The 143,862-nt window shown below is 45.7% G+C and overlaps 1 protein-coding gene, 3 long non-coding RNA genes and 1 pseudogene across 8 annotated transcripts in view; 3 read left to right on the top strand and 2 right to left on the bottom strand.

The window, feature by feature from the left end:
* Gm1604a (predicted gene 1604A) overlaps positions 1-22,264 on the top strand; it is a 252,943-nt gene extending 230,679 nt beyond the window's left edge. The window contains exon 6 of the long non-coding RNA NR_168938.1: positions 20,845-22,264. This is a non-coding gene — a long non-coding RNA (predicted gene 1604A). The remainder of the gene's footprint in view (positions 1-20,844) is intronic.
* A 17,846-nt stretch (positions 22,265-40,110) lies between these two features.
* Positions 40,111-45,115, top strand: AU041480 (expressed sequence AU041480). The gene is made up of 3 exons (NR_168912.1): positions 40,111-40,315; positions 42,922-42,982; positions 43,100-45,115. It is a non-coding gene; the product is annotated as an expressed sequence AU041480 (long non-coding RNA).
* A 4,881-nt stretch (positions 45,116-49,996) lies between these two features.
* On the top strand, positions 49,997-138,768 carry Fndc1 (fibronectin type III domain containing 1). 5 transcript variants are annotated; one of them, XM_006523349.4, is made up of 23 exons: positions 50,001-50,319; positions 72,316-72,510; positions 75,683-75,769; positions 76,374-76,442; positions 88,137-88,343; positions 92,893-92,991; positions 94,849-94,966; positions 97,106-97,293; positions 98,583-98,690; positions 101,771-101,959; positions 103,532-105,946; positions 107,581-107,681; positions 110,838-110,949; positions 111,930-112,379; positions 118,807-118,875; positions 120,936-121,079; positions 123,587-123,817; positions 126,885-126,993; positions 130,693-130,772; positions 134,415-134,444; positions 135,554-135,715; positions 136,547-136,669; positions 138,007-138,768. In XM_006523349.4, the coding sequence occupies exons 1-23, from the start codon at positions 50,220-50,222 to the stop codon at positions 138,120-138,122; spliced, it is 5,502 nt and encodes a 1,833-aa protein (XP_006523412.1). In that variant the 5' UTR covers positions 50,001-50,219; the 3' UTR covers positions 138,123-138,768. The 5 variants fall into 5 exon arrangements, 4 of the variants coding, with proteins under 4 accessions (XP_006523412.1, XP_006523413.1, XP_006523415.1 ...); XM_006523350.4 differs by lacking the exon at positions 76,374-76,442; NM_001081416.2 differs by lacking the exons at positions 75,683-75,769; positions 76,374-76,442 and having other exon boundaries at positions 50,035-50,319.
* Positions 63,797-64,677, bottom strand: Gm7140 (predicted gene 7140; annotated as a pseudogene).
* On the bottom strand, positions 64,780-74,983 carry Gm52281. The gene is made up of 3 exons (XR_003952218.1): positions 74,916-74,983; positions 70,085-70,171; positions 64,780-65,775 (listed from the first exon to the last, which is right to left on the bottom strand). It is a non-coding gene; the product is annotated as a predicted gene, 52281 (long non-coding RNA).
* Positions 138,769-143,862: the final 5,094 nt, after the last annotated feature.

Genomic DNA, 143,862 nt, shown 5'->3' with positions numbered 1-143,862 from the left:
TGTGCTCTCCAGGAAGGGTTCTGGGGCTCTGAATGTCACAACTTGTGACTTAACCAAAGGCAATACTTTCGAAACTTCTGCACATCGTCGGCATAAAACTGTGATAATGTTCACATCAAACCTTGAGGTAAACAGAGGCAGCAGGTAGCTGATCCAAGCCTTCTCCAGACAGGCTAACAATTGGAAAGATCCACCCGGGACTCTCTTACCTGTTTAATTAGTAAAGGTCGGCCTGAAAAGTTAAAGGACCAGCCTTAGCCTGTTGTGAAGTCTGAGCAAATGGCCCTCCGTGGTTTTCATCTACGGCTTCTTCAGCCATAGCCCAGAGCTGATGTTATCTGCAAGGTGGCCATAATTCATGACCTGCCTCCAGTAATGGTCCTCGTGGACCAGGATTTCACAGCTTCTGCTGTCCTCAAACCAGCTTCAATCAGTTTTTTTTTTTTACTCGTATCTGGTAGATATCGGCACGTCAGCAGACAGTGTGACTGTGAGCATGTATGCTTTGAGCACACGCCTCTATGCAATTTATGCGTGCACATGGGCATGTGTGTGTGAGTTCATGTCCACGTGTGTATGCATGCGTGCGTGCGTGCGTGCGTGCGTGTGTATGTGTGTGTGTGTGTGTGTGTGTTTGTAAGGAGGGGAAGCGGAGACAGTTACCCATTGTCTTGTTTTTTCAGAATCTCTTCCATCTTAAAGATGTCAAAACTCAGGCAAATCTTTTACATAGAAAAAAATGTTTTTTAGTCAAATTACCATTTCCTATTATTTAAAAGGCAAACACTAAGAATCCCTTCTATTGTGAGTTTTTGCGTTTGACCACCAGTGACAGCGTACCACTCACCTCTGTAACTTTGTTCTCTGGCCTTTCCACCCACTAGACACCTCCCACTGCCTCAGTGCCTAGCTCTGTAGATAAATGACACAGCCCAGAGGAAAGCCTGGGCGGGCTGCGACTGGGGGTTTCAGTGCTTGCTAAAGGTTACTGAGCCCCTGGGGAGAGAATGGGACAGATGTAGCCGGAGACAATGGGTTTGTGTCTTGGTGGGTGTAAAGTCCAAATAAGTAAGCCTGGGGGTGGGGGGGGGGCGGGTATTTCACTCAACAGGCAAGAGCAGGGCAGCTACTCCCAAAGCCACGCCCCCCCGGGGGGGGGTAAATCAGGGACTTTTATTCTGGGAGCCTTTCCGTATTCCTGTAGGGGTTGGTCTGTTCCTGGGCCTGCTCAGTTAAGGAGCACATTCTTGCGCATGCCCAGTTCAAGGTCGTGGTTTAAGTAGGCAGTGAGCACATTTTGGGGCGTGCTTAATCTGAGGTCACGGAGCACATTTAAGAAATTAAACTGATGGTCAGGAATGCTTCCTGGCCTGCTCAGCTTACATCGTAAAGTTTTAGTTGAAGACAGAGGAAAGGTGCCTATGGCCCATTCGTATAGGAGTTTGTTTGCCTTTAGTGGCTGAGTTTGGACTCAATCTGTTCTGTATTCAGGAATCTTCTCCCGGGGGAAGTGACCAGTTGTTTTCTTGTATCTGAGGTATAAATAAGTCCCCACTAGAGAGGAATACTTAGTCTTTTCCCTACTCCCCTCGGAGTCTGCCACGTCGCCTAAGCAACATTGCCAACCTACAAATGATTGGTTGATGCCTGAGGGGGCAGTGGAAATTGCTAGAAGTCTCCCCGTGTCCAAAAGCACACATAGGAATTTGAGCCCAGTGCTCTTGCCAATTGCTTATACAGAGCTAGTAAGCCAAATCTTCCCTCCTGTGCTAACGGTGTCACCTAAAATACCTCGTCCCGGACAGTGGTGGTGGTGGTACAAGCTCCAATCCAGCCCGTCCCAGCCTCCTGTGATTATAAAGACCACGAAAACATCCAGCTGATATGAGGGCTGCTGCTGCTACTGGCAAAATGGATGAATGTTTGCAGTTGGAGGTTATCAACCATACTGAGGGTGAAGGACAGAACACTTGTCAGATTCATATTCGTCTGACTCGAGAACATGTATACGTAGCAAACCACGCCCAGGAAAAGGCTTCCTCCCGTGAGCGCTTTGCTCTGCCAGGTGGACAGCGGGGAGGGTGCTAGCCTGCCTTCTTCCAGCCTCTCTCTTCTATTTTCCTTGCCCCCCCCCCCCAACCATCCCCTACCCCTTTCTCTTCATTCCTCTGAGATCTCAGCTGAGCCGTACACTCACAGGGGATTTACTTTTCTGACACACACAGAGACCTGAAGTGAGTGGTGTCACCAAAAGAATAAAGAAAACCCCAAACTTAGCGCCTCGTGTTAACCGCGTTTCACAACAAAGGCTGCCAGTGCCCTGGCTGACAGGGAAATTTTAAAAGTCATTGAAGTCGGAAATGTGTGACGTAGCCAATAGCAGCTGTGTGGAAACTGCTCTGCCCGTGGTCTTTCTACCAGTGACACGTTTCCACAGTGGGGCAGGCTGGGGGCTATCTCATTCTTTCAAGCTACGGAAAGTGGTTCGGTGTGTGGCCAGACCTGGTCTGTGGGAGCTTTGAGAAAGCACTGGAGAGGGAAAGGCAGAGTGTCAGAGGCGCCCGTGGAAGGGGTGCAGGGGAGCAGAGAGCCCAGGTAGGGCCTAAGCCACCGGGACTCCCCTCATCCCACTGTGGGGGTCTGGCATAAAGGAAGATGTGGCGATTCAGTATGCCAAGTCCCGAGTGCCTTCGCAAACAGAGAGAAGCACAGTTAAACTGGCTTCAGACGTCTAAAGCCGCAGTGGAGACCTGTTCTTGGGGCCTAGGGCTGGAGACCACAGATGTGTGTCTAGTCTTCTGCAGGGCTTGGGGGTCCCTGCATATGGAGACCCTCAGTGGAAACCATGCACCCTCCGTTCTCCACAGCTCCTACTGCTGTATGCATATCTCTCTCTCTCTCTCTCTCTCTCTCTCTCTCTGTGTGTGTGTGTGTGTGTGCGCGCGCGCATGTGCATGTGTGTACAAGCTTCCTCTTACATGAACTATGTCCAGAGTGTCTGAACTCTCCTGGCTCTTTCTTACTATCCATTTCCAAGTGGTGTGTGTGTACACACACATGCTTATGTTTTGAAACTTCACACGTGCTAGGTCAGAGCTCTATCACTGAGCTATACCCCAGTCCTCTGTGTTAGTTTTTACTTTGAGACAAGATTCCCTTAAGTCGCCCAGGCTGGCCTTGAACTCACTCTACAGCCTGGTCAGGCCATGAGCTTTTGATCCTCTGGCGTCGGCCTCTCTTGTAGCTGGGGTGATAGGCACCAGCAACCAAGCCTGGTTCGTTTTCAAACCTAAGGCCAACTTTGCACCACCGTCAGAGGCTACCTTCCCTGTTAGGCTGCCTGGCGTGTGCTCTTCCCTCTTGTTCTCTTCCAGTTCTCAAAACGCTCTCCCAGATTCAGGCCCGCGTATGGCAGAAGGAACTAAGGGAAATCAAGCAGCCTGCTGACCCCACAGCTGTCACGTGGAACGACGCTGTGGTACCAGAGTTTGTCGTCTATTGGGGAATTTTCTTTCTCCATGTGTCCCACATCCATTCTCCGGACTGCTTGCAAACCTATCACCGGCCTGCATGTCTGTCTTCTCTGTCACACATGCAAGCGGCCTCATTCATTCCCACCGCCAATCCTCTCTCACTGTGGCCAGCCTGAAGCCAAGCCAGCCCCTGTGTGGAGATGGGGGGAAGCAGTTGGTCGGGGAAGTCAAGGGAATGGCAGGGATCCAGCCAGGCCCTGCCCTGGAACAGTGACAGCTGCAGTCCTGGGTGGCATGCCTGGGCTCACTAACTGTCGCTACAGCCTTTTCAATGTTGGAACAGTCTTGGACAGATGGGAATGTTTGCCGAACTGAAGAGGTCAGCCCAAAAACTTTGGAAAATTCCACCAGACCCCTCCCCTCCTGAAAGAGAAGGGTCATAAAGAGCATAGGCACCCCTCCCCTCTGGAAGGGCGGGGCTAATTACAGTCCTCAGACCTCAGGGAGGTGGGGCTTACCACTGGCCACCTGTGGGTGGCTAGGGGAGGCCCAGAGCTCATAGACACATTCTGTGACCGTTGGCCACCTACCTCATTCCCTAAAGGCCAATCAATTTAAAAGTTACACTGTTCTGCCAATCACATTGTGCCTAATGGCTGCTGCTTTCAGAACTGTATAAAGGCTCGCTGGATGGGCTGTGCGTAGCTGTTCTCTCTCACGTGTAGGACGGCCCCAACATGCTGGAACAATAAATCCCTCTTGCTTTTTGCATCGATTCTCCACTCCATGTCTTTACTCAGGGAGTCCCCAGTAAGCCAGAGTCTTAGAGAACACCTGCTGTGTGCCAGCCAGAGAATCATGTTCAGCTGAAACAGTGTAACTCTCACCGGAAGTGCATGGGAGGTCCTGTTCTGAAGTTCTAGAATGGACGCTGTAAGTTCAATATAAAGTGTGCTCCAAAAGGCTAGTAGTTTGAAGGCTTGGTCCTCAGATAGTGGATCGAGTGGCCATGAGGAGTCTGACTTCCTAAGTAGACGTATAACTCCACAGCATTATTGAGTGGCCGTCAGAAGGTGAGGCCTGTTTGAGGAGGGACATCATTGGGGGTGTGTCTGTGATAAGCATCTTTTGCTTGTCCCCTGCTTTCTCCTCTTACTGGTTACCCTGAGCAGAGCATCTTTTTCCCGTGACCATGACACTCTGGCCTCACCACAGTCCTGAGAGCAGTGGGTCCAGCTGACCAAGGACTGAAACCTCTGTTACCCAGAGCCAAAACAAATCTTAGCTTCTCTTTTAGTGTTTTCTCTTGGGTATTTGTCACAGTGATGTCTGGTGACCTCAAAGACAAACATAGTTACGATACCATCAATGACACTCCTGACTGGGTATAGCTTTAAGATATATTTTACTTTGTTGATATTTTGATCTTTTATTAAAATGGTGTCCCCTCTCCTGTCCAAGAATGCTACTTATTCTGTAATGTGATTTTCTGTAGTGATGCATGGTTTTTAGATGGTTCTGAATTCAAAGCACTTTGACCCTCACACCTTACTTGATTTCAGTGTTCATTTTTCTCTGGAATGGGACAGGGCTTCTTAATTTTGTGTAGAGACAGTAAAGAAGGTCAGAGAAGAGGGCAACAGAATGAATGAGGGAAGGTTAAGGACTAGACCATCATTCTGGACTGCACACTGAATCTAACCTGTCTGAGATACCAGTTGCTGGCCTCCGCTCATTGCCACCAAGCGAGCCTCCCACTTGTGTTAAGGCCAGATGGAATGTTCTCTTTGCAGCCCCTAGTTGCTATGGGGTGGGTTGGCTCAGGGGAAATACCTCCGGGCTAGCAGACACCCACACACGCGTGAGTGGCAGGAAACAAAACCCAGTCGCCTGCATAGGAGTGTGTGCAGGTCTAGCCTGTGCGGGTGCCGGGCATGGGTGGGCTGAACAGTGTGACATTTCACTTCCCAGTGGAGTCTTTTGGTGGAAAAGGCTTGTAATGTAAATTTTGGGAAGAGAAGCCAAGTGGGAGGCACGGGAAGGCTCTAGCGGAGGTAGCAGCCCCTTATCTGACATTGTGATACTTTGCTTTCTTTGGAAAGGATATGTTGGCAGGGGGTCCTCCCCCTGAGTTTGTGTGTGTGTGTGCACACGTGTGCACTCATGTGCAACTGATTCTCAAAGGGCTCTGATGCCCCTCTTAATGTTTTAAGCTTTACCATTTTTATAGGACTCTCATGATTGTATAAGTAACATGCTGTGCCCAGGGTGGGGATGTTTTATCCTTCTTAGGGGACTGTCAAGGAGCAAGTCAAATGGCATTTTCTGGTGTGCTTTGAAGTGTCATGGTATTTAGGACAGGCTGCCCACCTATTTGGAGCACCCTCTTCTACAGTGACCAACTCTGGTTGGTTTATCAGAACCTAACTCAATTCTGCTGCCTGCTGGAGACTCTGAGGGCTCACCTGGTACCTTATTCTTAGAGTGCTCAGCACTCTGTCTCTAACATGCATCTCCTTGTCCTGTGGTGACTGTTCACCTGTCTCTATACGGGGACACTCCTTGACATATTGGTTTTTACCTCCCTAGTGTCAACCACTGTGCCAGCTAGATCGTTGTTTGATCGGCAGTCTGAAAGTCAATCTATCAGGTACATCTATGAAGCTAAATCTCAGCTAACTTTGGTCAGGATTCAAAGTGTGATTCACCCAGACTCTTTAAATGTCACTAAAGGTCACCACTGACATTAGGGTGCTGTGGCCCCTGAAGCAAACAGTAGAACCTTCAGCCAATCACCAGGGAGCTATTGTGCTTGGAACTTTTTTTTTTTTAAATAGAGGTCAGTGGCTTGCCCGCTCCTCCAGGAGATCCAGAATGCCATTTGCTTGGACTTAAGCCAGAGGCCATTTACTTCTCCAGCCTGATTCCCTTGCGCTCAAGTCTGCAGAATTTTGTACTTAGTTGCTATGTCATAGCATGGCCGTGAGCTCAAAGGAAACACACAGACCACTTGGCAAGACAGATTTCTTTTTTAGGTATCTTTAGAAACTAAAGAGCTCAGAGCCTCTACCCTCTAATTACAGACTGCACCCTACAGCATTGGTGAAGCTGAGCCTGGCTATGGGGACAGGCACTGAGTCCACCCCAGAAGCAGCAGCTGGGTAACTTTAGTGTCCCTTGGTTCTTGAACATTGCTTGACTCCTCAATTCCCTTTTTTCCTACTGATGTTAGCTTATGTTGTAGAACGATGTCAGGGAACCTCGGGTCAGAGAAGCTGCCCGCTGCATCAGATCAGCTGCGCCTGCTTGCAAGAATCCATAATTACAGCATTTATAGCCTGTTCCCATTCTCTCTGGGGCCGGAGTAGAGGGGCTGGCAGTCACGGGAGCCTATCCACTCCTCCAAGCCTCTCGTCTGCAATTCTGCTTTAATTGCAAGAGACATCCTGATCTTGGGAGACAACAGAATTTGTAGATTTGTAGGCTGCAGAAATGAAAGGGGCCCCGTCTAGGCAGCTATGGGGAAGCCATCATCCATGCTGGTCAAAGAATTTGCATGTGGCTACAGTAAATCCTCCTCCCATCCATGCTCTCTGAGGAACCCCAACCTACTTTTTAGCTGACCAGGGTGGACACTGGCAGAATCTGTTCTTTGCTGTGTTGTTAGGACCTCACGGGGAGGGGTGATATTGTCTCTGTCTCCCCAGGGAAGGGGTCTTCACAGTAGTTGTGATGCACTGTAGCATCTACAGATACCTTGAAGCCTTTGAAGTGTGAACACCTTATGTCCCGGGTCCACCCTTTTGGCTTCTCTGGCTGTGTTGTAATCTACAACGTTCAAGCTCAAGAAAAGCACAATTCAGTTATTGAAAAAAATGCAAAAAACCCCAAAACAACAACAAAAAGCACCCCAAAACAAAACAAAAGAACAAAACCAAAAACCAAAACCAAACCAAACAAACAAACAAAACCCCTTTCCTCATGGCATTTTATGTAGGTTTATGATTTTGTGTTGACCTACAGTTGTCCCTGGCCTGAGGTTTAGACATCCTGGGACATATGACATTTATATATTCAAGTATTTGGTTCCTTGCTAGTAAATTGAAATTAACCTTAATCCCATTTTAAAAAAAAACCAAATCATTTTTATTTCTTAATTATGTATCCGTCAGATCTCCTAGAAATACAGGTGGTTGAGCCCCTGGGATGAGAACCCAACTTGGAGCCGTTTTGAGAATAGTGCATGCTCTTAACTGCTGAACCATCTCTCCTGTTCACCTCTCCTGAAAGAGCTTCTGTGGATTTGCCATGTTCCCTGTGAGATGCAGAAGAGAGCGGGGTGTTCCCAAGTGACGATAAGTGCTTATGACCCCAGGTAGACCCACACACCTTCGTAGAGACTTTATTGACTCCCAAGCCTCACTCAGACTTTTGCTCTAATTTCTCTGCTGTCTGGGGAGCTTTGGGAACATGGCGTACAAGTGGTAGCTGAGGAGAGGAAGTTCCTGTCGCTGTCCCAGAGAATCCGACCCCATCTTTCACATCCTCTTTGCATTCCCCAGGCCCTCTGACCGCAGTCAGGTCTCCACTGCATAAGGCTTCATTCAAATAGATCCTTAAATGCACCAGTCTGTCCTCTGCAGTCTCTCTTCCTCTTCCCTCCTTTCCTCTCATCAGTGCCCCAACATCTCTCTATCCCTCCATCCTGCCTCAGTTACCAGAAGCACCCCGCCTAGAGACTTCTGCCACTGAGATCGGGTGGTGCCCTCAGGTTTTTCCTTGTCTATGCCCCTCACCCCCACCCTGTACAGATGTCCTGGGATCAGAGGCTGCTGGGAATGGGGGGGGGGGGAGGGTGGTGTGGACTTCTCCACTGCATGATCTTAATTTCTATAGGAGGAGAGACAGCAAGGAAGACTGTTTCTGTCCCAGACTGCAGTGGCTTTCCTGTAAGGGCTCCCAACAGCTGTGCAAAAGCAGAACCTGTCTAGACTGGGGGCTCCCAAGGCTGGGAAAGAGGTTGTCCCAGCGGTGAGTTCTCCGTGGGGGAAAGAGCAAGGTCGCCCTCTACAGGCAGCAGTGGGCTCTGTTGTATCTTCAGAGTTGCTGACTTCTCAGCTCTGCCTGTGTAGACATGAATTGGTGTTGAAGGTAGCCTGGAATGGGGCCTTGAGAGAATCCCGGGGTAAAGAGGGCTGCAGTGTAGTTCTTCTGAAGCCACTTTGGCCTTCTCGATGTGCCCCACTGCCAGGAGTAGCGTCTGTGTTCTTCTTGGCTCCACAGTCATGCCGTTTTAATTTCATCTAACTCCCCCCATGCAAAGGGCTTTCTTTAGGTAAGAACCGAGGCTTTGGTTTCATCGAGATCAGTTCTGGGGTTCCTGAGTTTCTCACCATCTGTGTGACCCACTCACTGCCCAGGACCTCGTTGCAGTAGTAGCCGGTGTATCCCTGCCCAAGGTGAGCTCTGGGAAATGTCGAGACTATTGAGCTCCGTTGTTGTGGGCAGCATCTGACCTGCGAGTGCTGAATGCTCAGATGCTGGGACAAATGTCTGTCCTGCTTGGGGCAGGTGAGCACTTTAACAATCTCATCTTTAGGGCTATCCATCGAGAAGATTGTAAATAACTGCTTGCTGCTTTTGTGATTTTTTTTTTCCCTTATGTTTGGTGATTCCTTTTGGGGCTACATCCACACGGTGCCAAAAGTACCCAGGTAACTCAGTAAGCACCTCTCAGATCATCCATGTAACATGTGTGACGCTCTCTCCTCCTTACCCCTTGCCCTGCTGGAAGGGAGTTAGCCTAAACCAGAATAAACACGTTGATCAATGGTACCCCAGCACTCACACCAGTGATGCAGGGTCAGGGATATCTGTCTGCTTGGAGGATCGATTGGTAAGGGGTAGATGGAGAATTGCCATGAGTGTAACCATGTCAGAAGCATCCACAACAATAATTTAATAAGCTATGTCAGTTTCCTTGGTTACAATTTCCCTCCAGTGTTAGCCATTGGCCATCACAGGTTCTTTGATGCTCATCTTAAATACTCATATCGACTCAGAACACACATTCACATCATTCAGTGTGTAGATATATATGAAATCCATATCAATGTACATATGTGAAATATAGATGTATGTATACACATATACGAGGTATATAGAGATGTATGTACATGAAATATTATAGATGTATGTATATATACACACATATGAGATATATAGAGATGTATGTACATGAAATATTATAGATGTATATATACACACACACATATGAGATATATAGAGATGTATGTAGATACACAGGTTACCGAGGGTAACGAAGCCTCGGCTGACTTCCTGAGGGCGGTGGCACATTGCTGGCACAGGTAAGGAGCGCCATCACAGGGTCAGATATTAACTAATCTAGTTGGAAAGTTGCTACAAGCGTCAGGCTGAGCTGCAGAGGCACAGAACTGGAGCTGGCCGGTCAGACACAACTCAAGGGAACAAACATTGAACACTGGACCAGGTGGAATTTTAGACCCAAAGACAGTAGCAAGTTTTCTGCTGGCGAGTCCCTTGTAGCACACCGCATGGTTGGGTGACTGGTTGGCAGCGTCATTGCCAGTGTAGTGTTAGGCTCCATTCCTTTCCTGGGGTCCAAGTGATGGCCTCGCCACCGGCTGTCCCACTCATCCATCCCCTTGCCCTGAGCTCCTGTTCCTTCAGACTGATGACTTTATCTCTTCCAAGTGACTTGACCTCGCGCCCCCCCCACCCCCACACTGGTGTTTCAAAACAGGGTTTCTCTGTATTGCCCTGGCTGTCCTGGAACTCACTCTGTAGACCAGGCTGGCCTGGAACTCAGAGATCCGCCTGCCTCTGCCTCCTGAGTCCTGGGATTAAAGGTGTGCACCACCACACCCAACTACGCCACCTTACAGCAGGGGTTAGGATGTTCCCTGAACCTTTACTGGTCTTACCCATTGCTCTTTGCAAAGAAGCCTGGAAGGCCAGGCTGAGCTGCTGCCCCACTGCACTGACTGGGGCTTCCCAGTTCACAGTAAGACAGAGGTCATGTTCTCTTTCTCCTTACACAGCCCCCTTGAAACTCAGGATAAACATTGGGACTCTGTCTGATGCCCTGGATTGGCTGCAGAGGGGGTGAGGGGAACCAGAAGGGAGGAGTGCCTGAAGGAGGATCCTGGGCTTGAACCTGTGAGCCCAGTGCACCACTCATTCTCCCATAGACACTGACTCCCCTCTGTCGCAGGGTTCTCCCTGTCCAATTCTATTAATGCAGAGGAGGTCTGGGGGAAAGGGAGGCAGAGCCAAGAGTTGCAGGGAGGGGGGAGGGGGAGAGCGAGAGAGAGAGAGAGAGAGAGAGAGAGAGAGAGAGAGAGAGAGAGAGAGAGAGAGAGATATCTGGAGGAGAGAGAACCAGAATGGAGGCTGACGTTCTCAAATGGTTAGAATAATTGGGTTAAAGTTTTATCATTATCAATTGGTTCTGAAATTATTGTATTGACATCTTGTAAATTGTGATTTTTATTGATATATAAGTCTAATTGGTTAACTATAAGCTTAGTCTTCATGCTACTAGGTAATTAGGCGTTGAGATGGCTGACCTGGGGCTTTGTGTGGTAGAAAGAGAAACTCACCCCTCCCTCCCAGATGGCCAGGCGGGAGCCCAGTGGCTGAGAAAGAGCCTGAGACAAGCAAGTGAGATAAGCTGACAAGGGGGCTAGCTCCAGAGAGTTGGCAGAGGCAGGGGCAGGGAGTGTGGCCTGGCCCTGCTGAGAGTTGGCAGGTTCACTTTTTTTTTGACATTTCCCGAAACCCCCCTCCCTCCCCTGTAAATTCGATGGCTGTGTTTGCGTTTGCATTTTCCTTGCTCTTGAGATAGCCAGTTCTCTAAATTGCATCTTTTATGAAAGTTTACGTTCTCATGAAAGGAAATGAAATTGTCAGAGACCAGGTGGGAAACAATTTAGGGAGGTAGGCGAAGAGTCATTGTCCCTTTCTTGGGACTCAAAATATTTCTGCTACTTTGCTTCTAGAAATGTATGGACAGTGTTGCTTCTAAAGTCACATTTGAGTGCTTGCACTTGATAGGGTGGCCCGCAAGGGCAGGGACTGTATCTTCTTATTCCATTCCAGAGCCAGCCTGGCACAGAGTAGTTTTTGTTTGTTTGTTTGTTTGTTTTGTTTTGAATACAAGCGTTTCTTTCTATGAACGATGAAGTGGGTGCCTGGAAGTGACAGAGTTTCAGAATCATGCCAGCTCCGTGCACCCTTCTTTGTCTGGCTCTCTATCGCTGGCTGAACTCCGAGTGGGTGGATGATGAAAAGTTAACAGCTTAGAGTTCCCTCATCGCTCATGGTACTGCCTTACAGATAGGCTGTGCTGAAGAAGGCGCTCCATTGTAGAGAGGCCACTGTGAGAAGCTAAGTGGTCTAGAGAGGGCTGGAAAGTCTTCCTGGAGAAGGCCCATTAGAAACAGCAGTCCGGTCGGTCGGGAGGCTGTTTCTAATAGCCTCCTGGGAATAGACCAGGAAGTTTGAGTTCCAGTCCCAGACTGGAGAAACAAACGGATAGGAAAGCGGCAGCATGAGGACCGATCCTATGATCCTACATCAGGAGGGATCCACCCCCCACCCCCACCCCCCCAATGTGGATGTGGCCTCGAATCCCTCAGTGTGTGCATCCTAGCAGCAGACCCTCCTCCCCTGCCACAATCCTTCATCTCTCCATCTTTGTTCTTTCTGAACAGTGGTGGGTGGAGAACTTGAAAAATGCTCTCTTGCAGGGCCTTAGGGTGAACTTTATATTTTCACGTTTTCTTGATGTTTTTGGGTGCACCTCTGTTCCTACTCGCTTCTCACTGACCTCCACCGCCAAGAGATTTAATTACACTCTCCGAGCACGATGCGCCTCCTGCTGGCAAGAGTCTGTAATTACAACACCCAGTGGCCAATTCTATGTCCAATATAAGACTTAGCAGTTTTCAGGACATTAAAATCAAATGAGATGACATGACAAACCCTCATCTGATGTGACTGGTGTCCTTGTAAGAATAAACTAGGACGGAGATGTGGTTGCAGACTCAACTGTAGGCAGATGCAGGAATGTCACCTTCTACGGGGCAAAGAGGGAAACTCACAGAAGAAGTCACTGTAGCCAACACCTTGACTTTGGATTTCTGACTCAAAGCCGGGAGAAGACAAACTTTGATGTCTTGGTGCCACCATCTGTGGCACTCTGCCGTGTGGCCCTGGAGAACTGGCTCATCTGTGTTCTGCTCTGTGCCTTCCTGTCTCTCAGCAGAAGCCCAGAGCCATCTCTGGTTATCCCTGCGTCTATCTTTGGTATCCAGAGATGCTACTTTCCAGCGTTCTTTGCTGGTGTGATTTTTGCCCTTTTTCCTAACTACTAGACAAAGATAAAAACAGGATTAGCAAGTGATGTGGGACACCCCTTCCTCTCAGTTCGGCTTGAGTGTCCTGGGAGTCAGCTGACATTATTTAGGCATGATATACCGGCCTCCAGTGCACAGCATGTTAAGTTTTTACAGGGTACTACTGGCTGTGTGGGTTCCTCTCTGCCGCTTTGGATATGGTAAGGTGCCGGGATTTTATAGGTGTGCGATCGTTTTATTTTTGAATGAATAATGTGTGCTTATGAGGAAACGGAGACTCCAAAGAGAATTCTGTGGGCAACCCCAGCCTTGGGGACATACCGAGTTTGTCTTTTCCTTGCACATGGTAGCTTGTTCAATAAACACAAGTAAGAGAAAAACCTCTCTTATTTAAGCAAAAACAATGAGTTTCTAGTAATTTCCACCCACCTCGTGCATCACTTGCTCAGACAGTTTCAGGGTCAGAGGTGGGGAGCAGCAGCTCTCCTAACAGGGAAGGGCCGCCCCCTGTCTCCCGATGGAACTCTGCTTCCCTCTGGTGGCCAATTCTAGAACTGCAATGGACATTTTGGAGGTGGCCACAAAGAGGTCAGATAAGTGTATTTTAAAGCAGGAAAGTATAAAATATACTTATTTTAAAGTAGGTACATTTTAAATCCCCTTAAGAGTCCAGTGGCTAGAATATTTTTCTAGCTGACTGTTGAAATAAATTTGGGAGGCTCTGAATACTATTTGAGGATTGGTGGACATCTAATAAATATAAGCAGATTCTGGACTGTGAGGCTGACCAGTTCTTAATGACACACTGTGCTATAGTTCTGTTCATAATCTGTGTTTGTGTTCCCGGCCACAGTGGTGCTGAATATTACAATTTAATCTTAGGAGACTCGGGAATTTATGGACTTCCTGTATCAACAGGAGCCCGGCAGTTTGGAAGCAGCAGAAATGACAGGGTGTGTCACCTGCGTTGGGCTAGGCAGCGAGAGACAATGGTCAAGCCACCCACCCAGAGGGACGGCCAGAGGGATGCCAAGCCAGTCCTCTGTCCAGTGTGCCTGAAGTCTCAGGCACCCCCAGTCCTGTGTATGTTATGTGACACTGGTTCATACACATGCATGGTAAGATTTAATTAATAATTAGACAGGCTAAGAGATTAACAACAATAACCAATAGTAAAATACACTCATTATGGTGTGATAAAATGTATGTGAGCACACTCTCCCTCGAATACCTCAGTTCCTCGTTGTGCTTTAGTCGTCCCCCCCTTTGTTCTTTTCCTTTCACCCACAATGTCCACCCTCCCCCATCCCTCCCTCACCCTTCCTCCCTCCCTTCTTTCTTTCCTTAGTTTTAACAGAGGGGTTCACTTTAGCCCAGACTAACCTAGATCACACTATGTAGCCCAAGCTAGCCTCAAACTTTTAGCAATCTCCCTGCCTCAATCTCCCCAGTGTTTAATTACAAGCATGAGCTACTATGCCTGCCTGTCTAATTTTTTTGTTTCTCTTTTCTTTTTTCTTTTCTTTTCTTGTCCTTTCTTTTCCTTCCCTTCCCTCCCCCCCCTTTTTTTTCCTTTTTCTTTTTTCTTCGAGACAGGGTTTCTCTGTGTAGCCCTGGCTGTCTTGGAACTCACTCTGTAGACCAGGCTGGCCTTGAACTCAGATTTGCCTGCCTCTGCCTCCCAAGTGCTGAGATTAAAGGCGTGCACCACCAGTGCCAGATGTCTGGCTTATTTATTTATTTATATTGAATATTTTATGTATTTACATTTCAAATGTTTTCATCTTTCCCAGTTTCCCCTCCAGAACCCCCCTATCCCATTCCCCTCCCCCTGCTTCTATGAGGGTGCTCCCCCCCCCACTCCCACCTCACTGCCCTGGCATTCCCCTGCACTGGGGAACCAAACCTTCACAGGACCAAGGGCCTCTCCTTCTAGAGGATGCTAGACAAAGCCATCCTCTGTTACATATGCAGCTGGAGCCCTGGGTCCCTCCATGTGTACTCTATGGTTGGTGGTTTAGTCGCTGGGAGCTTGGGGGTGGGGGTGGGTGGGTTCTGGTTGGTTGATATTGTTGTTCTTCCTATGGGGTTGCAAACCCCTTCAGTCCTTTAACTCCTCCATTGGGATCCCCATGGTTGGCTGTGAGCATCCGCCTTAAAGACAGGATCTCATGTGTCTCAAGGTGAGCTTTGAACTTGCTGCATAGCCAAGAATGCGCTCCAGTTTCTGGTCTCTCTGTCCCTACCTCCATGGTGCTGGGGTTGCAGGAATGTATACCACCATGCCTACTGTAAGGTGCTGGGAGTGAACTTAGGGCTTTGCTCATGCTTGGCCAGCATTCTACTGACTGGGCTCAACCCCAGACCTACAAAAACGCTTTGCATTGCAAATATTACTGTAACTGAGTCTTCAGAGAAGGGGGATCTGCTGTGTTTCCTTGTGTGCTAGAAGCCTTTACCATCTCTCCAGCCCTGGTAAAGGTTTATTTGTTTATTAAATGCACATGCATGCTTTGCCTGTGTTTATCTAAGTACGATGTATGTGCAGGGCATGAGGAGGTCAGAAGGTGGCACCTGTCGGATACCTGGGAACTGCAGTTTGTGAGTGACCATGTGGGTACCATGGTGGGACAAAATCCACAAGAGCAGCATATGTTCTTCATCTCTGAGCAACCTCTCCAGTCCTTAACTGTATCTTATGTGTTGTTAGAGTAAAAATGAAAGAACCCACCAGGCGGTGGTGGCGCACGCCTTTAATCCCAGCACTTAGGAGGCAGAGACAGGTGGATTTCTGAGTTCGAAGCCAGCCTGGTCTACAAAGTGAGTTCCAGGACAGCCAGGGCTATACAGAGAAACCCTGTCTCGAAAAACCAAAAACAAACAAAAATGAAAGAACCCAACCTTCAGTTCAAGCCCGCCCCACTTTTCTCAACAGCTTACAGGGGATAATGAGGCCCTGGCCAAGGAGAGCACACACTTACACGTTAGCCTTGTAAATGGTCTAATGCACAGAGCAGTAGCTAACAGTGAGTGCAGGTGGGGACTCTGTAAAGCTTGATAACTGAGTCTGTCAAAGTAAACCGACAACAGACAAGAGGAAAATAAACGGTTATATTAATATGCAGGCGCATGGCAGGCACATAAAGTAAAATACAAGAAGGCTCAGAGAGCCAGAGCCAAGAGAACCCCCTTCCCAGGGAGAGTGAGACCATGATTCCAGCTAGAGAAGGGGAAGGGGAAATGATTTTAGGATTGAAGAATTAGCATAGGAGGGGGCGTGGCCCCTGGGTGTGGCTACGCTGTCTTGTTTAGGTTTCCAATCTTCTGAGGAAACAGTCTTTATGGGGGGTGGGGGGGGTGGAGAAGGACACTTTAGGGGAGCAATCCAGCACAACGGTGTGACAGAAGTAAGGGTGACAGCTGCTGCGACAGCTGCTGAAAGACCTCAGGCTGATTATTTAGTTCAGCATAACAGGATACCACACGCATGGGGGTGGGGAGCTGGTCTGTGTTACTCTCTATCACCCTTTATCCCCACCCCCGCTATTTTACCCCTATCTCTAGATAAGAGAGAAAGAAGGGTAGAGGAGAGACAGAGAGAGAGAGAGAGAGAGAGAGAGAGAGAGAGACAGAGCGACAGAAACAGAGGTCCCAGAGTCTAATATTTTTCTTTTTGTTTCTTCTTTGAGCACGACTACTAACAAAACACAACCAAGCCTGCCCCAAAATGACCAACAACCACCAGCCCCGTCTCTCAGGGCCCTAGCATTTTCTGAAAAGTTCCCAGAATTCCAAATGTCACGCAATCGCAGAAACTATCTGCAGCTGACAAAACCATGCCTCTGCTAGAGCACGAGGCAAATCACAGTCAGCTGTGGGGTTTGGGGTGAAATGAGCTCAGTTAATTATATTTAATTAATTAAATTTATTTATCATTGATTTTATTAATTATCTAACTAATTAACCGGAACGATTAATTAATTCAATTTAATTCTGGGATTAAAATGAAAACATATTCTTAGAATATTTCTGTGCCACTACAGAGGTGACTTTCCCTGAGCCACAGGAACAGCGTGGCAAGGCACCAGACAAACAGTAGAGTGTCAGCATCTGTCACCACTGTTCTTGTGTCCTGCAGGGGGACAAGAGCAATTCCCATTCCCTAGACTTGGACCTGCCCAGTGTGGGCAGGGTCCCTGTCGTCTGAAAGTAGCATGGGTGTTCTTCAAGGAGCCTTAGGAGGATGGCATCTCATAAATGCGCTGCCCAAGGGTCTCGTGCCTTGTAAGGGTCTGAAAATCGCTGAAGGAAGACCCCAGATTCAGATAGTATGCAAAGACAAAGATCATCTATTCTGCAGAAACAAGCATGGTTAATTTTTTGAAATGGCGACCCCAGACAAAGGCATGCAGGCCTTCTTATAGTGAATCTGGGGAACTCCCTAGAAGAGCTAGGTAACCTCAGATTTCATTGGTGGGTGCTGGGGGGTCACAGGTGTTCAGTGGTCTGCATCCCTATGTCATGAACGTTTAACCATAGGATGAGATTGGGCTGCCCAGTGCAGATGGCCCTTTCTGAGATAAGATATCTCCCCATTTTTGTGGCTAACCTCAGGCTGTTCTTTGGGAGGGGGTTTTATGACTCTGTTTCTGGATCTTATGGTCTGTGCCTATGGCCTTCTTTTTAAAATCAGGCCTGGTCCTTAAATGGTGACAAAGGGGGTTATGTTGTCCTTTCAGTCTGAGGACCCCAAGGAAGAACTGGTGCAGCCCCGTTTGCCCCACCGAGTCTGCTTCCATAGCACTGGACCAGGGTGCTGTTCACTGGTGGCATCGCACTCACCAAAACTGCTCTGGCCACACATGCCTGTGCAAGTTAGTGCACACATGCACATGGGTGGCCAGTGCAGTGCGGTGTGGGGCAGCTTTGTGTATGGTGTGGATTTCTCAGACTGTGAACTGCAACGTAGGGAGAACCACCTGTCAATAAAAAAGCTGATGGCTGCCAGGCGTGGTGGCACATGCCTTTAATCCCAGCACTTGGGAGGCAGAGGCAGGAGGATTTCTGAGTTCGAGGCCAGCCTGGTCTACAGAGTGAGTTCCAGGACAGCCAGGGCTACACAGAGAAACCCTGTCTTGAAAAACAAAACAAAACAAAACAAAACAAAACAAAACAAAATGCAGATGGCCAATGAGCTGAGGCAGGAAATAGGAGGTGAGACACTGGCAGGAAGTGAGAGGATTCTGGGAAAGAGTAAGGTTATAAAAGAGAGCAGAGCTGGGCGAAGAGCAGAGACTCATAGAGGAGACAGGCGGAAACCAGCAGGTAGGTGAGCCCAGGGAGGTGCTGAGGAAGACACAAAGGAAGACATGGTCCAGAGCCGAAGGAGAGGTAACTAACCACATGACAGACAGAAAATAGTTTAAAAGGGTTAATTAGGTTACGAGCTAGTCACTAATGAGCCAAAGCTTATGGCCTAGGCATTTAATGATTAGTCTCTGACTCATTGTCCCAGGAGCAGGCGTGAGGTTAGGAAAAAGAACTGGGCTTAACTTGTACAGTGAACAATACTTTTTGGGGCTCTGGGGACAGGACTGGCTATTTCCCGCTCAGTCTGAACACTGAGACTTTCTGTTCCTTTTGCCTGCTCCATCTCCAAATGCAGACCTCTGGCAGTTCCTAACTGAGGACAGTCCGTTCTGAATCTGGGGAGCGTCCTTTGAAGTCAAATTTCTGGGCCCACAGAGACAGATATAAAGGGCTAATTACCCAAAGGTCTCAAGTGAGTGGACACACTCAGGACTGGGAAGCTGACATGTGGAAAGATCTGCAGGCCGTTAGCATGGGCAGAACCCAGGAAGATCGACATACCAACCTGCATTCGTATTTACAGTGTGGATGCTGCAGGGGGCAGATTTGCAGATGGAATCTTTCAACCCAAAGTTCTCTGTTCTGACCTATAAAACCTTCACCCTCCCCCACCCCCACCCCTGCCACTGTACACACAGACACACCACACATGAAGGAATTGAACCCTGGTCCTCTGGAAGAGCAGCCAGTGCTCTTAACAGAGGAGCCATCTCTCCAGCTCCTGCTGGTCTTTTCTATGTGGCCCAAGATGGCTCGTCTAACTGTGTCCAGCATTGTCTGGTGCTTGCTGGGGTGTGACCTGTTCTCTGGTACCCACCTAGGCTATGCTGCACTGTGCCTGAACCCGGGTCCCCCAGCTTCCATCTTTGTTGTGTCCCACTGGACCAGATGCACTCGACCAAGTCTAGTTTTGCAGTGGTGGAAGGGGGTGGACTTTACCGCTGGTCAGCAGTTGGTGTCAAGTCATAGTATGAAGTGACCAGTGTGGGGGAAGAAGGGAGACCTGAGAACCTGTGTTGAGTCTCATCAAAGGTTATGACATGGGTCCCTCTCACAGGACTCAGACCAGAGCTGGAAGCCAAGCGAGGAGTAATAGTTCCAGTGACCCAGAGTTAGAGTTGTCGTCTCTCAGTTGGGGCCATTAGACGGCAAAGAGGATCCCAGACTGGGTGTGTGTGTGTGTGTGTGTGTGTGTGTGTGTGTGTGTGCAGAGATGATTCACAAGTGAAGGGGCACAGAGTAAGAGAGGTCTGTGGAGTGGTGGGCGGGGCTAGGATGCCACGTGTGGACCTGAACCACCACCAGGATGACTCAGTCATTTACTGTCTCCCCATTTCCCTTCCCTGGCTCTGGGGTCTCCCTGTCTCCTTACTTTCCTGTCTCCGTTCTTTTCCTTTCTCCCATCCCCTCTTCCTTATTTCTCTGTCCCTGCCCCTTTTCCCTCTGTCCCCTCTTTCCTGTTCTGTTTCTTTCTCTCTCCCCCTTTCCTCCCCTCCTCTTCCCTCCCTCCCTTCCCCTTCTCCTTCTCTCCCCTCCCCTTGCTTTCCCCTTCCTCCCACCCCTCCCCCTCTCTTTGGCCTTTATTACTGTCATTGACGCAGTGGAATGGAAGTATGTGGTTGGATTTGGATCCTGAGTCTGAGGGTGATGTATTTATTTCATCCCTTTTCAATTTTAGACATATGTTGCTCTTTCCGTGGGGTTCCACCCGAACCATCCAAATGAGACCGTCACAGGGAAAAGTCCTTCTTAGCTGAGTGTTGCTAACTTGGCTTTTCTGATTAAATCTGGCCCAAGGACTGTGGAAGCAGAGGGAGGACCTGCAGTTGCTGGCCATGTATTTATTGTGGCCTGCAGCCACTGCAGTAGAAACGGAATTTTGTCTGGGGCTGTAAAGGCCTGAGGACTTCTGGAAGCACCATTTGGTGAATGTCTCTGCAAAGGACATTGAATATAATCCCTGCTCCAGGCGAGGTGCGGTGAGGCGGGGCCAGATGTTCCCTCCCCACTCTGCCCTTCTGCTCCTCCTCAAACCTCAATCTCCAGCTCAATTCCCTCCTCTCTCCCCCCTCTCCTGCCTTCCTTATCCTCTCTCTCCTTCTCTCTCCCTCCCTCCCTCTTTCCCCACCTCTCTCTCTCTCTGTCCACCCACCTCTCCCAGCTGTGAGTTTTGCTTTGTACCCCTGACCAGTGTGGAGCTTGCTGTAGCCCAGGCAGGCCTTCAACACTGTGGGATTCTGGTGCCTCCACTTCCCAAGTGCTGAGATTTCAGGCTCGCACAACCACAGCCAGGACCTTTCCCTTCTGTTAGTTTTCTCTGCGTGTGGTACTGGGGCCAGATCACTACCACTGATCTACAGCCTCAGACTCCTCTCTTCTCACACAAAGAAGTGGCCAGTGTGTGTCCTTTCCCAAATCCTGGTCATGCCTTCTAAATAAGATAGATCTGCCCTGGGGCTCGGCCGGGACAGGCCACTTTTCACAGGGACAGACTCAAGCTTTCCTCAGAAAGTGAGGAAAAATACAAGAATGTAGTTTAGAAATTGGAGAGTTATTTATTTACTTATTTAATAAAATCTATCTTTTTTTTTTTCCTGCAGAATCTTGTCTGTTCCTGGGCACAGCCACGTCAGCAGGAGGCAAGAGGAGGCAGGGCTCTCTTTCAGAGAGAGAGAGAGAGAGAGAGAGAGAGAGAGAGAGAGAGAGGGAGAAAGAGAAGGAGAGAGACAAAGATGAGTGGAAAGGATGAAGAGGGCTTAGTTTTCTATTGCTGTGAAGAGATGCCATGCCCAAGGCAGGTCTTTTAAAGGAAAGCATTTAATTGGGGCTGGCCTACATTCAGAGATTTCGTTCATTATCATCACGGCAGGAAGAATGTTGGCACACAGACAGACATGGTGCTGGAGGTAGCTGAGAGTTCTACATCCGGATCAGAAGGCAGCAAGAAAAGACAGTGAATCATTAGGCCTAGCTTGAGCTTCTGAAACCTCAATCCCCTCTCCCCAAGTGAGGAACTTCCTCTAACAAGGCCACGCCCACTCCAACGAGGCCACGCCCACTCCAACCAGGCCATGCATCCTGATAGTGCCACTCCCTGGAGACCAAGCATTCAAATTTATGAGCTGATGGGGCCATTCCTGTTCAAACCACCACAGAAGATGACAGAAGGGAGCAAGAGGTCTGAACTCTAGCCCGGCTCCCACGTGGAGCTTGGACCATCCAAACAGTGTACAAGATTTGCAAATTAGCTACTCAGCTATGGGTAAGAAGGAGCTGGTATAGGCTGGCCTGGGCGCCGTGTGTGGAAGGCAGCGTCCAGTACAGATAGCAAGAGGAGCTGTTGCCTTATTTTCTACTGCTGTGAAGAGACACCATGACAAAGGCAACTTATAAAAAGAAACATTTAATTGAAGGCTTGCTTACTGTTTCAGAAGGTTAGGCCATCATGGCAGGGAGCATGGCAGCAGGCAGGCAGCCATGGTGCCAGGGCAGTAGTTGAGAGCTCATACCCATGAGACAGTGTAGATGCCCGACTCACCATCAAGGACGCCACAACAGGATTCTTCTGCATACATTTATTGGGAGAGCTTGATAGCGAAAGCGAAAGATCCTGAGCCCAAAAACCAGTGCTGCTTATAGGCCTAGGATAGGCTTGTCTACACCTGATTGGTTATGCTTTCAGTACCTCATTTACATGCCTCGGGCCAACTCGGCAAAAAACTCTACCGCACATGCGCACATTGGTTGTTTACCCATATTCACGGGCATCTGCTTATTGAAACCAGCACCATCTTGTAATGGCGTTTATTGGCTTCCCACAAGGCAGAGGCAGGGGTAAGAGGAAGGGAGAGGGAGGGGACTGAGGAGAGGGAGGAATTGAGGAATTGGGGCCTGGTGAAGGCTTTTGAAAGATAAAAGCCAAAACCCACTCCAACAGGGCCACACCTCCTCTTCCAAGGCAACACCTCCTAATCCTTACTCAGCCCACTAATGGGGAATAAAACTTCTAACTATATGCGCCTATGGGGGCCATTTGCATTCAAACCACCAAAGCCTTTCTTCCAAAGAGATAGAAAATAATCTAAAACTATGAGTAGAACGGTACTTGTTGATACTAAAACACACTCATGAGATGCTTTTCAGTTTAACAAGGCAGATGCTGTTGCAGGGAAATATAAAAAGAACCGGCAGGTTCCTGCCCTTGAGGCCCGCAACTCTCTGCCCCACAGGCCTGGCCAGCCATGCACTGGCGAGCAATGGCATACCTGTTTTTATCTCGTGGAGATTCTGAGTCAGAACTCCACAATCTCTCTCCGATGTCACTAGGCTCCCACTAACGGGTTGTTACCACACCAACCCCATGCTTCAAAGCCCCCACAGCCTGTGTGGTGCACATCAGGCGAACCCACGCTTTGCCACTGTATCTTTTCACTACAGAACCAGTCGAATCCGTGAGAAGAAAAACACCACACAAGCTTAGCTCAGAAACAATAACTCTATCTCTGGGTGCAACAATTAAAACCTTATCTTGTAAGCCCTATTAAATCTGATTCCTCTGGTGCGGAATCCTGAGGATCCACCATGATACTGGGAAACTCTAGCAGCTACATCTTGCCTTCAAGCTATCCCCATTGCAAACGCCTCTAAAGTTATCCTCCTTCCTCTCTTCCTCCGTCCAACCCGGAAGTCCCACCTACTTGCCCAGTGATTGGCTCCTTTTTTCATTAAGGGATTGGTTCACAAGAAGTCATATGGGTTCAGGACTCACTCCCTGTCCATAACCCCTCCCAGGAGAGCAGAATTAGCATCAACATACAAACAGCACCAAGCCCATCCACAACAAGACACAATCTAGGGTCACCTGAAAAGAGAGCCTCAGTGAGCAGTCCTCTAGACCCGGTTGGCCTGTGGAAATGCTTGCAAGGGTTGTCTTGCTTGTTTGTTGATGTAAGAGGACCCATCCCACTGGGGGCGGTATCATTCCTTTGGCAAGGGTTTCTGAACTGGGCAAGTATAGAGGAAGCCAGCTTAGAGCGAGCGAGTGTATTAATTCCTCCCTGCTCCTGAAGTGACTTCCTGTTGGAAGTTCCTGCCCTGTGTTCCAAGCACCTGGCAAAGCTTTACAGCTTTACAGCACATTTAGTATGCACCCCTTTGGGTAGACACTAGGGACAGCTGTGACCCATGTGTGAATCAAGTCAGAAGTGATGCTCACAGATCATTAACTGTGACATATCTTTGTCTTAGTTAGGGTTTTACTGCTGTGAACAGACACCATGACCAAGACAACTCTTATAAGGATAACATTTAATTGGGGCTGGCTTACAGGTTCAGAGGTTCAGTCCATTATCATCATGGTGGGAGCATGGCAGCATCCAGGCAGACATGATGCATCTTCATCTGAAGGCTGCTAGTGGAAGACAGACTTTCAGGCAGCTAGGATGAGGGTCTTAAAGCCCACCCCCACAGTGACACACTTCTTCCAACAAAGCCACACCTCCTAATAGTGCCACTCCCTGGGCCTAACATTTACAAGCCATCACAGTCTTTGTGAATGATGGAGTTTGAGGTTGCATCTGACATCCTTTACATAGTTCTTTCTATGTGAGTATTCTTAAATTTTTGGAGATGAATAAGGCTCACAGAACAAAAACATTGAGAGTATGGAAATTTCAATAACTTTCCTATCCCAGGCATAGCCTCCCCTGTGGCCCACATTGAAGTGACTGGTGTGTTAATGAACACAGTATGTGAAACTCAATGTGTCATGACCACTCAGAGCCCATGGTAACTCATGGTAAGCATTCAGGGTAACTCTTGAAACTGCTGGGTTCTAGGTGTTTGGACAAAGGCACATGTGAATGGAAGGGTCCATCAAGGATATCAACGGAAGATGTCCACTGAATATCTTCATTACCTTCAAATCCTGGCTCTTCTCTTGTTTGTTTTTCTAAACAAGTCTCTCTAACAACTTTTCCTCAAACATCGGTGTGTTTGGGCATCACCTGGGAGCTCATGAACACATAGACTTCTGAGCCGCACGCCACTTTTCTGATTCAGTTTGTTGGAGCAAGGCCTGAACATTTGCATTTCTGATGAGTGGCCAGGGGAGGCAGAGGCCGGCTCTGGAGTATCGCCTGTCACTCTGAGAATCATTGCTGTAAGAAGGAAAAGGGCATCTCCAAGCCGGAAATAATAATCTCTTGCTTGGCTTGACTGCTTGTCTAGAAACAGTGTTCCTTTAAAAACACACAAGATGAGGTGAAAGGGTTCCTGTGTGTGTGTGTGTGTGTGTGTGTGTGTGTGTGTGAGTGTGTGTGTGCGCGCGAGTGCGTGTGGCTGTGTGAAGGCCAGAGATCAACACTGGGTTGCTTCCTCCATTCTGAAACGGGCTCTCTCATTGAACCTGGACCCTGTGGATAGGCTAACCTGACCTGCCACTGAGTTCTGGGTATCTGTCTATCAGTCTTTGCTGTCCTTCCTGCTAGTGCTGAGTTACAGAGGCTTGCTGCAGGCCTGGCTTTTTATGTGTGTTTTAGGGAGCTGAACTCAGGTCCCCATGGTTACGGAAACGGTTATACTGAACCTGTATCTCCCAGCCTCAAATTCTTATAAGACCATTTTTTCCCTTAACTTAGTTACCACATAAACTAGAATAAGCATAAATCACAGTAGATTCTTGAACACCTACACACAGAATTTCAGCTAAAATCCCTCCTTTTCCCCGAGTCCTGGTACATCTGATATGTTTGTGCCTATTCACAATCACTATTTACATTGTGTGGTCTTCTTACACGTGATCAGTTCTTGGCCTGAAGCCATTACTCATAAAGTCACGCCTTGAAGAATGTCAGTGAACCAGAGGGGCATGCACCTTGTTTGAAGTTTGTAGCAACTCTTTCTTTTCTGTGCTTCAGTTGTGCACACACAGCCTCTCAACCCTCAGTCTTTGATTCTGGGCCCTTCCCTCCCTGCTTCAGAGTTCTCCACCTGCCCAGTCTGCTGGAGGGGTGCTGGGCATGCTTGTTAATGCCCAGGCTCTGATTGGTGCCCCTGGAAACTCCTTCCCCCACGTCTTTATGCTCACCAGTTAAGTGTCTGTCCTCAGGGCAGATCCTGGAATGCAAAGTGTGTATGTGTGTGTGGGGGGGGGGGGGGGAAACTCATGGAAACCATGTATCCCGCAGGACTTTTCCGTGAGATTGACCTTTTCCTAGCCTGTTCCCTCTTTGTTTCCTTCCTGTCTGTCTCTGGGAGTGCCATCTTCATAGCAATATTTCACTTATGCACACATCTTCACTGTAGGAAATGCTTCTGTGGAGTGTGTTGTGTTTTATAAAATGGTGTAATAATGTGGGCGGGAGCACCTAGGCGGGCCCTGCCAAGTTGTCCTCCTGAACAATTAAGCCGTGTGACAGGCCTAGTATAAAAGGAAGTTTTGTGCGGGAGGGGGGGGGGTGGCGGGGGGGGTGGCGGGGGGTGGAAGCCAGGAAGCAGAGGGGGGACGTAGAAAGGAGTAGAGGCAGAGAAATGGGGGCAGAGAAGGACAGAAAGAGAGGAAGAGGCAGGCGGGGATATGTGGGAAAGAGAGAGCATATGTGGAGGGAGAGAGGGAGACAGAGAGAAAGAGAGAGAGAGAGTGAGCTCAGCAGTCCGTATACACCTGGCTCTTGGCTCCAACTTGGGGTGGAGACGCAGGGTGTTGCACGGTTACTGCTGGGCAGAGCCTAGAAGAATTGCTAATAGTGAGAGATTTGGGATGTAATGAAAACCGAGACTTACGAATCTGTGGTCTACTTTGGATTATTTCCAGCAATGACAGGATCCTGGAGACCCAACCCCCCTACCCTCAACCTCCCCACTCCACCTGCCACCCCTGCTAGGCAGCAAGACAGTGATAAGTCAGCCACCACCTTGCCTGGAGGAACGTAAGACGCATAGGATATTAAGTTGAATGTCACAGAGGGCAGGGTGTTGTTTAAAGTCTGCTGTGTTCTTTCTTTTAGATCTGTTTCTGTCCCTTGCTTGCCCCCCCCACCCCCATCCCACACCGTTCAAGCAGGCCGTAGGCTGGTTCTGAGTAGGCTGGTTCTGAGAGTGTAGGGTGCTAAAACTGGCAAATGTGCCCTGAATCCTTAAGTCTGGACCAGAACTCATGAATGATGCTGCCAAGAAGTAAGGAGAGTGCTCTAGTCAGGAACAGCGGGGTCCCAGGGGAACAGAGATAATGAAAAGCCTTTCCATCAGCCAGGCTTCCTAGGACTTAAAAATGTCTCCATGTGAAGGAGTGGGACTGTGCCTCCCTCATCCTACTAGAATGGAGAATCGGAACAGAAAACCAAGCTAGGCTCAAAAAATAAAGCTTTACTTGAGGACTGTGACACCTGTCCCCAGACACACAGGACTTATGAAAACAGTGCCACAAGAAGGCACCCTGTGGGAGGCGTCATATTAAACTTTTACGGGTTCGGGAAGGTGCAGGCAAGCATGTGTATTCTTGTGTGAGAACCCTAATATCTTAGGCCCTTGGGGAAGTTTTAAAAAAAGGAGAAGAGTTGGTTAAGCTAATAAATAAAAACCCTGTACAAAAGTCACACCCTCCTTTTGTGGTTTGATTTGGCTGTCTTCACTTTAAGCTTGCCTGGAGGCTTTGTAATCCCCAACCCAAGGCTGGTTAGAGCTAATCGGTGCAGTTTCCTTAACAAAGCCGAGGCGGGTCTGTGGTTCAGAAGCAAAAGATGCAGGAATTTAGTTCTTCTGAACACAGATGCACCATATTTACAGAACCCCTGATCTGTTCCTGGTGCCGAGGGGCTTCTTGACCTCTTGTGAGGATAAATAAGGGCAGGGGGCTCGGTTCCTAGCAGGTCGTTCCTTGTCTTAGTCTCAGAAAGAAGGATAAATGTGCCAAGCCTGGCTCCTTAGGGATTGGGATTCCTGCATCACTTCCTTATTTGTAGGCCGGGAAGTTTCTCTACTAGTCATGAAAGCAAGAGAAGAGAGAGAAAGCATCCCATAGACTGAGCATGGCCCCAGGCAGTGCTTTGAAGCATTCACTGATTGATGCTGGCCATGGTGATGCTGCTAAGCCCTTGCATCAGACAGGATCCAGAGAAGCTGAGCCACGGAGGAAAGGATCTATCTATCATCGATCATCTCCATCTATTATCTATTTATCACCCATCTAAATATTATCTATTAGTTATCTACCTATCAGTTATCTACTTGTCTATCCTTGTCTTAAGGTTTTACTACTGTGAACAGACACCATGACCAAGGCAAGTCTTATAAGAACAACATTTAATTGGGGCTGGCTTACAGGTTCAGAGGTTCAATTCATTGTCATCAAGGTGGGAACATGGCAGCGTTCAGCTGAGAGTTCTACATCTTCATCTGAAGGCTGCTAGCAGAATACCTACTTCCAGGCAGCTAGAACTAGGGCCTTAAAGCCCACATCCACAGTGACACACCTACTCCAACAAGGCTACGCCTCCTAATAGTGCCACTCCCTGGCCCAAGCATATACAAACCATTACAATCCTCTGAGATCTATCAGTTATCTATCTTCTACCTATCAACTATGTATGGGTATGTCTATCAACTATTATGTCTATGTATCTATCTGTCAATGTATGTATGTATGCATGCATCTATCTATCTATCTATCTATCTATCTATCTATCTATCTTTATCATCACCTGCTTATCAATGTCTACCTACCTTGATATTGATCTACATACTAATTATCTACCTACAGATTACTTACTTATCTATCAATAATATAGCTATTGCCATTTAACTGTATCTACCTACTCACCTATCATTTATCTATCTTCACCTTGTAATGACTTATCGATATCATAGGTATACACACATTCACACATACACACACAGACTTAATCACAGAGGTTTGGGCCCCCACAGTCTGGGAGTTGGGCAGGGTGTGTTAATGGTAACTGGTGGTGCTGACTCAGGTAAGCGGGTAACCTATGTTCTTGTCCTGCTAAGGACAGATTGCTTCCAGTTTAAAGCCAGTTGCTTCTAGGTTATTACAGATCTGTCGCAGGAACCAAACCGAAGACCTCATCATGACTCCAACTCTGTTAGAATATTTTGCATCAAGAATGCTGTGCTGTATCTTTCCACAAAATCTCCATTCCTATCAAAAGTTTCTGGGTTACTCTGAGTCTCTGAAGGTCCCTGAAGACTGAAATGATTAGACTGACTCAATTTATTGGCAGCTGAAGCTGACAACATTAGACTGGATAGTGTTAGGGCCTCAGCTTCCTCATCTGAACAGTGTAAAGAGTGACAGAGCCCATAGCATTGTCCTGAAGAGTAAACGGTACAATGTACTAACAGCTAAAGTAACTGCATTGTCAGTTATTACCAGTTTCTGGTAGATAGTGGTTCTAAGTAATGGCATGTCCTAAGTTAAGCTTTACCCACAAACATCTCATAGAACTTTAAAAACACTTCCTCTTTACTGACTGGTGGTCGTACAAGAAGTATGTTGGGGAGTTAGCTGTGTCCACTCAGGAACATGGGAAAACCAGGGACTGTAGACAGTGGAGTTGGTTTGAAAGTTGTTGGTTTGCGAGACCCACTTGACACCCAGTGAGGAAGGACAAATGGGCTGTACAAGTGTGGGGTTGTTGGATCAGAGAAGTAGACGAAGGAAATCAGAGGTAGCACAAATCAGATCAGCCGCATGACATTTGCGACGGGTGTTTTAGGGAGTCAATCTTGCATTAAAGTAATGAGCGGGCAGGGAAGACTGGGGGCATTGGGAAGAAGGGGCTGGCGCTTGTCTAGGGATGATGGAAAATCTGGTTGGTATGGGAGTAAGAAGACGACAAAGAAAGGCGGTTATTCCGGGGCTGAGGGGGGTGGAGTCAAGGATTGGCTAAGGAGGGTGAAATTGCATCCAAGGTTCCGTGTCTAATGACAGAAATAGAAAGGGTTAATGGATGTAGGGCACGGTTTGGGAGATGACGTAGAAAATTATATAGGGTACTTTCATTTGAATTTTGATAATATAACAGAATTTTGATAATATTCAAGTGGCAATACTCAGGAGGAAGTCATTCTGTACTCTCAGAGGCTGGCTCGCTCACCCATCTTTGCAGGGCTTAAAGATGAAGCTCTGAAGTGGAATGAGTCCCAAGAACTTCCACTAAGTGTAAGTTTGAAAATATACCAGGATAGGCCATCTTTTCTCTGATTGCAAACTGTCAACAAGTGAGGCACAGCAATTTCTCATTTTCCACGGTACTTACGATCAGTGAATTTGCTCTGAGCATTGGATTAGCAAGTCCTGAGGAGCTACCTCAGGAGGAAACACATGCTTAGTTCCTGTGAGTGTCTCGTCACAGTGTTTTCTTCAGCCAGTCAATACATTATCTCTCTCTCTCCCCTCTCTCTGAATAGTATCCTGTAGTGTGTGTGTGTGTGTGTGTGTGTGTGTGTGTGTGTGTGTGTAGGCCAAGGCTGAGGGCTAGGAGTTCCACTATTGTTCTTCATCTTAGCTTTTAGACAGGGTCTTTCACTGACCCCGGAGCTGACCAGTTGGCTGGTGCTAGTCTTACAGAAATGCAAGACCACACCCAGCTTTTACAGTGTGCTGGAGAGCCAACTCCTGCACAGAAAGTTCTTTATAAATAGAGTTACCTCCCTAGCTGTCTTAGGATTTCCATTGCTGTGAAGAGACATCATGACATTGTAAGGCAACTCTTATAAAGGAAAACATTTACCTGGGACTGGCTTGTCATTTCAGCAGTTCAGACCGTTATCATCAGGGCAGCATGCAGGCAGACATGGTGCTGGAGGAGCCTAGAGTTCTACATCTCCATCCAGAGCCAACCAGGAGGAGACTGGCTTCTGAAGGAGCCAGGAAGAGAGTCTTCTCCTCATTGGGCAGAGCTTGAACACTGGACCTCAAAGCCATGACCCCTACAGCTGAACTTCCTTCAATAAGGCCACACCTACCCCAAAAGGCCACACCCCCTAGTATTGCCACTTCTCATGAGCCAATCCTATTCAAACCACCACACTGATTTGCTTCATTTTGGATGTTTCTCCTTAAAGACACTTTATTTAACATAGATAGTCCACTTAGCGCTATAGAATGCTTGACTGACTGACTGCATATACTCTCCCTGCGTGAACTGTCTCTAACATGTCATGCATTCTTGCGTTTAGGAGAGCTATGCTTGGGGACCACTTGATATCGAGATATCAACTGACCATTTGATATTGAGTTTAGGAGGGTCTTCAGTGCTATGTTTGGGGACCATTTGATATTAAGAACTCACCAACAAGGGGTAGAGAAATGTGAACGGTGGTGCATGTTTAAATGAGTGCTGAGAGAAAAAGGCTGCCAGTTGCTTTGCTAGCTTTCTGCTGGAACATGCTAGGTGGGGGATTTGAAGCTTTCAGCGCTCCACACACGTCCAGAAACTACCCCCGAGTGCTGTGAGCACTGACTTAGAGGTCATAAATAAGTGTCGTGAAATAGGTGGATCACAAAACTGGAATCGGGATAACGGGGTCATTGTGCTTGCCTGAGGACACAAGGTGAACAACAGGAACGACTGTTTGCTGTTTAGTCCCTAAAGCCTGAGGCTTTGGAGTCCATTTGTAAATTAACTTGTAAATATTTGTCGTTGGAGAGTAAACTTGGACGTGAACCACCATAAAGATGTTGGGCCAAGCTCGACTGGAGCCCTTTCTTCTGCATTTCTTACCACTTGAGCCGACTTGTGTCAGCAATAGCAGCTTCACACTAATTGTCTGTGTTGGTCACTAGCTGCATTGCTGTGACAAAATACTCAGTAAGAAGCAACTTTAGGGTAAAGGGCTTATTTCGGCTTACAGTTTGAGTGTGTGGTCCGATGTCAGGGAAGGCATGATGGCAGGAACCAGGGACTCCTGCTCATTATGTGCAGTCAGGGAGTAGAAAAGATAAGTGGTGGTATGTAATTTAGTCTAGTACATTTTTATCCAGTCTAGTACCCCAACCCATGAGATAGTGCTGCCCACCTTGAGGGTGGGACTCCCCCCCTCAGTTGACTCTTCACAGAAATGTACCCACAGGTAGGTGTATCTCCTGGATGATTCTAAATACAAGTTTAGTCAAGTTAACCATGGCGATTAGTCCTCACTCCCTCAATAGTCCTTGTATTGGTGTTTGAATATGCTTAGCCCAAGGGGTGGCACTATTAGAAGGTGTGGCCTTGTTGGAGGATTTATGGCATTGTGGGTGTGAGTTTTAAGACCCTCCACCTAGCTGCCTGGAAACCAATTTTCTACCGACCTTCAGATGAAGATGTAGAACTCTCAGCTCCTTCTGTACCATGCCTGCCTGGATACTGCCATGTTCCCACCTTGATAATAATGGAATGAACCTCTAAACCTGTAAGCCAGCCCCAGTTAAATGTTGTCCTTATAAGAGTTGCCTTGGTCATGGTGTCTGTTCACATGAGTAAAGTCCAAGCTAAGACAAACCCCAAGATCTTAGTGACTCACTATATACAATAAGGTACATTTCTTGTTCACAGGGGCAAGTCACATAGTCAGGCCAACGGGCATCTGGGGATGCAGGGTCCTTTCACCCATCTGCTAAGCTATTGGAAGGGACCAGAAATCTTCTACTGGGTTTTCTACAAGTTGGCCACCAAAGGGTGAGAAAAATCCTGTGGCTGTCTTGGGGGCCAGGACTTGGCAATGGCACAGTATTGGCCTCTGCACTTTACTAGCCAGAACACAGTCATGACCCTCCATACCTAGAGGTGGGAGCCAGAGAAATGCTGGGGACGTACAAGGGTTGTGTGTTTGTTCCTGATATTGCAACGAAGACCACACTCATTTATAAATGTCCAGCCCATTGATTTGGGGGTCAGAGGTCCAAATCAAGCTGGATGGATCTGAATTCTAATGGGATATTCACGTGGGGGGAGATTGCTGGAGAAACAGCAGTCACCTGGGAAACAAAACCACTTAGCCCACACTGTATGAGACACTGTCAACCGTGTCCTGAGGAAGACTCCACAACTCTTCAGAAGTGGGGTTTAGGAGAGAGGGGGCTCAGCCTCTGCCTTTGCTGTGGGGCAGGGCCTCCTTTTGGGATCCTTCCCTCTTTGACCTTGACCCTTGTGATGGTTTGTATATCCTTGGAGTGGCATCATCTGAAGATGTGGCCTTCTTGGAATAGGTGTGACCTGGTTGGAATGGGTGTGTCACTGTGGGTGTGGGTATAAGATCCCTACCCTAGTTGCCTGGAAGTCAGTCTTCCACTAGCAGCCTTTAGATGAAGATGTAGAACTCTCAGCTCTGCCTGTGCCATGCCTGCCTGGATACTGCCATGCTCCCACCTTGATGATAATGGACTGAACCTCTAAACCTGTAAGCCAGCCCCAATTAAATGTTGTTTTTTATAAGACTTGCCTTGGTCATGGTGTCTGTTCACAGCAGTAAAACCCTAACTAAGACAACCCTGAAAGGTCAGAAACCATGAGGCTGGAAGCATTTATGGAGGGAAAGGCTTCAACAGTTTGTGTGTTCCCAGATATAGCAAGAATTATGAAAATACAATTTATGTCCTTTGGAATTTTTATCACTATTAAGGAGTAGACATTTTTGGTCACTGAACTGACACTGGTTTTGGCTTGAAAAGGGTCAGAGACTTTATTATTATTATTATTATTATTATTATTATTATTATTATTTGCTGTTTAGTGGCCTCATAAGTCACAGTTGTCTGAGTTTCTCTCTGAGGCAGGAGAACTTTATCCAATAAATATGCTTTAAGGAGCATTGGCTTCTTACTGAGCTTAAATGTGTTCCTTGTTCAGAGAACCCCTTCGGAAAGTTCCCCTCAGCAGGCTGTGTGTTAGCACACCGCGGCTTGACTCAGTCCGTGGCTGTTCACGGTGCTTAGGATCCTGTAGCATAGACAGGTGTACAACTTTCCTCTTCACTGATGGGCTACCTGCCACTTGGCCCATCAACTGTGTGAAATGGGTGGATGTGTGCTCTCTGTAAGAAAGCAGGCTGAGCAAGCCGTGAGGAGCAAGCAAGTCAGCAGCGCCCCTCCATGGCCTCTGAATGAGCCTCCAGGTTCCTGCTAGGTCTGAGCTCCTGTCCTGACTCCCTTCAGTGATGAACAGTGATGTGGAAGTGTGAGCCAAATAAACCCTTTCTTACACTCTGTCTTGATTAGGTTACTATTGCTGTGATGAAAAACCATGACCAAAGCAAGTTGGGGAGGAAAGAGTTCTTACAGAACTCAGACCACCACAGCAACACCCACAATGAGCTACCCCTCCCCCAAATAAATCACCAAGAAAATGATGGCTCACCTACATCCTGATCTTTTGATTTTTTTCCTTTAAGATTTATTTTATGTATGTGAGTACACCGTTGCTGTCTTCAGACACACCGGAAGAGGGTATCGAATCCCATTACAGATGGCTGTGAGCCACCATGTGGTTGCTGGGATTTGAACTCAGGACCTCTGGAAGAGCAACCAGTGCTCTTAAATGCTGAGCCATCTCTCCAGCCCCTACATCCTGATCTTATGGAGACCTTTTCTTAATTCGAGTCTCCTTCCTCTTTGGTGACTCTTGCTTATGTCAAGTCAACATAAAACTAGCCAGCACCTTGCTCTCACCCACCTAAGAAAGACAGCTCTACTTCCATAGGCGTGTGAAGCCAGGAAGTCATGTGATCCAATTAAGTTCAATCACCCTGGGAATATGAATCTTGGGCACACTAACAGAAAAATCTATCAGAGGGTGGCGGCATCTGGGTCGGCCCCCAACGATGGGCAGCGGCCTCTGAGGTGGGGGTGGGTGGAGGGGACCGTCCTGCCACGGTGGGTAAGCAGTGTGCGCTCTCCAGTGATCCTGCTCTCCATCTATGCCTACCACGCGAAGCGGGAGGAGAGGGACCCGGAGCACCAGGCCCTCTGCGACTTGGGACCCTGGGTGAAGGAAGTACTCTGCCACCCTGATGGGGGTGGAGGATTTGGTCTTTTTGGGTTCCATTTCTGGAAAAGATGGTGTTTTAAACCAGCCAAACAGTGTCTTTGGACTTGTATTTTACATACTACAGTTATTGATTGGCAGGACAGCCAGCACATTTGCAGCTCTGGGCCTCATGACCTCCTTCATTGTGTCTGTGGTGGGCTCTGTATCTGGCCTACATTCTGTACTTTGTGCTGAAGGAGTTTTGCATCATCTGCGTCCCCACATAAGTGCTGAACTTCTGCTTCCGCTTCCGCTTCCGTTTCCTCCTCCTCCTCCTCCTCCTCCTCCTCCTCCTCCTCCTCCTCCTCCTCCTTCTCAATTACAAAGACTAGCTGCAGCCTAAGGAAGACTGACGCCCAAGGATCTCCACCCAACCACCTCAAACACTTCTTTCATTAAGTTTATTTTGCAAGTGTTTTTTTTTTTTAATTCACAACAGACACTCTCCCTGAGAATCTTCAACTAATTTTTAAAAGTATTGTACATTAGAAGGGGCCCTAGCTATTTCCTGTGTCAGTCTTCATTTTAAATCGGGATAAAAGGGTTCGTGGAGCCAATTGAAAGCCAAGCTTTAACTTTACATTGAAGGCATTTCTGAGATAATAAAATGTAGCCCTAGCCCCAGATCCTCAACCGTAAAGAGAGCAGCCATCGCTAGTAATTCTTTAATGTGTTTAAATTCAATTTCAGGTATAACAGATGTGATCATGAACATGAAAATATTTTAGAATAGATACTGCATTAAATATTGCCATGTTTACAGTTTAAAAAAAGAGAAAAATCTACTAGACAATCTAATAGAAAAATGGGAGATGGTTGAAGGTGGTGTGCCCCAAAACAAGTCTGAGAGAAGCTGGCTGGGTGTTTCTGTCCCAGGGCCTTCCTGGGTCCTGTTACCCCAACCTGTGTAATTTAGCCTTTTCTTTAACCCACTAAGTCTTACCCTTCTAACCCTCTTTAAAAGCTTAGCTAATTTCTCAATTCTTTGTCAAAACACATTAAGAGTTATGTTTGTTTGTTTGTTTATTTATTTATTTTAACAATGAATACCCTTATTGCTCACCTGTCTGAAGCAGTGTGGAAACTTCTAGCAACATCTGGAAGGATTGGAGGCTTGCTTTACTTTGATTTACTGTTAGTGTTACAGAGAATCTTCTCTCCATTTTCCTAACACAGTTTCAATCTTATTCCTTTTTTTTTAATTAAAACTATCTATTTTTATGTATGTGTATGTGCCTATGTTGTCTGGGTACATGTGTGTGAGTACCTGGAGAAGGCCTGAAGAGAGCATCGGACCCCCTGGAGCTGGGGTTACAGACGGCTGGGAGCTGCCCTCGGGGAGTGCTGGGAACAGAACGCAGGTCTTCTGGGGAAGCAGCAAGCATTCTTAAACCACGGAGCCCTCCCTCTAGCCCCCACTCTAGCCTCCACTTTGATTTCTTGAGAGTTGTTTGTTTTTTAGTACAATGATTGTGGCCAACAAATCAACTCACTTGTGACTTGTAATACAGCTGGTTTGTATTAGTTTGCAGCAGGCACCCTTAGTGAAATGATCTCGTGTCGAATTAATTTTGCTGATACGTGGGGTGATTCACAAGTACGTTAAGTCACAGAATTAGACACAGCCTTCTTACACAACCACCTTCGAGATTATAAACAATGACATAATCAGTAAATACTGGCACAAAGGGTGGCCTACCATGATATTAAGGGTTTCTTCAGTGAACATACTTACGGGTTACTATATTCTTACTTTAATATACATCAGGGGGGAAAAAGGCAAGTATGAAAGTAGAGCAACTTGTGATTTGAATTGGCAGCGCATAATAACAGTTCAGAGCAACTGGGCCAGAAACACCATTCCATTTATAGCACTGCATGCAGGGTTAGCTGAGTTTGGTAAAGAAAAACTTCCAGGTGACTTAAGCAATAGATGAGTTCTATAGAAAGATGAGCTGAATCACTAAGAACTGTGTGTCCTGGGGAGAGTATGAAGAAATGACTCCACGCCCACAATTAAGCTACCAAACTATGTCATAAATGGAGATGTGTGTCGATTTTCTGAATTCTGCCTACTTTTACCCAGACTTTTAAAGACAGTGGAAAATACCCAGAGGAGAAAGATTCTCAGAGCTAACACCTGGGCTTGTCACGATTCTCCTAAGAGTCAAATTTGAGCCCCACCGCAATCATGTCAATGAACAAACAGGATGAATGAGATCAATAGCCCGCGTGTGCTTTACAGAATCACGGTAAGGAAGATTACTTAAGTAAATAAAGAGCCCTGTTGCTCTGTTGCTAGGACATGTGGAAAGATTGGCTTTCACGTGCCAAGTCGTGCAACTGACAGCGGGGAAATATTGCCAAGTGCCTGGAAGAGATAGAGGACTCTGTGTGCCAAAGACTCTGGAGCAGCTGGGATAGGGCTGATGGCCACAAACATCCGTGCTTCCTGTGTTTCAAAATTAAGGGCAACTTGCAGGAGAGTCCTGGTTGAGACTATCCATGAGTCTATGGGATCTCCCTTGGGTTGTAAATTTAATAAGAATAATCTCTTTTTTTTTCCAACATGAGGAGAGGAGGAATTTTATCAACTACTTTCTGAGTCAAATGGCCATGTGACCGTATGAGGACCATGTGGTCATTCTCCTATTGGTGGTAAATGACATTTCCTCTTAAATTTAAACGTCTCTTGAATTCGTAAGGGGATTTGGGTATGCTTTCACTTTTTCCATATTAAGCTGGATCTGATTTGTTAATTTTTGAAATGATATTTGTACCAAAGTCCTGAGTGTATCTGCTTTATTCTCCTGGCATCAGACTATAGTCGTTTAGTTTGTTATCAAGTCTCATTATATGACCATTCGGGACTTCCTTTCTTCTGGGGTCAAATTTAGAAACTATAATCTCTAGGAATTGTTTGTTTATTGTTGTGAGTGGATGGAGCCCAGGGCCTTGTGAACTCTCAGTGGCTGAAGACCAAGGCCCGTCCCAGGCCTTTTCTGTATAGGTTCTTGCTTTGCAGCTGGAGCAGGGTCTTATTCACATGCCTCACCTCCTTGGTGCTGCGTTTACAGGTGTGCACCAATGTACCCAGACCAGGAATTTTCTTATTTTACCTCAGTTTCAAATTTGCCAAGATATTTGGTGAAGTAATTGTAATCAGATAAAATAATCACAACAATTCAAATATACTTTTTTTTAGTATATATGGCTTTATAGTTATTTGCTTTTAAAAACCCCATTGTCCATCTTTATCCATGCCGTCTCTAGCTTTTTTGTTTCTTACATATTTAAACACGAAAATTTAAAGTTGCATATTTCTCTCCTATTTCCACATTAGAGATATATATTGTCTACTTTTTAAATCTCTGTGTATATATGTGCCATGGTTTTCATTCATGTCTATGTTTTCAACGTCTTACAAGTTGCCATACACAAAGTTCATTATTGTTCAAATTTATTTAGCATCAAAAGGTTCTATTTGATGATGTCTAATTTCTAGAAAAAAATTTAAATTTCCATTTTGACTCCTGATTTCATCTCAAAATAAAAAGAGAGTGTATGATCCTGGGTTTGTGAAATTTACTCTGTTACTGTTTGACCCAATTTATGGTCAGATTTTCTTAGAAGGATTCCATGTGTGCTTGAGAAAAAAATGTGCTTTGCATACGTGACTGTGCAGTCAGGTCTCTCAGTGCACGGCTTGGGCATTCCACAATGCTGTTACTTCATCCAGTTTATCTGCCCACAGTGGAGAAATGGGTGATGAAAGCCACTCCTCGTGGCCTTGAGGTTGTATGCTACAAAATTTTCAATTTTGCTATGTATAACAACAACGAAAAATGTAGTTATTCCTAATTTTTGTTTTTGCACCCAAACAAAGGCAGTGCATTTGGACACCTTTGCCAACACTCACATGGAACCCACTCTCTTGTGTGTAAAGCCAGAATTTCTGTTATCTTGTTTCTAGGCCATACATCTTTATGATACTCTATTTTAAATTTTCTTCGTTCTCCAGATCCTCTCTCCAAGTCTGCCTTTTCTTCCTGAACCACCTTTAGAAGCCCCTCTAGAGAAAGGTCTACAGGCAATGATTGCTTTCAAGGTTTATTCACTGGAGGATGCCTCCTTGTACCTAATCCTTGAAAGGTAATTACACTGAGTACATAGACCTAGAACTGTGTTTACTTTTCCACCTGTGGTGGTTTGAATACGCTTGCCCCATAGGGAGTGGTACTGTTAGGAGGTGTGACCTTGTTGGAGGAAGTGTGCCACTGTGCTTTGAAACTCTCTCAGTGACAGAGTCAGTTTTCTGCTGGATGCAGTCAGGTTGAGATGCTGAACTCTCAGCTGCCCCTGTGCCGTGCCTGCTTGGATGCTGCCATGTTTCCTGCCGTGATAATAATGGCCTGGAACTTTGAACCTATAAGTCATCCCCAATTAAATGGCGTCCTTTGTAAGAGGTGCCTTGGTCATGGTGTCTGTTCACAGCAGTACAACCCCAACTAAGACACCGTCCAAGTCGGAAGATTTTGTTGCTTTGGTTTCCTCTTGAGAGGTTTCCTTTTGCAGGCCTCCCTTACTGCTTTCTGGCTAATCTTCTTCATCTGTTGAACCCAGGTGTGTGCAGACCTGGGTTTCCTCATTGACACTCATTTGCTTCCTGCATCTGTGGATTTGTATCTCTCCTCATTGTTCAGCTACAGTTTCACTGCATGTTGCTTCTCGGTCCAGTCAGCCCTTGCCTCCTTGGATTTTGCCTGGATACCCATTAGATCTTTCAATGCCATTTCATCTGTTTACTTCTTTACAGTCTCTGTCTTCCTCTCTCTCTCTCTCTCTCTCTCTCTCTCTCTCTCTCTCTCTCTCTCTTTCTCTCTGTCTCTCTCTCTCTCTCTCTCTCTCTCTGTGTGTGTGTGTGTGTGTGTGTGTGTATATACAATGTTGGTAATTTCTTTTCTGATTTTTGTTTCTTTTGTTTGTTTGCTTGTTTGTTTGTTTTTTCAGACAGGGTCTTTCTACATAGCCATGGCCATCCTCTGCCACACCATCTCCAGTAGGATCTGTGTGAGAAGTTCCACAGACTGAGACAATTGATCTCAAAAGGGGGAGGCCTCCTGGAACGAGTTGTGGAACTCTTCGCCCAAGAAAAAACATTGTGCTCTAGTTCTCATGGCAATCTATATGTTTTGTTTTCTCTTATTCCTTTTCTTATTTACATGTTCCTGGTAGCCTAGGCCAAGATCTTAAGCGAGAATCACGCATGGGTAAGAAACCCTAAGGAAACCAATGCTTTACTTTCTAAATCATTTACAAAACTATTATGATAGTAAAAACTTTCCCAACAATAAAATTTCATATGGCTACACATGTGTCATCGGAGGTAGATTTTGGTATATGGTAAAGAAAGCCTTGATTAGAAAGAATTAAAATAGTTTAAATTTATACATTGAAGATTTATAAAAAATCAGGCACTAGATGTTAAATAATAATTGACCATGGGGCTGGAAAGTTAGATCAGTGGTTAAGAGCACTGACCATTAAAGATTTATTAACCTGCTCCTGGAAATATGCCACTAGCCTTGGACGACAGCCCCCATTAAATACATCCTTTTAGAATTGTTTTGATGATTTATAATGATGTTACCTGTTCTGTTTGTGATTCACTGAATACATAGTTTCAGAGTTGCGATGCTTGAATGATTTTTGTCCTTTACTGTGCCAAATGCTTTTTGTTGGTATTTGTGATTGTTTCACTGGATATAGTTTCTAAGAGATGTAATGTTTGTTTTTGTTTTTTAATGTATAAAATCCCCTACTTGAGAGCTGCAAAACACACTCAGATTCAAACTGCCTCTGTGTTTGATTCTGTTTGTCACTGCCGAATCCTTACCCATCTAGCTTTGAGGACCCTCATTCTAGGGACCCCCACACCCGACTGGGCTGGTCTGTAGCAATCCTTGAACTCACTCTACAGACCAAACTGGCCTTGAACTCAGAGATCTGCCTGCCTTTTGTCTCCAGTGTACTGGAATTGAAGGTGTGTGCCTTTATGCAGTTTCTTAAAGAGCCTTTCACGTCTCTAATTTTTCTCTTTTGTCGTGTCTAGTCTACTATTTAGAATGTATTATCCATAATAATGTTTTTATTTATGTTATGCTTGACCATGCTTAAGTCATCATTTATCTTGTCATATTCTTATTTCTACCGCTACATAACATTGTTTTGCATTTTGAATTTAATAATTTTAATATGGCAAACACGTAGAAGCTTTGTCTTGTATCTGTTGAGTCTTCTCATGTATTTTCTCCTTTAAGGGTTCTAGGATGACTTGTTTAATTGGTCTTAAACTGTGGAAGTTCCAAGGGCCTAAGTTGGGATGTTTTACTGTGTTTGTTAGGAGAATCTCTCTGATCTAGGACTCAAGGATTTAGACTAATGTGAAGATCAGACGATGTCAGATCCACTCTCTGCCTGTGATTAGCTTGGACATCAATGTTGACAGCTCTTTAAGCCCCTTGACACACATATGTGACGTCGGCTAGACCTTCCTTCCCAGATCTCATCTAGGGATTTGTTTCTCTGCTGATGTCCTCATTCAAGATGCCCTTCTGATGTCTGATCTGAAGTACTTTCATGCTTCCCAAACTTCCTCTATACCTTTATTCTTCCCCACTTCTCTGATCTCCAGATAGCCACCTAGTATTTTTAAAATATGATTCTGAAGTCTTCCAAGATAATGGGCTGTCTCCCCTCTATCTACTGCTCCTCTGTAAGGAGTGCTGGCTCAGTGGCCTCCTCTTGCCTCCAGTCTTCTTTTTAATGAACTCTAACCTATCTTTAACACCCGATGCCTGTAGGTCCCTTGCATCCAACTTTCTGTCTAGTCACTGTCCATGATCAAACCTGCTTTCATCTTTGCTCCCTGCCGTCCTCACTTCCAAGGGAATTATCTTTTCTTCAAGGCCCAATCAAGTGATTTTTCTCTTTTTCATAATTCCCACCCCCAGTTGAGAGCTGCTGACAGCTGCTGGCTGCTGGGGGAGGGAGAGTCAGTTTTCATTAAGGACATGGTACCTAGTAGGTAGGTGGACCGTGCTCCAGTGGATGGCCCATGCCTGTGTTTATATGGGCAGTACAAGTCTGACTCAGTAGGCTTTTAAAACTCTAGACCACCAACTCAAAGCAACATGGATGTGAAGCTGAGAGGAAGTGCATCTGGGAGAAGGTGCAGGAGAGTGGAGGGTAAATATGATCACAATACACTTCGTGTATGTATGAAACTCTTAAAGGATTATCAGAATATTATCTTAGAAATAGTGACTTTCCAGGCCAGGTGTGGTAGTGCTCACCTTTAATCCCAGCACTCAGGAGGCAGAGGCAGGTGGATCTCTGTGAGTTCAAAGCCAGTCTAGTCTACAAAGAGTTCCAGGACAGCAAGGGCTGTTACAAAGAGAAACCCTGTCTGGAAACCCAAAAACCAAAACCAACCAAACAAAAACAACTGCTAAGATGCCCTTGTGAGTGCATGCGAGCACACACACTTATGTGTGTATATGTACAGAGGTCTTTGTCTCAGAAAGTAATATTGTATTCCTTTCTTTCTTTTTTCTTTTTCTTTTTTGCCTGCCTTTGATGTCAGATTCTGTTTCATCTCTCTAAGTCAGTTTTCTCTTCTGTTCACTCCAACCCCATCTTTGGGATTTTCAACATGAAGACAACTGCTTTTACGGCACCCTAAATGTCTTTCTGGAGCACAAGCAGACACAATGGAGAAACCTGTAGTGGCTGTAACTGATTCCAAGGCTCCCCAGGGCTTTTGGATGGAGCAGGGCACACACGGGGGTGTATTTTGGATGGAGCGGGGCACACACAGGGATGTATTTTGGATGGAGCGGGGCACACACGGGGCTGCATTTGGAGCATGGTTTAGGGGCCAAAGTCTGAAGATCTGTGGTTTCTGTACATTAGGAAAACAAACTCAAGTAAACCAAAGGCTCACCCGAGCAGATGAGAGCCACAAGTCATAAGAGCATCTGTGTTCACCAGGAGAAGGTGAGCTGTGTGGTGTAGGGCAGAGCTCCGGTTCCTTTGATGGAGGGCTCTGCTCATTATGGAGATTATGCTGGTGAGCCAGCCCTTCCTAATAGACCCATGACAGGTCCTTGATTTGATGAGTGACTCAGTAGTTTCAAGTTTCTTGTTGCTTTTGGTACTTCACATATTTTCTTTCTTGGCAACAGTTCTAACAAGGCATCCAGCTTTAAAACACTTACCACTGGTACGTTCATGCCAGGCTTTATGACAATGCTCACCGCAAAATGAAAAGAAGGATATCCAGCTCGCCCAATTGGCCTTGTCTCTGAGCTTACTAACCATTGCAATATGCAAAATGATCATCTTGCTGCAGTCCAGCCTTGACTTGAGATGAAGTTTATTTATTCATACACACCTAAGTCATATGTTAGAGGACAATGTGCCATGGCCATATTGGAAGACAGTTTTTCCACACATTTGTGCCTGTGTGCCTCTGCTTATCGTAATGTTCTGCATGCAATAGGTATTCTAGGAATGTCTTTTTAAAAATCCATGAAGTTGTTTATAAAAAAGATTTTTAGAGATTCAGTGTGTGTTCCATTTTTTCAGGAGTTTCATGGGTTGGCATCATGGTGTAAGCACATGTCAAAGTGAGAACTCATGTTGTATGGTATGTCTGCCTCAGGCTTTTATAATTCTGCAATACAATTTAGAATGTTATTCTAGATATAGAACAAGTCCAGAGTCCCATGAAAGCTACCTTTCTTTGTTCTATCTCTGTGACCAGAAGAACTTCCATGAGGCCTCCCATCTCTTCTCCCCAGTTCTTACCATCATACCCCAGAAAACCAACCTCCCTCACAGGAATTCTCCAGCAGCAAGCAGCTCCGGAGACGAAGCTGTCCTGAGGACCAAGATGCCACATCTGCACCCCAAGATAAAGAATCTACATCAGCTGCTGTCGGAAGGGAGGACATCAGCCACGGTGAGCATCACCAACGTGAGAGAAGAGAGGACTTGGATGGATGAGCTCCTGACACCTCCTCACCTCCAGCTTGGAAATGAGCAGTCAGCCTCTCATAACTGACTAGATGCACCTCGCTAGTGGGATGAAAAAGACCGTTTCTAAGATGTCATTGCTGCAGGGTCTCTCTGCCCCAAGTCACCCACCTGTCTACAGGTTCACAGGATCGTGCAGGGTGTTCACCATAGCCAGGGGGCGGGGCAGGAGTGGAATGACCAGATTACACTGGTTTCTTGCAAAGGGCCATTCTTCCAAGTCTGTACCGCTGAATCAAGACTGTCCATACATGAACTCACAAGCCCTTTTCATGTGCTTGCTACAAGGTAGGGCGTGTGCTAGGTCCTAAGGGTGCAGGGTATAGTGTATGTAATTTAGATGAAAATGTCCCTCGAAAGTCTATGTGCTAAAGTCTGGTCCTCAGTTGGCACTGTTGGAAGGCAGTAGAAACTTTGAGATGTGGGGAAGAGTTGGGGGGTCTTGAGTTCATGGGGTAGATGCCTTAGGATGGGATGGTGGAACGGAGACCTTTCCGTTTTTCTCCTTTTTGTTTCCTGTCAATGTGGTGAATGATTTGGATCTCTGTGTGTTCCCACTATGATGTGCTTTGCTGGTCCAGGCCCGAAGCAACCGGAACTAACAGCACTCTCCACTCTGTGATGAGATGCTTAGCTCAGCTATTTGTTCCTGTGAGGAGAAGCTGACAGACACTTGGTTGTGAGCAAAACCAAACATGGCACCTATTCTCATGGAGTGTGTAGTCACGCCAGAATAAGGGACAAGGATTAACCCCAAAGATAAGGGCAATTCTACCGCCAGAAGAGCAACTACATATAAAATGGATGCAAGCAGACTTCCCTGACCTAGAGAGGTTTGTGGGCGACTCTAGTAGAAGCTGAGCTTGGAAAGGCTAAGTGAAGGCCGAAAGGGAAAGTCGCCAGTATCCAGCTGTGAGGAGACCCAGTGGCCCTGTGGACTGAGCAGTCAGGTTGTGGATAGGTCTTCTGTGGGTGGCAGACAGGGAACAGGAAGGGGCTTAGACACAGTGGAGATGGAGAAGGATTGGCTGGCTGTGTGTGTGAAGAGAAGCTGGAACAGCTAGATGCTTCCAGAAAAGGAGGATGCCTTGGGGCTGAATGTGCTGAGGGCAAAAGCAGAGAGACAGGTCCTTCCCTGTTCGAGGAGTTCAAGTGCCCCCTTTCTTCCTCAGAGCATCATGTAAATAAGGTCTGAGAATCACCTGGGAGCACTAAGAGAAGGGCTTCATTCAGATGACACAAACCCCACAGAATGTTGTTGATGAGCCGCCTCTGTTAGAAAAGTGCTTGCTGCACAGGCCTGGAGGCCTGAGTCAAGTGCTTAGCATCTGTGTAAAAGCTGGGCATGGCAGAGCATGCCTGTAATTCCAATGCTGGAGTGACAGAGAGGATCCTGGGGTTTGCTGACCAGCCAGTCTAGCTATTCACCCAGCTCTGGGTTTGGTGAGAAGCACTGTCTCAAAAATAATGTGGAGAAAGGCAGCCTGCATGGCTCGGTGGCTGCTTAAAACGCAGGTGTGGAAAATGGCCCTTTTCCCGAGGCTAGAAATACCTGAAGGAGAAATGAAAGAGTCCTTGCCTTGATGCCTCCCAGACAACACTGTTTCTGCTAATGCTACTTTTGATTCTGAGATGGTGCAAAGAGGCTCCAAGCTTGTCCACGGGAAGTCAGGTTGACCGCCCCTGGCTGTGCTGTTTACTGACTGAATAAATATACAAACCCTTTGTCTCTTCTACCTCTGCGAAATGTCTCCTGTGACAGTTCATGATCCTGAAGGAATGGGTGCCACATGAGCTGTTAAGCATTCCGTATGTATAGAGGAGATCACTTGAAGGTTTCCCAGCCGCTCACATGTCAGTTAGAGAGAAGTGGTTGCCACCCCTCTCCCATCAGCTTCAGAAGGGAAGGATTAGCTGCCAGGGCTTGAGAACCTTGCTTGGCTTTTCCATGGGACAGCTCACTGGAGTGATGGCAAGTCAATTTTCCATCAATGGCCAGCTGCTTCTGATGGTACTTTGCAGATGAGCATTTAGGCCTGTGCCAGGTACACAGCTGGGGCACATCACAGGACTACTGAGCCGATAATTAGTTTCCTGATTCTGAGAACAAGTGCCTTTCTGTCCTCTTGCAGGACATGGGCCTTGGAGGACACATTCTGGATGACCCAGCAGCTTAGGACTGTGTGTGCGCAGCTCTGTAGCAGGCTATGGCTTTATATTGGGCCAATAGATACCGTCTCAGCCAGAGCTCGTAAGGAAGCACACGCCAGGCTGACATCTTAAGTCCTTCCTGTTTCACCAATGCCCCAACCCCTTTGTACCAAGGAAGATAACCACCCTGACCTTGCATGGAAGCAAGTCAGAGCTTCTGTGCTCAGGAACTCGCCATGGGCAGTGACACGGCTGCAGAATAATTTTCTGACCACAGACACCATTTCTTTCCTATGCCTCCCAAACTCTGAGAAGATAAATGATTTGACACCCAGGGCTTGCCTGGCTGTGTGTTATCGAGGTTGGCTCCCTCTGGACACTAGGAGAGTGTTTCTCTCAGATCTAATGGTGGTATTGGTGTAAGTGAGATAGACTTCAGTCTGCACTCTCTGCTTTGATCACATTCTGAGTGGTCATGCCCTGTGGAGAGAGGCCTGAGCTTGGGTTCAAAGCTTGGCTGGGCTGTCATGCCCACTGGTTAGAGAACCCAGGACGTACCAGATTTCCTGAATCATTGATTTCTCTGTAAAAGCTGAGCCATGATGACACTCTTTCAAGGATAGAATGAATACAGTTCAAGGGAAGGTTTGCAAAGTGTTATCGTATTGCCAGATGGAAGCAAGTTTATTTTTCCATATCAACAGCATCGGGAGGAATGGCTGAGCCTGCTATTGACTTCTGCTTTTCCTGTCTTCTCTGTTTGTTTACTGAATCCTAGAGAAACTCTCTTTCTTCCTGATTCGTCATGGTGAAGTTATGTTTTCCCTACACTCATCCCAAGCATGTTAGGCACGTTCTCTTTGTCGTGTGTAACCTCTAAAGACTGTGTGCACACCACCATTGTGTAGTGGGCACTGCACGGCATCTGCTGTTACCACCTCCTAAAGTGTTTTCAGAGGAACTAAAGAGCCAAACCCAAGGCCGACCAGGACTGGATGTCCCACAAAAGGGATGGGATGCAGGCAGGCTTTCAGGACTCTGCTTGAATCTGCTCTGGATGGTTCCCATTCATCTATGTGAAGCATGAGAACCCCACATAGGAATGCCTTGACAATGTGTAGGGAGAGTGCTGAACTCTTTTGATGCATGGTTATTTAAAACATAACTAGAACCAGAGACAGTTATGTAGACACAGCCTGATAGGGTGTAGCTGGGAAAAAGCATAGAACGAAGCTGGAGGCAGGCTAACAGAGGGTTAGACTTCAATAGCTGATGATCTACATGACAACGGAGAGACAGCTATCTATCTGTCTGTCTATCTGTCTATCTATCTATCTATCTATCTATCATCTATCTATTATCTATCTATCTATCTCTATCATCTTTCATTCATTCTTTCTCTCTCTCTCTTTCTCCTTCCTTCCTTCCTTCCTTCCTTCCTTCTTTCTTTTAAAGACAGGAGCTCATGTAAACAAGGCTGGCCTTGAACTTTTGATCCTCTTGCCTCCAACTCCCATGTTCTGAAATTTTAGTCCTGTGCCATTAAGCCCCGACTTTTTACAGTTTTGATGATCGGAATCAAAGCAACTGTCAGGAGATTAAGAAAAGGTGTGAGAAAGATAGTGAAACTTGTTAGGACAGCGTTGGTGGGTAAGCACACTCAAAATTAAAGCAGAAGGGGGGCATTATGGGGAAGGGAACTAGCCAGTGGGGGCAGGGCAATGATGAAGGGTCCAAATTAGAACAAAGTATATATCACACACACACACACACACACATGAACACAAGATGGATACATATCTATACATACACAAATATATAGCTCATTGAGCAGAGTGGGTTCTAGCACACACAAAGCCTTGTGTTTTAAACGTAGCACCACATAAGCCAAGTGTGGTACTAACACACACCTGTAATCCCCGCACTTGGGCAATAGTGGCAGGAAGAGCAGAGAGTCAAAGCCATTCTCACTAAGTGGTGAGCTTGAAGCCAGCCTAGAACACGTGAGACCCTGTCTCAAAAACAAGCCAGGAAAATGTCAGCATGCCTACATTTCTGAGACGGTTATGTGCTGGACCAATGGCAATGACTCTTAAGTGAGTTGACCCCCTCCCCCTGCCGTGTGCGTGTGTGTGTGCGTGTGCGTGTGCGTGTGCGTGTGCGTGCGTGTGTTTTGAACCTAGAAGTAGGGATGGGGAGATGGTGCAGTTGGTAAAATGCTTCTGTGAAGGCAAGAGGACCAGTTCAGACCTGCAGCATCCATGGAAATGCTAGGTGTGGCATCAGGAGCCTGTAACCCTGGGATGTGTAGCCGTTGGCCACATCACTGGGTGCCCAGCAGCCCTCAGCTGACTTCTGGTTGGTTGTCCAGACTCTAACGCTGGCACTTGATTTATCCCGTGCTCTCTGAAGAGCCCACAGAAGGCGGTTACTCTAATGAGCCACCTTATGGGGTGGGAGGTAAATGTGTCTCAAGCTAAAAGAAGGAACCCACTGTCTGCTGAGATGTCACACAATAAATTTTGTTGACTCTAAACTAAGGAATGACATCTTGAAGGTACAAAAGTCCCACAGAGCGGGCTGAGGACAGAATGCCATTGTGCACTGCCAATCTCTTTTCTCCATAGCCCATCAGTCTTCCTAGCTGTCTTTTCCAGATGATCCTGGGATGTTTCTGGTTCTCATGCCCTACTGATATCCCAGCTGTGTGCCCTAGTCTTCCCTGGGTCATGAGAGCCTATTCCTGGTTTTTCTCTCTGTCCTGCTCAGAGTTCTGAGCCCAGCACCTGATCCCTGTTTGGTGGCTTTCCGTGGGAGGTTCCCTTTTCTTGGGCCACATCTCTTGCAGCCAGAACCATGGCTCACTTTGGCTACTATATTAGACTCCTCTGGCCACTATAACAAAGCATCACACATTGGGTGGGTGGCATAAACTTTGGAAATTTCTTTTGTCATGGTTGTAGAGACTCGGGTCTAAAATTAGATCTGCCGGGCTTACAGCTGGGGCTGCAGGGCCCTGGAGAGAGCCGTCCTTTGCCTCTTCTGGCTTTGGGTAGCTGCTTGAATCCTTTGGTCTTTGACTGCCTACCTCTCCTGGTCTCCCATAGCCCATTATCTGTGGTCACATGTCTTCTCTTATATACAGATCAAGTCCCTCTCTTCTTTTTATACACATACGTGCTACATTCATAGCCTAAACTCTCTGAGAATGTTCAGTTGAACCATGAGCCACCCCCGTGTAGCCTCCAGTGATGAAGGCAGACACACATTTTTGGGAACTGAGTTTCAGCAAACCATGGCCACTGCCCTTCACCACCATGGACTGAGGAAGAAGAGAAGATTCTGTTATCTAGAGAGATTTCCACCTCTGACTGACCAGCTAGAGCTGACCACAGGAGCCCTGGATCCACTGACTTGGAATACACTAGAGAGAGAGAGAGAGAGAGAGAGAGAGAGAGAGAGAGAGAGAGGAGTGCGGAAGGAACCTGACACTCTTAAAGGAAGATCAAGCTGGGGACACAAAAGCCAGAGGCCAGACTAACTAGAGCCCTAAGGGGAGAGGCAAGAGCATCTGTTCAATTGTAGAAGGTTCCCGAACTCTAAAGAGGGGATCAGTGGAGAGCCTTCCTGGGGGGGACCTGGAGACTTCACTGCAGGTCACAGTTAGGCAAGAGGTGCCAGCCTGGGCTCAGCGTGTGGATGTCTTGATTTTGTAATTTTTGTTTCCGAATAGAGATTCCGTATTTCAGTACCACCCTTCCAGACTTTGTTTAGCGTCCTGGTCAAGTTTGGGGTTGCTATGTGGGCGAACCGATTCCATGTTCTGTCTGTCCTGTGCCAGTGGCATCAGGTTGGTTTGCAGAGAGCAGCACTCTGCTTCCCTAGCGCGAGTCTTTGTCGCCTGCAAGGACGCTCCTACTCCACTAGTGTCTGAGGCTGGGAGTGGACCAAAACCCAGTCTGTTATCCCGCACAGCGGGATCCCAAGGCGGTGTTTAAATTACAGAAAGGGAGGTCAAATGAGTTCTTGGCAGGGCTTTTTGCGGCGTGCTTAAAGTCAGCTTCTGTTTCAATTGGGATCACAGGCTCCTGCGCAATGACAGCCAGGAGCTCCCTCAGCGAGTACGGCTCCTCATCCTTTCCCAAGAGCTCCGGCTGCGTAGGAAGGATATCGAGAGCCCACAGACCACTGTCATGTGCAGAAAAAGGTGGAGGGTCCTGACCCGGTCCCTGAAGATGAAACTACACAGAGGTTTAAGGAGACAAAGTTCACGCCTCATCTTAGCACCGATTGTTTATAATAGGTCACTTTCCTGGCCAGAGCGTATTAGAGACTTAGACAAAGGGAGGGAACTTTCCTGGTCACTCTTCCTGGTGCAGATTTTTAATTTCACAAAAATCGAATGGGGTTCCGGGACTTGCGCCCCGCCCGCCTCGTGGGGTCTCATCGCGAGCGCGCAGGCAGGGGGCGCCCGAGCGCATCTAAAAGGAGCTGCGGGCAGCGGGTGGCCTCAGTGGCAGAGCGCGGCTGGCCGCGGTGCGTGGCCAGGAGCGGTCGCCTAGGGGCTGCACCGCCGCTCGCACAGGACACCGGACACCCAGCCACGGGCACCCGACGGCGTTGCTCTGCGTTCCTCTCACTGCGGCCCGCGCCCTGCCAGCCACCTACGCTCGGTCCCCGCGCATCCCGGGCTTCCGATGGCCCCCGAGGCCAGGGCGTCCCCGCGCCTGCTGCTCAGGGCGGCACTGCTGCTCCTGGCGGCGCTGCTACCGGTGGCTACCTCAGCAGGACCCCCAGGTACGCGCACGCCTGACTCTGCGGTCGGCTAGGCTGTCCTCTGCCCACCCGCTTGTCACTCTGGGGGACCACTGTCCCACACTGGCTCTGTGTTGCCCGCGTGCGTGTCTTGTCACTAACCTGTGCATCCTCGTGAGTGGAGTCAGGGCGTGCTAGGTGTGGGCACTAGGCACTCTGAGTATGGGAGAAGTGTGGACACGGAACACACAAGAGAACTGGGGACTGAAACTTGTCTAAGTGCCCTGGAGATCCAGGCAAAGGAAAGGAGAAGTGACTTTGGGCATCGCACTGGGGGTGGGGGTGGGAGTCTGGGGGGGATAGAAGTCGGGGGGGGGGGCACTCTCTTTGGTCAGACTCTCCTCCGGGTTGAGGGTGAGCATCTTTCTGTCATCTTCTTCACCTGTCTCGATGTTGGATAAGGTCACTGAGGGAACTCAGATGGAAACTGAGGGGCAGGACTGTACTCCAGGACCAGCAGCAACTGAAGTCCTAAGCTTGGGAACTTTGCAGCTGGAAGAAGACATTTGTCTTTCGAGGAGGGAGAGGGAAGTGGGACCGTCAGTGAGTTCCAGAGAGCCTAACCCACTCCAAAGGCCAGGCTGCAGCCTGGATGGACACTTGCTTTGCACAAGAGGCTTAGCTGACTCTGCTTTCTTGCGTGTTTCACCAGCGTCCAGATGGTTACACAGTAGTGGGCTTTCACGCCTATGTCCTTGGCGTCTTCGTGTCTAGCATGCATGCATTTCCACACTTGGAAACCATGACTTTTGTTTATGGCATCAATTTGTAGGAACCTGAAAAGTGGACTCCCCTTCCCCTTTCTGGTATTATTCAGTGGCAGCAGGGCTGAAAACAACAAAACAAAACAAACTTCTTTTCCAACAGGGGCCACTAGTTTTGCATGCTGGTGTCTGTATTGCGCTCCCCATAAGGATAAAGGGAGAGCGCTTGGTGACCTCTTGGTAGTATCGGGTGCTACGTATTCTGGTGTTGAGTTCCCTTTTTCTAAAAGGGTCATACAGAAGTAGGGGTCCTTTCTCTTCCATTTATGATCTCAAGGCAAGTATTCCCTTCATATTTTATACAATGTCTGACAGAATAAATCTCTTCTAGCCTCCCAGCTTCCCCACCTACAATCCAAAGGCTTCGTTCTTTCTAAGCTCAAGTGTTCCACTCTTTCCAGTGAAAGGGTTCTTGTTACAGAAAGCGATCTGAGAGTGGGGGCCTTGGAAAGTGAGCTTTGTGGTGGTTCCAGCCTCCTTTCTTCCCGTGTCCATGGTCACCTTAGGATGGGTTCTGCTTGTGAACGTGGGAAGGCAGGGCTTGTCGTGCTCCTCATGGGCTCGACAGCATTGTCAGCTGCACTTTCTTTGGCTCTCTGCTCTGCAAATCACTGCACTGTGGAATGTTGGAACTGGGCGGCTTGTTGGCACTTCTCTCTACTGTGTTGACGTGGGATCTGCAGTGAAATGATGACCAGACTGGAAACGGACAGAGGAGACAAGCGCATTTCCAAGTGCCTATTTACTGTACTTAAGTTCAATTAGGGAAGGGAAGAAGTGGACATAGCAGCCTGCAGAAGGCTCCTGTGTCAGGGAAGAAATCACGAAGCAGCATGTAATTTATTCCATGGGCTCCTTGAGGAGCCTTCCTGTCTGTCTGTCTTGCCATTCCCAGTTGCAGCAGCTGCTTGGATTTGCGTCTAGTGGGGCAAAGCCACGGGCAGACGTAACTCATGCTTCCTGCAAGTGGCTACTGTCAGCCCCATTCCTCCTCTTTTGGGTCCAGCATTTCTGGTAAGGCAAATTACCCAGAGCTACGCTGACAGTTAGCACACTGTTGCAGCGCTAGAGGTGTTATTCTTCTTCCAGCACACCTGGAAGATCCCTGCAACTCAGGACAGATTAAAACAGAGCAAAGTAAGCAGGTGATGCCCCTCCCCCACCGCACCCATTCCTGCCATAGGCTACTAGGCAAACATTAAAGAACAGGGGTGCTCCCAGTCTGAAGGCCTGAAACCATCTATGCGTTTACAGTAGACACTCAGGGAGGGCTAGGGATCATCTCTATTTTCTTCTTTAAAGCTAAAGAGCTTTTTAATGAATCTGCAAGGCCAAAGTCATTCTCAAAGTGATATGAGTTCAGTCCCAGCCTCTTTCCTGGGTTGATGTTCACATGAGTGAACAAAAGCTTACTGGGTAATAAATGGTATCTGACAGGGTCCACCGCTTGGAGCCTGAAAATACTAAGAGTTTAACCCCAGGGATAAGCACCTGCGGGACTCCCAGTCAGCACTCGAATGACTTGCTTTATAAGAAGAATGCGGTATTTACTCTAAAAAAAAAAAATCTACAGACAAACTATAGTTGCCTACTTGGATAACTCTCACAATTTTTTTCCCTCCAGAAATGAGCAAACTGAGCCTGATATCTCTCGTTAAGTAACTGCACAAATTTCTTGTCAGTGATGCAACTTGAATTTCTTTCTTTAAAAAAAAAAAAAAATCAAAGAGGCCGGGAGGTGGTGGCGCACACCTTTAGTCCCAGCACTCGGGAGGCAGAGGCAGGAGGATTTCTGAGTTCAAAGCCAGCCTGGTCTACAAAGTGAGTTCCAGGACAGCCTGGGCTATACAGAGAAACCTTGTCTCAAAAAACAAAAAACAAAGCAAAACAAAACAAAAAAAAAAAAAAAAAAACAAAAACAAACAAAATCTAGTGAGGAATTTCAATTTTTAAAAAAAGACTTTATTTATTTATTTTATGTTTATGGGTACACTGTAGCTGTACTGATGGTTGTGAGCCATCGGTGGTTTCTGGGAATGAAGGTTGCTCACTCCAGTCAGTCTGGCTCATTCCAGTCGACCCTGCTCTCTCTGGCCTAAAGATTTCATTTATTATTATATGTAACTACACTGTAGCTGTCTTCAGACAGCACCAGAAGAGGGCATCAGATCTCATTACAGATGGTTGTGAGCCACCATGTGGTTGCTGGGATTTGAACTCAGGACCTTTGGAGGAGCAGTCAGTGCTCTTAACCCCTGAGCCATCTCTCCAGCCTGCAACTTGAGTTTCATAAGTTAAAACTTGAATGCAGCTAAGCTGTCTCTCCCCTGGTAGGCTTGAAATACTTCTCTGTATTAGAAACCTTTTTTATGGCCATGGTGATAGGAATGAACGTGGTTTTGATAGCAATATGAATGAAGATGTGCCTTTAAAATGTCACACGATGAGACATGGTGAATTCAAATAGCGACTACACAAAGTATTACACAGGGATCCGACATGGTGGCATGCATCTGCAATACATCTGCAATGGCTCCTGGAGCAAGATGGGAGGTGGAGATGGGAGAATCACTGCAAATTACGCACAGTTGTGAATCAGGTGCGTGGGGATGCACAGTACAGCAACAGAAGCAAGAGAGACTCCGCCCCAATAAGGTAGAACATGAGAACGGACTTCCAAAGACCATCTCTGGCCTCCGTGTGCAAGTGTGCATTCATATGTGCACATGCAGGGCACATGTGAGAGTACACAGCATCCATGCATATACACACACGCATACATATGTGGGCGCACATACGCATGCATACACACAACCAAACTTTTCACAGGGCCTTATACATGCTAGACACACTGCTCCTGAGCTCCACCCCCCATTATAAACAAATTAATTTTAAATTACCATAATTCCTACTATAGTAGGGAAAGATAGATGACAGACATCCCGTTCAAGTATAACTTTTATGGGAACCTTGCAAGTTTAAAGGTAGAAAGGAATCCAGAGGCCACAGAGTGTTATAGCTCCTGGCATACACAGCTGAATGGAAGTTAGAAGTGCAGATGCCAGGGTCAGAGTCTTAACACCATCACGGCCTCTCTGCTGGCCTTCAGCAGTCCATCTGAGTTTGTGGGTAGATGTGGTCAGTGAGACCCTTTCATCTTTAGAAGCCCTGGGAAACTTTCCTATGACCCAGGCGGCCCCAGCTCTCTGGTGTGTCTCTCTTCATTTCTGTCTTTGCAAGCAGGTTGGACCCCTTTGGCTTCAGTTTGTGTTTCGGAGCCTAGCAGGCAGATGACCCATATCACTCATTTGTATGAGCATAGAAAACATTATTGTAAAATTAGGGGGTGTAGTGGGATTGCAGGATGGCAATTCATGTCCCTAAAATGCCATCACTAGAAGCCACTCCATGTCCCCAACCCACCCTCTCGACATGTAAGTCACAGTGGCCTACTATCCCTTGTCTATGGGACGGACATGGATGTGGGCTGCATCCTTTCCCTCTGTTTGCTGTGAGGAATGACCACACACCTTTGGCTTAAAGCAGCAGGAATGATGCTATTGGTAAGATGGTATTGGAGGTCAGGATTCCAGATTGGGTCTCCTGGGGCTAAAATCCAGGGCTGTGTCCCTCGGGCGACTTTGGACACTATCAGGTTTCTTTTACTTCCAGCTCCAGAGTTCTCACCTTTCTTGGCTCTGGGGACTTAGGAGGAGATCTTTGGGTACCACGACTACTCTGCCAACCTCAAGGGGTGTGAATAAGAAACCTGGGCACAAACATTTCCAGAGTTGCTCCCGGAGGTTGATTGGGGAAAGGACCTCTGTTTACTTATGGAATTTCTCCGTTGTAACTAAACTTCAGCCGTCAGGAGCTTTTGTTTTAATTAGAAAACACGGGGGTAGGTGTTTAAAACTATAAAGATGAAAGCGAGAAGGGAACAGGCCTGCCTGCTGTGTAGTTAGTTATTTGTGAACGCACAGAATCCATCTGTTAAAATACAGAGCAAACTGGAAACTTGGGGAGAGCAGGGAATTGGGGGAAAGGGGACAACTGTGGTTTTTGTTGCCCTCACATCTTCCCCAGCCTTAATAAATGAGCATTTGCGTATTTGGAACCATTGGGTAATCGCACAAACCAGAATACCTTTTCTTCCTTTCCCTTTAAATCTTGGAATCTTCCTTTCTGGATCTAGCTCTCGGCAGCACTTGCGTTCTGTGGTCCATAGAGGGCGCCCCTGGCCTTTCGGAGGCGGGCCGTCATCCTTGGGCTTCTTTAAAATTTAAAATTTTCTTTAGCTTGCCATTCGTTGGATCTGCCTGCACACCGGGAAGGACATGGTCGACATTACCGCACATTAACAATTAAGTGTTAATAAATACGGGGTTTGCAACTTAAGTCTAGCTGGGGTTTGCAACTTTTTAGCTGTTGGGGCACCTTTGTAGGCCGGGCCAAAGTTGAAACAGTTGGACCATGGGGGAGAATTAAGAAAACATGGAGTGGGGGTCATAGTCTTGGTAACGCCCCTCTCTCCCAGCTCCCTCTCCCAGCCTCAAGCTTTACTTTCGTGACTAGGGTAATATTGCAAATTATTTTAATTATAATAGTCAGAGTCTATCGTAACTTACTGTTAAGTGTAGCAACTTAATTGCAGAGCTGTAAATGTTGATTAAAAACAGACAGCAGTGTAGTTTTCTGCGGTGGCATTAACATACTCAACAAAACACAAGCTGCGGATGTGAATCTCACCCTTGCCCTGTAGGTAGACTTTTAAAAAATGTTCTCTTCCTAACTGGCTCTTCCTGTTCTCATGCTTGGTTTCCATAGTCACCATGTGAACTTGGTGATACCCTCCTGTTCTTCCTGGGGGAACCAGGCGTAAAGCTGTTAAACTGTTCTCCCACTGATGTAGTCTAGTATATACTTGTCCTAGGATTTGGACTCAAATCTTCGAAATCCTACAATCCTCCCCTGCAGGCTACCTGGGGTTACATGTCTGGGAATTAACTGTGCTAACCAGATTTTCTTCCCTAGGCTATGTGTAAATGTCAGTACCAACATTTCTGCCCTGCTCTGAGGGTTGGTTCGTTTTAACTGTCAACTACACACAGCATAGCATCACCCGGAAAGAGTCTTATTTGGGATTATTTAGATTGGATTGGCCTGTGGGCAGGTCTGTTGGAGATCGCCCGTGTTAACTGATGTAGGAAGACCCGGCCCACTGTGAGCGGAAGTAGGCATTACAAGACAGGACAAAGCTCTGCTGCTGGGAGCAAGCCAACAAGCAAGCGCTCATGCATTCGTTTCTTCCTACTCTTGCCTGTGGATGTGATGTCTCCTCTAAATTCCTGTTGCCTCAACTTCTCTACATGACAGTCTGTAAACCGGAACTGTAAGCTGACGAAATGAATGGAGAGCAGCACCTTTTCTGGGTCTCTCCTGTGGTTAGCTGCCAAGGAATGGTTCCACCACACCGTGGGACGCTCAACTTCAGGGAAACAGGGCTTCCCATAAGCTGAAGTTGGTGTGAACCTAGTCCCTATTACAAAACGGCCCAGAGGATGTTAGGGTAAAGTGGCGACGTCGGGGCGCTTTGGCCAAGGTGTGTGCCACTTAGAAATTATGTCGCACATCGGTCTAGGGCAAGATGTTTATTGAGAGAGGAGGAAATCGAAAGGCCATCTCTGAGTGGGGACATGAGAAATAGACAGACAGGCAGACAAACAGAAGCAAAAGAATGAACGAGAGAGACAGAGAGAGAGAGAGCCCGATCTTGAGTGACCAGAACTTTTTATGAACTGCCCCTGGTGTATCTGGCCATCTAGGAGATGACCTAAGATGCTGCTGCTAGGTCCCCGAGGGCAGGCCAATGGGAATGCCTGATTTCCAACAAGGGGCGTGGTTATAACAAGGTCCTGCCTGTAATTGGTCTTGTTAAACTTGTCCCATCCCCATTGGAGACCTGTGCTTGTGTGTCTAATCCCATCCTTAACCGGTTCATGGTTTACCTCCACAGGCTCATAGCCAGCACACACATGCTCCCGACCTGTAAAAACTTTGAAAGTGTGTTCTTGATTTCAGCCAGGTCTGGGTTTGATCACTGTCCCTTTATCCGGCTGTGTAAGAGTTCTCTAAGCTCTCTCATGGTCAGTTCGAGGAATACCAGGGTGGAAAACACATTTAAATTTATAACCTAATCTACCCTTCTAACTGCAGGCCTGGCTACCTCTCCCTAGTGTACCCCAGATACTTGCTGTTTCTCCTGGCCATGGGTTCATGTTCGATCTGCTATCATGGTGGCTCCTCCCACCTCTCCCCACCCCCTCTGCAACCCCCAACCCGGTAACTCAAAACCCACCTACCTCTAATCCCTCCAGTAATTGGCTGTACCATTTTCATTTAACCAATAGTTTTAAATTAAGGAACAAGGTTTACACAACGGAAGCTAGCAAATGTGAGAATTCACTTGTAGGCAACTAGACCTTTGGGTCTAATTTAGCATTGCAATACACAGCAACGGACCAAACCTCAACAGAAAACACATGAGTGAAAACGGCTCCTACAGGTGGAAGTCTCTCTAGTCACCTTTGTATCCCTTGTGCCTTACGTACACTCCGAGACCTACTAAGTGTTCCAAAAACGTTTGTGGGATGAATAAATGTGGTTGATGCAAGTTATCTGTTTAACCAATGAGCATCACACACACACACACACACCTCTTTTTGTTCAATATATTATTTGTATTCCTCTTTTATTGATAGATTATTTGTCTATTCCCATTAACAATCACTAAGTGATTAAAAAAATTTGAAACTATTCAATTGATATTTGGACTGTCACTGGGTCTTTTTTGGTGTGGTCACATCTGTTTCACTTGCCCTTTTTTTTTTTTTTTTTTGGTAAACCTACCTTCCCACAGTTCTGGTTGACTCTTGTGTGTGTGTCCCAGGATGGCCTTAAACTCACTCTCTTGCCAAAGATGGTTTTGAGTTTCTGATCCTTCTGATCCACGTGCTGGGATTGCAAGCATGTACCACCATTTTTGGGTTATGTGGTGTTGGGCACTGAACTCAGGGGCTTGTGAACCCTTGGCCAGCATTCACCAACTGAGCCCTGTCCCAGACCCTGCCTGGCACATTTTCTAAGGGAATTTTCCAGGGAGTTTTCAGGGCTATATATGAGTGGTGACTGAGGACACAGGATTGTCCAAGTGTTTAACATAGTTAGACAATGACTTTCACATTTTGGGGAAAAAAATTAATTTTTAGAGAGACTGGTGTGTGTGTGTGTGTTGCCTGGTATGTCAAACAGTTTATAGTGGGCTGAATCTGAATTGAACCAGTGAACAATGGCAGTTCTTTTGGGAATCATTTCTTGTTTGAAAACTGAATTTGAAGAATGTGCAAAAGATTCCCTAAAAACCTAGGAGGTAATGATTTCCCATGAGTCTGTGGTGTTATCACCGGCAGGCATGGCATGCCGTTCCCTCCACAGCTCTCAAACTTTGCTCTTTCCAGTGGCATATGGTCTTACATTTCTTACAAGGAAAACATCCAACAAATCCCTCTGATTTATCTTTCTAATCCATTCCGGAAAGCCAGTGGGTGGAGGAGATCTTATTTCCCCTGAAACAGTAGCTTTTGTTTCTGTTAATTTCTAAACAGAAAGCCCAAGAACTTTAAAAACGTTATGTCCTAATGATCACACTTTGCGGGAGGTGCTGCTTACGTTCACTTTCATTTCCGGTTTTGTTGTTCTGGGGACAGATGTACTTGCTCAAGTCAATGGCATGCCTACAAAGGACTGACATCGTCAAAGTGGCATTTCCAGAATGGACCCCTAATGTCACCCGGAGCTAAAGTGAGCACAGTTCCTGCTTAAAGTCAAAAGTGACATCATAAATCCACGAGCAACAGTGTGGCTAGCCCCAAATCCTTTATGATATCAGTGGATAAACAGATGAGGGAATTGTTTATCTCTTCCTTGTAAACTTGGGAGCAGAGAGACCTAGACTGGGGTTTAGTGAGGCCAACAGGGCCCCAGATCATCCCATGTTTCCACTCTGCCATTACTGCCCATGTCATCTCACCTCCCATTGCTAGACCGTTGCTGCCTATCTAGGGATTATGTATGACATCACAGGAGGCAAGAAAAGAGGAAACTAAAAGAGGTCAGGAGCACACGATGGCTGACAGCACCTTTCCTCACCTGTGTCATGGAACAGGCTACCTTGTAAATGTATCCTAGCTACAAGGGAAGCTGAGAGTCAGGGCGTTCCTGTTTGGAATTCTAGCTTTATGGCAAGGGAAAACAAGGGCCAGAGAAGTGAGCAATGACCTTGGAGTGGCTCATAGGCAGTGTTTATTATGACCGTTTCAGATTCTATCAACCTACTAAACTGTTACAAATTACTTATGAAATTCTTACAAATTACTTACAAAACACTAGGACTGATAAAAATCCAACAGAAAGCATCTCAGAGACAAGACTGTTTGTTTGTTTAATGAGTATTCTTGGGCACAAAAATCTCCTGATTTTAGGTGTTTGATTTTAAATTTGTCATTTGCTGCTCTCTCTCTTTTTAAAAAAGAATTCCTTAATGATTTCTTTATTGTTGTTGTTATTTTTATTTTAAATTTTGAAATCCCAAGCTTGCCTCGGACTATGCAGTTCAGGATGACCTGAACTATTTGAAACAAAAGATTTATTTTGAGTGTATCTGCATGTGGGTATGTGAATGAGTGTGTGTGTGTGTGTGTGTGTGTGTGTGTGTGTGTGTGTATGTGTGTGTGTATGTGCATGCACATGCAAGAGGCCAGAAGGCATTGGCTCTCTTGGAACTGGGATTACATATGCTTCTCTGGTTCATTACATAGATGCTGGGATCTGCATTTGGGTCCTCGTGACTGTGTAGTAAGCATTCATAAGTACTCAGCCACCTCTCCCGCCCAGATGTTTCTTTTTATTGCTCCATTTTATGTTTCTCTGTGTTATAACTCTTTCTCTAGCTACAGGGGAGGAAGAGATAGAGTGAGGAGAGAGGAGGGAATCCTGGGAAGAGAGCTGCAGTGGCCTGTGTGCATTTTTGCCTCTCAGCTTCCCTTGAATACTAATCAATGATATTCTGTACCAACAATGTCTGAAAGAAGCTGCTAACCCCATGTAGTGGGAGCATGCTTGATGTGAAGACACTGTGAGCCAGCATCTTCATTATGCAGATGGTCTTGCATGTAGATTGGGGCTCTTGCTCTGGGCTATTCCCAATAGTATATGTGGTGGCCTTCTGTGACCAGCTTGAGTGTAGCACCCAGACAGACCCTAGTGACACAGTGTTTGACTGCAGTTTCTATAATCAAGTGTGAACCTACTGAGGCAGCCCACTCTGTGCAGACCAGTGATGCTCACACAAAAAGGGAAGCAGAGCAGGCTGTGACAAACACTATGTAAAGGTTAGCAAGTAAGAGTTGGATAGCATCAGTCACCAGTTGGCTTCTTGGGGATGATGAATTAAAAATGTGACTCACAATTGTATTCAGAGTCAGCTCAGCGCTGTCATGAGCACTTTCACATGCATGCAGAGGGACGAGGCCTTCTGTCTTCTATTCTGAATAAGTGGTACTTTGTTATTATCAAAAAGCTGGCTTGGGGGACCACCACAGGTAACTCACATTTGGCAGGAGTGTCCGACTGGTTGCTGGGTGCATCTGTGAATGCTGATGGCAGCCAGACCCGCTGCAGCCACCTGCCAGGAGCAGCCCCAGTCATTCTGGGTCTCTCTAGCTCACACTCAGTCATGTGTGGTGCTTCCTCTGCACAAATGCAGCAGAGCGCATTGAGCCAGAAGCAGAATCCATTGCGTTAGCACGGTGTGGGGAATGATTGGTTTCCAGGGACTCTGAACTGTTGTGTTGGCAGTCCTTGTCCTTGTGGGGGACACAGGACACATCTGATTGCCTTGATACTTCTCTGTGCAAAAGTATGATGTGCCTTCCCTGTGGTGGGGTCAGGGGCTTTCTGTGCAAAGGTCTTCCAACTCCCTGTGGTATTTTATTTCATCTATCTATCTATCTATCTATCTATCTATCTATCTATCTATCTATCTTGAGTTTTTGAGACAGGGTCCCACTACGTAGGCTAGCTGTCCTGAAACTCACTATAAAGACCAGGCTGGCCTTGAACACACAGAGATCCACCTGTCTCTGTCTTCCAAGTGTTGCGATTAACGACCATGCCACCATGCCAAGCTCCCTGTGGTGTTTTATAAGGGCAGACTCCAAAGACCCAGAGTCAGACCTCCAAGCAACCAATAACTATGGAAAATGCTTTTTATAGAGCCTTGAGGTCAAGAAACTCCAGAAGAGAAATCAGGCTGTTGTTTTAAGGTACAGGTGCCTGCCTCTTAGGAAAGATTCAGCCAACCATCTGTGGATCTTACTGGTACCTTTCTATATAGACCAGGCTGGCCTCAAACATACAGAGATCCACCTGCCTCTGCCTCCCACCTTTAGTCAACCTGTCTCTCCGAAGTCAACCATCTGTGGGTCTTGCAGGTACCAGTTCTGTATTATAGAACCTTCAGTCAACGTCAACCTTCACCTTCAGTCTTACCGCTTTGAGGAGGCAAGAAAGGTCATAGTTATTTGACAAATATAATTCCTTTTAAAGACTGATTTAAGCTTTATCCAGTTAACTCAGAACTTTGCCCATGTGTAGCTGGCCTTCTGGATGTTTCTGTATATTCTGATGCTATCTAATACTCGTGGGAGTTAGCTCAATGCTTCCACTTGCCTCTCAAATAAAGCTCAAACTTGATTGCCACTCGCAAGCTGCACTACAACTTAGGTGTGTCTTCCTCTCTTCTGATGAACCCGTTGGATTTTTCGTTAGATGCTTGTGGTTGAGATGGAGGAGACGACTTAGTTTGTAAAGTACTTGCTCATAAGCAAGTGCTGACTTCTAAAACCCAAGTAAATGCCAGTCGTCATGGTGCATGCTTGCGATCCCAGTGCAGGGGAGACAGAGCCAGGTGCATCCCTGGGCCTCAGTGGTCAGCCAGTCTAACCAGTGAACTGCAGCTCAGTGAAAGATTTTATTTCCCAGAAGGTGGGTGGTGTTCCAGAGAATACATGAGGTTGTCCTTTATTATACATACATCACACGTATGTACATGCACACATACACACGCACACATGCGTTCGTGCACAGAGAGAGAGGGGGGGAGAGGGAGAGGGAGAGGGAGAGGGAGAGGGAGAGGGAGAGGGAGAGGGAGAGGGAGAGGGAGAGGGGGAGGGAGAGGGAGAGGGAGAGGGAGAGGGAGAGGGAGAGGGAGAGGGAGAGGGAGAGGGAGAGGGAGAGGGAGAGGGAGAGAATCTAGTGGTTGTACTGAAATGAATGCTTTCTTCACTAGAGAATCTTGGAAGCATTTAGATGCTTTCAAAAGATGGTAGAACTTGATTTTCAAAGATGAAGCAGGGAGACTTCTGTCAACATCCAGACTCCAAGCTGTTGGAGGGTAATTCTAGTGTCTTTGGGGTTTAAGTGGCTCACCTATTTCAAACGCTTTGAACATTCCCCTGGGGGGCCTTCTTTGTAACTAAGTCTGGTCTCACCTGCTCTGTGGACCCGCCTGCCTCTCTATGTGGTGCTCACTGGGCACGGCAGCCTCTGTTTGCTGACCTTGGCCTTCCTTGCTTGCTTAGGGTGGGTTTATCACTGGCAGTTTTTGTGACCAAATGCACTGGCTGCTGGGTTAGTTTCAAAGGTTGCCTCTGATTTTCACAGCAGGTCTTTATTAACAATACCCTAACCTACCAGTGCCTGAATACTAGTAACAGAATCTCACCTTGGACTTCTTTAAAGTTCAGAATTCATTGATTTTGGAGCCAGAGCATGGGAAGTCCAGGAATTGGCTTTAGGGACCCTGATAACCCAGAACTCTTTATTAGTCTGTTTAGTTGCTATAACTAACTATCCAAGGCTAGATGTCCATAAAGAAAAGGTGTTTACTCAGATCACTGATTCCTTCAGTGTATAACAGGAAGTAAGATTAGGCTTCCTTAAAGCCCAGAACTCCCTCCCTAGCTTCTTGGTGGCATCCCCAGTTAGAATAAGCCTAGAGAAGGCTCCTAGGCGTATTGGTGGTCATAGGATCATAGAGTTGCAGGTGTGTTACAGGATTGAGTGATTACTGGACAGACAGAAGAAAGACGACCATTATATAGCTCCCCCCTGAGACCACTGCTTTATAGAGACCTCAGGGCCTTTAACTGTGTAAGGCACTGACAGTCTCTGGACTCAGTTACTCTTACTTTAGGGCAGCGCTTCTCAACCTTCCTAATGGGGCACCCTTTAATATAGTTCCTCATTTTGTGGTACCCCCCAAAATTATTTCATTGCTACTTCATAACTAATTTTGATATTTTTCCAGTTACCTTGGAGTTTATTTAAACTAAAGAAAAGGTCATGTTTCCATGCAATACATTCTTTGTTCTTTAAATAACAATTGTGACAAACAGCAGAAAGAATTAGAGAATGCTGCACTTGTGATACATACAAAACATCAACATCTTGGGTTGTACATAATTAAAGAAACATCTCATTTTTTGAATTGCTGTAATAGCCAATGTATAGAGGCAGGCCTTTATGTGGGCGTAGGAATGCAATTTAGAAAAGAAAGAAAAAAATCACATGGGAACTAGTCAATTTCTTTAAAACCACTGAGCAAGAAAAGAAACATTAAACTTCCATACTGATTTTATGCAGCTTCTATACAGTACCTTGACTTGAATCCAAGAGCAAAGCTAAGAGTCTCCTCCTCTATTCTAAACAACTGCATGGTAGACTTAGATGATGTTCCCCTCTGGATTTTACCTGGGAGTGGCCTTTTTAATATTTATTTAAAAGAGGACAGGTTTGACACTTTTATACTGATGTCACCAATGTTAATATTTCTTGGGATCTCAGGAAGATTCATATTCTTTACAGCTGATACAGCACGGGCTGGAGCTCCAGCTAAGCCAGCCTCAGATTTCTCCAGTTTATTTTGTGCATCAATTGGTGTGGCAATCTCATTCATGTTGGTCTCCAGTACCATTGCCCCCATCACCATCTCTGCAAGAATATTATGAACCTTGTCTACAGGGAATACTAAATCCAGTTCACAGATGTTTTCAAACCATTTGTCTAATGTTTCTGCAAATACTTCACTTAGATTTAAAAAGCCAAGTTCACTTTCTGAGGAATCCACACAGAAGACAAAATACAGTGTTGCATAATGTTTGTAAAGGAGTTTGCTGTCAGAACCTCCAATTAATAATCCTCCTTCTAGGAAATTACAAACATTCTCATCTCGCTTAGATACCAAATGGCAAGTCTCCCTGATGAGTTGCTGTTGTAGCTTCACTACAGGGCAGGTAGAACCTGAAGAGCCGCGGCTTCCCGTGGTTGTTGAAGATGAGGATGGCCTTGATCACGGCTGGGCGGGGCCGGGCTGACTGGGTGGACGCTGGGGCCAGGGCAGGGGTGGGCGGGGGAGCTTGTTGCTGCTGCTTCCCCACCCATCCCCTCCCGCACGAGCCTGCGCTGAGGGGCGGGGCCTGAAGGCGGGCAATTTTGATATTTTATGAATCATAATAAAAATATCTGATACGCAGAATATCTGATATGGGACTCCTGTGAGAAGGTTGTTTGACTCCGCCCATCCACCCAAAGGGATTTTGGCCCACAAAAAAGTTGAGTGAGAACTGCTGCTTTTAGGGTGTCCAGCAGGCTCTGAACCAGTTTGACGGAGATGCTATTGCTGAGAGAACTCTGCCCCGATCTGGGCATTTGACTCTATAGAGGCCAAGTGGAGTAAGAAGCTGGGGAGGAGAGAAGTTTAGATATTTGTTTCTTTGATTTTAAGCTAGAAGACAAAGATGGCTTCATGTCTGCCTGTCCTGTCTGGAATTGTCCCCGGGGACTTTAGTGATGAGATGAACGTACCTGAGCACTGTGCATGTTTGTCTTGCTGGCATTTTGAGGATGTCACACCATCTCCTTACTTACACCTGGTGAGCTCTTTTTGGCATCACACACTGAGCAAACTTGGAGATCGCGGTAGGCCAGGCTAAGGAGGGGACTTTCAGCCTAGAAGTCAGCTTGGTTGTGGAGTTGTGCTCATTTCACAGCCCTCTGGCTGAAACACCAGTTCCATTTCTAATCCTGGGAAGACACATGCTGCCCCTCAGTGGGTATCGCAGGGGTCCCCCAAACATAGGCGGAGGTCATCTTGATTCTTACTTGGAGGAGTAAGTACGGCCTGAGCATAGAGTTATGGTCACGCCCCATGCGAACAGGGACAGCCCAACAGCTAGGGCTGTTTGTAAGGGAACCACCTCTTTGTCCTCTTCAGTCCTCTCCTGTCCTCTGTCCTCTTCACTGAGTGGCTCTGGCTTCTGTTCTATGCATCCTCCTCCGTGCAGTGCAGAGGGCGCGATGCTACTTGACTTTTTCTGTTAGGCAGGGCTGCTGGCTTTGAAGCTCCTGGCCCTTCCTCTAGGTGGGAGAGTTTGCATTTCGCTTCACCCTCGCTTCTACATGGCACCTCCTTAGGATAGACCAGACCTGCTGTCCTAGTCCTCCCTGGGATTTGTCATCCTAAGGAACTCTTCTGGGTTTGTCTAATGCTCCCGAGCTTGAGAAAGGGGGCAGAGAAACAGGAAACACATTAGTGACAGAACACGAACGCCCTGTTCTCTGATTCAGTGTTGTCAACAGTAAACTTTATGTTTTCGTTTCTGACTCCACCTGGTGTTGAATTTAGATGTTTAAAATAAATACACAGAGAAGTCACTATATATACCCGTCAGACAAAATAAAGTCTACCCCTGGTTTGCTATTTGTTGGTGTGGTAGAAACACGCAGTTCTTTTCTGTCTCTCGCACACAGGTGCTGATGCTACCAAGACTTGCAGATGGCTCTGTGAATACATGATTGTCAGAGCACAGAACATGACCATGACTTTGGAGAGCCAATAAGTTTTACTCAAATCTGCTTTTCAGATATAGTTTTCTTTTTAGTCCAATTAAACTAACTTTCAGTTACATAAGTTTCTTCAGTAAGTACTTTGGGAGCATATCAAAGAACGAGATAGTATTTCCTTTTAAATCGTTAGTGTGTGGTTAATTGCTTCAGAAAATATCTGGTTCTTTCTGGTCAATATTTTCTTAGTGGTTTTCTCTAGAGCTGTGGGTTTTAATCTCGGGATCTAAGATGATCCTGTCAGCAGTAGCTGTCTGGTGTAGGCACCGAGATGGAGAAAGGTTGGATGATAGCTTCCCTTTCTTTCTAGACGGTAAACTGCCTGTCAGTCAAACGATAACACTCACCCATTCATCTAATAGAACTTGAGTGCCAGCTTAAGCCAGCACTTTCTGTGCTGTAACGATTTTGGCTGAAATCATTCGGCTGCAGAATTACAGGGGAACAACTCAAAGCCAGTGAAAGCCAGTGAGCCAAACGGGAGGCAGTTCCTGCTTTGTTCTTTCTTGGGTTTGTGTTCCCGGGAAACCTTTCCCTGGCCCTTCCCTCTACACTTTTCCCTCCCACCCCTCCTGATGTTTCTCCTTCTCCACACATATCTTTCTCTCAGCCTGAAGAAGCAACTGTATTTAAAAAAGAAAGAAAGAAAGAAAGAGAGAGAGAGAGAGAGAGAGAGAGAGAGAGAGAGAAAGAGAAAGAGAGAGGAAGAAAGAAAGAAAGAAAGGAAGGGAGAAAGAAAGAAAGAGAGAGAGAGAAAAGAAAGAAAGAAAGGAAGGAAGGAAGGAAGAAAGAGAGAAAGAGAGAAAGAAAGAAAGAAAGAAAGAAAGAAAGAAAGAAAGAAAGAAAGAAAGAAAGAAAGAAAGAAAGAAAGCAGGCAAGGGAGAAAGAAAGAAAGAGAAAGAGAAAGAAAGAAAGAAAGAAAGAAAGAAAGAAAGAAAGAGAGAGAGAGAGAGAGAGAAAGAAAGAAAGAAAGAAAGAAAGAAAGAAAGAGAGGAAGAAAGGAAGGAAGAAAGAAAGAGAGCATAGAAGGATTCAGTTGTAACTTTGAATCCGTCTTTCTAAGCACGATTTCTGCACTGAGCCTTTAGTGGTTCATTTTATTGACTCTGCTTTGGACATTTTGTTTCTTTATTCTCTCTGTGCGGCTCTCATTAGAGAAAACCTGTGTTTACACCCAAGGTAGACTGGCCTGGGATTCAAGGATGGTTCTGACTACCGGCTTCCAGCACTCAGGCCAGGGCTTATCCAGATCAAGACACTGACTAGCACATGGAGACAGTGCGCTCAGTCTGGAGCTCACACAGGGCTGTGCTGGATCTGGAGTGGTCAGACTGTGCATAGATGTGCAAGTCACTTCTTTCGCTAGTCGCTAAGCCTGGGTAGCATCCCTCATCACATCCTTTCTACCCCCAATTTCCTCCAGCACGGGTCTCTATTATCTCTTAGAGCCCAGGTCACGGCATCTCCAGTTTCTTTGGGTTTCCTAGGAGGTGTCAGGAGGTGGTACGTGATAACTGGGCCAATCTGTGTATCCTTTATCATGGGTTGGGGAGTTCCTCTACCAGCTCTGCTCTCTAACTCTCTTCCCTGTAGTCTTTCCTCACGGACCCATACTCATCTCTGTACTGCGAAGGGCCAAAGGATGTTGGGGTCTTTCCTGGGCTCAGGTAGCAGTTGATTACTGTTTGTCAGAGGACCTGGTCTGGCCTACCGACCGTTTGCATATGCATTCCTGTATTGTTTTTAGAAGCAGACTCCATTGCCAGTTAGAATAAAAACTGAGATTTTTTTTAAACCAAAAACTGAGATTTCCGTCTTGGAGATGGTAAGATGGTTCGGTGGGTAAAGGTGCTTGCTACAAAGCTGGTCACCTGAGTTCAATCCCACATGGCTGGAGGAGAGGTCCAACTTCTGCAAATTGCTCTCTGGCCTTAACATGTGTCCCAGTGATATGTGTGTGCCTGTCTCCTGCCCCACTGTGCTTCATTTAAAAGTAGAAATGACTCTGTCTTCTTAGGATAAAGATCTGTGAGCACCCGAGAGTCGAGAGCCTCCTGAAGTCTGTTATGTCAACAGGTGCCTGAAACTAGACAGTGACCCCAAATCTGCAGGCTGTCCTCTGCTACAGCTCCCTGGCCCTAGTAGGCATTTGGGTTGGAGAATCCTGGGATGATGTGTTTATCAGGTGTTCTTCTCTTTAGCAGTGTCTGTTAATGATGGATACCAAGGCAGGTAGGGGAAAAGCCAGCAGCTAAGGCCTGCGGCCTATAGAATGGATACACTGTAGACTTTGGCCAAGCTCATCCTAAGGACTTAGCCCTGGCATGGTTTTATGGTTGAGTATTAAGTGGAGAAGTTTTGGGGTCTGTTTTGAAAGCTGAAGACCCCACTAAAGACAGTCATTGTAGAGGTTCCAGAATCTAGAATTTGTCTTGATTAGTGATGGCTCAATAATTAGATCTTGAACCAAACTGGCTCCCAGGATCTGCACTTTGACTTTTGAAGCACATAACCCTCCTGGAGTCCTCTTGGAAAAGCCTTGGGGTTTGGGACTAGACCAAAGTAAGGAGTCAATCTGAGTACAAAGTCCATTCCTAAAGAGCAAGTAGACCTCCTGTGGCAGCTGAGACCCAGAAGTGTGGCAAGGGGTGGCTACCTGCAAGATCAGCAGAACAGCATCTTGCTATTTAGTACCTGGCAGAATCTTCTCAAGTCTAGACAAAGTCTCCTGGCATGAGCTACTGGCATGATTTTGCCATAACACAGAATCGCTGGAGCCCTAGCTGACAAGTCTCGGCTGAGGCTTTATGATGAAGCACCTTCCCATTCGTCTCCATTCAAAGACAGCCCAGGATGGGGGAGATGAGGCAGGTTGCAGACAGGGAATTCTTCTAATTTAACCCCAAGTCCCTTCAGCTGTGGCCTAGGCTTACTTCCTCATTTTGTGTGCCCCTGGAGATGAGAAGCAGCTTATCAGGGTCCTCCCTGTCTCCCCCTCCCCCATAACCCTTCATAAGACTGCATGCAGCATTGACATTTGAGTTTGTCTGTTTCTTAAGAGACAGAGCTTCTGGGTCAGACAGCCCTCAAAGCTGCACTAGGGTCTTCCCCTTAAGAAATGGCTAGAAAACTATTAAAAAAAAAAAGGCTGTGTGCTTCAGCTGTTTGTTGGGCATTCAAAAGGAGCCTGAGCAGATCAGGCCTAGAGCCCCAGTTACTTGGGAGGCTGAGGTAGGAGAGTGGGAAGATAAAGGCCCACTTGAGCTATAGAATGAGGTCAAAGCCATCCCAGGCAACTTAGTAAGAACATGTCTGCAAATAAAAAGAAGAAGCTGTAAATGTAATTCAGGGGCAGAGCCCTACGGTTGATCTCTGGTGCCCTAAATAAATTCATATTTAAATAAGTATGTAAATAAGGACCTCTGTTAAGCTTCATGGTGTCAGAATGCTCCTTCCTCACCCAGAGCCTGGAAACCAGCCTGCAACTCCAGAAACCACTTTCACTGTGTGGCTTTGCTTCATACTTAGAGAGTAAAGTCACTAGACCTTTACAGTGACACCAGAAATAGGGCATGTTGTCATGTTCCTAGCCCAGGTTTAAGCTTACTATGACCTGAATCTGGATAATGGTGCTCACTTGCTGGAAGGACTGAGTCACTCCATACTGGGTTGGTCAGGCACTGATGGAGGAAGGGGTTGTTGTGGGCTGGCATGGTCCACGCACGAGGTTGTTCTTGGTCACTTTCCCTATCCCCTGGTCAGCCTGTTCTCTTAGTTATCCATGGGTGATACTTATTTATTTTTTAAAAGGTTTATTTGTTTATTTTATGTATATGAGTACTATAACTGTCTTGAAACACACCAGAAGAGGGCATCTGATTCCATTACAGATGCTTGTGAACCACCATGTGGTTGCTGGGATTTGAACTCAGGACCTCTGGAAGAGCAGTCAGTGCCCTTACCTGCTGAGCCATCTCTCCCGCCCTGGGTGGTGTTTATTAGGAGCTGCTGGAAATGATGTCAGCTGTAAAATCCAAGCAGATGGGAACCTAGAAAACGAGGACATTTAATCAGGTCGAAGACCTCAATCACTGGCCCAGCGTGGGCTGGGAGGATGAGGAGGTGGTATGCTGATCTAGTGAGTTTTGACAAACCTTAATTTCAGACTCGGGCTGCCTCTGAGACGTGACTTCAGGGTGTCCCCAAAGCCTTTATGTTCAAAAGTGACTTCTACCAGTGTCACTCTAAAGCCTAGAAGGCTATTTCTAGAAAGCTGTTTCTTTGGTTAAGTTTTTGTCACAAGAAGGCAAAGGTCCCCAAGAGAGCACGTGGAGCATCAGTTATAGCGTTCTTCCCAGAAAAAGCACTCTTGTATGAGATTAGCTTACAAGGCTGCTGTGGTTCAGGTGAGTTCTCAGAAATTCTAAATAAAGGCTGACCCTCTACCTCATAGATGTGGGGGAGCTATAGAGCCTTGAAGAGGTGGGGCCTAATGGGAGATTTTATGTCACTAGAGTTTTGTCCTTGAAGGGACAGTGGAATACATCTTCATTCTCTTATTGCTTCCTGGCTGCCATGAGGTGGCAGCTTCACCATACCATGTGATCCCAACATCATGGCTGCCTCCTGTCAGAGCCAAGAGCAACAGTGAAAATCAACCGTGGCCACAAACTTCCAAAACCACGACTGACACAGAACCCTCCCATTTCTAAGTTGACTCTCTCAGATATTCTATCATAGCGACAAGAAGCCCATCAGCATAGAGTCGCAGAAGGGAAGGAGATGGAATGTTTATAGATGGCTCTTCTCTCTCGATGGCATTGATGAACTGTTTCCTGACCTGAGTGATTGGGAGAAGCCAGCGTGGCTCATTTCTCAAGCCCAGGAGGAAGCCTCTGACATTCTGTCCCTCTGGTTTGCTTACCTGTCTTCTCCCACACATGTGGAGTTGGGATGGCTCCTCTGGGGATTATGGTCAGGGCACATCATTTAACACCTTGCTTCTGTCCTCAGAATGAGCATCCTTCCTCTAATGCTTCAAAAAGCGTCAAGCCCTCCTCTTTACGCATGTTGTGGACTCTCCCAACCAGCTTTGGTCCAGAGGCCATAGGGCAGTGTTCAGGGGGAAGAGGATGGGTGCTGGATGTTACGATCATTCGTGTTTGTTCTGTTCAGATGTTTCATCAGTATCAAAATCACATGCTAACCCATGTGTGTCCTCATGAAAGTGTTGTCTTCCCTTTCTTTCCTCTATGAGATTGCAAGTGCGTTTTAAAAAATGTTATTAAAATTAAGGTTTTCCTCCCCACTCACTTAGGTCACTTTTTAATTTATTTTCTGAAAATGCCTCCTGTTTCTGAATAGTCAGTCACCTTATCGTCGAAATTAACTCAGCATTTGTCTGGCTGTTGCAATTGCTACATCACTATCCAGCACACATTGCTACAACCTTGCATTGCAGTTCCAGCTACTCAGGGAACTGAGAGATTTTGGCTAGGTAAAATGTTAGGCACTAGCTTGGTAAATGTGAAAATGAAGAAAAACGTAAGAGTTCATAATTGAAGATGAGGTGGTACTTTAAAAAGTTATTTGTTTTGTTTGCATTTATGCAAGTGCACCGTGCACCATGCGCATGCGGCGCGATGCCCAGGAGGCTGGAAGTGTTGGCTCCTTTGGAACTGGAGCCCTAGATGAATGTGTACCACGTTTTGGCCTTTGTGGAAATGAACACTTTGTCTCCTCACTTTGAACATGGCAGCTGGTCCTCCCAACCCTCACTGTAACCCTTAGAGAGGCTTTTAAAGCTTGTTCAGTTTCACACAGAAGACACCAGGAGCCAATGCAGTGAGCAAATCCTTCTGGGGACTGTGTGAAATAAATTACTCATTTGTTTTTCTTGCCCTGGCATGTCTGCATAATCAAGGCAAGAAATGCCAAGGGTTGATTTTGACTTTCTTCCCGTTTGGTTTAAATTTACCACCCACGGTAATCCAAAATACAACCCACACGTGGGATCTGTGTGTTTGTTTCGCTGTCATGCTGTGACCGTGTGCAAACATGGTTGCACGCAAATCTTTAGGATCAGACAGATGGAATGTCATTTACATTCTTGCTGAGAATATCAGAGAACATTCAGAGAAGTATTCTCCCAGCCTGCCATTGCATAAAGTTCATAGTTGCGCTGTTTGTATAGTTGACCACCCACTGAAGCCAAGGCATGTGAAACTGCTGTCCACTAACATGGGCCTGAAGGTCACATGGGACCCACCCAAAGATGCTTCCAGTAGACCGGTGGAGTATTACAACATTGCCTATGGGAAGTCACTGAAAAGTCTTAAGTCCATCAAGGTGAATGCGGAGACACACTCCTTCCTTATTAAGGACGTGGGTAAGTGACACACATTCCTTTCTTCACTCACCCCTAACTGTGCATCAACAGTTGCAGCTGTGCACTTAGGATAGCTGTTGGCAAGACAGAGTGTGGCTGGCCCAGAGTCTTTGGAAACAGAAAGCCACGTTTTGAGACTCATCATAAGGATATGCTTGGAGGTCCTTGCTCATACACTTAACCGAAGCATTCCTAATGTCAAAATAAAGTAGGAAGTTTTAGTTTTTGATAGTGCTTTGGAAAACAATGGAAACATTGTTGATCTTTTATTATTACTATTTTTGATCTTATAGAAACTTGACTATTAGATGGTTTAATAATCTAGTATGAACATCTTTCCATTTATAAGCCATTTAATAATTAAGCACAGTTGACCACTGAACAACTTTGGTTTGAACTGTGTTGGTCTGATCATATGTAATTTGGGGGGGGGGGTGGATTGTGACAATTAGGAAAAAAAGCTTGCTGAAGAACTTCGAAGCCTAGTGATATAAAGATGTTGGGTGGGTCAAAAATGCATAAAATGTGTAAATGACAATCTAAATTATCTGCTACTATAATGTAATATACAAATCTATTTACAGTTAGCATTTTTCAACACTTACATGTGCAAACACTTGAGTTCACACACAGCACCTGCCTCAGTCTACATTGTCAGACGATACAGTATGATACAGCCTAGAGTTATCTGAGAGGAGAAGCCTCAGCTGAGAAGTTGTCCGTAATATGTTGGCCTGTGGGCATATCTATAGGAGATTGCCTTGAATATTCATTGATATAAGAGGACCCAGCCCACTGTGGGCAGCAACATCCTTAGGCAGACAATCCTGAGCCATGTAAAAAAGCCAAGTAAGCATAAACAAGTCTCCCCAAAGTGAGCCAGAGAGCTAACCAGCAAGCAGCATTCCCCCATGGTTTCTTCTCTGAGCTCTTATTTGAGTTCCTGTCTTGGTTTTCCTCAGTGATGGACTCTGACCTGCACATATAAGATAGATAAACCCTTTCCTCCTCTAGGTTGCTTATCACAACAACAGAAAGAATCCTAGGATATATAAACAGAGACTGCAGTGTTAAACCATGACTGCAGAAAACTGACTCTCATGACGTCAGCGTCCTCCAGGTGTGAGCATCCCATCTCCCTAGTAAACCATGCATCTCTGTTTCTAAAACAAAACAAAACAAAAGGTCCGATATCTTGTCACTCTGGCTAACCTTTCACGCAATGTGATACTCAACAATACGGAAATAGGTGTCACTTGGCCGCTTCTGCTAGCCATGGGGTTTCCTGTCACTGGCAAGCTCGTTTTTTTACCTGCACGGGTGTTGGGGCCCCTACCTCCCCGAGTTGCTCCAGGGTAACTGTGTCACATGCCTGTGAAGGTCACAGAAGGTCACGCGTGCAGAGAGGACAACCTTTGTACTCACTGAAACCTGATTTTCAGTTGATTCTGAAACACGGGGACATTTTAAGTCCTACCTCAGTGTGCTTTGTCTTAAAGGTACAGCCCTAGGGGGTCTGCCTCTGTACCCTCTTTTCTTCCTCTAAAATTTCTACCATCATGGAAGGCTACAACTTTGAGATGAGGCATGAGGAAGTCACAGAGCCAACTAGAGAAAAACTAGTATCCTTTGTGCCATGTTACTGTTCTGATCCTGGCATGAACCACAGCACACCCCTCCGCATCTCCACCCTCTGCTGGGTGCCACTGTGTTCTTTGGGTAAACAGACCTAGAGGGGGCCAGGTTCCCTTCCTCCTGCTTCCAGCCAAATACACAATGCTATGAAGCACGGTGGCTTACATCCCCAGTCCAGCTGTGAGGTTAAATGTAACAGAGCAAAGACTCAAGCAGGGTTAGATTTGATCAAACACAGGGTTGTTATGATTGCTGGAGAGAAACACACACACACACACACACACACACACACACACACATGAGAGAGAGAGAGAGAGAGAGAGAGAGAGAGAGAGAAACACCCGATAAACAACGTCTCCCAAGGAAGTGATGAGTTAAATGGTCGAGAGTCGGAGACATGTGGACTCCATTGCTGGGGAATTCAAATGAGTCCAGAGTGAGGAAAGGCTGACAAAGCACAATTCTGTATTCTGTTGGGACCTGGAACGGTTTCCCATTAGCTCGGCAGGTTGTGCCAGGCCCTAAATGCCACCAGCTCCTGCCACAGACAGCCAAGAGCCCACAGCCAGGCTTGAGTATAGCAGAAGTCCCAGATAGCCTCAAACCTCCAGCTTGAGGACTGAGTAAGGTTCTGTTTAAAAGAATGCCTCAAGGTTGGGAAATGCCGTTCTCCCTCGCCTTCCCGACAGGACAAACTGTCATCTCTCCAACGTCCACCCCGCCCCACACTCACAGGCTTTAAGCTCCTCAAGGAACTGCTTCTTCCTTACCTGCTATGAGACAATGATTCATTTGGGGGGAAATTAGTGTCACAGTTTTGGTTTTGGAAACTCGCGAGTCCAAGGCTTTGTGCTGTAACAGTTCCCTTGGTTTCCTTTTGAATCTCAACGGTTTCAGGGCTCAGCCAAGGAGACCTCTGCTACTTGCCTTGACCCTGAGACCAAAGTCCAAAAGCAAAAGCCTAATTATTTCAAGATTAGCATTTTCAGAATTCCAGGAAATATTTTTCTAACCTTTTTTTTTGTTAAAATAGTCAAAAACCACATGCAGATGTAGTCTGGGGAACATTTTACAGTGAAAAAGAAAAATTCCATGAAGCGTTATGTACAGCAATAAAGATTTTATGATTTTCATTGATAGTTCTTTTTTTCCCCTTGGATCTTTCCATTTGGAGCTTCCCTGTGTGGTGGTAGTAGTTTGTGGCACTGTGTTTGGGTTCTAATGTGGTCAGTGAGCTCCTAATTCCTCCACTGAGTTCATACTACAGACCTCAAAGTCTTCTGTTATCAGTGGTGCAGGAACCCAGGTTTGTTCCGCTTGCCTGCACTTTGTATTAAATACAGTTGACATTCTTGGGGTCAGCCCTGTTTCAGGCGCATGGGGAGAATGTTAGCGATTTCTGTAAAACCGAAGAGAAAGCTACCGTTGGACTTGTCACTGCATTTGGGTTTCTGTATTTGTGTGTAATCGGGGTAAGTGAGATGGCGAGTGAGTGGAGTGTGCGTTTCTGGTGGTTTATGTGAACCGTGTGTTTCAGAGCCGGGGGTGGTGTACTTCGTGCTGGTTACCGCAGAGAACCACAGCGGAGTGAGCCGCCCCGTTTACAGAGCTGAGAGCCCACCCGGTAAGTCCGACCTGGAGGCCCTGCTTCAATGAGTAGACTGGGAGGGCCTCTCTCTCCTGGCTTCTTCACGCCAATAAAAACTTAGAATTACTAGGCTGGTGAGATGGATCAGTGAGCAAAGGCGCTTGCCACCAAGCCAGATGACCTGAGTTCGATCCCTGGGGTGCACATCATGGAAAGGAGAGAACCGATTTCTGTAAGTTGCCCTCTGAGCCTCACGTGCGCAGTGTGGAATGCACAGCCCCAATAAATAAACGTAATTTAAAAATTAAAATTAGATTGATTAAAAGATTTCCTCATTGTAGGCTTGTACAGTAAGACTAAAGAAGGAAAATTAGGAGAGAAGGATTTTTTTTTTTTTAGATTTTAAAAATTTTTCCCCCATTTTGGGAGTAACTTTGGTGTAGTTTATGAACATTTTGTCTGTTATTTTTCAGCACAGCCCAACTAGCCAAGTACAGACCCTACAACTAATTGTGTTGTCACTAAAACTTAGGTGTGGCATTTCTCAAGGACCGTTTGACTAGTCACTGAGGGTGTATTGAACTTCGGAGAATCCCGCAGACCTTGTTTCTAACTATCCAGTTGCATTTCCCTGATTTAGGAGGTGAATGGATCAAGATAGATGGTTTTCCCATCAAGGGTCCAGGACCATTTAATGAGACCGTCACAGGTACTTTGTGCTCACCTGGCTCGTGCCTTCGCCGGAGCCACATCTCCCAAGAGGACTGTGGCTCTGTCACACGCATGTGCTCACAAACCTTCATCCGTTCTCATTGCTAAACTAATGCACATTGGTGGTCAGACTGCAGCTGATGTTGTGTGCGACTTCCTGCCTCTTCCCCTCCCCGATGGGCAACGTCTGTGTTTATCAGCAAATATGGTGGCTAAGATGGTAGAACTGTCCCGGTCAGGAGTTTTATTCCTTTTATCTGTGAACAGCTAATGGAGAACCTTAAAAATAACGGCTCTTGTTGGCCACTGTGTGTCTTCAAGTCTTGCACTTTTCTTGGAATGCTCTGGAATATTTTGTGATAGGCCAGATCCCTCCCATCTCTGCTCCATATTTGTCTATGCGTGTGTTGCCCTGTGGACATTGATGTTGTCTGGTCATATTGTTTTACTTATTTAGAGAAAAGTTGCTATTTCTTATGAGCTGTTACTTGAATATATCTAATTAATGGTAAAAAAAGAATCCACAAGAATGCAGTTATTTCAGAATGCGATTGGACGATAGCAACGGCAGTAGGGCAAAGAGCTATGCTTCATTTTTGTGGACCACGTGCTGAAGCACGTCTGCATGGAATGGGTTAGGGAGAGGTGAGTATATGTTGAGGTTGGTGACCACAGTGAGATTCTGATGCAGGCAGTTGCCAAAGGCTTTCATGTTAGGAAAGAGGGTGAGGGGGGAGAACAAAGCAACAAATTGAAGGAAGGGATGTGGGAGGCAGCACACTTGTCCTCAGGGATGCTCCAGGTGACAGTGGGGTGTTGTTGTAATGCAAATGTTTTGTGAGTGAGTAGAGGTGGGGCCAGAAAGCTGGAAAAGGAAACAAGGAGTTAGATATGGTTGGGAGTCATTCTAGAGAGTGAGAACAGAATTTCAGAGAGTGCATAAACCAGGATTGGGAGAGGAAAGGGACCAAGGATCAAACTTGGCACACCCTGGCCGCATAGGAAGTCTCTGGATCTCCAGAGTGTATGTTTCCAGAGCTAAGTAGAACCTGAAACCACTCATGCTTTTACCTCAACCTGTACACTTGTGACCATTTAGAACTCTCAAGGTAGGTACAATAAGAGTTTTGTCTTATTTACTTGTATTTTTGGCATTTGTAGTTTCCTAAAATCTTTTTAATTTAATCTAATTTTTTATTCACTTTACAACCCATTCACTGCTCCCCCTAGTCACTCTTCCCCTCACAATCCTTCTCCCATTCCCCGCCTTCTTCTCTGAGCGGGTGAGACCCCCTCCCCATCCCCCTCTGGCTATCAAGGCTAGGCACTTCCTCTCCCATTGAGGCCAGACAAGGCAGCCCAGCTAGAAGAACATATCCCACATACAGGCAGCAGCTTTGGGGAGAGGACCAACTCCAGTTGTTCGGGACTCACATGAAAACCAAGCTATACATCTGGTACATATGTGTGGGGAGGTTTAGGTCCAGCCTGTGTATGTTCTTTGGTTGGTGGTTCAGACTCTGAGAGCCCCAAGGTTAGTTGACTCTGTTGGTCTTCCTGTGGAGTTCCTATCCCCTTAGGGGCTGCTATCCTTCCTCCTATTCTTCCATAAAAGTTCCCAAGCTCCATCCACTGTTTGGCTGTGGGTGTCTGCATCTGTTTGAGTCAGCAGCTGGTTGGAGTCTCTCAGAGGACAGCCATGCTCCTGTCTACAAGCATAACAAAGCATCATTAATAGTATTAGGCATTAGTACTTGCCCTGGGGATGGGTCTCAAATTGTCCGGTTATCAGTTGGCCATTCCCTCAGTCTCTGCTCCATCCCCTGTGCCTGCATTTCCTGTAGACAGAATAAATCTTGGGTTGAAAGTTTTGTGGGTGGATTGGTGCCTCTATCGCTCCACTGGGGCTACTGTCTGGCTACAGGAGGTAGCTTCTTCAGGTTCCATGTCCTTGGAGCAATAAGACTTTAACACAAACTATAATTAATCAAAAAACCTGGAACCCTGCCCTCTAATGGTAATGTGAATGTGATTGCTCTTCCCTGCCTCTCTTAGAATAACCAACTGCATTGTCTTTACCTTCTTCTCAAGGTGATAACGAGCTGATACAATACGCAGATGATTGTAATAAAGTAACACAAATTAGTCATTGTGGTACTAATAGTAGGATATTACATGTTAGGAGATGTTACTAGAACAAAAGGACTTGTGTATTTGCAAGAGCCAATTTGACGACTTAGAAAGCTATTAGGTGACTAATAATAGCATCACATTCACCCCAGATACACTGGATGAAGGCATCATTTATATCTTGGGCAGGATGGAGTAGGGTAATGTGAGGTACCACTACATTTTGCAGAACAATGTATACTTTCATTGTAAATTTCTTATTTCTGGAATTTTCCACTTAATTTTTTTGGGATACAGTATATTACAGGTAATTAAACCAGGGAAAGTTAATCTTTAGATGGAGGGGGGCTACCACACACTTAAGACGAGGGCAACATAGGAAAAGGATGTTAATTTTAGATGTATTTACTCCTGAAGACACATATGTAATTAGTCATAAACAAACGTTTTACTGATGGCTATTCATGCTTTGTATTTGAATCTCATATTTGTATTTGAAATGTTCATTTTATACTCTTGATCTGCCATTAGATGTAGAACTAGGAATTTTCTTGCTTTTTCACAGATAATCACTGTCTTTTGCCACCTTGAATGGGACTGTATGAGTGTGTTTGAAAGTGTCTGCGGGTACATGTCTATATATATATGTGACATGGTCTCCCAGGGTTACAGATTAGGATTTGGGACTCAAAGAAATTCAAGTTCTAACTCACTGTTGGTTTAATGCATTGGGACTGTGTTCAGCTTCTTTCTGTAGGTGCTTTTGGATCTGTGATTACCAAAGCTCTCTTTTAGGATATATGATCGCCATTTGCCATACATAATGAATAAAAGATACTAGAAGAGAAACTCCCAGCTGAATTTGCAGCATATGATGTAATCCAGACCTCAAAACACCAAACTGAGCAACCCATGGTTTCCAGAGAGCACAGCCCCAGAAAATGCTGTATTTCATTATTGCTGAAAGAATGAGAATCTATAGGAAATTGTCTATGATTGATTGATATGATACCTAGCCCTTTTGCTTTTGGGTCTCGAAATAAAAAAGCCACTTCTTGTTCAGAGCAATGAGTAAGTGGATGACAGTTTGGTTAAACAAAAGAAGCATTCTGAATGGTCCCAGTCTTCATTCATAAGAAAGCATTTGCCTTACAAAAATGACACAGAATCAGCACCAGTACCGGCGTGAGGCCTCGCGGGCTTGTTGGTGCTTTGGCTGATTTGTCTGTGCCCCACCAGCACCCGTTTAAAATCAGGGGGGAATCTGTTCTTTATTCTGCTGAAAACAGGGATTTCAATTCAAATCCAGAAGGCCTCCTTCGGCTGGCTCAGACCTATCATGTCTAATAGTCTTTTCCTAAAAATAGTGCCAAGGTTGTTAATCTATTCCTTTATTACCTGGGTTTTGCAGACACAGGACCCAGAGGTCTCTAGCACGGTGAGCCAGACGGATGAAGGCACATCATCATGAAATATACACACTAGTGGGAAAGAAAGCCAGGGAGCAACTAAGTCACATGCATCAGAGTAGTGTTGGCGAGGGCTGCCACCCACGGGGCAGGGAGGGCTTGTACAGCAGAATGCGTTTCCAGTGGTTCCCGAGAGTCGAGGTCTAAGAGTAAAGTGTGAGCAGGTTTGAACCTTGGGAACTCTGTGTTTGCAGATGGCTTCCTCCCCTTCTGTCTACCCAGACTTGCCTCCATCTCACATAGGACAGAGATGGCAAGTGCCTGTGGGTCTACTCTCCTTCCTTCTGCAAGGACACCAGTTAGGTTGGATGAGGATGGGCCCTGATAGCTTTATTTAAACCTGATTACCTCTTTAGGGACCCTACGGCCCAATATAGCTAACTCCGAGGTTCTGGGATTAAGATGTCAATATATGAATTTTGAAATAGTCACCAATTATTTGAAAAAAAAAAAAACAACAACTGTATAGTAATCTTGGATGAGCATATGGGGAGTGATTAGACTGGACCACCAAGCTGAGATGGTGAAGTAACATGATGAGGGGGAGGAAGAGGAAGAACCTTCTAGAAAGTCTTAGAGGTTGGACAGGACATGAGTGACTCTGAGTCTAGTTGCTCACCCAAATATGAAAGGTTTGGACCCAGAAATGATATCCTGAGTAAAGATGCAACTTCTGGCTCTGACAGAGCAGAAGGTCTCCTCTGCTCTGCGTGCAGAACCCACCCTCCTTGCTGGGATGTCTGCCTGTACCCCCTGCCCTCTTTCTGATCCCAGGGAATGACGTCTTGAGACTGTTCATTTTCTAGAACCCTGGTGTCTTCTCATTTATTTCAGAATTCTTCACTGCTGTCTTAGCTTTCTAGGTGGCTGGCTCCAGAGTAGTGAGGTCACATTGAAGCAGGCCTCTGGGGTCAGGACTGTACCATGTTCCCACTTTGATAGTGACCAGCCCACAGATGCAGCTGTGGGCCGGTTATTCTGTATTGCCAAAATTTCATCTTGGAAACCACGTTAGATCCTAGTTAATTTTTGTGCAGGATATGCTCCTATCTGTTTTAATAGTTTTCATGGATTCCTACAGACCCTGTCCTCTGCCCCTTTCCCTCAAGCTGAGTTGGATCCAGAACTGACACAAAGTCTGGGTTTTACATCATGCCTTCTTTGCGCTGTATTTTAGTTGTGAAGGTTGTTCATGTTTCCAGTAGTTCAGTGACAGCTTCATCTAAGTTGGGTGTGCTGTGGGCCATTCCTCTCTGGCCATTGCCACCAGCACTGTGGTTCAGACACTATAACCCCATGGTGATAGCCCCTGCCCTGCCGAAGCTGGAGCTCTGAACTCCTCTGTCTGTTGGCAGGATGTCTTGTTTCTTCTCCCTCACATCATGAGCTTGCTTCCTGACCTCGTCAGGACCCACTTCTGCAGGCTTTCTCCCTTGGCAGAGTCCCGAGGCCACCCTTGGCTTGTTTCTTCTCTGCTTTAACCCGGACATGCACTCAGAACATCTGCCCTCTCTTCTGCCTTCCCTGGTTCCACCAGGACCACCCAGAGGCTTGGTGCTCTCTCTTCGGCCTCTCACAGCTGGGCTAGGGGAGAGAAACCAAGAGCTAAACTGCCCTGTGTCGTCTCAACCATCACAGCCGTGTTTCTCTGTCTGGGCCTCCAGTGATGCTTTAACAAGTCTGTCTGTCCTTACACGGTCACCTTTCTCTCTTCCAAAAGGGCTGCCACAAAAGGTAGCCACTTTCTTCAGCTTCTGTCCTGGATTGTGCTATCTTCTGTCAGGTGCCTTGCTTCCTGCTCCTCTTGGGGTGGGATACCTCATCTTCCTTGGGTGACTTCCATCTCCTTTTCTCCTTGCTTTGGGGAAAAGTTGAGTCATCCCTTCTCTTGAAGGCTGACTTCATTAGTAGAGTATCTTCAAACCACAATGAGACCCCAGGGCAAATTTGGGGTTGGACTCCTTTTTGGAGCCTTCCCTCCAGCAGCCTCCCTGATGCCTGCCTCAAAGTGTTGACACACACGGTTGCACAAATAATTCAACACTGAAATAACTTTACCATGAAATCATGAAAACCCAGTTTAACCTCTTCTTGCTGTCTTACCTAGTTCGTTACTTTTTTGTAGTTAAGACAGAATGTCTGACATTGGAGATACATTATAAAGAAACGGAGGTCTGTCTTGGAGGTCTATCTGTCTTGGCTCATGGTTCTTGCCACAGAGGTGACTGCTTCTAGGCTAGGGCCAGGGTGCTGGAAAGCTGGAGAGGCTGAGCTGTGCTTGCTCATGCAGCTTTGAAGGAGTGTTCTAGAACAACCTCTGTAGTTTAATAAAAGCCAGCACTTGTTCAGAGGTCAACAAATGGGCCCATGTGCCCCTCTCTGACCCTTGTGTCTACCAAGGGCTCTTCTTTCAAAGTCTGAAAGTGAAAAAAAAAAGAGTTTGGGACTGTCAGTTTGGAGTATAGTATGCAGCATCACTGAAAAATTCAATGTTAGTCTGGAAAGAAACACCTCCTTCTTATCGACCTATTCATAAATGGGATTTTACTACGAATGGGGGACCAGGTAACAGGCTGAAGGAGCCAAGCACCAGTCAACAAGACCAGGCCTCTCATTTTCAGAAAGCACATGCCCTGCTCTCCATGTGACCTTCAGATGAAGCAAATGCAGGAAGACTTCCATTAAAACCATCCTGGAGAAAACCACACCTTCGAGATGATGCTTTTCCCAAGAATATTTCACACTAGTCTTTTTTAGCCTCCATAGTCTATGATCCTGTCCCTGTGCTGTCCTGAGGGGTGCAGGAGCACCAGCTACTAGAGTCAGGAAAGGACTACTGCTCTCTTTGCTTTTGGTGGCCCCCGTGAACTGTCAGGAAGTGTGGCTGGAAACTAACATGCCATGGGATGGATCCATGGCAGCTGTGGAGTCTGACTCACCCATTAAGAGCATATGGAGCCTTCACAGCTGGCTACCCTGAGAATCTGGATGATCCCCTCAGACGTGTTGGGGGAATTAGGTCAGCAATGGGAGCCAGTAGGCTGGACTTGGCATGGACGAACGCTGAGCTCTTTTTACAAGTGAGATGGTGATGTGGCCGTCAGGGTCACATGGACGCCACTGAAGGGCACAGGGACATCAGTATTTTCTACTCAATGGGAGTCCCAGGGAAGATCTGTGACTAATGGAAACCAAGACCTATCCACACAGGCAGCTGAAGAGCCTCTTGAGTCTCACAGTACTATCAAAGGTTTCTTCACTGACCTGTGCAGAGTCCTCTGTCAATGCACGGCAATTTGTGGGTGACTTGGCATCTTGCAGCACAGTAGGGCCTCAGCCCCACATGGTTAAATAGAACTGGTATTGATAGACCTACCGATGTTCAACTCTGGAGGGGTCAATAACAAAGCCACCTGCTGAGTGACAGAAGGCCATCCTGACTGCTATTTATGGGGTCACTCAAACTGAGACCTAAGTCTATAGGTATGACCAGAAACCAACAAAGGCATGAGGAAAACTGAACACATCTAATCCAATGGGAGTCCTCTCTCTGTGATCAGGTACCAAAACTCACTATTTTTAATCATAAAGCAAACACCATCATTTGGTGGAGTGGTCTACAAAATTCAAATGCAATGTTGAGAATTTTGAGATAAAACAGATTGTGCAGAAGTAGCGGCACTCCAGGCTTTAGGGGACGGAGATAAATTTCCTTGCTGTTCTGTGAAAACCTTGAGGGAAAATTGTTTAAGTGAGCAAGTGCTGCACCCTGAGTGGCCCCAGGGTAGTGCAAGCTATTTGACCTGCTTCTGATCGCCGGCTTACTGGATTTCAAGAGCCAGTTCTAGGCTGCAAAAGCTGGCAGCTTGGCTCTGTCCTGTGGGGTCACTTCTGTCTACAGTGTAGCTTTCTGTCCTCATGATGGGCAGGTGTCTGGTAGCTTCCTCATATGAGGACACCCTGGAAGCAGGAAAGCAGGATCTCAGACATACTCCACAGGCCCGGTGAGCTGGAACTGAAGGGCCCTCTGGGGGTGTTTGAAGTTAGTTTTATGTCCATCACGAAGGCGCATTGGTTTTTGCAACCTATAATGTTCTATGTGGTGTTGGTGATCCTGGAGGGCATCAAGATTCTTCTCTATCTCTTTTATCCATCTCAAACTGTTTTGTCTTTTAGACCATCTCCTCCTTCACCTTCTGCAGAAGGTTTCCCGACTCCAGGCACTGCTCACGAGGCACTAGTCCTGTGTCTCTGCGGGTGGCAGGATGTCTATGGGCTGTCTTCCTCTACTTTGGGTTCTGAGTGATTCCTTGGACAAGTGAGCCAATGGATCCATTGGCATGGTGGACCAGGGACTTGGATCTTCATCCAGTGGTCCTTCCTTGGAGCACTGAGTACATCTCTAATGTGAAAGTGATAGGGCAGTGAGCTGGCCTCAGTGGGACAGATGTCACTGGCTTACTTCCTGATGGGGGCTAGAGCTTGGGGAGCTCAACCAACTATTTGTGTAAGGAGATAAGTGTGAATGCAATGGACAGAGACTCTCACTAAGCCAGATCCTTTACCCAAAGCACTCAGAAGCACCATGGTCCTCCCCAGAGTGGCTGCAGTGTTTATGCTAGTGTGGCTCCAGGGATGCTCGCAGTGCAGCCCCCAGGAGCTTCGGAGTAAGCACTGCAGCACAGTGAGCTAGGACTACAGTTCCAACAGCAGGGTTCTAATTCCTGCCCAGTGCCTGTTGCTGTCCAGCTCGGCAACGTTCCCCCCACCTTTGCCTCTCAGTCTCTTTGTCTGTTATTGGTACTATTCCTGGTGAGTGATACCTGATAGATCCATTCCAGAATAAGGAAATTAAGGGTCCTTCTCTGTTACTATTAAGTAGATGATCTTATTTAAGTATTACTCCAAAAAGTCATTTATTGGAGCGGACACCAGCATCCCAATGGAATGTGTAGACAACCAGGGTGTTTGAGAGTACGACACTTAATTAGTGATGTCATAGTCACCTCAGTGTATATGAGTGTGCCATATAACATGCACATGATGGAATCACCTGACAGTGCATTTACCAGAGTGTGTTTCTGCAGTTAGCAACACACAGCTGTATTGTAATACTGTGTGTGTTGAAGGGTTTGGGGAATCTATTCAGAAATGGTTCAGGGGGTCAAATCTGAATTTGACCAGGAAGAATGGGTTTATGATGGTTATACGCTTATGAGGCTATTGTAGCCAAAGCTATCCCAGAGTTTGTTATAGCCTGGGCTAGCTTTTACTTCATAAGTGCTGAGGTTACAGACATAAACTTTACCCGGCTGTTACGTACAGTCTCAGAGAAGAAGAAACTGATATAGTCAGGAAGTGCTCTTGGAGTCCTCTGTAAGTAGTAAATTTGATGTAGACCCTGAGTCTAGAGTCTGGGCTAGGCTAATCTAAACACCTGTCACATTTAACTAGCATAGAATTATACCCAGGCAAAGCATCATATGGAATTTTTGCCTTTTTTTTTTCATGGTAAAAAGAAAAAATTGATTCCATACAGCTTCAGAAATGTGCTGACTTCCAAATCACGAGGAACAGCCCAGCCCTGCCTGGCTTCCTAGTCTACAGCCAGGCCGTGCTTGTTTTGTTCTATGCCTGGCAGGGGGACCATGTGTAACTGTCCCAGGTGTTCTGTAGCCCACCAGCTTTGCTCACGTCTTACCTGGTTCTGTTGCACTAAGACTAATGGGGGAGGGGATGTGTCCCTCCAATTCTGAAGTAAATACACGCTGCCCTGGTGGGTGTGAGGCTGATTGATTTTGTCAGTTATGACTTCCTGTTTTCAAGATAAAAGATCTACAGAATTTATTAGAAAAATTCATAGTGCTTTTGTGAGGCCACTGCACACAGCTTAGAGAAAATACTCACATAATTTAATTGCAGATGAATTTTAACCACATGGAATGCTTTTGTGATGCGTGTATCTGCTTTAAGAGAGGCTCCCTGGATGATCTGCAAACGACAGTTGGCAGTGTGCAGAATCCAGATGTTAAAGAAAAGAAAGTTTCAAGGTGCTTGAAAAATCAAAGCCTCAGAAGGGAAGTGACTGTGTTTGAAGGGGTGGGCCCTTTCTCTATGTTGTGGCTTTTATCCACACTTCCATTTTGTCCTGGGAATAACCTCGAGCTAAGTCCTTCACTGCACTGTGGGGAGACTGCAGTTCTAGCTTGTGTAGAGTCAGCTGGGCAGGGCATAGTGTGCCCACTCTGTAAGGACTCTGCCTAGACCCAAACTTGTTTCACAGGCATGAGCAGAAGAGACTGGATGGCTAGTGGGAGGTGTGGGAGGTGAGTTTAAACAGAGAGCCCTGGGGATCAGAATAGTTGGGTCCCCATCCCTGGTTGACACTAAATGGCTTCATGGTTTTATCTGCTTTGTCTCCAAATGTGGATAGCTTTCTCCCTCACCCCAAGGCCACTTTGTATTGGATTATCAGCTGTTCTGTGGTCCTGGCCCCATTCCAGGGCCACAGTAGGAAGGTTCACAAGTGCTGGTGGCAGGAGCCGCACTGTGTATTGGGACAGCTGCTGTCTCTGCCATGGGGTTGTGTGGTTAATGCTCAATGAGATTATTGTGCATGGGAGTTCCAGGATGCACACCACAGCCAGCAAACTTGTGTGGTCTTGATGAAGCTCCTCGTCCTGAAGACCTCATTCTTTCCTCTTGTTGACCCCATCAGTGCAGATGTCCACGAGTCTTTAGTATCCCTGCTCAGCATTAGTGAGTGCAGAGGTTGCCAAAGGAGAATCTGTCCCGGGAGGAAACCTGCAGCTATCCTCAAGGATAGAATAGTCGAGGGGACACCAGGTCTCCTTCCAGATGCTTGACTGGCAGGACTCTGATGGAAAACAAGTGCAAGCTGAGCATGTTGGTCCTATGTAGCAACAAGTGCCTGGACTCACAGAAGAACCAGGCATTGCATTTTGCTGGGTTATTCTGTTGGGTTACAAAGGGTTTAAACTTTTGCATATTGGGGAAAACTTTTGTTGCAACTTATATACTGTTCTCAGATGGCTTTAAGGAAGGAAGATGTCCAGTGGCTCATTAAGCAACTCCAGGAACCCCCCAAAAGGATGGTCCTTTACTTAGATGTACAACATTGGAGATAGTCATTTCAAAGTTAACTGTCCAAGATGGCTGTTTGTGAAGCTCATGTTATCTCATTGCATTTGTTCTCAGATCTCATCTGAGACTGGAATTTCTAGTCTAACAGAAGATGACAAAGAAGGGGATGCTTGGGAGTAACTGCCTTATACAATTAGAGAAATGCTCTTTTGCTTAGCAGCATCCTCAAATGAGGGCTAGAAGGTGGTCCATTGTTAGAAATGTGCAAACGTGGTAGCCACATGATCCATAAACCCTTGTTCCTCAATGTATCAGCTCTTAATAAAAATAGATAGGTAGAGAGATAGATAGGCTCTAAATATTAGCCAGTGTCCCTAAGACATTCTACTTTGAGAAAGTTAACATTTCAAGTCAGTTCAGGATTTTTGCAAACTGGTTAATTTGTCAGCAAAAACATCAGAGCCCTGAGGATAGTGGCCACAGTAGGGCATAACCAAGATTTGTGGGGGGTGGGGCAAGATTTACATAAGGGTGGGAATAGAGACTCCAGATCAAAATTGGTTAGATTTTAGCTCGTTACAAGGAAGGAAAGTTATCCTTCCAACATGACAGAGGAAATGCCTTCTGGAGGCCAGTTATAAGTAACACCGAACGACTCTGCTGTATTTTAATATCTATCTCTAGCCCTCGCCGCACAGTATACAGTCTGTCTAGCCTACCGGGAGTGAAAGGAAGTAGATGAAAAAGAATCTTATAAAGCTTCCAGATCTGTGGCTGGCACACATGGAATGTTTTCATTTTAAGTTCAGAGAATTGGCATGAAATGGAAGCCCGTGTGGATGGAGTCCACCCTGGAACTTAACAGGTTACCCCCAAAAATTAGTGCTTTAAGCCCAGCGATTAACCGATGAGGCTCAGTGTTGCAGAGATTTCACATACATGATGTAAGCTACACCCTTTAATCATTTCTATATTGTGTCCTTCTTAAGAAAAGGAAGTGCCCAACAAGCCCTTGCGTATGCGTGTCCGAGCCTCAGACGACAGGCTGTCCGTTGCATGGAAGGCGCCACGCCTGTCTGGAGCCAAGAGCCCACGAAGATCTCGGGGTTTTCTTCTGGGCTACGGGGAAAGTGGCCGGAAGATGAATTATGTCCCACTGACCAGAGATGAGAGATCACATGAAATTAAAAAGCTCGGTGAGTTTGAAATGCTCTTCCATGCAATGTGTTCATTGCTTCTATATTTAGAACGTCATTCAAGGAAGAATGTCGTCTAAACAAGACGTGCTTCTCTCAGCTATGATGGTTATTCCAGGCAATGCTCTATGTTAGCCCCCTCCTTGTGAACAAGTTGGTTTAACTTCCGGAAGGAAGGGGTTATTCTGGCTCTCAGTTTTGGTGATGGAGCCCCACAGTGGGGAAGGCCCAGAGGCAGGTATGCTATGGAGGCTGGAGTATGCTCCTGGAATGTCCTAAATCCCGGTAGAATAAGAAGCAGAGTGAACATGAAGTAAGGCCCAGCTACAGAACTCCCAAGGCTTGCCTCTGGTGACATACTTCCTCCAGCAAGCCTCATCTTGTAAATGTTCCACCACATTCCACAGTGTCACCAGCTTGGGGCCAAGAGCTCAAACTCATAAGCCTAGGAGCACAGTTCTTTTTTTTTTATTGGGTATTTATTTCATTTACATTTCCAATGCTATCCCAAAAGTCCCCCACCCACTCCCCCACCCACCCACTCCCACTTCTTGGCCCTGGCGTTCCCCTGTACTGAGGCATATAAAGTTTGCACGACCAATGGGCCTCTCTTTCCACTGATGGCCGACTAGGCCATTTTCTGATTCATATGCAGCTAGAGACACGAGCTCCGGGGGTACTGGTTAGTTCATATTGTTGTTCCACCTATAGGGGCACAGTTCTTACTGAGACCACAACACCACTTTGTCCCATCCTGTCTTGGCCTCAGTCACATTAACCTTTATTCAGTGTCAGGGCCACACTGTCTTATACGTTGTTTCTATACAGAGTCCTTGAGCCACTTAATCCAGGTGTGAGGTGTGGTGGGGAGGGAAAATATTTTCCTCTTTGTGGTTCTGTTTTCATAGCAAAGGTAGCATTAGCTATGGAATGTTCGAGGGCATATTTGCTGGGGCCAGGAGATACTGTGTGGTCCACCTTAATAGGTCATAGCCTTTATTAACAAGTTAGACAGGGACACAGGTCATGCTCCAAGGCTATGCTACTCTCCAGCTGCTAATGTCCACTCTTGCCCTTGCCCCCGCCCCAGTATCTACCCAATGAATTGGATGTAGAGCTGGGCCCCTTTATGTAATATTTTAGGGGAAGCCAGGCTACAGAGACTCAAGGGTCCAGGGTGGAACTTGTGCTATAACTACAATTGTAAAACCACTTGGTACATGCTCTGACGCCTGCTCTTTTACCAGTGATAGGTATTTTGGTCCTCATGGTTCATGCTTCCTTTATTTCCTAATGGGTCAAGACTCAACCAAGGGAGAGGTAATGGCTTATTGGGACTACTCAGAAGATTCTGGTCTCTTTACTCAAGTGTAGTTGGCTGCCTCTCATGTCATTGCAAACCTGATGGTGTAGACAGTGGAGGTAGAGGCTCATATCACTCAGGGGCATGGAGGCCAGAAGTGGAGATTGGCATTGTTGGGGTCAGAAGCTAGGGTGGGAAGGAGCAAGGAGGCACCCACAGGCCTGTGGTGTGTGGGACGGAAGTGCTGTACCCCTTACTTGGCATCTCTGTCATAAAAGGTAAGTTCTCCAAGATAGGTGAGGGATGTGCAGATGGAGGGACTTGGGAGTGGGGTCAGAGCAAGTAGAAGGGGGACTCACAGCCAGGCCACGAGGCACCATGATTGAGCTCAGGGAACAGCCCTGGGTGAGAGCCGCTTCAGAGAGACAGAGTTCTGAGAAGAAAGCCTAGTGGCCTGCATTGCTGGTTTGCTGTGAGGATTCACCAGCTAAGGGCGTAAGTATACATTCTTATGGTGTCTAGGCGGACAGTCCTATAGTCCCCAGGACCCCCAGTCCTGGCTCCCAGGACCATGCTGCAATGCAAGCAGCTCATATTTGAACTGGTGCAGATCCTGGGACAGATGGCTGTATTCCCCCTTCTGTGGAATCTCAGACATCTCTGTGTGATTGGATGCTGTGTTCAGCCACCTGCTGGACACTCCAGTGTTACAGTATCTATCAAGCTTCTTGATTGGATGTTCCCTACATGAGACAACTGTGTGGTGTTCTTTGTATCTACGTGGGCCTCACAAGAAGGTACAAGCCCCATCTGAGCCAGGCAAAGCCCATAAGCCATCAAAGCCCAGACTCCAGCAAGAAGACACCAAACACCTCTCTTCTCCAATGCCACAAGAAATGTGGCAAGAGCCAAGGAAGCGACAGGAGAACCTATGCTGGGTGGCATCATGAAGAGCAGTTGTGGGAAAGCGACCTGGAGGTGTGGAACCACAGAGTAATCCAGAGTCACTCCAGCCCTCCATTCCTGAGCAGTCCCTTTGCCGCTGGATGGTTTCATCAAGCCTGGTTCAGCTCTTTAACGATAGGGATCAGACCCTACCCAGCTATACAGCCTATGATGAGAGACTCTCTTTGCATGTGCGATACTGTGGAAGAGAGTTTCACTCACGGGTCTCATTCGCAGCAAGCACTAGAACATAATTTGGCATTACTCTGACCCACATGACTGGGCTCACAAGTTTTTCATCTCTCCAGTAGTACACCTCTGCTCACCTGAAGATGACATGATCTTGCTCTCTTGCTGCCTAAACTTCATCGAATTTGGATCTAAGATATACGTGAGCTCTAGGTCTGGTCTAATCTCACAGGGAAGCCCCCTTGCAGGCTTCTTCTACAATATGTTATCTTTTGAATTTCATCAACAGATTTGGGCTTCCCGTGGTGGGTTCCCGTGAAGAGAAACTCTAAACAGAAGGACATGGTATGGGGTGAGGGGGTCTGCTTTGTCCTGGAAGCCTGTCTTTGTGATTTATTCTGCATAGGACCTTAACGCTGTTTACCACAGAGATGCTACTGGTCATGGGGTATCTCGGAAGTGGACACACACACACTGAGGAGCCTGAGAAATTGGATTAAAATCCCATCACCAGGGAATCTGCCCCTAGGCAATCATTAAACACATTTTATTGGTGGTCTTCTGACTCAGTGAAATCCCCAAGACAGGCAGCAACGTTGAAGTGGAGGGGCCTCAGGACTACACGAGGAGAGGAGAGGATCAGACTTAGAAGACAGGGAAGTCCGAAGACCTTCTGGAAGTTGCCAGACGGGAAGTGAAGAAATTCTGTTGCATAGACTCAAGGCTGGGAAGCGAGCCAGCCAGGGTTTGCATGGATGGGATGGATGGGGTATCCTGGGCTCATAGGGTAGTGATTCTGGATGGGGTGGATGGGGTATCCTGGGCTCATAGGGTAGTGATTCTGGATGGGGTGGATGGGGTATCCTGGGCTCATAGGGTAGTGATTCTGGATGGGGTGGATGGGGTATCCTGGGCTCATAGGATAGTGATTCTGGATGGGGTGGATGGGGTGGATGGGGTATCCTGGGCTCATAGGGTAGTGATTCTGGATGGGGTGGATGGGGTATCCTGGGCTCATAGGGTAGTGATTCTGGATGGGGTGGATGGGGTATCCTGGGTTCATTGGGTAGTGATTCTGGATGGGGTGGATGGGGTATCCTGGGTTCATTGGGTAGTGATTCTGGATGGGGTGGATGGGTATCCTGGGCTCATAGGGTAGTGATTCTGGATGGGGTGGATGGGGTATCCTGGGCTCATAGGGTAGTGATTCTGGATGGGGTGGATGGGGTATCCTGGGCTCATAGGGTAGTGATTCTGGATGGGGTGGATGGGGTATCCTGAGTTCATAGGGTAGTGATTCTGGATGGGGTGGATGGGGTATCCTGGGCTCATAGGGTAGTGATTCTGGATGGGGTGGATGGGTATCCTGGGTTCATAGGGTAGTGATTCTGGATGGGGTGGATGGGGTATCCTGAGTTCATAGGGTAGTGATTCTGGATGGGGTGGATGGGGTATCCTGGGCTCATAGGGTAGTGATTCTGGATGGGGTGGATGGGTATCCTGGGTTCATAGGGTAGTGATTCTGGATGGGGTGGATGGGGTATCCTGGGCTCATAGGGTAGTGATTCTGGATGGGGTGGATGGGGTATCCTGGGCTCATAGGGTAGTGATTCTGGATGGGGTGGATGGGGTATCCTGGGCTCATAGGGTAGTGATTCTGGATGGGGTGGATGGGGTATCCTGGGCTCATAGGGTAGTGATTCTGGTGTCAGTTTGGAGATTATGGTTCTACCCAGTATCCAATAACCAAGGCATAGAGAGAAGTTGTGCCTACTGTTGAATACATTCGGTTGTATCTCTGAGATGTCCCCATAGGGTCTGCTCCTTCCCCATCTGAAGTTATTTAAAGCCGTGGCCTTGAAGTCATGTAGAACTGGCTGCAAGACCAAATTACTCTGACTTTGGCATTCACCTCACCCCTCTGAACCTGTCCTTGCCCATGAAACAAGAACAGTGATAGGGGCCTCTCTGCGGGGCATAGTGACTAGACAAAGACTTACCTGTGAAATGGTTAGTGTAGTTGGGGCTGGGGAAGGGGGAGAGGAGGCTGTAGGGCACATAGGCTACTGAGGAATAAGGACACTGTCCCATGTCCTGCTCTTTGGTCCACAGCCTCTGAGTCGGTGTATGTGGTGTCCCTGCAGTCCACGAACTCCCAGGGGCAGAGTCAGCCCGTCTATAGGGCTGCCCTCACAAAGCGCAAGCATGCAGGTACGTTTCCAAGGAGGATGCACTTGGTGAAACTATGGCTGGTGTGAATGCTGTTGTCCACGTGATGTTGGCTGTGATGGGATGGGGGCGGGGGGGGGGGCTGGTGAGTTTCAAGGGGAGTGAAGGGAACTACAGTTGTAGGTAAGCATGTTTCTTTCCTGGGTAGAGACGGGAGAATTCTTTTGATAAGGCCTGTTTCACTGAGGATTGTGGGCAGCTTTATGGTACAGTTGCTAGAGAGAGCAAGGCATCATTCCATGGAAAGACAGTCTGGTCCATCTGTTAATTGTCCCTAGGGAGGCACTGCACAAAGCAGGAGGAAGAACAGGTGTGCTGGGGCAGCATGGAGGCACACACATTTCAGCTCACTTTATGCAGATGTGATAGCATCCAGAAAAGCAGGAAAATATGTAATTGTGGTTTACTTGTAGCCCAATCACTGCGCACTTATTGAAGTGTGTGTTGTTGTTTTTTTTTTTTTTACCTCCATTAATGGGTGGGGTTTTTTTTCATCACTCATAATATTTACAAATTACACATACCGTTTTGTGCATGAACCTCCATGAGTTCTAATTCCTTTCTGTTGCTGTGATAAACCACAGCTAAAAGCAGTTAGGATAGGAAAGGGTTTATGTCATCTTTACACTTCAGTCAGTCATTCATGGAGGGAAGTCCAGGAACGAAAGCAGAAGGCACGGAGGAACACTGCTCCTGCTTCACCCTCTGGCTCCTGCTCAGCTGATTCCTTATGTAGCCTAGGCCCACCTCCCCAGGGCCAATCTCCACCCACACTGTGCTGGCTCTGGGCTGGGCCCTACCGAGTCAAGAAACAATCAAGATAATCTCTTACTGACATGGCCACAGGCCAGTCTGAGGGGGGCAGTTCTCCAGGTGAGGCTCTCTCTTCCAGGTGATGCTAGGTTGTGTCAGGTTGACAGAAAAATTAAGCAGACCCGAGCAGACCCTATCACAACCCTTTAGTGCAGTCATGACGTAGAGTGGGGCCTACTATGCCTTTCCACATTGTATAGAGACATGTATCAGTCTCTATGAAATGTGACTTCTATCAGTCACTGATGGTCCCACCAGAGAGAAGGACGGCTTCCCCAACGGTCCACTCCAGTGTCCCCCACTTAGATAAACTCTGAGTTCTTTTGACCCATACAAAAACCAAAATACCAAAAAACAAAACAAAACAACACAACAAAGAAACATACAAGCGAAGTTGAGGGCACTTTGTAAATCTTAATTAGAGACCAAAATAAGATGGTAAACTTTGTGACTGTATTTTTGGATGACAAAAATAAATCTCAGTAAGACACTAGCAAACTCAACTCTATCTTATCTCTGAATATAGCATTTAACCTGCCTTTCAACCACATACTCTAAAATATGAAGAACATTTACTCCCATGAGATTCATAACCATTGCTTAAGGCAGAATTTTCATTTGACATCATGATCTCTAGTGAATAACAATGTAAACTTTATTCCCTCAAACATATGCCCTGATGAAAGCTTTATTACTTCTGAGAAATTTACAGCATATAATGAGCAAGCACTGAGCTTCTGGTAGTGTTTTCTACCAAGGTATGACAGCCCCTTTACACCCTTCTGCATGCTGATTGGCTCAGGCAGCTTTTAAAGTGAATTCCTTGCTTCTCAGGCTATGATTAGGGAAAGCAAGAATGGAGATTCCCCTCTTTATGCAGACAAAATAATCACTTAGCGTTCTATTCATCTCATCTTACCTAAATTAAGCATGAACAATTAAAAGTTGGGCAGGGCTTGGCTGGAGGAAGTCAGTGCAGAGCCTGTGGTAAAAGGGACCCCTTTTGTGCATCCACTGTCATTGCAGAAGAGGATGAGCTGGACGTGCCTGAAGACATTAGTGTCCGGGTCATGTCGTCTCAGTCCGTGCTCGTGGCCTGGGTGGATCCTCTTGTGGAAAAACAGAAGAGAGTTGTTGCATCAAGGTACACATGTACGCTTATTTCTTATCTTTGGGTAGGAGACACACGGGTTCTCTGGACTTGAATTCAGTGATTTTTTTTTTCTTTTTAATTTTGTGAAGACTCATTTATTTTGCTTCTTGTGCATGAATGCTTTTGCTTGCATGTGTATATGTGTTCTATGTGCATGGATGGTGCCCACAGAGGAAGACGAGGACATAAGATCTTCTGGAACTGTAATTACAAATGGCTGTGAGCCACCATGTGAGTGTTGGGAACCAAACCTGAGTCCTATGGAAGAGCCCAGTGTTCTTAACCATGGACCTATCTTTCTAGCCTGATTTTATTTTCTTTCTTGTGTGGGTGCTGACCCCTCTTTTCCTGTTGAATATCCAGTATTTGGTGGCAACTTGTTTCCTGCAAATTAAATAGGGCCAGGAGGGTAGTTCACAGGACAGTAAGTACTTCATACTTCATCTGCTCCATTTTTGTTTTGTGTGTGTAAATTCCCTGATTATTTTCCGCCTGCCTCAGTTATGTGCTTTCCCTCTGTGAAGAGTGCACTGTGGGAGGAGTCTTCTTGAAGAGTCAGGCAGGATAGGCTTTTATGTTGAGAGGCAGTTGCTTATCTAATATCACATGTGTGGCTTCTCAGTAGACATTAGCTGGTCTCTAAAGTATGTCAGTTTCTCTTTGGTTGTGTGTAATAAAGAGCACCTTCTTTTCCTTTAGCTCATGATGTTGTCCTGTTCTGTTTTTTAATACCCATTTGTAGTAAAAACAGACAAAAAAATTAACCAGTCTTATCATGTTAGAATAATCTTTTATGTGAGTTTTATGGTTTTCTACATTGTATAAAAACTGATGAATATAAATTTAAAATGGTTTTTGTGTGTGTGTTCAAAGACTTGATAATTTATACAACTAAGAAAAAGCCAAGGATTGGTGGCCTGCTTATTATGTATTAAGTTTCAAACTTACCTACAACAGGAAAGTAGAACATACTATGAAGTAAAAGAAATATAGTGCTCAGATTGTAAAAGTATATGAAGTGTGATCTTTAATAGGTACAGGACAGGCTTTCTGTTTGCTGGTAGCATGTCACACGTTTTTACCTAAGGCCTCAGAAGAGTCGCTGTGTCTCTCATCCACATACCCTCCCCAACAGGAAGTGGTCCTGATCGCCTCTGGGTTTTAGCTTCCAATATCTTAGGAGAAATGAGAGGAAGCTAGACTCTCCTCAGAAGAACTGCTTTGTTCATAGTTGTGCCATGTCTTCAACTGATGTCTTCTCCTGATTTACTACATATAATGAATAGCATATGTGTGTATATGCGTGTGTGTATACATGTACATGTGCACACAGAAGCCAGAGGTCAACATTAAATGTTGTTTGTTCCTCAGGCATCCTCTGTCTTATTTTATTTATGGTCTCGAGAGAGCATCTCTTGCTGGCCTGAAACTTGCCAAGTAGACTAGGCTGGCTGGCTGGCTAGCAGGCCTCAGGAATCCCCTGTCTCTGCCTCTTCAGAACTAGCATTACAAACATATACCACCATGCCGATTTTTAACATTTTTTTTAATGAATCAGAAGAGTCTTAGTCATATACTGATCTTATACCTCATCTTGCAAGTACTGTGTAACTAAACTCTCTTGAAATCCCCAATTGAACATTTTTGTTTCCTGCTCTCCTGTCTGTAGAACACGCCCAGCTAAGCAGGAAATGAGGATTTTGGCTTTGTGTGTATGTGTATGAGAGACAGGCAGAGAGAGAACCAGGTCTAGTTCTTGGTATCATCACATTCTTCAGCCTGCCTGCACACACACATCACTGAGAAATTAATTAGGTGTTTGTAAATTCTGACCACCCCTCCTTTACCTTTCTGTTTGTCATCTCTGGTCTTTGGAACACTGGGACATTTTTAGTCTTGGACAGAAACACACTCTATTTCTTGGCCTGTTTTTACACACACTTGCCAGGACCCTGGCTTCAGATTCTTAGAGTCAATGACATCGTTGAAAGTTTAGATTTTTCTCCTCAAATCTCCCTGCTTGCTTTTAAGAATGACCACTTACAGGGAAAGATGATCAGCGATGACTCTGGAAGTCAACTGCGAAGACTCAGGCCCTCGGGATGACTGTCATGTTGCATTTTCTCATAGACAGTACACTGTGCGTTACCGCGAGAAGGGGGAGTCGGCCAGGTGGGATTACAAGCAAGTCTCTAACAGGCGTGTCCTGGTGGACAGCCTGATCCCAGACACCGTGTATGAATTCGCAGTCCGGATTTCACAAGGTGAACGAGATGGCAAGTGGAGTGCATCCATCTTCCAGAGAACGCCAGAATCGGGTTTGTGTCTGAAATGGTCTTGGGGTTTCAACTGAGGGTCACGCCTAAACTGACAGTTCAAGCAGTAAAGTGTCACTAACTATATAAGTCTTAGTAGTGCCAGGCAGTAGTGGCGCTCGCCTTTAATCCCAGCACTCGGGAGGCAGAGGCAGGCGGCTTTCTGAGTTCAAGGCCAGCCTGGTCTACAGATTGAGTTCCAGGACAGCCAGGGCTACACAGAGAAACCCTGCCTCGAAAAACCAAATAACAACAACAATAATAGTCTTAGTCTTAGTAGTAGAGTTTGTATGTATAGTTACATGTAGAGTTTGGGTTTAGAAGTATTAAGTTGGTGGGGTGCGGGAAGGATGGTTAAGGAGCAGTTTTGTTTGGTTCATGCTTTGTACTCTGACATTTGTTTTCCTACCAAAATGGTCTTCTGACATACCAAACCCTTCAAGTTCCCGGCTGTAGCATACATATGTTGCTACTATGGCCACAGATGTCCCTGGGTGGCTTAGTTTTTGTTGTATAATCTTCCTGAGAAGACCTCTTCTGTAGCCAAGGCTGTCATTCAGTAACAGCTAGAGCTACACCTTTGTAAGTTGCACTAGGTTGGATATGGCGGCGGATGGCTTTTATCTCAGCCTTTGGAACACAGAAGCAGGTGGATCTATGAGAGTCCAAGGCTAGCCTGGTTTACATATTGCCTTCTAGGCCAGCCAGGGCAATAGAGTGAGGCCCTATTAACAAATCAATAATAAAAGTTGTACTAAAGGATGTTGCAGATCTTGAACTTCTAATAGCACAATATTTATCTGGAAGAAAAAATTGGAATTCCTAAAAGCCTATTTCTAGATGTTTCTAAACTTGCTGCAGGGGCTGGTGCGAGCCACAAAAGTCACCTTACAAAAAGCTAGTGTAGAACCACCTCTTGTGTGTCACCAACACAAACACACCATCTCTTCAGTAGACAGTGTGTGAGGGGCCTGTCAGAGGTCTTGTGTGTCATCAACACAAACACACCATCTCTTCAATAGACAGTGTATGAGGGGCCTGTTGGAGGTCTTGTGTGTCACCAACACAAACACACCATCACTTCAGTAGACATTGTATGAGGGGCCTGTCGGAGGTCTTGTGTGTCACCAACACAAACACACCATCTCTTCAGTAGACAGTGTATGAGGGGCCTGTCGGAGGTCTTGTGTGTCACCAACACAAACACACCATCTCTTCAGTAGACAGTGTATGAGGGACCTGTCGGAGGTCACGAGAGCCTTGTGAAACGCTGATTCCCTGTCATCTTGTAGCTCCCACCACTGCACCTGAGAACCTGAGAGTCTGGCCAGTCAGTGGCAAGCCCACAGTTGTCACCGTATCCTGGGACGCATTGCCAGAGTCTGAGGGGAAAGTGAAAGGTGGGTGTCTCATCCTTACCCTCTGAGTGGCCTTTCTGAGAAATGCTACTTTGGTGACTCTGACTGAAAAGCAGACTAAAGGCATGCATAGTGAATCAAACGAGATGCTAATGAGGTGCTAACCAGGGGACAAGAAGGTGGACGAAGGTGGACGTTATCTGAGAGCGAGGCAGTCACCTGTCAGTTACTCTTGCCATCCTCCTGTAGGCACTATTGTCAGGACAGGCACGCTGGAGTTATTTTTAACTGCACTGTGTGCTATTATAACTTTTATACTCCGTGCTAATTCTGGAGCTATTCTGCCTGTGAGATCCTGAAAAGAGAAGTCGGCAGGGGTCTGTCGGGACCATAAAGATCTTTAATGAGACTGTAAATGCTTTTAATGGGACAAAAAAAAAACCTTACGTCATGATTCCAGAACATGGATTTGTTCCCTAAAGTTCAGCCTATATTGATTCATTTGAGTCAAGGAAAGGATAAAAAAATAGAAAAGAAAAAGGATTTCTGGAACTTTAAAAGAATAAAAATAGAAAGAGATATGTACAGGTTGAAAGTAGTCTGTTGGGGCTGCTAAATAAACACTTAATCTTTTCATTTCAATCTCAAAGGACTTTGAAAAGTTTCAGGAATCCGGACATTTTCCTGTTGGATTTTACCTGGCTTTGCCCACAAGTGTACCCCCATGGTAGGAGAGAAGGGATCTTTATTTAGAGAAAGGAATCTTTTTATTGTCATTAGGCTTGGGGGAGGCAAATTTAAGTCCACTATACCCAAAACCTATGAACACTTTGCTTAAGCTTGGAGAAACACAGACTGCCATTTCCAGTCTCCTGTGAGAATTTCCTGGTGTGGAACTATTAAATGGTTCAGTTTTTTTGCATTCAACTGTTAGTTAATTTGGCTCACAGGTAGTGTGTATTTTCATAGGACAATGGGCTTCAGCAAGATGACTGGCATGGCATTTTCTTAACTTAATTTTTTTCATATTTCAGAAAGAATGGATTTTTATTCTTCTTGCATGTTCCCCTCCCGCACAGTAATAAGTACAGAAACAGAAATGTATTTAGCTGGCCCCTTTAACTCTTGATTTTTTGCACCATAAGCACCCAGCCCCTGTGTATTAAGACTGCAGTGCTGGAAGGAAGGACCTCTCAAAAGGGAATAGAGACACCTATTTACCTGGTTAAATTTCCAGTATCTGGAAACGGCAGGGACTGTTCATCTAGTGAATTTATCTCCATGCTATGTGGACTCATCCTCTTTCTGTCCCACCTCTTAGTTTAAATCTAATGCTGAAGGTCACACAGGTCACCAGCTAAATAGTGCCAGAAATAATGAGAGCTTCTGAGGTCTTTGATTAAAGATTTATTTACTTTATGTATGTGAGTACACTGTTTCTGTCTTCAGAAGACATCAGATGTCTTCTGGCATCAGATCTCATACAGATGGTTATGAGCCACCATGTGGTTGCTGGGAATTGAACTCAGGACCTCTGGAAGAGCAGTCAGTGCTCTTAACCGCTGAGTCATCTCTGGGCCCATGAGTTCTTATAAATGGAAGATTTACATAGCTTAGTTTCCATATGGGTATGATTGTGAGATTAAAATTCATAATTAATTTGGGGGTGTTTTCTAAGTCAAAGAAACATAAAGCATAGTAATAAGTTGCACATATTGATATGGTTAAATATTTCTGCAGATGTACTTCATCCATTATGCAATAGTAATGGCAAGACTGTGTAGCACGGGATCTCAAAAGTAAGAATATTTCTGCTCACCTTAAATGACTAGGTCTGTGAGCAAAGAGAGCGGTACTTCCCAGCAGATGATCCAAAGGCACTTCTGGCTGAAAGATTTCTTTATTTAGTGCACCTTTTAAAGCTTAGAACTTAGGGAAACGGAGGATTCCCCACCCCGTACTCATCTAATTGCTTGATTTTTTTCTGTAATTCAATTTTTTTTTCCTGAGGCCATCCTCATATCAACTTAGTAAGATTTTTGAATCTTAAATTTATTGAGAGAATAGGCAAGGATAGTTAGTTGTTGACTATTAAAGTCCCACTGTTGCATACACACACACACACACACACACACACACACACATAATTCAATTTATTTTTCCTGAGGCCATCCTCATATCAACTTAGTAAGATTTTTGAATCTTAAATTTATTGAGAGAATAGGCAAGGATAGTTAGTTGCTGACTATTAAAGTCCCACTGTTGCATACACACACACACAAACACACATATATGCATGTGTGTGTGTGTATTTCTAAATATATAGGTACAACTTGCTTGGTACTGAGCACTTGGGAGAGGTAGGAAGGGGGATAAGGAGAGGAGGAAATGATGTACTTATATTTCATAAAAAACAAAAGAGAACAAGCTTAAGATATAAATAAATGTAAAAAATTCACATGAAATAAAAGAAACAGTTCCTTATACTTGGCTGTTTGTAGTTCTCAAACGCCAAAGTCATTATGTGATTACAGACAAGCCGACAAAGGATGGAAGCATTCGGAACTGCGCTGCCCTATCAGTGAGTCTTGAAAGTTTTAATTACTGTGAACTATTCGTCTCAGCATAGGGTGGTTTCTAATTCTTATGAGAGTGAAGTTATATGCAAAACATGGCATTCAGTCACTCCACGTGATAAATGAAACTTGAGGTGAGCGGTTTATTCAGAACCAGTTCCTGGGAGTCAGCACTTTTGGGGTCCCTTGGTTTCTTACATTAGGGTATATTAAGGTCAGCATAGAAAAATTTTAAATAAGTGCAAAAACAAACAAACACTAGGGTAAACATATTTGGTCAATTTTATAAAGATAACCGCCCACCCTGTGTGTGCTCCATTTGCTTAAAATAGCAATTGTCAGCCTGGAACTTAACTCTCAGAGGCTCTAGTGAGTGTGAGCTCGCCTTGTGCCCTGTTCTGCTGCAGCTGTTGGGCAGGTGTGCATCGCTGGGGTGTCAGCTTCAGCAGTGTATGTCAACTCATCCTGTGTGTACGATCCATCCGTCTGCTGGGTACAGAAACATTTTCATTTTCTTCCTTCCAACCATCTGCCAAATCATTTCAGAATACATTCTTTCATACGCCCCGGCTCTCAAACCGTTTGGAGCAAAGTCCCTCACCTTCTCTGGACACACGACTTCTGCCCTCGTGGACGGTCTGCAGCCTGGGGAACGCTATCTGTTCAAAATCCGGGCCACAAACAGGAGAGGCCCGGGGCCACACTCCAAAGCCTTCATTGTCGCTATACCAACAAGTAAGCATCGTGCATTCATGCTTTGCCTCCCACCCCCCTCTCCAACCTGGCCCCACGCCTGCTATTTGTTTTGTGTTTCTTTGAATCATGCTTCTGGGTTTAGAAATGCTCAGTTGATGGTTCTACAGGCCTGAATTTGCACAGTAATTTTCAAAATATTCTGTAGACCCCTTGGAAATCAATTTTCCAAAGATTAAAATATTACTGATTGGTATTAATAATTATTTACAGTTTAGTCAACATGTCAATTATATGATTACTTTGATTTTAGTATTTAATTTGGGGCTTAGGGAGAAAATATATAAACACGTTTGAAAGACTAATTTGACATTTTAGTTGTTAGCCCCTGCTTCAATCATTAAATGTGTTCACTTTGTTCGCTGTTATTTTGGAATGCCACATTATTCAGAATACTTTCAACTGTCCGGTTTGTCTGATCAGTATTAAAACCAACAAACTGATGACAATCCAGAGATGGGGTGGACTGTGTGTAGACCATGCTTCTTTTATTGCTTCCACATTTATTTTGGATGTGCACAACTCTCGCCTTCACTGTCTGCTGTGAAGGCCCACAGTTTCATGTTGGAAGACACTGGAAAAGATGTTTGTTCCCTCTAGAGCCTCCTGTTACTATATAAATACCCTTCCAATACAATGTCTCTTCCCTCAATCAGTTCTGCTCCCACAACAGAATGAATGACAGGATATGTTTAAGATACTATTTTGCCGACTGGAGGTTCTGTTTTCAAGCCTTATTTGGGGGATACAAATGTATCAGTTTTGAAAGAAACTTTAAGCCAGAGAGAGGAAGCAAGCAGAAAGTAAGGGTTTTTTTTTTTGGGGGGGGGGTTGGTGCTCACTCCAGTCACCTGCATGTTCCATATACTATTCTGCTAACTTTGAGTGTCGGTCACTGGACACTAAGACCAGCCATCCTACACATTGGCAATGTACCAACAGTTAGTTTAAGAAAGCCCCACTTAGGATTTTGCACTTACAAAACCAGCGACTCATAGACATTCCTTAGTATTTTGGGGTTGGTTCCAATCCCACCAAGGATGCCACCTCTGCAGATGCTCTTTTTTATGAAGTTGGCATAGACCCCGCCCCCACATTTCCTCACACACTTTAAATCACCCTTAGCTTACTTACACACCAGTGCAGTAGAAATGCAAATGCTGTTTAAACACTGTGTTCTTTAGGGGCAAAATGAGTATATACATGGTTAGTATAGACATTTTTCCCCCAAACATTTTCTAGGCAAGATTGGATGAACCTGTAGCTGCAGACTCCATGGATACAGAGGGCTGACTGTATCTAAGCACTCATTCCAGAATTTCTTCAAATGAGAAACTGAGACATCTCCTGATTCAATTCACACATATGTTCTAGAAGTTTAGAGTAAAATATAACTTTTTAAAAAGAATGTTGTAATTGGGAATGTGAATCTCTAAGGACTTAAAAGTGATCAATTGTCATGAGCAATTTGGAACACATCCACATTGGATGGTGGTTACTCTTAATCTCCTCTGACATCCATCCTTTAATGTGCTACAACCTTTGATGTTTCAGCCAGTTCTACTGAGGCCAGTGCCCAGCCAAATGGGAGAGACAGCAGCAGGAAACCTGAGAAACTGCAGCAGCCTTCTTCCCCAGCTCCCAAAGTTGCAGCTTCCTCAGAACACACGCCGTCAGCCAAAAATGTCAAGGATGCTCTCTCAGACTTGAACAAAATCCGAACTAATAGTGTGGTACCCGGGAAAACCCAGCTTCACTCTAAAATGGGAGAGCTGGATCCGCAGTCCACAGAAGTCACTGGCGAGGAGGAACTGGATTCCCTTGAAGATCCTCGTTCATCACGGTTGGAGACCCTAAATCAGAAGCAACCCTTGAGGGTACCAAGTAGATCTGGTCATGGGGTTCTGACTCCTGGTAGGACTCCAGCCAGGACTGGCCTGCCAGTGCTGCCCCGCAAGGAAGTGATGGACAGGCGTGGGCCCTCATTAGACCCCCATCTTCGTCCAAGGGTTGAACCTTCAGCTTCTTCAGCCTACCACCAGCTCAGCTCTATAGACAATGATTCTGTGGACCAAAATGAGTATGATCAAGCAGGATCCCCTGACCCTAAAGCTGTCTCTTCCCCGTCATCTCCCAAGAATCCAGCCAGGTCCAGGCTAACTTCCGTCCCTAGCCGCCATGCGGCTTCTAACATGCTCAGAGACAAAAGCCGGATGCAGCCGGGTACAAAGGCATCATCATCATCCGCATCGAGCCAGTCCCATTCTTCCACCAGCGAGGAAGATTCCAGCGCTGCAGCCCAACCCCGGAGCCATTCCCTACTGCAGGGAGGATCCTCTCGACCCGCACTTTCTAGGGATCGCCAGGATGTCCATGCCTCTAGTTCCCGTATGCCTTCCCAAACTGTCAGCTCTTCTCGTCCCTCTGCCCTGACAGAGGGCTCCGAGGAAGAGGACACTTCTGATGGTGGGGCGGATATTGACAGAGCTGCAGGAGACACCAGAAGGCGAGCTGAGGCCACTGCTCAGATCCAACAGACCCGGCCTGCCTTGGGGCACTTTAGTTTGATACGGAATAAGCCCTTCCCTGCCCACAGCAGAAATCCAAGCAGATTCCCCAAACTCCGCGGACCAAGGCTTCAGCCCTCTAGGTCTCCCCAGTCTACCTCAGCCTCGAAAGTCCTCACCAGGGCTCCTTCGCTGCCAGCATCCCACACTAGGCCTGGCTCTGATGTCTATGGAGATGGTGAGGATGAAGAGCCACTTCCAGCCACTGTGGTCAACGATCGTACACCTTCCTCTTCCAGTCATCCAATCTCTGGGGGCTCAGACACTCTGAGAAGAGGCTCCCAGAGAGGGGCCAGCTTGTACCGGAAGGAACCCATCCCAGAAAACTCCAAAGCTGCTGGAGCGGATGTACATCCAGGAGGCAAATCCCCTCTGTCCTCCAAGGCTCAGGGCTTTCAACTGAGCACGGATGAGGGTGCTCCTCAAACACCTCCATCATCCACCAGCCGCCAGCTGTCCCCTGCTAGACATCCAGCATCGAGATCACAGCCCTCCCCTGGGTCCACTGTTCCCAGAAGAATGGCACCAGGTCGCAGCTCAGAGCTCTCTAGTTCTCAGAGCAAAGATAGGTCACTTTCCCAGCCCAAGTTGTCTCTTGCTCACACCGGGCCTGACCGCCCGCACGCAGCAAACTCCCGTGGGGTGCTCCCCTCGGCTCCCCAGAATCAGAATGAGGGTTCCCAGAGCAGCTACGAGGACAACAGCACTGAAATTGAAGGCCCAGACCCTCGGGCTCCCACTCACTCCGCTCACGCCAAGGATACCACCCCATCCATTCTCAAACCTCAGCAGATGGGCTCCCAGTCAGGGAACAGTGGCAACAGACCTCAGCCCAGCCGTTCGGGAGCCTCTGAGAGACCCATCCGGCCTGGCAGCACCCACCCACGGGTCCAGGTTCCTGGCAGGGCTGGGCTCCAGGCCACACCAGCAAAGAAGATCTCGTCTTCCAAGCATCCTCTGCCACCCGAATCTCAGCAATCAGTCTTCACTGAGGAGGAAGAGGAAAATGAAGGAATTTTAAAAGGCAAGGAAGACTCTCTGTCTACCTCAGTTAAAAAGTGGCCTTCTTCCTCCTCCCCCCGGAACAACAAATATGCAGACAGGAACCTTGACAGAGACAAGGCTGCCATTGGGCAACTTGTACAGGAAGAAGACAGCATCCCCGGAAGGCGATCACCAGGCAGCCCCCCAATAGCCTCACATCCACCTACCTGGTACCAGCCTCGAAACCCTGTCACTGCAAGTCCCAGCGCAAGCACGCACTCCTGGCCAAGGTATACCACCCGGGCCCCTTCCACCTACTCTTCCACGACACCAATGCTGTCTTTGCGGCAGCGGATGCAGCGTAGGTTCCGGACGCCAGTCTCCCGCCAGCCTCCGCCGAGACCAGTGCTTACATCAGGTAACTGGTTCTCGCCTTCTGCAACCCAACGTTTTATATTTCTTTTTAAAAAGTGCTTAGGGTTTGTCACAATTTCTGAAAGTGTTTTTTGTTTGCTTGTTTTTAGTCCATTCTGTGTTACTAAGCACCCACCATAACCAGGCATGGACAGTATGCCGACTTCCTTGTTCAGTTGTATGTGGGGGTAGGGGATGGCTTACACTGTGGCCTCTGCTTTTCTGATGAGTTTGACCCTCAGAGACCAGAGCTGTTGGCTTCAAGTCACATCACTGGGAGATGTCTGAGCTATAGTTGAGTTCCTAACATGAAACCCACTCTCCCATCACCCTCCAAACGGCCCCTTTATCTGTAAAAGTGGGTTATAGCCAGATTGTATCTTTAGTTTTCCACTTGGCAGAATATACTTAAGGAATTAATAGTAATAATATGTGTGAATATATATATGTATACATGTATACATGTATATATATATATATATATATATATATTCCATATATGTACATGTGAATATATATAGCGATTTGTCTACATAATATGGATATATATGTACTGGTTATTCACATATTTAAGGAACCAACAGTAATAACATATGTGCATATGTGCATGTGTATATATGTGCATGTGTGTATATGTGTATATGCACCTTGCACTTATCTTGCATATTGCTGGTGTTTCTTAGAACATCTTCAACAAATGCATTAGGATCTGGTGGTACTGGCTGATTGATTGATTCATTCATTGATTGATTCATTGATCCATTCAAGACAGTGCCTCACTCTGTATTCCAGACTATATATAGCTCAAGCTGCCCTCAAACTTAAGATAGTTCTCTTGCTTTAGCCCCTCGAGTGCTAAGACTGCATCCTGAATCACCATACCCGGCAGCATTTGTTAATCTGCTTGATGCGTTGTCTCGTGCTGGGATAGTTTTTCCACTTTGACTTTTTAAAGCGATGACTTCTTTAATAGATGCCATGTTCAACAGTCCCTTGCATGTAGCAGAACCCAGCACATGCTTGCTCTCCAAGGCAAGCAGTGAGGTTAAGTCTGACCAGCAGTGTTGTCAGAAACCCTAACACTTCCTCTTGAAGTGAGGCTGGACCACAGAGACTCCCAGGTGAGGACAAAGGCCAACTGTCCCATAGAAGAACTCAGTAAATACGTCTCAAACTGTGCTGTGGAGCCCAGAATGCTGTGAGAACACCACATGGCTTCTCAGCCACTGAGTCCTGGGATGGGAGTCAGCTGGAACGAACTGTCCTGTTTGATGGATTTTAAACTACATCAGAGTTTGTCTTCATCATTCCAGTGCCTTCCCATTCTTCCAATGTCCATGTGAAAATGAAACTAGACCTACTAAGGTCTTCACTTCATGTCCTAAGATACTTATGAGGCACCTTCTCCATCCCTCAGCACTGTCAGACTGTCACGTGACTATCCTGCAGACATTACTGTCATGTAGAAGTCACATTGTAAGTTTATTATCTAGCACATAGATGCTATTGGTTGAAATTCTGTTTTGTGTTTGTTGGAAATGAAGTGTTTGCACTTACAGTGTGATGAAGTCAATAGTCCAGAGAGGTTTAATTTACCAGGAACTTATTTTTTTTTCTTCTCTTTTCTTTGCTGTGTAGGTTATAATGGAAGGGCAAATGTTGGCGAGAACATACCTCCTGGTAGTATTGGAAAACCAAATGGACAGAGAATTATCAATGGTCCTCAAGGAACAAAGTGGGTAGGGTAAACTTTGTTACGCACTCTTGGTGTTCCTGGTGGGAAGAGAAAAACCGTGGATACTGTGTGCCAAAAATCAAGCAGTCTGCTACTCCCCTCCCCTCCCCCTCCTATTTTCTCTCCTCCCTTCCTCTGTCTCCCCTCCCCTCTTCTCCCTTCTCTCCCCTGCTCTCCTCTTCTCCTCTCCCTCCTATCTTCTCCTCTCCTTTCCCCTCCCTTCCTCTGTCTCCCCTCCCCTGTGCTCCCCTCCCTTCACATTTTCTCTTCCTCCCCTCCTCTCTCCTTTAGCCTCTCATCCCCTCCTCCTCCCTCCCCTATCTTATCGATAAACTCTTAGTGTGCCCCAGCTGGCCACAAATGTGAGCTCCTCCTGATTCACAGCCTCTCTGGCACTGGATTCATAGATGTGAATCAGGATCTCATCCATCTAAGAATTTCATAGCTTAAGAAAGAGGAAAAGGCACATGTTTCTACTTGGTAAACTGAGGCAGCAAATGTGATGACCGCTCCACAATAGAAACTTTCTCTTTTCTTCATCTTTGGTTTTAACTACCTGTGTACAGGGTACTTGGATATAATTACTTTCAATGTCTAGAAAATCTTTGGTTCTCCCAAGTAACTAACTTGTTCATTGAAGCTGAAGACTGAGGCTTGGGCTTGGGAAACCTCACAAAAACTTTTCTATTTGTCTTGACTGGCAGGAAAATAAGATGAATGTGTGGTCCCAGCACAGCAGTTACCTGAGCCTATAGAATTTTTTAAATATATTCTTCTCTGTATTTAATTTTTATTTTTAGCTTAGTGTATAATTAGCTATTATATGTTGTAGTCACTAGCTTTTCTACCTGGCCTCTTTGTTCCCAGAATAACAACTCTGAGACTTAATTATTTATGAATAAATGCTTTGGCTTATTCTCTGACTAGCTTGTAACTTATCTAACTCATTTATTCTATTCTATGCCTTACACATGCTTAGTTACATGCCCTCAGCTTCATGCAGTCAACTTCATCCAACTTCCTCAGAGCCTGAAGCAAATGCCTCTTACTCTTTCCCAGAATCCCGTCTCTCTCTGTGCTGGAAGTCCCACCTTCTATTTCCTGCCTAAGCTCATTGGCCAGTCAGCTTTTTATTGACAAGTGATGCTTCCACACAGTGCACAAGAGATCCTCTCTGTAATGTGTATTTTCTGTTAGTTGTTTCAATTCATTTATAAAAGAAATAGTAAAACCAAGAACAGAAACTCTAAATCAGATAGATTATTTTATCAGATAATCTTTTGAATCTGACCGATATCTGATTAAAATTGAAAATGTGTCATGGTACTTTTTGTTTAGATAAAGAATATGCTAAATTCCTTCCTGGAGCTAAAATAAATATTTATGAGATTTTTGTGGGTTCAGTGCAGAGAATAGAAAACAATATTCAAGGCCTGGAATTATTCTTTGAAAGAATAAAAAAAAAATCTCATTGTAGAATTACCAGTCAAGATTTCTATTTACAATGACAAGGTTTAAAAAATAAACTGAGAGTCTCTGAAATTTTTTGTCATATATTATCTAAAGAGGAGATCTATGCAGATCAAAACAGAATTTACTTTATAAATCTTTCTGAATTGAAAAGGCTTCCTTGTCTGGCCTCAGTGGGAGAGGATGGGCCTAACCCTGAAGAGACTTGATGTGCTAGGGTCTGGGGACACCCCCAGGGCCCCACCCTCTCAGAGGAGAAGGAGAGGGATGGGTGTAGGGTCTCTGTGAGGGGGGGCAGCATTTGGTATGTGAAAAAAATTAATTAATTAAAAAAAGAAAAAAAGAAAAGGTCTTGACAACAACATTTCCTAGCCAAAATGCTGAGAGGTGATTGGAGCTGATTTTGAAAGTAGGATCTATAATAAATGCCTCACGTTTGCTGTTAAAGCAGGACTTCTTTCGTATTATGGTTATGTAGAGACAGGGTTTCAGATGTTCCTCAGTGTGGGATCACTGTAAGCCTCAGTCCAGTGTGTATCTGAAAAGTCACTAATGGATGTGGAATGTTAGTCCAGGACCACACTTAAGGGACTGACTCATGTCAGGGAAGACACGAGCTCTTTCTCAGAGGGAAAAGAATGGATTTTCAAGTTTTATAATTTCTTGGAATAGGATGTTTCTCTATGCATTCTATATTTTATACTATTTCTATAAGTTAAAAAGTAGTTCAATAATCAAAATTTAATTTATTTTTAACATAAATAACACAATGAAAACATTTCATATTTTTAAGCAACTGTGATATCTATCAATCCTTAAAGAAGTTCAGAAAGACAAGGAAAGGAAAGGAAAGGAAACAAATGTTCCTTGCTCCAAAATGGTTTTCAGGAGTGACCCCCTTGGTGGCCGTTTGGGTGATATGTCAGGAGTGACCCCCTTGGTGACCGTTTGGGTGATATGTCAGGAGTGACCCCCTTGGTGGCTGTTTGGGTGATATGTCAGGAGTGACCCCCTGGGTGGCCGTTTGGGTGATATGTCAGGAGTGACCCCCTGGTGACCATTTGGGTGATAGTCAGGAGTGACCCCCTGGGTGGCCATTTGGGTGATATGTCAGGAGTGACCCCCTGGGTGGCCGTTTGGGTGATATGTCAGGAGTGACCCCCTGGTGACCATTTGGGTGATATGTCAGGAGTGATCCCCTTGGTGGCCGTTTGGGTGATATGTTTTCAGAACATGCGTCTCTGACAGTTTCAAGCTTGTGTACAAAATGCATTTTTTTTCTAAGTAATCAGTCCTGTTGTCTGGGTATGCATCAATTTAGATCAATATATATGAGATTCCTGGGTCATTATTTACTTAAGCTCTTCTGTCTGTTGATGGATCCATGGGTTTTGACATCAGATATGATATACTTAACTAGGAAAAATACTTTGAATGTTTTTTGCATATTTGATAAGCAAAAAAGTGTATGAATTATGTAGGTCAGCCATGTGATATGGTGAAAGCAGTCCAATATGAGGTACTACTGTGCTTAATGATGCAGGCCTTGCACAGCTTAGCGACAAGCGTGTTTCCCTCTCATGCTCTAGCTTCTTCCCGTGTCTGCTCACGTGTCTGCACACAGAGTTAGAGATGTGAACATTTTGAGGGATTCCTGGCACCTCTTTCCATCCGTGTTGTTTTGGTTTAGGTTGTAGACCTGGATCGCGGCTTGGTGTTGAATGCAGAAGGGCGGTACCTGCAAGACTCACATGGCAACCCTCTCCGGGTGAGACTCGGGGGAGATGGTCGCACCATCGTGGGTGAGTGAGACTGGTTCCTAGGAACCAAAGCCTCGTGAACTGTGGAATAGGTTTGGTCCTCACCAGGCCCCTCCTTTCTAATGGTTGCCAGTGGCTCTGCCCCGTCAGCCATGTGGGAAGAAGGTCCCCAAAGGGACCAGAATATAGCATTTGCCTCATGGTTTTAATCACCCAATTTCTTTAGAATCCTCTCCTAGAAATGTATAATCTAGTTTGTTCCTGAGTTTAGCCATTTGGAGCACAGGTCAGAAAACTACAGCCCACAGATCAACTCCTGCGCAGCCTGTTTTTGCAAGGCCTATGAGCCCAGAATAGTTCTTAAAAATGATTCTTCCCCTATTGCAGAAGAACAATGTCTGTCTTGTGACATGTGGTAAACACATACTAAATTCACATTTCAGCATACACACCACACACACACACACACACACACACACACACACACACACACACATACACACAGAGGCATTATTGGAACATGGGAGCATTTATTTAGGTAGCCCATCTGTTCTGTATTGTTTATGCCCTGTCTAGTGTATGTTTTGCCCTACAAGGGCTGAGTTGAACAGCTCCATCTGCCCTGTAAAGTTTAAAATACATACTCTCTGGCCTTTTGTGAGAAATGTTTGCTGTTCCTGGCCCAACCTAACATGTGTTCTCCTCTAGAAGTTAAAATAAAGAGCAAAGAGCCACTTCCCTTAGCAGACACGGAGTTTTCTCTGGTAATGGCACATCCTGACATGAGAGTTTCTATGGTTCTATAAAGGGGTGGGGGGATGATGGACGATGTCCTAAACCCATCTATTCTAGATAGCAGCCGATACTACCACCTCAGATATATACATCCCCAGTTACTCCTCTGCCATTTGCTTGTTAAAGCATAGGCATACGTCAGCTCCGAGAAGACACATTCTCTTTGTGCCTCCTGACCTCTAGATTGTTTCACCTCGCTACATATCTCTCCCTTGGTTTTATTTCAGATCTGGGAGGAACCCCTATGGTGAGTCCTGATGGCCTCCCCCTCTTTGGGCAGGGGAGACATGGCAAACCTGTGGCCAGTGCCCAGGATAAACCCATCTTGAGTCTCGGAGGGAAGCCCTTAGTGGGCTTGGAGGTGATCAAAACCACCACATACTCTCCTACCACAACCATGCTTCCAACCACAACAACCACCACTGTGCTGACCACCACAACCCGGCCGCCTACAACCACAACCACCACCACCCGCCGCACAACCACCCGCCGCACAACCACTACCAGGCATCCCACAACTACAATTCGAGCTACTCGCAGGACAACGACCACTACCACCACTCCAGAACCTACCACCCCTTCTCCTACTTGTCCCCCTGGGACCCTGGAACACCAGGATGAAGCTGGCAACCTTATAATGGGCTCAAATGGGATTCCAGAGTGCTACCCCGAGGAAGGTAACCAACTTCGTTCTAATGTAGGCAACTTACTTACCTAATATACTGCAAGACAGAGATAAGTCTCAGAGCCAGACAGAAAAGGGTGAATGCTGTCTAGGGCAGAATGGCAGCCAAGCAGAATCAAGGCTGTCAGATTCATTCAGTAAGAAATATGGCGTGAGATATATCTATACACACAGGTTATCATTAAAATTCAGGGTGTCTTTTGTTTATCTAACAACTGAAACAGTATTATTGGTTCAGGTTATGTTTCCCAAGGGATTCTACTGTGTATTGTTGGTATGTCTATGTGTATATACATGCGTGAGAAAGAGAGAACGAGAGAGTGAGAGAGCAAGAGATGGAGGGAGAGAGGGAGAGGGAGAGAGGAAGAAGTACTGGTAGGTCAGTTCTGAGATGGTTCTGAGATTTAACAGGTCAGATGGGTTTCTGACTTGGTGGCTCATTAGATAACAATCTCCCCATGAGCTCCAGGAAAGCTGTCAGTGCACTGGGCAGCGAAGCTCCCTGTGATCAGCTTTCCTTTTGGAGACAGCCAGTGTCAAGTGGTGAGGCTTCTCCTGAGAGTATGGAGTTTCCATTGGATAAAAACAGACAACATCTCCCGCTTCACCGCGCTTGATCAGGGCTCTCCAGTTACTCCTGACATCTGCCTGTCTTCCCACCGATGGTCCAGGTCACAGTAGAATGGCGTGTCATCATCCCATTCAGACTACTGTGGACAAAGCTCTGCCTCTGACATGCAGGAGACAGAGTCCCGCTAGGCTCCATAGGCTGTAAAGCCCGTGTATCTTAGTCTAACACAGGCTGAAGACCCTTCCTCTCAGGACGTATTTGCAAGCCTAGAACTGCAGAGCATCACTGCGCATGACGAGCCCTGACGAATCTGACATTAACACTGCGTTCAGAATGAGAAGCCACTTCCAAGGAATTGTTTGCATGGGAAGATGAAAAGTTAATGGGAAAACTTGACATCTTAAAGGTCCACAGCAGAGAGCAAAGAGGTGCAGACCGAGGGGGCGAGAGAGTCACTGGTGAGAGAAGTCTTAGAATGGCCAGTGAGTACAACTCTGAATGGTTTTACTTTTTCTTTGTTTAACATATGTTTGTTTGTTTGTTTGTTTACTGGGGTAAGAGATGTTGGGTATACACATGCCAGAGTATGCATATGGAGGTTGGAAGATAACCTGTGAGAGTCAATTCTCTACCATGTGGGTTCTAGGGATGGAACTCTGGTCATTAAGCTTGGTGGCAAGTGCCTTTACCTGCCAAGCTGTCTCCCCGGTCTGGGATTTATCTTTGACTTTCTAGTAGTATTTGAGTGGCTTCTTCCTTCTACTTGCACTGACACGTTTGTTTCTGGAAATAGAGATGTAACTACGGCAGCAGATAACCAACTTTTCGGCAGATTACCAACTTTGTAAGGTTGTAAACAAAAGGGTTTGTAAGGCCAGGGTTTGATTTCCATCTCTGCTGTTTTGTTTTCTCTTGGGCTGAATCTTAAAGGCCCCCCAGCGAGGCCGTTCATTGACACTTTCCTACTGCAGACTTTAATTTGGCATGAAACCCAGTAGATTTCCTCAGCATTTCTTGTCAATGCTTTTTTTTTTTCTTCAACCACAATGCAGAGTGTTCATTTCACTTGCATCCCCTCTTCTGTCTCCTTGGTCCAACCCAAAGGCTAATACACTTTTTGGCAGTATTTTGAAATCAAGAACAAATAAACACAGAGTCTGGCGCAAAATTAAATTTGGCGAGAGCGGCACATCTCTCCTCCATGTTTAACTGACTCTGAGTTAGCCTTAAAATCCTTCAGTGCACTCAGCATTCTCTATCAGCCGTCCCTAAAACTCGTATGTCTTCTTTCTTGCTTTCATTGCAATTGTAGTTACTTTGTATTTTAATTTAAAACCCTTTCACAGAGGTGTGGTTGATGTATACGGAGCTGTGGGTATTTAATCTACAGTCTGAAGATCTTAGGAATGAGACGATTCATAAACATATCCCAACATCAGGACCACAGACCCCACAGCACCCCTCAGAGTCCTCAGCTCCTCCCCCCTCCCCCCAGTGTTTAGTCTTTTTCTCCCCCATTTTATGTCTCGGAGTTGTTGTTTTTCTCTGTGTCACTAGGCTGGTCCACTAGCTAACACCCATAGGTTATTACTTTCTGAGTTTCTTACAGTAGGTTCCAATGGCTTTCTGTCCACTTGCTTCCGGTTTAACATATCATTATCTACTATGATCAGGAACCAGCCACAGTGCCTGCCTCTTGTGTAGAAACTTAGTTGCAAAGATGGCTTGAGGTTTGAAAAGAGTCAGATTGCTCTAGAAAAGCCTGCTCAGCAACTATGTAACACACATGAGTTCTTTGTCAACTGAGCACCTTGTGATGGTATCGGTTGAAGAATGCTCGGTTAATATTGCAATGACACTTAGAGAAGAGATGGTCCCAGTAAAGCCCCAGCATCAGGGAAGCAAGACCTGTTCCTGATCTTCCCTACAGAACCACAGAAACTCCTGGGTCTCATCCATGCCCTAGTTGTGCTTTTCACCTTCTCATTCCCTTAGCACAACCTCCTTTGTTGTGCTAAGTAGAGTTCAATCCTGAATAAGCACTTGCTGTGTATATACTGTGGCTCCCTCTGTCCGCAGTTAAAACTACCCAGACAGCATCCTGGCTGTGGCTCCCTTCAGCCCAGGAACTGCAGTGTTCATTGCTACAACAGTTATAACTTGGAACCTGTACTGGTGGTAGTAAAAAATATCAATGAGGGGCCTTTCCAATCCTCTGTCCTCACCCTACTTCAGCTGGCCATTGGACATTCCATTCCATTTGTAAAGTCCTGGTGTTTTCTTCCAGTGCAAACGTGCAACTCTTGGCTCCCTTGGTTAAGTCATGTCTCCTCCTTTCCTTTGAAAATTGCTTCCAAGAAATGTTCTAGTAATAACCATGGGCTACTCGGTCATGCCAGCAACTATGTTATTTATGGTTACTTCCTCATTTGTTATGGATGCTGTACGTTCCCGTAGCCATAGATTTACATTACATGCTTGTTTCCTGTGTATTATTGCATTTATTCCTCTCTCTTTACACACACACATGAGCAAACACACACACAAGTACATACATTCACGTGCACACACACACACACACACATACTCACATACACTAGGACAATGGTTTTAGTTTTTAGTTTTTAGTTTTAGCTAGAATTAGCTTCTCCTCTCAGTAATGAACCTCTGGAGCTAACAGACTCTTTCATGTCTCCAGTTTTTCAGGGTACCAGGTTATCTTTTCAGGCATCTAAATATCTTAAGATACAAGCATTCTGGGTTGTCTAACTGGGAAATTAAAACCATTAATCTTTGTTTTCCAGGATCTAGACTGGATGATTGCACATCTCTGGAAGTGCTTTGAGCCTACTGAACGTTCAAGAGTTTGTAACGTGATCTTGTTACATGTTGGAGAGGTACACATTCATCATTATAGAAGATAATTCCAGCCTGCCGTGTTCACCCTCCTGACAGAAAATACAAAGACAATGATTGGGATGTATTCCCAGTCGACACACCATACCATATGGGGATGTCCCTAATTTCCCAAGGCTGGAGTCAACTTCCTCCCTCCAAACTTTTACGGAGAACAAACTTTAAAAAAAAAAAAAAAAGCTACTTTAATGTCTCGGGAGCTGAGGCCTTAATTCCATGGAGACATCGAACATTCGTTTGTTTGTTTGTTTTGTTTTGTTATTTCTTTTACATGACTGTGGCTGGGAAGACTTGGCTACACCTCCATGCCTATGTCTGGAAGCCACTTTTATATGAATGTCAAAGTTTTGACATCGGATCTAGGTTGCCGTATAAGATACCCAGTTTTACGTAGTTCCAGGTGGTCTTGTACGGCAGTCAGGAGGCCATCTGTTCTGATGAGATGTGGCTCGCTACATACAGATGATACACTTACTTGGAGAGAAGACTGTGGTAATTCTGAGAACAAATAAGTGATTTTATTTGATTTTAGAAATGTGTTAAATGACTCTGTGAGATGTTCCCTTGTGCCAGAGGCCTTGTGTTGGTCACCACAAGAGGTGATCTAAGTTGACAGGTAAAAAAAAATACATGTGACCTTCTGTAAGGTACTATCTACCTCAGCATCTCAAGGAGTTTCGGTGAACATGGGTATCCACAAAGGGAAAAACCTGCTTCTCTCTGTTCTGTTTCATCCGGGATATTAAAAATGTACATTTTTGTTCTTTTTTAAACCTGGAGACATAATGGAAATGAAATAGACATGGCAAATAAGAAAGTCACACTGTGCTCCTAAAAACCCAACATTTTTGTTCTTTTTTAAACCTGGAGACATAATGGAAATGAAATAGACATGGTGAATAAGAAAGTCACACTGTGCTCCTAAAAACCCAACTGGCAGATGGGGCGGAGGGAGGTAGATCAGGAACCAATGGTAAGATATACCCAAACTTCAGGAACCATGAACCCTCAAACAGACTTGAATTTGCTCAGGAGTTGCGCCATCTTGGCTTCAGGCTGTTGATGTTGCCCTGGCCTGTGGATAATAATATTATTTAATGAAAACCATGCTTGGGATTTTTTGAAAAGATGACCATTTCGCCCCTAAGAGTGGATGAACTGGAACTGGCCTTAGTAGCAATCACTGTAAGCACGGGTCATCACCCTGGGATGATGTCTATGATGCTGGTGCCCATCTAGGGCAGATGAGGGTGGCTGTGCGTGTCCTGATGCTATGGGCTGGTGACAGCTGAGTTCCCCTGCCTTCTGCCTTAGCAGCTGACTTCAGCACCGTTAAGCTCACTGTGTAATGCTTACTAAAAGCTCCAAGGGAACTGATAGGATTGTTACACAGAAACGTTGCTAGGTAAATTAGATCAGTGTCTTCTAACAGTTTAGAAAGTGCCGGATGGATACATGTGGTTTCCTGGGAGATGGGAATTTAGATAGTTGTTTTCCTTTGTTTCCCTATGAAATGTTGAGTCAGACAGCAAGGGTTCACAGATGGTTGGATTGGGTAGTTCAGCTCTGAAACATAGAGGCAACCGGTTTGCTGGAGTAGAAAGACATGTTCTCTGAGCCAAAGAGCCTGAAACTCCAGTTTTGTGTTCTGCCCCTGTGTGGCTTCAGGCCATTACAAATCCTATAGAGCCCCGGTGTGGAATGCAGAAGTGGGTGTGATAAACACTATTATCCCAAGGGTATGTTGTGAAGATTATTAACTCACACAACATCCACTGAGAGCACCCAAAGTTCAGAAGGCATCCAGTAGCCACCTTCCTCATGCTATCCCCTCCACCCTTCTCAAGAAGGCGTTGTGTCCAGAGAGTTCTCTATTGTGGCTGGCATGGGCTTCAGGTCATAAGGAGAAGGAGCTCCTCTGAGCTGTTTGGATAAAACTTCATTGGCTTCAAAGCTCATATGCAAGTCAAGGAATCTAGTCAGAAGCAATTTCCTGAGTCACAGTAAAAGGTCATTGGGAAGGAAAGACAGGTGACTTGAGACAATGGGTCTTTTAATTGGGTGGTAGGGCTGCAGAGAAGGCTCTCTGTAAAACCCTGAGCCTGCCATCTACTTACAAGTGGGGACAGTTTTAGGGTACAAAGGAATTGCAGGAAAGGACTCACAATCCCCCTTAGAATTGGCTCACAGTCCCCTGTAGCTAGGGGTAACCACTGAGTCAGTCAATGTCATGTAATTGACAAATACCTTTCCTGGCAATTACTAGGGTCCCCCAAGGCTATGAGGGCAGGGGCTAGAGAAGCAAGCACCTTAACCAAATTGCTGCATTTGCAGGAACTGTCAACCAAAATGGAAGAGCTTTAAGTCAGGGCATGGTCTTGGCTGACACAGAGAAGCAAGGGAAACTCAAGTCATGCAGTCTGCCAAGCTACAAGAAAGCAGAGGCAGGAAATCACCCTGGTTCTAGAATATTCTAATGGCAAGGTAAAATTAGGTGGAGAATAAAGGTAGATAACATGAGCTCCCAGGGAAGGGGATTTTCGTCACCACCCAGGGTCCCCCTCTCCTGGCTGATCTCTGAGCAAATGTGTCCAGGCTTGTCCAGACACAGGAGGCCCTCCCTCCAGGTCTAGAGCAGTTCAGACAGGTGGGTGGAGGTGACTGGGAGGGTAGCAGAAGGCTCTAGAAATATAGAGCAGGGTGGTTTGCTCCTGAGTAAAAGGTATTGATTGGATTGCCTTTCTCTGATCTCAAAGAGAGATCTGTTTGAGGATCTGGATGGCCAGTCTTCTGGAAAACCGAGGAGACACTGGTATTGGTGGCTGGTTTCCAGGAGGTGCTCAGGATGAGTGAGCTGCTGCTCTGGGGGCAGAATTCTAAGAGCGCCGGAAGAGTCACGTGGTGATGGGTCTCCTTCCCTCTTCCTCCCTAGATGACTTCTCAGGCCTGGAGACTGACACTGCACCACCCACAGAAGAGGACTATGTTGTATACGATGACGGTATGGAGACGATCTCACTTTGCTTTCTAATCACAAGATCTTATTTTAGTTACAAGACTTTTTTTTTTTATGTGCTGCTACACACTGCTAGTACCTGGCAGTGGCAGGCGGTGACATAAGCAGCCGTTAGGTCCCTGGGAGGAACCCAGTGGACTCATCTGTAAGTCAACACTTTGTCCTTTCTCATTTCTTTTCCTTTCGAATTAAATAATATAGACGCTGCTTGGAGATGTGTTGGTTTCTTAACACGGAATCTTTTCAAATAGTCAAGTTCAGAATTCCAGGATGCCCCTGACCCAGCTCCAGCAGTCTCTTTAAGAAATGGCAACTGCTCTTAGTTACCCATAGGACGCTGGAGTTGTCTTGTCTTTTCTGGAATTGCCTCTGCAAGTGAGAAGTTCACCTTGGAGACTTGCCTACCTGGTGCGGGCCTTTGTTGCCCAAGCCCATGGTCTGCTTCCTCTCACCTTCTGGCATCTGGTGTCTTGAGCTACAATCCTGTGAACAATGTTGCTTTTGATGCTCTCTTTATTCATAATTAAATGAGACCCCCTGCAGTTTTCAAATGATGATTGATTTGAAAGAAAAACAGCAGGGACTAGAAAATCCAGCAAGATTTCTCAGCACCTTGCAAAACACTCACTGACTTTCTCCTCCTTCCATCTTTGAGCAGTTAAGGGGATCAGTTTTATTTTCTTTTTTTAAATGTTAAAAGGTTGGTTCTTTTTAGAGCATTATTTTCAGTCTCCTCTGTACTCAGATTTTGGCTAAGATTAATTCATTTTTAAATTTTATGTGTATGTGTTATGTCTGAGTATGTGTATGTACGCCGCCACATGAGCACAGTGCGGCGGCTGGTGACCAAAAGAGGGTGTCAGATCCCTTGGACAGTTGTGAGCTGCCTAATGTGGGTGCTTGGAACCTAACCTGAGTCCTCTGTGAGAGCAGCAAGTTCTCTTAACTGTTAAATCGTCTCTCCAGCCCCAAGGTTTTTTTAAAACCTAAATTTATTTTCTGGTGTGATTTTTATAGAGTTATTTTATATAAAACTTATTATTTATCTGTACATATATGTGTTGTGCAAATTCCTATGTACCATGTGTATACAGGTGCCTATGGAGGTTAGAGGGTGTCAGGTCTCCTGGAACTGTAGGTGCTAAAAGTTGTGAGCCACCTGCCATGGGTGCTGGGAACTGAATCTAGATCCTCTGCCTGAGAAGTAAGCACTCTTAACCACTGAGCCGTCTCTATCCCCAATGTGATCTTCTAGAGCTTAAAAAGAGAAAAAGAAAAGGAAATTAAGGTAAGGATTAGCTCTGGGCATGAGCACAGCCTGGAAAGTTCTAAAGGCCTCCCCTTTTCTATTCCTTAAACTTCATGTTTGTGGGTACATGTGTGTCTTTTTTCTTCCTCTTTCTTTCCCTTTTATAATATGCAACTGCATATAACAGTTGTTCTAGAGTGTGTGTTAAAGGGGAGGTGTGTGTGTGTGTGTGTGTGTCTGTCTGTCTCTGTGTATGGTGTGTGTGGTATGTGGTATGGGTGCGTGTATCACTGTATATGACATCTGTATATTTGCATGTGGTATGTGTATATCTGAATATGTATGTGTTGTGTGGTGTCTATTTGTATAGGGTATGTGTTGTGTCTATATGTGTGTATGGTGTAGCTGTACTGTGGCATGATATTTGATATGCATGTGTATAAATATCTGTATGTTTGAATTGGTGTTTGGTGTAGGGGGGACAGGTCTGGTATGGTGTGTGAGGTATGCATGTGTGTGTGTGTCTGTTGTGTGTGTCTATCTGTCTAGGTGGTGTGTGATGTCTTTCTCTATATGTGTGTGTGGTATTGTTGTATATGTGGTGTGATGTGTAATATTTGTATGTAATATGTGTATTATGTGTTGGAAGGTCTAGTCTGTAATGTATGTATGTATGTATGTATGTGTTTGTATGGTGTGTGTGTGTGTGTGTCTACAGTTAAATCACAAGTATTCTTAGATTACAACCAGTGCCTCTTCTGGAACCATGCCATTACAAGACTTCATATCTTTTCAGATTATGGATTTGAGACCACAAGGCCACCGACCAGCACCATGCCCTCAACCACTGCTGCCACACCGAAGGTCATCCCAGAGCAGGGCACGGTCAGCTCCTTCCCAGAGGAAGAATTTGACCTTGCTGGAAAGAGGAGATTTGTTGGTGAATATCACTTCCTTAAATGGAGAAACTGATTTTTAGCTTTGTTCCTTGAAGACAGCATAACTAAGCCCTGGCCTGGCACTTTAAGAAAATGCTTCCCTGGGGTGAATTTTCCATGTGGGGTATTTTAGTGAGTTCATTTCACTCAGATGGGTATTAATTTGCAAAAGTAAGACAAGAGGAGGACCAGAGAGCTATTAGTGCTCAACAGAGGACCTCAGTGAGTGTGTCCACATGAGCGTGTGCTCTCGCGCGCGCGCGCGCGCGCGCGCGCGCACACACACACACACACACACACACACACACACACACGTGCGAACACAGAGGCCAGAGGTCATCTGATACCTTCCTCTGTCACTCTCTATCCTGTCCCCTTTCTGCCAGCACCAGAGACTCACTGTGTCAGCAAGGCTGGTTAGGGAGATCACAGGGTCTACTTGACTCCAGGCCCCAATACCTGGGTTACAGGAATGCCCTGCTATGCCCACCTTTTTATGTGAGTACTGGGGATACAAACTCAGGCCCTCACGCTTGTACAGAGAGTGGTCTTACACACTGAGCCATCTTCCCAGCCCGGGGGCCAGTTTTGTTTTTTGGTTTTTTTGGGTTTTTTTGTTTGTTTGTTTTTTTAAAGGTAAATTGTATGGCTGGACCTCCACTTGTTCGTGGCTTGCTGAATGCTGGATGGTGCAGCTTTGTGAATGCTGTCACGAGTCCTGATCATTCTGCAGAACCAACGCCATTTTTTATACAGTTATCCTCTCCAACTTCATTAAATTCAAAGAATTGGGCTTTGGAGACTCATTTCTCCCGTCTTCTTTCTCAGCAGCTAAAACCATTTCAATCGGAAATTCTGTGTGGCTGGACTGTGTTCTACCCCTGCTCCACGCCGTTCCCTTTCCCATGCCCTTGATGAACTGCCTCAGTAAGACAGTCGGATTACTATGTTACTGCGTGGAGACAAGCAACAGCTTAAATTAACATCGTGCTTTTCAGTTTCCAAAACAAATGTCTTGCCATGAGCAGAGAAGACGTCTTGCCAGCTAAGAGGCTGTGACTGGGCGTCTCATCATATGAGTTAAAGGGCAAGACCATTAGCCTGAGGCAGATTCCAGGGCTGAAGCCAGTGTTTGCTGTGGTGTTCAGCAGTCTGGCGGAGTTCACCAAGCCTTCCCTCCCCTCCCTGCTGTCCCACAACAGAAAGCGAACGAGTCATGGTATCATTAGTGGTATACATACCAATACCGTTTATACTATGATACAATAATGATACCATTCAGTGTTACCATTAGCCTTTCCACAGATTGCTCCAAAGACCAAAAGGTCTTTAATAGAGATTTCTAGCCATTTCAGTGGAGAGAACCTGAGGGTTTTGAGTGGATAAAGCCTTAACTTCAATTCCTTGGCATTCCTAACTTTTTTTTTTTTTTTTTTTTTTTTTTTTTTTTTTTTTTTTAGAATGAAATACAATCAAAGAGGCTGTGGGTTGTTGGTAGCAGAGTCTACTCTTTGTCTATGGCTCATGAGCGCTTTCTCACTGTAACAGGGTGCCAGGCCATGGCTTGCATATTCACAGTCTCCTGTAGCCACTGAAATCCTGTGGTTAGGAAGGGCTTGGACTTGCTGTAAATGTAAGAAGTTGATCAACAATATTGCAGAGGGCCCCTTGGGTCTTGGCTTCATGTTCAAACTTCCAAGAGGATTGTGAGGGTCACAGAGCTCTGCAGGAGGTCACCTAGGGAAAGAGCTTAAGTATGCCACCTGTTTCTCTGGCCTCAAGACGGCTGAGGAGATGAAACATGAGGCAGAGATGCTAGTTAACGGACTCAGTTTTCCAAATCTGAGGGCATAGGCGTGGAAGAATGCTGGAGGTTTATAATTTGGAGGTTTACACCAAATTATAGTCAGAGGACCTTTCTAAATCACATTGAAGTTACATCCATCAATGTTGATGGGACAAAGAGACATTCTGAAGCCATCTATGTGCACATGGGCCTGTAAAGAGAGATAGGAATATGTTCTTTTACATTGCTTATGTACATGTGTGTAGTGTGCATACATGCATGTGTTGGGGCATACACGTGTGTGGAAGCCAGACCTTGGCATTCAGCGTCTTCCTTGTTCACTCTGCACTTGGTTTGCTCAGGTAGTATCATTTATCGAACCCAGAGCGTGTCAATTATTGTAGTCTAGCTAGCCAGTTTACCACAGGGATCCCTTGTCTCAGCCTCTCAAATATTAGGATTATGGGTAGCTTCCACAGCTGCTTCACTGTCACACGGATGCTAGGCATTGAAATTAGGTCCTTATTCTGGTGTAGCATGTCCTTTATCCTCAGAGACATCTCCTCAGCCCCAGGGGTGAGTTCTTGAGTTAGCATCAGATGTCTCTGGAGTCTTAGCAGGAAGAGGTTAAATTGTGGGTCTGAGTCCATGCAGCAAATTCTATGATTCTGTTTCCAAAAAAGAAAAAAAAGAAGTCCAACTGAGCATCTCTGTTCTTTCCAGCTCCTTATGTCACATACCTCAGTAAAGACCCAACAGCCCCGTGCTCCCTGACTGATGCGCTGGACCATTTCCAAGTGGAAAGCCTGGATGAACTCATTCCAAACGACCTGACAAAGAGTGATCTGCCTCCTCAGCACGCTCCCCGGAACATTACTGTGGTCGCCATGGAAGGCTGCCACTCCTTTGTCATTGTGGACTGGAACAAAGCCATCCCTGGAGATGTGGTAACAGGTGTGTCCTAGGTAGATGCTCAGAGTTCCAACTGGTCTGTAAAAGAGAGGATAGATGATGGATGGGTGGATGAACAGATGGACAGGTAAGATGGGGAAGGCAGACATCTTTTTCAGCGGCTTGGGAATGTGGGTAACTGCAGTAGCATTGTGGGTAGTTAAGAGAACATTGGATGAAAGCCAGAGTCCTGAATTATAATCCTAGATTGACTTATGTGACCTTGAGTCATACATACATCATCTTGTTAGGATTTGTTTTCTCATATGAAAAATATAAGTACCACAAATGTCCAATATTTGTCTTTCTGCAAATAAACAGCCAGGCAACCACTTGTCAGAGGTCCTATAGGTGGGGATGGTAAAAAGGCTCTACTGAATCACTACTATGAATATCCTCCTTCCATGCCTGCTGGCCACTCCCATAGCAGCCTGTGTGTTTCCCAATTCCTTATATGGGCATTGGGTAGAATGGAGGATACCCTAAGGGTCTTAAGCCCCGCCTCTGGGCTTTGGCCTATGAGATGCTTGTTTCTGTTACTCTGCCTAGATGACACTTGAGAATGAGTCTATTGAGGTGAGTTCTTACAGAAAGAGAATCTGCAGGTCTTTTCATGAACAGCTCCTTTGTACATGGCTTCTCCCAGTCCTGTGAGCTGTGTGAATGTGTTCCTGGACGGTGGGGGTAGTTGGAGGTTAGAGATCAACATTACCCACTACAGGAGTCACTTGTGTAACTCTGACCTTCTAGTGCTTCTGCTGTAGGACCCCAACATTGTCTTTTAAGGAGAGAAAATATGTTCAGGAATGTTCTAGGGGCTTCTCTTAGCTTCTCATATGAAGCTTACATGGTGGGCCTAGACCCAGGGTAAGGAACTGGGAGATACAGTCCCCATGCATCCTGCCAGTGGTGGCTGAAGGGTTAAGGGGCACAGAGTCAGTGTGGGTGAGTGGGTCTGAGCCTTCGATGTAACTGACAGTTGCTTCTTTCATGGTGTGTGCTGAGTGAGGCCAATCTCTGCAAAGCATAGCACATTTCTAACAGAAAGCACAGAGATCAGTGGAGGAAGGAGGTCTATAACAAACCACTGAGAAGTTTCTTTTTGATTGAATGTGGCGTTATGAATGGCCTTCCCTACTTCCACCCCTTCTCTCTGTCTCTCTGTCTGTCTCTGTCTCTCTGTCTCTCTGTCTGTCTTTCTCTGCCTCTGTCTGTCTGTCTGTCTGTCTGTCTGTCTGTCTGTCTCTCTGTGTGTGTGTGTTTGTGTGTGTGTGGTGTTTGTGTACATGTGTATAGGTGCAGGGAGACCAGAGGAGGACAGCAAATGTCTGCTTTGCCGCCCTCCACCTTAGTCCCAGAGACTGGAACTGGACATGGAGCTAGGTTGGTGGCCAGAAATTCCATCAGTCTTCTTGTCTATGGCCCCACCTTGACCCAGCAATGGGGTTCTAGGAAGGCATGTTCTCACACTTGAGTCTTTGCCTGCTGAGCCATCACCCCAGCACCATAATTGGCAAGCTTTAAAGGCAAATAGGATCACAGGGAGTCTTTCAGTCACACCACATGCCTGGCAGTCACTGTCGTTATTCTTCATCTCATATAAAGGACAACTGTACATCTCTACCAAGAATCTTGGGTATTGTCTGTCTTTTAAATTCATATTTATGCATTCATTGTATAAAGTGATGGTTTTTAGAATCATACTTTCATTCCAGTGTATCATGTACTTTGGCCATATTCACCTCCTCCTTTCTTTCCTTTCATCTCCCCTTCTCCAAATGGTCTATCATCTATCTATCTATCTATCTATCTATCTATCTATCTATCTATCTATCAATCATCTTCTATCTGTCTGTCTACCTATCATCTACCTATTATCAATCTATCATCTATTATCAATCTATCATCTATTATCTATCTGTCAATTATCTATCATCTATTATCTATCAGCATCTATCTATGTATCTATCATCTACTATCTTTCTATCAATCATTTATCTACCTATCATCTATTATCTATCTATCTGTCAATTATCTATCATCTATTATCTATCAGCATCTATCTATGTATCTATCATCTACTATCTTTCTATCAATCATTTATCTACCTATCATCTATTATCTATCTATCATCTATTACCTATCAGCATCTATTTATCTGTCTATCATCTATCTATGATCTGTTATCTATCATCTGTCTGTCTATCATCTATCTATCTATCTATCTATCTATCTATCTATCTATCTATCATCTATCTATCATCTATCTATAGTCCACATATGATAGGGAAAACAACACTTATCTGAGTCCGGCTTAGTTAAATACTAAGTACAGGGCACTGCTTTTTTCTTTCACTTCTTTCTTCTATGTGCAGTCAAGACTAGATGTAATTAGCCCTATGAGGTGAGTGACAATAGGGAATGAAACTGGTAGAGTAGAAAGAGAAGTAGGAAACCAGCCAGACAGCAGAACGCACTTGAGTTTGCTGTCCCCACTGGAATTTGTCAGACATTACTGAAGTGAACTGCCCTGAATCACAGTGAAACTTGCTCTCCTTGAGGTTTTCATGGAGCCATACATCACACAGACGTACACATGCTTCGGCCCTTCCCTATCACACCTCTGTGTGATTTGGCTCCCTCTTAGTTAGCTTCAGCTGTCAACTGGACACTGCCCAGAATTATCTGAGGGAGCCAACTGGGACATTGCTTCTATCTGATTGGCCCATAGACATAACCGTCGGGCTTTCTTAATTACTAATGTGGGAGAGCCACCGTGGGTGGTACAAATCCTAGGTAGGCGGGTGTGGGCTGTATAAGAAAGGTAGCTGAGCAAGCCAGAGGAAGCAAGCCAGGAAGCACATTCTTCTACAGTTCTACTTCTAGTTCCTGCTTGAGTTTCTTTCCTGATTTCCCTTGATGATGTACTTTGACCTGGAAGTGTAAGATGAAATAAACCCTTTCCTCTCCCATGTTGCTTTTGTTCATGGTGTTTATTGAAGCAACAGAAAAAGCAAACTAGAGCAGGTTCCTTGGTGCTCACCAGGCTCCTCCCTTCTCCTGTTTCCAGGATACCTGGTCTACAGCGCCTCTTATGAGGACTTCATCCGGAATAAATGGTCAACTCAGACCTCGTCAGTGACCCATCTGCCCATTGAGAACTTGAAGCCAAACACAAGGTATGGCATGGTGGTTGCATACAGACAAAAGGCTGGACCTGTGAACTTCATCATAGTATCCTTTGGTTGGAAACAAGGATTAGTCAATCAGCACCATTTTCTTGAATTCCTGGTTTAGCTCATGGGATACCAATGAAGGCTCACCACGTGCCACGCCTATTGCTTAAGACTGTGTGTATTATGGTTGTTGCTTAACAATTGTGCCCATTTCTCGTTCTCTTAGGCATTACATTAAGGGCAGAAAGGCTGTTCTATGTGTTAGAAGAGAACTGATTCAGTTTCACTAATGTAACATTTAGGTAGTACAACCTTGCTATGTGACATCGGGACAGTATTTGCCAACCATGTTCACTGACACGGAAGCTTTGTGATGTAGATGTTCAGAACATTCTGGAAAGATGTGTTGCATGCATTAGTGAAGGCTACAAGACACAACAAGAGGAATGGCTGCTGATGAGAAGGCACTGTTTTGTCAGCCAAGGTTTATGGCACTCGCTTAGAAAGTGGCCAAACTTGTCCACATGAGAGTGTCTGTCTACTCTTCTGTTGTGCTGTCTGTTTTGGGAGGCTCAACTCTCAGAAAGTGACCTGGTCAATGAACATGTGTAAGGAGCTGGGCATGCCTTAGCCAGGCAGTGGTGTGCTGGTAAACTGACCATCTGGGCAGCTGGGTGTCGGCTGGGAAAACCCCTGGTTTATAGCATTTTCAATGCCTGTGGTTCAGGGACTCACATCATAGCCAATTTCACAATGGCAGTGGGTTCACAGGATCCTATCATCCTACATAGCTTCACAGATCCTGAATAGGTCGTGACTGGCAGGATGTCCACACCTAGCACCACACTGTTGTATAGAGCCAGTGGGTTTGCAGTGAAGAGCTCAAAGTGGCTTCCACAGGCAGTGGAGTACAGAAAAGTCTGGAATAAATCACTCAGTAAACAGATATCTGCTAGAGAGGACAGGATCTGGCCAGAACCAGGCTACCAGGAGACTTCCCCAAAGCTGGGAGCATTCCCTGTAACGTTCTAATGTGACATTTAGGCTCCTTGGAATCAAGCTTTCATAAGCTGTTATGAATCGCAGGACTTGGCAGATGGAAAGAAGCAATGAGTCAGGAATAGAGAAAGTGCTTCATTCCTTTCTCCTAGTGGTAAAAGTTGACCAGAGGAAATAAAAGCAACAGACTCAGATGGAACAGGGCCAGCCTTCTTTTTTACTATGTGTCATAATATCTTCTATAGCACATCCACCATACAGATTAGAAAGCTGGAAGATACCCTCCAGTGCATTCACCACATAACAACCAACAACAAGAGTTGAATCTTAGTCTCTTGACCTCTTCCTGCCCAATGTTCTTTCCACAGAGTTGGCTGCCATATTGGATTTCTGCCATTTTGACTGTCAGGTGATGGTGGTGTAAGGTAGAGGTGTACTTGTTCTAACCATGGTTCTGGGTCTAAACTTCATTCAAGCAGTTCTTTCTCTTTATTTTGAGCCAGGGTTTAGGGCACAGAGGTGAGCTAGATGCAGTGCAGCCCCCTTGAAGTGTACAACACTGTCCTCATGGGGCTTGTTGCATGGCAGGAGAGACAGATGTTAAAAAGGAAAAACAGATATGGACTCCCATAGCCAGTGTCATTAGGGAGTTTAGGGATAGTATGTAATGGAGGAATTCTTGATCTTCTGAGCCTAAGGCCAGTCAGTCAAGACTAGGAGAAAATTAGGTTGAAGGAATATGGCTCAGTAACCCAGAGAACAGGTAGGCAAGGTGAGATAATGCAAAATTGCTCCAGGAAGAGGGGGGAGGGGCAGGCTGTCTTTCAGGAAAGTTAAGAAAGCAATTCATTCAAGGGAAGAGCCAGAGTCTAAAACTTGGTGGTTTATGTCAGATCCTGTTTTTTGTTTTTAAACTAAAACAAGTGTATTCTACCTTAGTCACTAAACAAGGGTCCTGCCGTTGTCACTCCTTAGAGTCTGCATATTTTAAAATCCGACTTTACAGTAAAAAGCTGAGTCTTAAATGGATCACACTCCATCAGGGGTGTGAGGACTGTGCAGCAGGAGGGTTCCACGTGGCTTCTGGACATAGGTCTCACTCCTAATTTTTGAATGGCTTCTCTTTAAAGACAAAAAAAAAAGTGTTGGCAAAATTCAACTAGAGTTGTTGATTTGTGCAGCCCCCTCCCCCCACTGTTGGAACTGCCCACATGGGGTTTTGCCATAAACCACTCCACAGCCACTAAGAGTGTGAATAAGCAAGAAACATGTACTTCTGGGTCAACTGAGGTTTGGAAACACGTTCTTAATTGTGTGTATCTTTTTTTAAAAAAAGAATTGAAATGGGAAAAAATCAATAGTCATAATATTTGGATGATTTAAGATTTTATCGAGTGGTTTGCCTCTTAACGGTGACTGAAAGCACAGGAGAATGTCTGCGTGCTATGAGACCAGAGGTGGCGATGTCATCACCTATGGCTTGTGGTTACCTCTGAATGTAAACAGGCCCTCCTTAAAACTCCTTTGTTGTTTAGTCAGTACTTGCATCTGTACCTAGCTTAACCAGATAAAGGATTTTGAAATAGTTAAGTGAGACATTTCTTCTAGTCAAGAGCTAGAGGAAAACACTATTTCCTAGGTTCAAAGAGTCACCATTCATGAGTCCTAGAAGAACCTTGTGGAACCTTGGGATGAGGAGGTCACAAGAGTTAACAGCAGTGGTGCCAAGTACTGGCCCTGAGTTCTTCTTTGAGCATCAATATTAGCAAAGTAAAAAATACTTGTAGACTCCAATTTTTTCTCAGTGAACGAGTTGACTAAAACGTCATGCTTTCCAGAACACTCTGTGTTCCTAGACAAAGTTTGGCCCTGCAGCAAAGCCTCTGTCCTCAGGTTGTCCCCCACTTCCTCCCTCAGGTTGTCCCCCCCACTTCCTACCTCAGGCTGCCCCCCCCCCACTTCCTCCCTCAGGTTGTTCCCCACTTCCTCTTCCTGGACTTGCTTCTCTTTCCTGGAGAGGTCAAAGCTCTGGACATGACTGTCATGTGAGTTGTACTGAAGAGGCCACTCTCTAACCACCCTCTCCTGCCAGTCACAAGCCATATTTGTGTTGAATCTACCACAGAGGTGGAGATGTTGATTAAGTTAATGTTTGAGTTCTACTCTGTGTTTTCTAGCCCCAGCTCCTCTCTCTTGGAGCCTCCGAGTCTTAAGCAGGTTTTTGAAGGATGGACTGGGAGAGTCACCCAGTGTTTGCCTGGATGCTCCAGGAAAAGCACTCTGAGCAACCATCAGCCTAGCAACCATCAGCCTAGCAACCATCAGCCTAGCAACCATCAGCCTAGTGTTCTGTTCCAGTCCATCAGCCATGTGCCTGTGCTGTATTAATTATACCATTCAAGAAATTATCAAAAATGAGAACGTTCAGGAAAAAAACATGAGGATAAACATCTCTCCCTGTGTCTCACTCTGCCTCTCGATCTCTCTACTATCTCTATCTATCTATCTATCTATCTATCTATCTATCTATCTATCTATCTACCTAGCTACCATCTATCTATCTCTGTCCATGCGTGTCGGTGTGTCTAAAGACAGATAAACACGACTCCAAACCTACTACAGAAGCATGCTTGTAAGAATCTGTCTCCGTACCCAGAGGTCAAGTCAACTTCTCTTTTAAAAGATGTTTTCTTTTTATTTCAGGTATTACTTCAAAGTTCAAGCCAAAAACCCTCATGGCTATGGGCCTGTCAGTCCTTCAGTCTCATTTGTTACAGAATCAGGTACGGGAACGGTCATCTTTGTACTGCTTGCTTTGGAAAATGAGAGAAATTATCAGAACAATAGCTATTGGCAGAGTAGAAACTGAGGCAATAAAATGCCTTCTTTTCTGTTGGATGAGTTCAGGTTTCCTTTTATAAAACAAACACCCCCTCCTATTATGTTAGGAGAGAACTGAGGTCAAATTCTTTTCTTTTTTTTTCATTAATTTATTTATTCACTTTACATTCTCTTATCAGACCCCCTTTCCCATCACCCCTCTCACAACTCTTCCCCTTATTCCTCCTGTCCCTTCTCCTCTGAGAAGGGGGATTCCCCTTTGAGTATCACCTGATCCTGGCACATCAAGTCACGTCAGGACTAGGTGCATCTTGTCCCACTGAAGCCAGACAAAGCAGCCCAGTTAGGAGAACAGGATCCACAGGTGAGCAGCAGATTTAGGGATAGTCCCCAGCTCCAGTTGTTGGGGGACCTGCATGAAAACCAAGCTGCACATCTGCTACATATAGGCAGGGGGCTTAGGTCCAGCCCATGCTTGCTCTTTGGTTGGTGGTTCAGTCTCTGGAAGCCCCCAAGGGGCTTGAGAGTCAGTCCAAGTTAGTTGGCCCTGTTGGTCTTCCCATGGAGTCCCTATCTGAGGTCAAATCCTAATGAAAGGAAAACAAATTTAGTTTTCAATCCAAAGATAGGTTTGGCTCATTTGCATAAAGTGGTTTCAGAGCTTTCTTTGTTGCTGGATTTTTTACTGTTTATTTGTTTTTAGTTTTAATGAGATAGAATAGCCCAGGCTGACCTGGAAATGGTCATCTAGCCCAGGCTGGCATCAGGCTACTGAGTTCTGGGATTATAGGCATGTGCAAGCACACCTTTTAAAGTTTAAGAACAACATTTTTATTCCAAATAGCTGGGAAAACCCCACCTTAGATGACCTGGGAGACAGCTGCTTCTCCGGGCAGTCAAGTCTACATTTAAGATTATTTTTATGAAGAAACAGAAATATTTGTACTAAGGACTTCAAGTTTAACTTCTTTTCCAGTGCTTCCCAACCTTCCTAATACTGCTACCCTTAAACACAGCTCCCTATGTTGGTGTGACCCCAACCATAAAATATTTTTGTTGATACCTTTTAAGTACAATTTTGCTATTGTGATGAATCTTAATGCAAACATCTATGTTTTCCAATGGTCTTAGGCAACCCCTGTGAAAGGGTCGGTGACCCTGGATGGTGTTTGTTGTTGTTGTTGTTGTTTTGTTACTGTTTCATTTTTCACCCCTATCCTTCTGCTCTGTAGAATTTGAGAAGCACCCTTAGCTTTTTCCTCTTAAGCTGACATCACTACTGCAAGCAGAGCAGATGGTGCCAGAACGAGCGAGCTGCCTATAAGAAGCACAAGGGGAATTTAGGGTGATAGCATATTCTAAGTGTGGAGGGGAAGCTCTGTGATTTTATGTATGTTCAGACTTATACGGTGTGAGCCCTGAAACACAATTTTCTGGCTGAGGATGTAGTGCAGTGGTCATTGTTGCCTAGAATGAATGAAGCCTTCTCCTCCCACTACTGCAAAAATTAAAACAAGGAGAGGATGAGCAACAGAGAGGAGAGAGTGTTGGTTATTAAGTCCATGCACGGCATATTTGAAAATCAATGTGCTGCCCAAACTAGTTCTGTAGGCAGAGGCCTGGTCCACTGTAGCAGAGGCCTGGTCCAGTGTAGCCAAGGCCTGCCCCAACCCCACCTGAAAAATCATCTTTTCCCAAAGCAAAACTTTTTCAAAAGCAAGTTTTATATTCTCTGAAGTGATTTTTGCAGTTAAAGCATATATATGTTTAGATATGAAATGTCATAGATTTTGAGTATTTTTAGCCCTGGCCACTGTCCAGATGGCATGTCCTCTATCAGCTTCCTCCTGACGTCCTGCACACATCTGTCCCTCCCACTAAGTACACGTCATCTAGGATTTCATATTCCTGCCCTAAAGTGTAGATTCCTTTGGCTGGCTTCTCTCAAAATAATAATTTTTTGTTTGGTTGGGGGTTTTTTGGTTGTTTGCTTGGGGGTTATTTTTGGCTTTTTGAGACAGCATTTCTCTGCATAGTCTTGGCTATCCTGGGACTAATTCTGTAGATTGGGTTGGCCTTAACCTCACAGAGATCCACCTGCCTCTGCCTCCCTAGTGTTGGAATTAAAGGTGTGAGCCACCACCACCTGGCTATCTAATAATCAGTTTTTGATTGATCCATGCATTGTGTATGTTAGTCTGTCATCTCTCTTTCTTCTGGTCTTCATTTCATTGTACAGCTGTGCCACAGCCTGTTCATGCAACCCATTCAACTGTAATTTAAGTTATCTCTACTGTTTGGTAATTACAAAGATGCTATCAGTGTCTATATGCAAATGTTTGGATTTATACTTTAACTTCTCTTGGGTAAACACTGAAGAATGGAAAAAATGTGTGACTCTATAGTATGCAGGACAGCTTAAGAAATCACTGCACTTTCCCAAACGAGAAGTTTAAAAACAAGAGCATTGATTTTTTTTTTACAAAGTTTTACATAATCTATTTACACATATGTGTGTAAGAGAGAAAGAACATATGTGTATATACATACCACAGTATGCATGTGAGAGAGTATGTGTGTGCACATGTGTGAATGTACATGCCAGTATACCTGTGAGAGAGTATGTATGTGCATACCACAGTGAGCCTGTGAGAGTGTATGTGTGAGCATGTCACAATGGGCATATGAGAGAGTATGTATATACATGTGTGTGTGTGCATGCCACAGTGAGCCTGTGAGAGTGTATGTGTGAGCATGTCACAATGGGCATATGAGAGAGTATGTGTATACATGTGTGTGTGTGCATGCCACAGTGAGCCTGTGAGAGTGTATGTGTGAGCATGTCACAATGGGCATATGAGAGAGTATGTGTATACATGTGTGTGTGTGCATGCCACAGTGAGCCTGTGAGAGTGTATGTGTGAGCATGTCACAATGGGCATATGAGAGAGTATGTGTATACATGTGTGTGTGTGTGCATGCCACAGTGAGCCTGTGAGAGTGTATGTGTGAGCATGTCACAATGGGCATATGAGAGAGTAAGTGTATACATGTGTGTGTGTGCATGCCACAGTGTGCCTTTGAGAAAGTGTATGTGTGCATGTGTGTGTGTGCATGCCACAGAGTGCCTATGAGGGAGTATGTGTGTGCATGTGTGCATGTGTGTATGTGTGTGCATGCCACAGTGTGCATGTGGAGGTCAGAGGACAGCTTTCAAGAGTTGGTCTTCTTTTACCACACAGATCCTAGGGATGAAACCACGTTCTTACTCATTGAGCCATCTGGCCAACCTGAAGTATACACACATATGTATATATATAAACATATGAATTGCTTTCATAGCACACAATTTCAAAACATCACTTTCAGAAACTCAGAGCTTCTGTATCAACACTAAAGCTCAGAGAGTATTTCTCAGAAGACAATGTTTGCAAAGTGAAACCTATGGAATACTTTTGGTATCTGATAAACAAGCCTTATCATTCTTCTCTCTGTTCCAATTTGGTTAGCTCTTTTAATTATAGTCGGCATTTTCCCAACTGCAACGTATGTTACAAAGTCAATTACTTGTTTTTCACCCACAGACAATCCTCTGCTGGTTGTGAGGCCACCAGGTGAGTTTCCCACCTTGAGGATTCTGACACTCCGGTTGTGGGCGTGAGATGTGAATGGTGGGTGTGAGCTGTACAGTCACTATGGTGACCCACAAATAGAAATGGTGGAGCACTTTACATCTGCACAACTTTTCATCCACCCTCCATTCTCTTTGAAGAAGAGAACCAGTTGAAATGCTTTAACATAGATATTGATGGGAATAGCCAATACCTGTAAAATTGGGACTTTGTTTACATGGTCCCCATGAGCATCATAAAGTGGCAAAAAGTTGGCAAAACACAGCAAGTATACTAGGGCATTTTACCTCCTTTTCCCTTCCCCTCCCCCAAGGACCTGAGCAAGCTCTGTGTTTCAAGTTCAAGATGAGAATAAGAGGGATGGAAAGAGAAGGCTTCTAGGCTGAGGGACTTGGTGTACTGTCACATGTCCCAGAGGTCAAATGAGCCCAGCAGCTGCTTTTCCTTGAGACGTATGTCTTTCATGAGCTTTGAAAGTCCTCTGTTGAAATACCAAGATCTAAATACTCTACCATAGAAAGAACCCTGCTCTTCAGATATTGTAGTCAGGTTTTGGATGCCTTGATGAAAGGCCTGAGAAAACCAGGAGGGAGGAGCTTATTTGGCCTATCCTTTCTGAGATTTCAGAGCATAGCCCATGGCTCCCTTGCTCCTAGGCCTGAGGTGAAGTAGAACGTTCTGGCTGAAGGATATGTGGAGCAGAGCAGCAAGAGGCAGGTGGGAGGGAGAAAGGGAGACCCCTTTAAAACTATCCTCTAGTTACCTGTTTCCTTCACCAGGCCCCTCCTTGATTCCAGTGTGAATAGATCAGTGGGTTAACCCATGATTAAGTGAGAGCCCTCCTAATCCAGTGATTTCTCCACAGCCCATCAGAAGCAGACCAAACCTTTAACACATGAGCTGTTGGGGGACATTTTGGATCCAACCCATAATACCTCAGTGTACTCTAGTATTAAAAAAAAAAGAAAAAAAAAGAATACACATTTGCTCAGAGAAGCTCAGAGAGAAAGGAAGGCAGTTGTCTGAGAGTTTGTGTGGAACAATAACCCATGTAACCCACTGTACCTCAGAGTGTGTTTTGTGTTGTCAAGGTGGTGAGCCCATCTGGATCCCATTCGCTTTCAAGCATGATCCTGGCTACACTGATTGCCATGGTCGGCAGTATGTGAAACGAACATGGTACAAAAAGTTTGTGGGAGTCGTTCTTTGTAATTCTCTAAGGTATAAGATCTACCTCAGTGACAATCTCAAAGGTAAGTCTTACACATGGATGGCTATGGTAAATTTCTGTCCATTACTGACTTGGAAAACAGATGCCTTGGGACATCTGAGGCTAGGAGAAATATATATATATATATATTCCCTAAATTTTAGGAATGAAATCCAAATCCAAAATCAACCGGACTAAACAGTTTTTAATTTATTTTTCTTGCTAGAAAAGATTCATTTATCAAAGCCACACCTTCCCTTCCATCCCCAACTCTGGAGTTTACCTCCCTCCCTCCCTCCCTCCCTCCCTCCCTCCCTCCCTCCCTCCCTGCCTCCCTCTCCCATCTTTATGTGTCTCTACCTATCTCTTTACATCTCTTTCCCTTCAAAATCTCTAGGAGAGACTGCATAATCATCTTCCAGACCCTGGCATGGGAAACACAAGGTGGTCCAGCCTTGAGTTGTGCTTCAGCACCACGGACAGCACCCAGTGTCTGAATCTGTGTGGAAATAGATTCTTCTAACTAACTACACAGACCTGACTGACTTCCAATCTCTTCTTTATTGTGTTTTTCTTTATTCTCCCTGGAAATCTGGGCATTAAGAGGTCCATCGTTTACACATCAGAGCTGGTTGTATTGCTCAAGGTCCCCCCACTGAACATATGTTAAATATTTAGTATATAAATTCTTGCTGGCTTCTTATAATGCTTAATGACATTTGTGCCATTACAAACATTTTTCAGACATGGAAACTATGGAACACATGAATTAAGTAATCACCCCAATTTAAACAGTCTCAAAAGCTTGTTCTAACTCATAACCCAACAGTGACACTCTCTAGTAGTCAATGACTTGTGATATTCCCTTATGCAGACACATTCTACAGCATTGGAGACAGCTGGGGAAGAGGTGAAGACCACTGTCAGTTTGTGGATTCGCACCTGGATGGAAGAACAGGGCCTCAATCTTATATAGAAGCCCTCCCCAACATTCAAGGTAAGAAGAACAGAACTGCTATTTTATACTGGTGGTGGGAGAGAAAATGGCTATAATGAGAAAATGTATGGTAGCTCTGCTTTTGACTTATAATGTAGAGATTAATGTTGAGGCCACTTTGTATTATAAAGGGTAAGAATAGGGAGTTAAGGAATTAAAGCACTTCCACCATGCTGGCCTTGGGGTGGCCTCGAGAGACTGGAAATACAGTGGGGTTATATAAGACCCCCCACCTGCTCTCAGAAACAAGCTCTGTCACCAGGAAGGGAAAACAACAGTGTAGAAGGTTCATGATAGTGGACACTGTGATATATAAGTAAAAACAGGTTGTGCCATGTGGTTGTCCTCTTATCAAGGAATTGGATTCATTGTGACCATATGAATCAAGGGAGGCAGACACTCAAGGCTGTTAAGGAAATTTGTCAGGACAGGCAGTATGAGTTGAGTCTTACAGTATGGATGAACATGGAAAGTGCATTCACTTCCACCACGTCCTTCTATTAGAACTTAGTAGTCATTTCTGTTAAGATTTTTACCTGATCAGGTAAGGTCACATGGTAGAGATAATCTGCTTAGACTACTGAATTAAATTATAGCCTCATCTAACAATTCCTCACTAGGAACATCTAGAGTCATGTTGGGTCAAATATGTAAGCCAGCTTAGTTTATCACAATAAGTATACAACATCTACACAGTTCATATATTTTCAGCTCTTTCAGTGTCCCAGCTTCTGTTACAGCCCTGTGTTATCTGTCTTCCTTGGTGTTTCTGTGCCAAGGTTGTAGAATTGACCATGACTGGCTGGTGTGCTCTCTGGTAGAGTGGTGGCTAGTCATTATTTGGCAAGAGGGAAATGAAGCCAAAGTTGGGAGCAATAGAGGTCCCCAGACATTTTAAGGGTGTTTGAACATCCTTCTACTTCGAGAAGTCACCAATGTTCAGATTTTTTTTTTTCTAGAAAGATCTACAAGTCTGCTCCAAGTTCTCAGGCTTAAACTTTGGAGTTGAGCAGTTTTGGGATGTCGGAAGCTCTGAACTCAGAGAACAGAATGGAGTTGAGTGAAGTGTAGATTCCCCAGACCAGGGTGCCTTTCTCCATGGATTCTCTCTAGTGGTGGCCGAAATCACATTCATTGGTGATGAGTGAGAAAGGTTTATCACCCACGAAATGAAACATGCCTTAAGGGTAGACCTACTTTTATTGTGACACATCAAACTGGCCCGGTGTATTCACAAGCAACACTCAGAAATGTTCACCAAAATGTTCTGTCTGAAAGCAGACTGTGGGGTGAGAAGTTTTTCTGTCATTAACTCTGGTCTTTCCATCTCTTTCCAGGCTACTATCGCCAGTACCGCCAGGAGCCTGTCAGCTTTGGACACATTGGTTTTGGAACCCCCTATTACTATGTGGGTTGGTACGAATGTGGAGTCTCCATCCCAGGGAAGTGGTAACCACAGGATGGGCCTGCTGCAAGTTCATCCTTCCAGCCTGTGTGACTAACCTGCGCTAGGGATTCTGGGCAAAAGAAAGACAGTGTTCCAAGCCCGCTGCCCCAGTGTGTCAAGAGGCCACAGGGTGGACCTGGCATTTGGGCCTCTTCAGTCAGAATTTGGCCACATTTCTTGGTCTGAACTATAAATACAATTCAGTTTTGCTGAAACTTCACTTCGCCTCTGCACTTTGATCGTTTGTAATCACACATTCCAGAGACATCAACCCTGCAGTGGATCCAGTGTGATTTCCAGACTCTCCAGGCACAAAACCTGAACACTCTGGGATCTCCAGGGAACAGCACTGGCGTGCTCTGCTGGCTTCACAGAATGCTCTTTGCTCCTCTCTTCTTCGAATCAGCCAACTTTAAGCTTCACACATCTTTGTATGAAGTAGAATTGAATTACTGGAATTACGGAAGAAAGTATACCCTCTTTGAGATTTATCCTAAAGACCTATCCATCACTGGGCTAAGTGCCTCAGATCTTATTTGTAAATTCTCAATTTTGATATATATATGTGTGTGTGTGTATATATATGCATATACATATTCACACTCATCAAGAATATTGATTAAACTTGAGCTAAATTTAGAGTTGTTCTTTAGATGAATGTGTGCAAGACTTTGTGGACAAAGGTTCTGTTTGTTCATATCTTTCTGAGATCTCCAGGGCATAGGTTCTCTGAAGAATATTGCTTCAGTTTAAAAGGTATGCATGCCTCCTGTACATGCTGCTTGACTCAAGTCATGACGGCATTGGGGAGTAACAACCATTACCAGATGACTAAGCACTTTCCTCCAGTCTTTTCATATCAGGAAAATGACTGTGTTACCTTTGTTGAAGCATGGAGACAGCGACAGAGAGAGAAGGACAGAGAGAGAGAGAGAGACAGACAGAGAGACAGATACAGAGGGAAACAGAGAGAGAGAGAGACAAACAGTGACAGAGACAGACAATCACGGGGATGGGGCTTGTGTTCATATTTGTGTGTATGTGTAGGTGGATGTATGTGCGGAGGCATCAACCGTCAGGAGCTATTACCCTTAAGCAAGACCTTGAGAAAAGGTTTCTCCCTGAGAGCTGGGGTCTACAGATTATTCTAGGCTGGCTGGCCAGCAAGCCCCAGGGGTCTGCCTCCCTAGTGTTGGGATTTCCAAGATGTGCCACCATACCCAGCTTCTTATCTGAGCCCTGGGTATCAGACTCAGCCCCCATGCTTATATAGCACATGCCTTCCCAACTGGCTTCCCCCAGCCTCTATCTCTAATGTGTTCCCAGATGAATGAATGCTTTAGGCTCAAAGTGATTCTAAAGTCATGTCCTTAAAAATTCAACTTTCCCTTCTTTACTGTCTTAACATCTTGAAATAGAAGCATCTTTCTCCCTGGACTGTAACTTAAGAGGGTGCATTTGGCCCTTTGTTTCCATGGTTTCAAAGGTTTCCGTCTTCCTATATTCCCCAGACAGCCTGTGAATAAAAGGCTTGTCTTCCTGCATCTAAGTGTCAGTCTCAGTGGAGCTGCAATGGAGATGAGGTGGGAGAAAGTGCTGCTAGATCTGAAGGCCACTCCTGACAAAAAGCACCGAAGGTCAGAGCATGGCACAGGAGTGCAGGGCTGGTGGCATTAAGTCCCTGCACTGTGCTGAGGTGATGGAAATTACCATAACCTTCAGAAGATAAGCAGCTAAAACCAAAGCCAAAGCAACCAAACAAGAACTGCAGCATAGGAAATCAGTCAGGAGTGATCTCTAGGGTGATAGAACCATGAGATAGATGACAGACGACAGACAGACAGACAGACAGACAGGAGAGATGGCTCAGCAGTTAAGAGCACTTGCTGTTCTTGTAGAGGCCCAAAGTTTAGTTCCTAGCACCAATATCTGGTGGCTCACAGCCTCCTTTAACTCCAGTTCCAGGGGATCTGACACCCTCTTCTGGCTTCTGTGAGTACCTGCACACACATGAACACACAATGACACACATACACACATTTTCAGAGAGACAGAGATATAGAGAGAGGATGGATGAATAAAAGATAGATTCATAGATGATAGATAGATAGATAGATAGATAGATAGATAGATAGATAGATACAGAGATACAGAGATACAGAGATACAGAGATACAGAGATACAGAGATAGATGCAGAGATAGATGCAGAGATATGTAGATACACAGATGCTATTGAAGGTCTTAACTGAAGCAATTGGTTCACATGGTTACACAAGATGACCCTCTCACAACAGTCTGTCTGAGATGGAGAGCCTTGCATTCTGGCAGTACAACTGGGTTTAGAGATGTAGAGCCTAGAACCATCATGCCAGTCACTCTCAGGCCAAGACCAAAGGCCCGAGAGACTGACCAATGGCATCCAGAGATAGTGGTCCTGGAATTCTTTTTGCAGAAGAGCATGTCCCAGCTCTAGGAGCAAGAAAGCCTGCCGTCTTTCCTCTGTCTCTGTTTCCTGAGGCCCCAGCATTCACCCACACTGTGGGTAGATATTCCACCGTGACTGACATGCCAGCTTCCATGGGGAACCCCCATTGCAGACTGTCCCTCTGGTCTCTCATTGCTTCTTTAGGTTCTAGTTAAGTTGGTAACAAAAACGAACCATCATGGATAGTGCTATCAGCAATATTCCACTCAAATAAATTATAGAGTACATCAAATAAGTCTCTGGTGGTCATCTTGGATGTGACACTCTGGAAAGGCCATTGACAGCAGGGTGACATTGAAGACAGAGGAACATATGAAAATATGACTTCACACTGTAGTGACACCCACCAGATGCTCTGCCTAAAAACAAACAAACAAACAAACAAAAAACCCCATCACCTCCCCAGAAGCCTGTGAGGAAAGACAGTGCTTGCCAACTCTAGAGGTCAGAGCAGATGCCCGTGGGATTCCAGAGAAAGAAAACTGGCCCAGAGTGACGACGAATTTTAGAAGAGCTCAACCAAGAATGAGTGTCTTTGTAAGCGAAGAGCTCCCCTTTCCCAAGGGACCTGAAACACTACCCAGGGCGCTGATCCATTGGCTGGAGACCCGCCTACTCTGTGTGCCTGTAAATCCAGAATGGTCTATACACATATGAGGCTCTGTAAAGGATACAAATAAGAAAGACAAAAGCCAATAGCCTGGAACACCAACCACAAACAGTGTGTGAGGCCCAGAAACATTTATGATCTGTCCCTTTTAGGAAAAGTCTGAAAAGCCACGAGTTTGAGTTTTCCACATTTAAAAATCCTAACTTTAAAGTAACATACTAGGCTGGGGAGAGAGCTCAGTGCTTGCTGTGATTTGAGTTGAATCCCACATTAAAATACACAAATATATGCACACACACACACACACATACACACACACACACACACACACACACACACACACACACACACGTGCGTGCACATCATGGCATGTGCTTTTAATCCCAGGCAGATACAAGTGAAACCTGGGAGCTCACTGGACAGCCAACCCCGCAGAACTGGTGAGTTTCAGACCAATTGAGAGACCCTGTCTCAAAGGAGGGGCCTGGGAAATAGCTCAGTTGTTGAAGTTCCTGATATTTAAGCCTGAAGAAGTGAGTCAGAATCCTAAGCCCTGTTTCGAAAAGCTGGGCGTGGTGGCTTGTACCTGCAACCCCAGCACTGGGGGGCCGACTGGCCTAACTGAACCAATAAGCCGATGAGTTTTTGGTTAAGGGAGAGGACCCCACACAAGTGTTTATACTCACACAGACAAGAATACAACACACTAACAGCACGACACATACTGACATGGATGGTTTCTAAGAAATAATACCCAAGATTTATCTCTGGCCTCCATACACATGCTCACACACTTATATACACACTTGCACATATATTGACATGCACACACATACAGTTGCATATATTTTTTATACATTTGTGTCTTTGCCTTAAAATATCTTTATTTTCTGACTACCAGCTTCACGAGTTTTGTGTTTTATGGTGGGGCCCTGGTTTTCCACGCTTTCTGCTTGGAAGGCCAGTCACTTGGGTTGTGATCTTGGGAGCCATTTATACCTTGTAGGCGGCTTCTGGCACATTTAATGTAGCCATTTACTTAAGACATAACTTTCAGCATTTTACAAATGAGTTTTGACTTATTTTTCCCCTTTGACCTACTCAAGCTACATATCTGGGTCAGCTGGTGGTAGGTTGGGGAATTTGAGAATGCGAGGAAAATAGATTTTAGTCGCTATGAGTACTTACAGAACAATCCCACTGTCAGAGTCAACCTCAGACCTGTAAGAAAAAGACCCTATTTTCAATATTTTCATTATTATATTTATTTTATTTTATGTGTATGGCTGTTTTGCTTGAATATAGGTTTGTGTCTTTAGAAGGTGCTGGATCCTGTGGAACTGGAGTTACAGTTATCAGCTGCCATGTGGGTGCTGGGAATCGAACCTGGGTCCTCTGGAAGAGCAGGTCGTGTGATTAACCAATGAGCACCTTTCTAGCTCATAGACCTGTAAATTTGTATACAGTGCCCCCAACTATCTCTTTTTGATGTAACTGTTACTAGGTAGTGTTGATGAACGGCTTTAACCCCAGCACTTGGGAAGCCGAGGCAGGTGGATATCTGTGAGTTTGAGGCCAGCCTGGTCTCAGAGAGAGTTTCTGGACAGTTGGGACAATATAGAGAAAGAAACACTGTCTTGAAAACACACACACACACACACACACACACACACACACACACACACACACACACACAGAGAGAGAGAGAGAGAGAGAGAGAGAGAGAGAATAACTGTTTTGTGGAGGACTGGGTTCAATTTCCAGCACTTACGTCTGTTGGTTCACAACTACCTGTAACTTAAATTGTAGAGGATCTGACTCAGTCTTCTGGCTTCTGCAGATACCTGTACACATCTGGTGCATATAAATTCTCTCTCTCTCTCTCTCTCTCTCTCTCTCTCTCTCTCTCTCTCTTTCACACACACACACACACACACATATATATACACAAATAAAAACAATATTTTTAAGGTGTCACATGTGGAGTTTTTTTGGATGTAAGGTCTCTTTTCAAACATTTCAGTCAGATCCTAGATCATGCCCCAGTCTCAGATTAGGCTGAGCTCGGGTTGCTGTAGGGAAGCATAGCTCACGGTCACAGAGGGTAAGCAAATGAGCCACAGTCTCGGGACAGGAGTTGCTGTGTAAGGTGCTGCTAGGTCTCCTGGGCTCTTCTGGGTTCCTTGCTTGAATAACACCTACCCTTGTTCTGTGCACGCATGCTCAGATTTCTCCTAGAGACCAGCTTCGGCTGGATGCTGGTTGCCCGAATGGCTACTACTTCCATTTACCCTCAAGGCACACCGTGACATCTCTAGACCCCATGACTGTGAGACCTCTGGAAGCTCAGCTGTTCTTAGCCTCCTGCCCTGGGGTCTCAGATCCAGACTCAAAGGTGCCGAGTGAGGCTCTGACTAGGCATGCTGATCCAGTCGCCTGCTCTTAAGCTCGACTAAAGAACACCTCCTGATAAACATGCAGTGAATGAGAAGTGAGAGAGGAAAGTGGGTTGCTGCATTAGGACAGTGCTCACTGTAAAATGGCCTCACTTTGGATATGGTGAGACTCATGGGCTTGTAGAAAAGGTGCCATAGATCTACTTCATAGAGGAGCTGGAGAAGGAAGTTCGAGAAGCATTCTCAAATCCATA

This window comes from Mus musculus, chromosome 17, assembly GCF_000001635.26.
Source record: "Mus musculus strain C57BL/6J chromosome 17, GRCm38.p6 C57BL/6J".
In the NCBI taxonomy this organism is placed as follows: domain Eukaryota; kingdom Metazoa; phylum Chordata; class Mammalia; order Rodentia; family Muridae; genus Mus; species Mus musculus.
The sequence above is the reverse complement of the archived record's forward strand: the minus strand, read 5'-3'. Positions and strand labels throughout refer to the sequence as shown.

Excerpts from the sequence above, each read along its gene's own strand:
- Fndc1 (XM_006523349.4), top strand. The coding sequence starts at position 50,220 with ATGGCCCCCGAGGCCAGGGCGTCCCCGCGCCTGCTGCTCAGGGCGGCA. Across the intron at positions 50,320-72,315 it reads TACCTCAGCAGGACCCCCAG|TTGACCACCCACTGAAGCCA; the intron begins GTACGCGCACGC and ends CTGTTTGTATAG. Across the intron at positions 101,960-103,531 it reads CATTGTCGCTATACCAACAA|CCAGTTCTACTGAGGCCAGT; the intron begins GTAAGCATCGTG and ends TTGATGTTTCAG.